The following is a 144,179-nucleotide window of genomic DNA, read 5'->3' as shown; positions in this document are numbered from 1 at the left end:
CTGACCCCGCCCCTTTCTTCCCAGCCGCTCTCTGAGGGACTGTTTACTTTAGCCGCATTCATCGTGAAACTTCATTATTAGGAAAGGAGATTTGCAAAGACTATACTCACTCTTCCTGTAGGTAAAGGACCACAAATGATTCGCACAAACATAATCACATTTAGGCAGATCTGGTGCGCATTCCCTTCAGAAACAAATCTAATCCACTGCGTCTTCAGCAGCTCAGATGTCGGGAGTAAATGACGACTGCTATGTTCATTATTACATCCAACAACAAAACACCTCAATCACTTCGGAGACATTCTTGTGTACATCTGCTCCGGCAGTGAAACAATGGCACAATGTTCACAGCTCACTCAGGGCGGGTCTAAGGTAAGATGCCAGTCCAGTGTGTGCTGAAATGCCACTGTCAATCAAACTATCGTGGGCAGGGCCTGTCTCTGTGACATCACAAAGACAGGGATCTGAGATTGGCATGATTTGAGACAGGGGTAAAGGTTTTAGTGGATTAAAATAAAAACCATTGGGTGGATTTTTATCATTATAGGGTGGTTGTGTACACACTGCCAACACATTATCTCAGATTTCTAGCTATGTGAATATATATTTACTAATTATCTGTTAAGCATTTTAGGATTTGTGTTGTGAAACAACAAATTAGCTCTTTATCATAAACCTTTTGCCTCAACTATGTTATAGTCATATGTATACATTAAATATATATAAAAAAAATTGTTTGTATGATTATGCCACCAAAAATAAATAAAAAATCATATAGTAACACAATAGTGTTAGTAAGGGTATTAAAATATTCTCTAGTATAATAATTTTATTTCTTTGCTACATACCGCATCATTTATATTCATGTTGCATCTTGTTTTTCCTCATTTTCGTGAATTGAGACCAAATGTGTGAATGCGGTGGTGGTGTGATTAAACATCCATCCACCCAATAAAATGTCTACTAAGATATTGAGTGATGTTTGCATGGAAGCACTGGTAGATATAGTGAAGGCCTGTATGTGTGATAAAATATGACTTATGTGTGAAATATGATGCTCAGTTTGAAGTGCACAAATGAGGCTCTGAACTGCTCATTTGTGTTTGAGAACAGAGTAAATTAAGTTTGACTTGAATGTGTTGCATGGGAAAACTTTAAATGATAAACATAATGAGGTAATTAGAAGCTAATCTTAAATGGAGATCAAGCTTTAAATATAGCATGGGAGATGTTTATGCATGTGTAGGAACCCATTTAATAACAGTTTTGATCAGCTTTGAACCAGAGCTGGAGGATTCACAGTTCAGTCAATCTTTAAAACTTAAAAATAAATAAATAAATTAATATATATATAAAAAGTTTGCTCTCATAAATAGGTAATTGTTTGCCTAATTTGTTCACTGCTAACTGAAGATGCAAACCATGACAGTTGAAACGCACGCTTTCTCAGAGAAGAGAGTGAGAAGATGTTGTTTAGTCATCATCGGAGTAATAGATTTGTTTTTATTTTGCCAAAAAAAATTTAACAGAGCATAACCAGTGCAATTTATTTTTGCCCTTTTAAGATGAGACTCAAAGACATATTTTCTTTATATTCCTCGAATAATATGGAAAAAACCCTCCCAGTTTGAATGAAAGGCACACATGTGCCACAAAGGATTATGGGTAGTAATAAAAGGTGTCCGTTTCAATTGCATTAAACTGACTGTGACCACATAAATTGATGTTTGAAGCCAAGGAGAGGAAGGTAATGGTGCACATGTGTCTCATGAGGTTGTCATTTTATACATGCTACAAATCAGAGGCCAGACAGTTATTCTGTCCATATGCGAAAGTCTGAAAAAATAAAGGATTGCTAAAAATGAATGCTAAAACCTTAGGTATGTAGTAGGACTTTTCTACATGCATGAGTGTGTCAGTGTGTGATAAAGAGAGAGCAGTCAAGCAGACGACTCTTCCCGGGGCAATAATATTTCCCTCGGGTGTGTGAGTGAGGACGGGAGAGAACAGGTGCAGGGGCCGACTGCGCTCTCAACACTGTGACTAATGGTGCTGAGAGGCAGAGTAGGACAGAGAGAAGACAGAAATGATGAGAGGAGGATGACTGTGTGGTTGGAGGGGGTGTTGAGTGACTTTGACTCATTGGAGTGTGCCTTTCACTCTACACCCGCCACGAAGTGACTCTCACTGTCAAGTGATTGACAAATTACATTATTAATGTAAATGAAATCTAGGACTGCATCCATAGGTATTTCAACATAAAGTACTTAAATACAGAGAGCAGATTTTTAGGAATGTTTCAGAAGTGATTCACAACAGGGGAGCCGAAGCATGGTTCCAGAAATATTTTGCTTTCTTAAAACGGTAAAAATGTATTCAAATAGATTCAGTAGGAATTAGAGAATAATAAATGATGTGGATTAATCTCAGGATTGCTTTCAGATTGTTTTTAAGAAAAGAAAACTAAATATATGCATATATTAAAGTGGAATACACTGAATTTATGTGCTCAGTGAGTTAGTTAATTATTGTTACTTTCTGACTTAATATTACTAACTTGATTCTATTCATAATATTTAATATATTGAGCATATTGAAGTCAGGTTTTTTCAGGGAGGAAGTTAGAAGTTGTCATTGTCAAATAAATTACACAAACATTTAACAACCAAATGCTCTCTGCAGAAAACTAAGGGAAATTGTTGGGTCTTAGGAGAATATGACAGAAAGGTTGAAATACACTGATTTACAACCAGGTAAGAGGGACCATTCTGGAAGTTTACATGAACATATATAATAGTATAATTACCCAAATACTGAACATACAGGCACAAATGAACCTCTGGTGCTTGTATGAGCACTGCTGTGTCTGGAATTCAGTCTTTTTGTTGGGAGAGAATCCTGAATATCTCCAGTGGATTTAGCTGGGTGTTTTTCCTCTTGACTTTGAGTGTTTCTCGAGGTCTCACTGGGGACACTTGCACAGCTTTTACTGCTGTCTGAATGGCAACAGATGAGAGAAGGGGGAGACTCAAAAACGATTACTGTCAAGTGTGTGTGTGTGTGAGCAAGGACTTTGTCTTCAAGCCTACTGAAGCGTATACACGCTTCTCTTCAATCCTCTCTGTCTGTCTGACTCATAATGAGCTCATATCCAGTTACATCATAGCGAATCAACCCTTTGAATCCAATAGGTAGCCGCTGGCTTAGAAACTCTTTCACCCACCAACTGCTAAATTTGTGAGAGATTTATTGGATTTCTGATATGTGGAAATAATTCTCATGGGTTCCATGCCACATAATCTTGCTGGTTACGGTATAGATGAGAAAACATCCTTTCTTCTTTCTCCTTCTCCCTGACGAGTTTGATTGACGTGCTTAAGACTTTGAGTCAAGCGGCACTGTCAGACTTTCTTGTCTGTCTCTACAGGTTTGGTGTGCTGATGCAATTTGGGAAAGTTCAGCAGAAGGCCACAGTTATGGGTTTAAAAGCTGTCACAGTAAAAAGTAGATTTTCTTTGTAACTCTATTTGATATTTCTTTCCATATTGTTGCTGAACTCTAAAAACAAATTCTGAGCTCTAAAATGCTACTTAGGTACTGTATATTAGATCAATCTAGTCAATATTAGATCAGTCTAGTCTGTCAAAGGGTGCCACAGAATGAAGCTAAAACATGTTCTCAGGGAGTGAAAGTAGAGTGTCTGTTTTAAAGACAGACATTATTCTGTTGAGTGGACATTAACTGCTGAATATTGACAAAAATATGTAAATGTTCATCAAATCTGACTCATTCAGCAACAGCCAGAGAGGCTGATATACTTGGGCTGTTTATTTTTAGATTCACTTTGTTTTTGTTTTGTTTTTTTAGACGTGTGTGTTCTTATTAACAGTTAGTAAGGTAATTGGTTAAGTTTAGATATGAGGTAAGATTAAGGAATCTAAAATATGGTCATGCAGAATCTTTACTTATAAACTGCCAAAGAGTAGATTTGAAACAATTTGGCACGTTTTAAACTTAAACTAGATTTTAAATGAGTTTGCCTTTGCTATATAGATACCCTTATTTGTTATTGGTTTCGAATAATATTAGTTATGTAAGCAAGTGTTTTTTTTCTGTACAAGCAAAATACACTGTTATGTAAGAGTACTCTCATCTGAGCCATGACAAAGTGTCATTTAAACGCTTACCTCTACAGATTTTCTTATCAATCAACAGAACTTATGTTGTTCTTCAAGACTGATCTCAGATCATTTTATCAGTTCATATTGTTACATTGTATTGTGGATGAGCATATAAAACAGTGTCTGAATGTTGCTCAGTAAACAACTGTCATAGAAACGTTACCCAACAGGAAGCGGCTGAACACAGAGTGTGGTCGCCACTGGGAACTGTTAATAAAACCACAGCAAAAAATAGACATAGACAAAAGGAGATGTCAGTTTAATCATCAGACAAATATTAAGCATTCAGTTGCCTGGCATTGAAAAAGTTCTGATCCCAACATAAAAGCTCCTCAGAAAGTCATGATGATCTAGCCGATGATTCTGCATCATCACTAAAGCATGAGAACTATTCCAGTGCTTATTATAAATCTTTAACATCATAAAATATATATTTTTTTTACTTTTGATTTCCTGAGGAGTAGTTTATTTACTTATTTATTTACTGAGGATTTGCAAAAAGCACTATCGTGACTGATCATGTACAACCCAGAGTCACTTTCGTGACAGTTTCCTTTGGATGAAAGAAATAGGAAGTTTAGGGACTTTTTACAGTGTTCCCCTTAGAATTAATTAACATGATCAGCATGAGGTTCCCAGTATTTTTCATAAAAATATCATTCATACTATGTTACATAAATGCTTTTAAAGGAATTCATCCCTGGATGGATATTGAAGTAGCATTACAGGGAATTACTGTAATTACTTGAAATGTATCCTGTAATTTTCTAGCATTATGAATCCAGAATGGTGTCATATTCATGTGAAGTAAAAAAATCACTTACTGGATAGGCACACTAGTCAGCATAAAGATAATTAATATTTACATTATAGATGTGATCCGTGAAATCTATTCTAAATATTTTATTTAACAATGAACAGTGACGTTTATTAAAGAAATAACCATTAGTCAAAACAGCGGCATGCTCATGAACGTGTCGGTCCATTTGTACCCTCCTCAAGCAGCTGTCACCACCGTTACCCACCATTATATTTTACTCACCAGCTGCATGGTCAATGTGCACTCTAATGGCAAAAAAAGTATAATGTTTATCCAGAAAGGACAGAGCAATATACAGCGCTGACTGATATGTCAGTGCATCTTGTAATGACTTCAACAGCTGTGAAATACATGCTTTCCTCCCTTCTTACAGTTTTTATTACAGATAGACATATCAGCAAGCTGCCTCTCTTGGTTTTTGAAGTGAAGTCGTACAGACAACCATGCTGAGAAGAAAGTGAACATGAGAAGGTGCACTAGTGGACGTTTCTTGACTGACAGCACAAAAGCAGGGGTTTGCGTCCCAGGCAGAGGTGGGCTTTGAAAGCTCTCGGTCAACGTTGTGCTTTCAGCAAGGAGCCCAGTTTTCATGGGGAACAATCCTTAAAAGCAGGTTACTTTACTTTGCTTTGGATAAAAGCACCTAACTGACAGGCAAACAAGCTGGCATACAGCCATCATGCATGATACAGAATGGTAATCATTATATTGTTATATGTAAAATTATAGGCATGTATATTTTTAAGGCCTTGAGACCCTATGAATAAAGGGAGACAGAATAGGCAGTGTTGTAGTACCATATTATATTATTAACATGATCTACTTGTCAATTCTGTTTTTTTATTGTGTGCACCTTGTGACACCGTTTGCTGTATTTGTTGTCCAGGTTTACTGTTGTTTTTTTAGACCTTGTGTCTGTCTACTATATGTGTGTCTGTTGTTTCCTGAAGGAACTGTGTTAAAAATGACAATAAAGTTGACACTGACTTTGATATTAATGTATTTGCATACTTTGTTTTGGATGCTTACATATTAATGTTTCACTGTAAATTCTGCACTAGAGTGCAATACATGTAAAAAAAAAAATACTATTTCAGTCGTTAAACTTCAAAATTTGTAATTGTGAAATTTACTAGCTGTTTATGAGTGAGAATTTTGAAAGCCATTTTTTTCAGTGTTCAGCTTCATATGCATATATTCAATTTGTTTTCATTTTACTTAATACATTGTGAGAGGTACAATAAAACTGATCTTTACCTTTTTAACTTTAGCTTTGGTTGAAGTATATTGTCATTTTGTTTATGCATGTTTTAATCATAACTTCATACAGTAATTGGCGGACCATGTTGAACACCACTGTTGTGAGCATTAATCCTGATTCTACATTTTGAGCTTATGTTTATGCGTGTATTACATCATGGCTTATTGCAGCATTGAGAATCACTTGATTAAAGTTGTACATGAGACAGATTATAATGATGAAACATTGCTGTTTCAAAATGGTTACACGATGACTAAACATACATTTTCATCAGAATAGATCCAGTGGCACATTCATAAATAATGAGCTATACATGTCACTGTCATACGGTATTCACCTGTTGCAAATAAATATTTTATGTGACTTCCACACGACATGATGGTAAAGGCTTTGAATTTCCTTTAAGCAGACAATCATTTTAAACATGCTCTATTATTCTTGCTTCTAGGCATTTCACTGAAGTATACAGTAAATATCAAAATCCTTTTGGCTGTAGTATCAGTGCTCAGCATAATCTGAACCTGTGGATTCTGTCTACGTAAATAGTGTTTAACTGTAAATTGGGTTATCATTCTCACTGGTACTTCCTCTTTTAGATTCTTGTTCTATACAATAACAGGATTTTACATAGCTGATATGAATTATGGATATAATACAGATCCTGGTTGTGTAGTGGTTTGGTCCAGTTGATTTTATTTAAAAAATATTAGTTATTTTAATGGGTGAATAATGTAACATAACCATTACCATGTTGAACAAGACATGCATACCTTTTACTGTAAAATACTGTAAATAATGTATATTTTTTGTATATTTTTCTCAAATAAAAGTTTGAGTCATTTTAACTTGTGTTATGGTGATTAAAGTGAAAAGTGTGAAAAGATTTTATTTAAAGCAGGTGTTTTACTGTACTGTACGGTCGTCAGGATTACTTAGTGTATGTTGCCTTTGCAGAAGTGCGTGAGAATTGCTATATGGTTGATAGACTTGAATGTATGTTGTTTGAAGAATGATGATAGATAGATAGATAGATAGATAGATAGATAGATAGATAGATAGAGAGCCTAGATACTTTATTTAGTTTTACAAAGCAGAGAGATTATGAAAGGCAGGGTGTGTGTGTGTTTTGATAGCTCTCTCTGGTTGGGATGGGCTGTGCAGCTTCCGTTTCACTCCTCACCTGACCTCACCGGGAAAACAGCATGAGCACACACAGGCAACACCAGATATTCACTCTGTTTACAGAAAAATACAAGGACCCACAATCGCTAACAAGGACATTTCTGTTCTGAAAGGATTTCTTAAATTCATAAGAGTTTATCACACTATAACAATCCTTTTTTAAACCGTAACATCCACATGGATTCACAGGGGCGTTGATTCATAGTGTTTGGGTCATAGGGTCACGTCACAGCTGCTGAACTGTGCTCAGTATTTTCCTAAGAGTTGGATTTCAGGAAGAGTTTTCATCACTTTACTGCTCTTGATTCAATATCATATATTAACTTTCACGCTGCTATGCTATATAATACGAATCGTGTACATGTCAGAGTACATTTTATGAGAACTAATAAAAAGCTTTTGTTTTTCTGTCACTCCATCTTGTTAGGAAAATGTATTTTGTATTTTGCAGAGAAAGGTTTTGATTAATTAACTTTTATTGAGATTTCATTTAATCTGAGACTTCCATTCTGTGGGATGGCAAACAACTGTGTTTACTGATCACTTTGTCTCAATGGCTATTTTAAGAAAAGCCATATCCAAAACATATATCTATGGTGGCTGTAAAAGTTAAACAGGAAGGGAAAAAAGTGCCTCATGCACCCATCCAGACCAACTTCCCATCCTATTCAGGAGATCTTGTGTAACCTGTCCCAATTTTCAGGTCTGAACATTAGCAGATCAAAGGGAGAATTTTTCTGGAAGTAAGAAGTGAGACATGATGGAAAGGCCGTTTGTTCCTATACAGATATTTGGCTATTTTTTGAATCACCAAAATGTGCAATCTTTCCATACCCTTTTATCAGACAGATAAATCCATGGCCGGGTCCATCTGGGACTGTTTTGTGTGGCATTTGGCGTGGCGTGTCTGCCATCTGCGCTTGCATTGTTTCAGGCACTGGTGGCATGATGGCGAAGGCTGTGAGCAGGGTCAGAGCAGACTGTCTAGTGACCCGTTCGAATAGGCAAACGCAACCTAGAGAAACATTTATGGAAACTGAGCGTATCACTACATGCTGTTACATAAATAGTCTGAATTATGGCATCTTTACTTTTCCTCTGCATGCCTCAGAGCGCCCAGTGGAGCCTCTGGCTGAAAGCGAGGGCTGTGGTGCTTGTCTGTGGACTTGGAAGGCCATGAAAAGGGACAGTTCTTATGTAATCTGAACAGATTATCTTTTATGTGTTTGTGTGTGGTGAACTGTTTTGTCTCGTCATTGCATTCTCTGGCAGTGACATCGTATCTGACCATTCCTAAGCAATGTGAGATTATCCAGTAGACGACTTTGAAAAATAGAAATGGCAGCTATGCAGCCAGTTGACTGAGCAAGTGTCATCTGCATTGGTGGAATTAATATAAGAGTACAAACACACAAGTGGGACTGTTCAGCTGTTGGATGGTGGAGCCTTTACTGGGAACATCATTATGAGCGTCTGTTGACAACAACATTTAGCCACCATAGCATTCTCTGAAATCTGTGGGTGGAATCTCATGGTGATGCTCTGTGGAATGTATGTTCTGATAAGTGAGCTACCTCATTATAATTTGACAGTGACCATGGTTACATGCACATTATTTTCTGATTAATGAAAATGTCTGCCCTTTTATAGGCCATGTTGTGTTTACTGTATATGCATGAGCAGCACACTAGAGCATTAACAAAATGTTACAAATATAAGCAATGATGTTTCTTTTAATGTTTTTGAAAAGTTTTTCTTCCTTTAAGTTTTACAACAGCTATACTTTTCACTGATACCTATTCAAAAATTAGGGATCACTACAATTTTCTTAATGTTTTTGGAAGCAATCTCTCACTGTTAAATGTTTTAAAACTGTATTCAAATAGACAAAACAAAAATAAGATTGAATGGAGAGTTGCAGTGTACTGGCATATACAATACAATACAACAGTTGAGTGTGTGTATATATATATATATATATATATATATATATGAAAGTGACGTGACCCAAGTATGGGGACCCAGCGACCCATACTCGGAATTCGTGCTCTGCTTTTAACCCATCCAAAATTAGGAGCATGAACACTAACACACACCCGGAGCAGTGGGCAGCCATTTATGCTGCGGCGCCCGGGGACAGTTTCTTAAGGGCACCTCAGTTTTTGAGGGTGGAAGCAATGCACTCCCCCACCTACAATTCCTGTTTGAGACTCGAACTCACAACCCTTGGATTGCGAGCCCGACTCTCTAACCATTAGGCCACGACTTCCCCCCATATATTTATATATATATATATATATATATATATATATATATATATATATATATATATATATATATATATATATATATATAATATATATATATATATATATTTTAAATGGCAACAGTTGAATATATTTTTTACTTCAGTGTCACATGATCCTTCAGAAATCATTCTATTATACTGATTCGTTGCTCAACAAAAATTTCACATAATACTACAAAAAACATTCTAAAACACTTAAACATCTCAAAATAAACATATATAAACAATATCATTGCTGCAAACATTTTCTTTTGGATTCTTCAAAAGAACAGCATTTATTTGAAATAGAAACCTACTGTCACTTTTGATTGCTTTCTAACTGAATAAAAGCAATTCCTTTAAAATAAAAGGCCTTACTGACCTGACTAAATTTTTAAATGGTAGTATATATGTCAGCCACGTTTATATTTCTAGAAGCCAGAATATTGGCTTAATCTTAGTAACTGTTAGTACTGGTTAATATGTTTGCATGATGATTGTCAAATTCTGAATTTGTAAACGTGCTGATTGATGTAGTTCAACTTACAGCAATGTTTGTGACATTTGTCCCAATTACATAACATTTATTTTCTATGAAGTGAATAATCTTTGTGGCCTTTGATGATGAATGACAACACCCATAAGCAGGACAAAAAACTACTACTTCCTGCATGCCTCAGTGCTATGCAATAGTGTGTCATACACAAAAACATAGTTTTTAATAGAATATCAAGAATTGGTTTCTCATGTATGTCTTGGGTACCCAAGTCTGAAGTGTAATATGAAGGACCCCTGACTGGTTAAGATTAGACCCTTGAAAATTTGACAAAACAATTCCTTTTCCTCAGGTGGTCTTCTTGTTTGTTTTGACAGAGGGGGGTTGGGATGGAATGTCAGCTCTCAAGCCATCTCTACCCCGAAGGTGGAGGGGAGACGGGGGAGGAAGAGGGAGGGTATGTGGGTCACAGGGAGTTTGTCTGGGTGTTGTCTTCTAGTTTCCTCCATTTCCTAACCTTCCTCCCATATATCAATGCCACTCCACATGCACAAACGCAATGTCTTCCAGCTGCTGTCTCATATGCTTTAGGACCCCTCCCAAAGCACTTAACATGGTTCTAAAAGCTCTTCTCTGGGATGCACATAATATGACTTTTTATAGACTATTTTGGAGATTTGAGTCCATTTAGTCATTTGTTATTTAATTGAGTTTTTGATAACCTTTATTTTATTTTATTTTATTTATTTTTATATGTAGTTCAGGGTTTATAGATCTAAAGGTGATTAGTGTTGTGATGGCTAAGAGCAGTTAAGGCTGTAATGTGTCAGAACTGACAAGAAAATGTTGCATAATTCATGGCATGCATCCCAGTAGTGTGACCACTCATACTGCATAAACAATATAGCGTGTGCATTGTAATCCAGATGTGTTTGTATAATTGTTTATATACAACAACCTACAGTAAAGTCTGAGCCCTATCATGTGATTGTGTTTACCCCTGAGATACATGGGTGGGAGATCATGTTCTTTGGCCCTCAGTGAGTGTGGGAGCCAAGAGAACATCGAGTATTTTCAGCTTTCCTGTTCATTTCGCTGGCAGCCAGTCTCCCACACACCTGCTGGGTGGAAAGTTCTGTTTGTGCTTGTGTGTATGCATATATATCCAATAATATACTAATATAAATTCATATAAATTTATATTATATATAAATTATGGAATGTTATATATATATATAGTTGTGTATGAGTCCCTCAGTTGTCCTCAGTGTGAAAAAATGGATCTCAAAATCATACAGTCATTGTTGGAAAGGGTTCAAATACACAAAACATGCTGGAAAACCAAAGAATTTGTGGGACCTGAAGGACTTTTCTGAAGAACAGCGGGCAGTTGAACTGTTCAGGACAAACAAGGGACTCATGAACAAGTATAAAAAAAAAAAAAAAAAAAACCACAACTGTGGATCATCCAGGTACATTTTCTCTTGTGGACTTTCCGTAAACGTCTTTAATGTGAAATATCTATTGCAGGTATATATATATATATATATAAAATTCTAATTTATTTTTACTCTAATGGCCAATACTTTTATATAATATATTTATATATAATAAATTTTTTATTATCTTGAAACAAATATTTGCCCTTTAATAATTGTTGATTCTCTCAGAATACGAGCCAAGTCTCTGGTCGCTGTTACACCTGTCCTTTGATCTTATCTGCTCCATCTGTGACATGTTGTATCATGTGGCAGGGGAGGGGAGATCTTTGTGACCTTCAGGGATGAGTTCAGTGGGTTATTATCTGTCGCAGCGATCCTAATGAAAAGCCATCAGTGCTGAGGTCACCTCAGAAGAAACACAAATCTCTGTGACAGGATTTTTTCACTGTTATTGTTGAACTTTTTTAGGGGGATGATTTACTGAACTTCACATCAGAGTTTCTTAAAAGTCACATCTCGCAGTTAGAGATGCCCTATTTTTTGGTTTCTGGGATGTGAGCGGTTTTGTCAGGCAGAGACATACAGGCGCTCTCCTTGGGCTCACGCAAACAGTGAACTAGGCCAACTGTGAAAAGATTTGTGCTTCAGACATTACTCTGGAAACGTATATATGGACCACATTCTTGGCAAATCAAATCCAGTCATATTTTCATATGGTTTTAATCATCAGGTTGCATTTGACTATAACTGACTTGTTTAGTTAGGCATCCACTTGTGTGGTTTATATCAGTTTGCAGAGCGTAAAGTAAAACTTGAATCCATTAAGAGAAATAGACTGGGAAAGTACTTCAGCCATTCTTTACTTGCCGGTTGGGGTTTCCCTGGTATGTTTGTGAACAAGTCTATACAGACTTTGAGTAAAATTGACCATGTCTATCTCAGCATGTTTTGTAAAAGGTAGGAAAAGTGTTGGGTTTAAGTAGCTGGACTTCAAGGAATAGGTAAAGCCTTTTCACTAAAACATTCTCAGAGTGTGATACTACATTTGTATGATGTAAATAATAGTATACATATACTGTAGTAATAATAAATAACAGATTAAGATTGCCAGTTTAGTGCAGACCATAAAACTGAATTTATTCAGTAAATAATAATAAAAATGCTACAGAGTTAGGTTTATGAGATATAGAGTGAGATAAGAAAATTAACTATTCAGTGACATTTTTACAAAGTTTTTTTTTTTTTTTTTTTTTTTTTTTTTTTGGGTAACATTAAATGTCAGGAAGTAACAAACATATCTTGTTCCTCATTTGGAAGCTAATTCTGAGCATTGAGTCACATTGGTTTCCATGCTTGAACTTTTCCATGCATGTGATCATCTGACGTAAAATGTGCGTTACCAATGAGGATCTGTGAATGATGATTGAGTAGGAGTAGAAGACTTTACTGACCTAATTTTGCCCTTTGTCTGGGATTGGTTGCCACCAATTATTCCTGATTTGAGGCTAGTTTGGTTCCTCCCAACGATTGATGGACTGGAGTCTGAGTGCTTTTCCTCAGCTGACCTGCAAAAAATAATTGGGGTCAGAATTCATATATGATGTAAGTCAATCTTTAGTTAGATATTGGTATGTCTGGAAAGGGTCAGCTTGATTTGCAGAGGTACTCAATCTGTATATATTGATTAGTTAGGGGCAAAATCACACCCAATTTGGCATAAAATTATTTCTTATGTGGAGTGTTGTAAATCTATTTTAATGAATGCACTCGTGAAATGAAATAACTTTTAAACAATATGATAATAGAGGGACACCAAAGATCAAAAGTCAAAGCTGATTGTGACATCCTTGCCCTCAATTAATGGAGATTTAACATACACACGTAACCATATTGTATACTAAGGTTTCTGCAGTACATTAGCACTCAGGTTAACTTCAGCTAATATACTGTTGTTCTTCTCACAGTGCCTGATCATCTTATCAACTGCTAGAACATTTTTTTTCCCCACAGAATAGATGTGTATTAGGATCCAGATTTGAGAAATCACATGCTTATCATTCTTATATGTGTCTACTTTTCACATTCATAATACCCCATCTAGGACAACAAAACAGGGGTTTGAGTACCTCTGGAGTAGATGGGAAGCTAGGTCAGACCGTCTTTGCTGACTAACCTCACATGTGTATTTCATGGGGAGAAAGGCTGGACTTGAATGGACATTTAGCCGTTTCTCTTCAACTTTTGAGTTAGTGTTTTGTTCTTGATAGTAGTGTTAACTTTTGCAGAGAGCTTAACTGTTAGATCTTCATGTCTTTACGAACTCCTCCACACACTCTACACAATGAACAATGACTTTGAATACACAGAGGTTACATAACTGTGGGCCCATTGTGGAGGTGTTAGCCAAGATGTGAGATCTGCGAATGGTTGTTTTCAAGCATAATGCTCCCCATATTCAGATTTTATTCAGAATGGTTGTCAAAGGCATGAAGAAACATCCCCATTTTCACGCCACATTTAAAGAGTCTTTTGAAATGCAGATTTTAGAGATGATTCATTCATGTCTTTTATTTTAAAGCTTTACAAATTTGTGCTATTCTGCTTGCTTTTTATTTTACTGCTTTGATATCAAATATGATTTTAAGGTGCTTGTCTGCTTAAGACTTTTGATACTTTAACACATATTTATGAAAATATAAATTTGTTAAAGGGATTCAGCCAGCCATTAATGCAAATTACCCCCGGAGAGGACATTCAGGACCTTAGCACACACATTATCCTGCTTTTTCACTGATTCTGAACAAATAATACATTGACATGAAATATGATTTTTGAGTTTGAGATATGAAGTTTGTGATATATATATATATTTTTTTTTTGCAGTATCCTTACCTTCAAGTGAGTCATTTTAACTATAGGTCTGTGGAAACTGTGTAGTTATATGTTCAGAAGCATTATAAGGTTAACCGTGGAGTGAGTAAAAGTTTATTAGGGGTATCAATTTGTTCTTTCAGCTTAAACGACAGACAGATTGATACCATTGTTGTTAGAATGTGCTCCTGGAGGCTGGAGCTCATTTAGCACACCTCATATAGGTGAGAGAGGTGACAAGCTCTGGCCCCTTGACCTGCAATGAGGGGGAAAACCTCTCCGTGAACTCTTTCAGGTATTTGCTGCAGTGTCTAGTGTGGGGTTTCTGATCAGTATCAGTGAAAAACCAAATCCAGGTGTCCTGATTGTTGCTTAGACATGCACTATCATGAATAAATAAAATAGCACACTAACAATTCTACAATGAGACAGGGTGGGTATATAGTGTGTTTCACAGATTTAATTTAACCTAAAAATATAGAGAATACAGGTAAACATTACATGACCAGAATGTGGTAAAAAAAAAAAAATCAATTCAATTCAAATAAGACAGCTATCTTTCAGGATATAATGGACTTGTTAGTAACCATGAAGATTATTTTAAGGGGATTTTCGCTGACACGGGCATTTAGCCTAGTTCTTCTTTCAGTTGTCTCTCTCTTTTAGTAAAATTCCCATGTTTTCGTTTTCAAGCGTAGACTGATGTGCGCGCTCTGACATGCACGCGGGTGTCTGGTGCTGTCCGCTGATTGGCTGTCTGGATTCCAAAGCGCCGCCTACTATCATTTACTAATCGCGCGCTCAGTGGATCAGTAGCACACTTGCTTGGATTCGTGAGATATTAACGTGTCGCACGTACTGCCTGGCTATATTTACAAGGATCATGCGCTTGAGTGTCACAGTCAGTATCCGTATGACCTGGGAATACGCCGCGTGACTTCTTTTCAGTTTTGTATGTATTGAGAATAATTTTTTGAAGCGTGTTGTTATATGTCCGGAGGTTTATCTTGCGCATCTATTCATCGCCAAACTTCTGCAGGGCTGATCAGCGGAGTCTCGGTGCCTTTCGAGGTGAGAATCTCAAACTGTTTACAGAAGCGCTCGATGCGTTCAATACGCGGCTTGGTTTGCATGCATTTAGATTTTTTTTTATTTACGACCTGCTCTGTGTTCGTCAGTCAATAAATTGGCGAGACAGAATCATTTACTTGCATATATTACCAACAGATATTCCGTAACGTTACCTTATTCATGGTGAATGTGACCTGTATGCTGGTGGTCTTGAGTGTGAGTTCTTACAAGTGCAATATGCAATGTACAACAAATGTAGAAAACAACCAAGCCGTCATGCCATGGAAATGAATGATTGCTTGTTTTTTGTTTTGTTTTTTGTGGTATATGCTACTTTAAAGTATACTATTTCACTGAATGACTGGAATGTTCATTTACTTCTAGCTACATCCATACTAGTTTCCACAGTCAAGAAGGAATTTTAAAACTGCAGTTCCAAGTCTATAAAACACATTGAGATAAGTGAAATCTTAAAGTCCTGTGCAAATGTCTATGTCTGTTATTGTTTAGGATGATATAAAATTACAGTATATTGGCTTAAAAATATAGTGTACATGGTGTGTGCTAAACTGATGGTTTCCACTGCAGGATGAAGACGGCAGCTTTATGGAAGCGTTGATTGTTTGTTTCAGTGGGGAAATCATTTTTCATTTCTCATATTTATTACTGTGGTAGTGGTCTTGTGGTGGGTGGGTATGGGAACTGGAGGGTTGTTGCTTGCTGGTATTCCCTTGTTAATTTCAGATGATCATTCTTCCCCACTATCAAATAAGTAAGCTATTTGGGGGCTTAAGCAGATTGTCTTACCTACTTGATTAATCGGTGTTGTTTATATTGTACTTCTTTTTTTTTTTTATCAAAAAGAAGGGTTCTGTTTGGCCAAGATTGTGGAAAGAAGAGTGTTTGAGACATACGATTCTGTTTTGAAATGCTGATCTGCATCAGGTCACTGTGATTTGGCTGGACTTTGCCTCTGTGATACCAGTCATGCAGGCAGCTCAAAGTGCTTTTACTTGGGAAGGACACTATGCCCTGCTAATCTGTATCACCAGCCAAGCCCTTTATTTACTCAGACACACTTGTGTAGTTTCAGTGAAGTTATAGCTCCCTTCCCCCACCGTCTTACACACACACACACACACACACACACACACACACACACACACACACACACACACGTGTGCTCATTTCCCAAGGCTTATGTGTAACCCACTTTGACAGAAACCAAAAGACCAAGATCCTTTTGCTGAATTTATTGAAAGCAGACAATGTTGTGTCATACTGGAGTGTGTTACAGTGCCATGAACAGACATGTTTATTTCCTCATTTCATAATATTCATAACATCCTTTTATAGTTATTTGTGAATTTGCACAGACCTCTGTTAATGGTCTACGCCCCGGTCTCTTGAATACATCAGACATTTGTTTGTTTGGATCTTTAAGAGAAAAGTGAGTGGGAATCATTTCTTCTGGTCATCACAGCAGTCCTCATCAATCCTTCCTATTTGTTAGAATCTTGATCCTTGGTTGTTTTTATATTCAGCATGAAGTGACCTTTAAAGTCAAGTCAGCCACAACAACTTTACAGCTCCTAATAACATGCCAATGAGCACAACACATTCTGTTGTTAAGGATGCAGTTTCAAAACAGTCCAGAGCATTTGGGTTTTGTTGTTTTAACCTCCACGTTTGCATTAGACAGGGTTCTCGCAGCCACAGAAAACCTGTAAATATAAAGGAACTTTAAAATTGTAATTTTCCAATAAAACTGATCTTAAGAAGTCATGGAAATATCATGGAAATTTCAATAATGTGAGTAAAAATTGAAATGTAATTTCCTATTATTTGAATATTTATTATACAAATAGAAATATAACTTTTAAATTAAATTTAAATTATATAAGAAGGTATTTTTCCATTTATTCAGTATTTTACTTACAATATTGAATTTTTTAAGACATTTCCATGACAATATATATGTTTGTGTATAGTATATGTAGAATAATATTTATTATATTTTATCAACTTTGTCCTAATCCAGTAGGGATAAATGAGTGTAAAATCTGGGAAATTTATTGGTCAAAAGGTGTGGGAACCCCGAAGATCAGACCGTTTATTTATCTTGTTGAGTGTTGCTTTATGCTTGAGGAAGCCCGTTTTGATCTAGAGCCACAGTAATCAACACTTCAGTCAACATGTGGGTGGGACTGAATATTTTCAGCTTTCTGGCAGTCATAACTATCTAAAATGCAGCTGTGCAAGGATGCCAAATATTCTACGTGGCCAAAATAAAAGCTCTGACAAAAACAGTGCAGTAAATCGTGTGAAAGCAAGGGCCTTTTTGTTTGCTTATACACTATACAGCCCCTGTGGTGAAGGCTGTGCTCAGTGTTTGTTTGAGCAGGACAGCGGAGAGGACATGTGGCCGGCCATACTTGACACCTGCAACCTAAAAGTAAACACATCCAGAATCCCTGCTACTAATCAGCTTCAGCTTTGTTTTAATCTCTCACAGAATTCAGTCGAGCAGTAGTTTGTGTGCCTAGAGAGTTTAAAAGGGCTTTGACTTTTTCTGTTTTAGCAGATTTGCATTGTTGCCTGGGGGCTTCACTAATAGTGTTGCATGGGCAGATGTGCAGGGGGATCCTGCTTTTTTTTCATATAATGAGACAAAAGTGGACTCTATTAAAAATGGTTTATTTTTATGAAAGTTCAGGCAAATTCTGTTGCAGAATATGAGTCAGAGAATAAAACTGTGTGTGGTTCCCAGAGGCATCATTCATATAGGACTTGACAAATAGTCAATTTCTGGTGATGAGCGCAAAATCATTCTTGACATCATGTGGCCTTCCGCTCTTTTTATCTCATTGACATTCTCAGATGGTATAACACATGGTAAAGCAGATGCACAGGGGGCATTTGCTGCCTTGACCTCTTGGGCCTCTATTTTGATGCTAATGTCTATGGTTTTATGTAGGAGGTCTCTATGGGGGGCCTTGGGCTGAGAATATACCTCATCATACAGCACCCCCTCCCTCCTGTGCACTCCTGTCCAACTCTGGCACGCAAACGCCTGCGGGTCTGAATGGGCAGGCGGCCATTGGGGCTGTGCATTGTTTGGGGTGTCCCTTGACACCCCGTGCCGTAGCTGTGAATGCCTCCATTAAGGGGCCCATATGTGCTGTGTCCAGGAATCTCACTTAAAGTCACAGGCTGATCTCTGAAAAGGCACAGAAGCTCATGCTGGCATGCTGGATCCATCCGCGTGATTAGGTGATGCATTGACATGTGCAAAACTCACTTTCTGCCTTTCCATGAAAGCCTGGAAGATACAGAAGTAGGAGGGAGGGATGCAATGTGAGCCAGAGCTCTTTGTGTGGGTGAAGGACTGCTTATGCTTACTGCTTATCACCCCTAGCTAATGCTGACTGACTCATAGGACTCTCATCTGTAATGGGCCACGTTTTGGTTTTGAGGGGGAAAATAAGAATGCTTCTTTTCAGAGGCACTAGATCTTATAGGTCATCGTGTTTTTTGTATCAACCCGTAGTTAAAAGAGCCTTTTGTATGTCCACGTGAGGTAAAAGCACCATGAAGATTAATTTGCTGGTGTTTGTGAGTGAAACCCACTATTATGGTGGATTAGAGCCAGCTAGTGTGAGTCTGAAATACACAGCGAATGGAGATTAAACTCAAATTCTCACAAGCTCAATCAAAGAAGGTGTTTGCACATTGAGATTAATCGCGACACATTCATCCCCATGAGTCGTCCATCCGAGGAAGAGTAATTTTCCACTCAGCTTCCTATAATGATACTGGGGACCTTGTGTTTTACACAAAGGTAAACAAAAATTTCAGTTGAGGATGGAGGCTCAGCATTAACGGATTAGTTCATGCGTCAATGTCTGTTTTTGATTGTGTTTGCATTTAGGTGAGGCTCCTCAGACTGATATTTCTTTATATCCTTCAACAGGACAAAATGCCTCAGACGCCACCCTTTCCAACAATGTATGGCTCTAATGGCTACAACAAGAATCTCTATAAGGCAAAGGAAGAGGACTATGAAGGCCTGTATTACCATGACAACAACCTGGTGTCAGGGTCCTTGGAGGCTCTAATTGAGCACTTGGTCCCTACGGTGTCTTACTATCCTGATGTGAGTGTATAGAGATTCAAAAGTATTAAGCCAGTTCACAGTATTGGATTTTGAGTATTAAAAACACATGCATGCTTAAGTTTACATCTCAGATTTTTTTTTTAAATGTCAAAACACAGAGACCACAAAAGTGCCTTGCAATCGGTCTCTCCTTAAAAGTCAGCAATATGCAGAACTGTTCAAACCTTTTTTTTTTTTTTTTTTTTTAGAAGAAATTAAAACTTTTAATCACAAGGACACATTAAATTGATATAAAGAGATACATATTTTGTAACATTATAAAAACTTTATTTAAAATAAATGTTGTCCTTTTGAGCTGTAGTCTAGCTAACCACATATATTTTCCAGAAATAAAAAAAAAAAAAAAAAAAAAAAAATATATATATATTAAAATATTAAACATATATAAAATTTTTTTATTTTATTTTTTTATGTAGTTAACACTTTGATTACTTTGTCCAACATTAGTTTTGTTTAGAATATTGAAAAACAGATATAAATGGTTTGTATTATTGCACCAAAATTTATCTTTTTTTTTTTTTTTTTTTTTTTTTTTAATTCGCAGAGGACGTACATCTTCACATTCCTGCTCAGTTCCCGTCTCTTTATTCACCCATATGAGCTGATGTCCAAAGTGTGCCATTTGTGTGTGGACCAGCAGAGACTCACTGATCCTCAGGCTGACAAGGTACAAGAGTGTCTTTACACTGATTGACATAAAAGGTGGCTTCAGTCATCATGGTTGCTCTAGCATTTACAAGTCATTTTAAGAACCAAGGATAATACTTTGCAATTACAATGTTTTTACTTTATCTGTAGGCAAGAGTCAGGAAAATTGCTCCCAAGATCTTGCAGTTGCTGACTGAGTGGACAGAGACATTTCCCTATGACTTCAGGGATGAGAGGATGATGAAGAGCCTGAAGGAACTAACACATCGTCTGAGTACTGGAGATGAAGTAAGTCTGCCATTTCCAAGTGTTGGAAGATCATTTCAGTGGAAACAATGAGTTTTTTATTCTTGAGGTAATGTCAGCTAAAGGTCAACGCCGTTTTAAAATAATAGTCACCTGAAAGGTGCAAAGACATTAGCTTATGCCTATAGTACCACTATTAGCATAGACAGAATAAAACATCTTTGCATGAGCCTTAGCATGGCTTCTTTAACATTCAACTGGTTAAGACGTAGGATGTAACACGTTGGGTAAGAAGTGTCAACACCTGAGCAATGGGGGCTGAGATTTCTTTAGTCCTAAAGCACTCTGAAAAGAGGAGTGAGAAGAAAACTCCTTTGTTCAGCTGCTTTTGTCTTCACTGGTGCTTTTCCACAGCCTGCATTTAAATAGTTCCATTAGCGCTGACTCGTTTGTTACCGTGATACTGGCTTAGCATTTTTTTTTCATCAAAGGGATTTTTCACCACATTTAAGATCATCATTCATGCCAATTTCTTTCAGAAATTCCCAAGCACAAAAACCAAAGCCACACTGGTTTTGTTATGTGCTTATGTGATTAGATGTTATTTTTTACATCTAGTTATCATCCTTCCGTTGTGGTCACATCCTTTTGACGCCTTATCAGCCAGAGCTTCGTTTTGAATTTGGATAAAGTTGGCAGCTCTCATTAAGTGTTGTCCTCAAATGTCCCTGTGGGCTATTTTCTCTGTCCTCCACAGCTGAACAGTCCTCCTTTCAGGAACTCTTGATTTTGTTAATGTACAGTGAAATAAAAAAGAGATTTGCTGAAGCTAGCTCTGGTCATCTCACGTGGTTGGCGAGCATTAGTGTAATGACTAACAGCAGGGCGCTAGTTAGAATAGACGGTTTAAGATGGAAGACGCCATCCCATCAGATCCAAACGAATGAGGTTTCACTAACTCGGAAAGACAAGCATTCATCCTCTGGTGACTTGTGTAGTAAACACAAGTGTGACTATTGATCTGCTTTATCCTGACCCAGGAGATCGATGACCTTCTGCGGCCCTGCTAAGCTCATAGAGGAAATGTGTGCTGCTTGTACCGCCTCCTCAATCTAGTGAAAGGGGCGATAAGATAATAAGACTGCATGTACAGTCAAAAAAAAACAACAACATGGAGAACTATAAGTGAGTGAGGGTCAATGACATAGTTGACCTCTTTATTTGAAAATAAATTAAAATATTCATGCATACAATAACCTGAATAGTCCTTATGATGAGCAAGTTTTTAATTTCTGAATTAGAACAAATTTTTGTATAAAGTCAATGTCAAGATGGTACAATTGTCTGAATATAATGACTAAAAAAAGCCTCATTAAAGGATGAAATTCTTAAAGAAAGCCTTAAGTAGTTTAGCGTAATCTTACACTGTGTCAAGGTCAATAAGTCTCATCAAGTATCAGTTCCTCTGACCTTTTAGTGACAAGGCAAGGTTAGTTCAGGTTGTAAAATGTTGTATGTGACCCAAAACATATTGAATTTTTTACCTTTTAATATTTTATTTTTTATTTTTTCTACAATCATGTATTCAAAATGTAAAATATATATATTTTTTTTTTATTTGATGATGATACATAACATTTTTAGTGCTATTAAATCTTTTTTTAGATTTTGAAAGTGTTTTTTCCCCTTTATTGTATACCATTTTACATGTTAGCCATAATGATAATAAAATGTTCTTTTTAACAGTGTGACCACAAAGTTTTCTGTATTCAAAAGTCAAAATATCTTTATGATCTTTACGGATGTAGGCGAGACTGTGTTTAAATCTGTGTTTTGAGTTATGACTGTCTGGTAGATGTGTATCAGTGCATGAAAAGAGCGTCTCATGTGAAGAATGCATTCGTTCATACCTTCAATATGTTGACTGTATTATGTAATTCAGTCGCTGTTTTCTCCCGCTATGTGAACGGCACATACTCGTTCATGAATTTTGTTAATGAGTGTCTGTTACTGTGGAACACTGACTCTGCATTGACAGGAGATTCAGAGCAGTCAGAGACACATCTGAGGCAAATGTGGTGTATTTTCAAATGTAATGACCTGGGTGTGGTGTGTTCATGCCAGAGTGATCTGTACTCTGAGGTTGTGTCATGTGGATGGCTGTTCCACACTTGTGCCAGGGTTAAAAACGTGGAGGCAGCACACAGGCAGCTTTCTTATTTTTCCACAACAAATGAGCTGTCTGATCTGCTGCTCAAAATGTCAAGCAGTTATCGCCAAGAACTCCTGCTAAAAATAATCTTTATTTCCTGTGTGTGTGTCAGCATATGGTGGACCTTGGAGAGGGAATATTAAGATTCTCTCCGTGATCTTTTATAGTGCTGCAAGGACTCGTCTCCTCCTGTACACACACACACTCACACACTCCCTCTCCCCTCCTCCTCTCCTCTCTCTCTCTCTCGGGTCCTCCCTCCTCTCTCTCTCTCCCTCTCTCTCTCTCTCTCTCTCTCTCTCTCTCTCTCGTTCATCAAATCATCAATATTCTTGCATCTGCACAATGTGCTAGAGTGCAGGTTGTTCTGAGCCAGATGGATTTATGTGCCACTGACCTCCTGCACAACAGATTAATGGGCCACTTTTTATTTTCTATGCATCAGAAATGGGTACAGAAGCCTGACGAAAACGAAAGATGTACAAAAAAAAAATTACATTTTGTAAAATACATAATTTTTTATGTTTTTGAGTAATTTACTATTACTTGTAGCCCAATGATTGTCAAGCAGACGGAGGATGTAGATACTAGTCTGACTGATGTTGAGCAACAGGGCATGACCGTCGTTGTCCTGTTCTTATGCAACAGAAGTCCAGAACTGTGTCAGGCTCTTATTATTAGATAACTCAACCCCATCTTGTGTTTCGAGGGGGAATGGGAGGCATGCAGGACTCTTGTGAACCTTTGAAGGATGTGAATGGAGTGCTGCTGTTTCGTAATCCTGCATTAACTGGTTAGACCCCGTAAGCTGAACCACTGTCATAGCTGACCAATCAAGAGGACACCTGGAAATGCATTAGATGTTTGCAAGGCAAATACTCTGTGCATTCCCTCAGCTTTCTTATCAGTGTGGGACTTAATTGTTGTCAGTCTTTTCAAATGAATGATTACCTTGTCATTCTGGTCAGTGGAAGCACGGTTGTAAATCCACGTCTTCTGTCTCCCTGTCCCTCTTCAGCTCTATCGTAAGGCTGTGCAACAGATGACCCAAACACTGATCCGTAAGCTCACCACACTGAGTCAGTACGAGGAGGCTCTGGCCAAGATTAACTCCTCTGTGACCGACAGACTAACAGTGCTAAAGACCAAACCTCAGTCCATCCAGAGAGACATTCTGACCATCTGCAGCGACCCCTTCACCCTGGCACAGCAGCTCACACACATTGAACTGGTGAGTGGGACTTCCTCGGTTTGCACAACCTTACATTCCTCAGCTCACTGTGGGTTTGGATTGATTTGTTTACTAAATCAATAATCTTTGTGGTTATTTTCAAGGTGACCATTTGGACTAACTGCAAAGGTTAAGTTGATGTCGTCATCATTTTTATTTTTCAGGAAAGACTGAGCTACATCGGCCCAGAGGAGTTCATTCAGGCGCTTGTTCAGAAGGACCCTCTTGATAACGACAAGGTAACAGTCCCTTCCTGTTTAATGTCAGCAAGGTCAACTAAAAATATACACAATTCAAATGTTATGTCTTGCTCTCACTACAACAAATATCCGACTTTGACAAATCAATACTCACAATGTTTACGTTAACCCTTGGGTTCAATGCGGTGTCACCTATTTCACACAGCATGCACAGCACATTCCTCGTCTAATCTATCATCGTCCAAGCTTCCCTCGTCACGTTCCACACAGTGTCCTTTTGTGGCCAAAGCCTAGCAACTGGTTTCTCACAATAACCTGCCAAAAGTTTGCTCAGCCCTGCCTTGTAATGCCTGTTGCCGTCTGGCTGCTAGGCAACAGCCCGTGTGCGATTTTTCTCTCTTGTTCTGGTCGCCATCTCTCCAGAGGGTCCTTGTGCATCGCCATGGCTCTCTGATGTTGTCCGTCAAAGGTAGAGTAGGGTGGATTGGGCATTGTGTGATGGACGGCACACTCAGACTGTAGGAATGTGAGGAATGAAGGGTTAGAGTGACCCAAGCTTTCAGACCAAATGTCTGTACACATTCCCTAAACAGATAATAGCACAGGGCCCAGTGAGCTCTCTGATTCAATGTGCATTGTTGGAGATCATCAGTCATCTCAGAGGCTTTTGTTCTTGGGATGGGAATGTAGGAATCACAGATCCCAGCATGCAGAGTTCTGTGAGATCACTTAAAGAGCAATATTTCACAGATGATGAACTGTTTAAATTCATGCCAAACGTTTTAGAGCTCAGAATTTAGGATGATAAAAAAAATATATGCACCGACACTTCATTTCTGGCTGATTGAGGTGAAATGAAAATAACAGATATTATAAATCTATGCTAGTTTGTTAAAAAAAAAAAAAAAATACATTGACTGAAACGATAAATAGGAAATGCTGATATTGGTGGATAACCAATATGGTGCTGATAAAATGTGCATCCCTAATAAAGACAATTTGAAAAATAAACTGGTAAATGTTATGGCACAATATCCTAAATGAAGCTCTTGACCAAACTCAAGCCTCATTGTAATTAACATGATGATATTGACCTTTTGAAATTTGGATTCTTGCAGAGATGCTTTAGTGATCACAAAAAAGCAAGTAACCTGGAGGCTTATGTGGAGTGGTTCAACAGGCTCAGCTACCTGGTGGCGACGGAGATCTGCATGGTAATCATCTGCTTTTATTGCTTTGACTCATCCAGCAATTTACATTTCTGCAGGTTGTGTTGCATTATTAGTGAGTCTAATGTGATTTTAAATATAAGCCTACACTACCTTTCAAAGGAGTCAGTAAGTTCATGAGGTCATGCTGTTCTTTCTATTCATCAGAGAACCCTGAAAAAACTGAACCACAGATTCAACAAGAATATTTAGCAGCACAGCTGTTTTCAGCATAGATGATAAGAAATGGGTCTTGAAGAGCAAATGGGAATATTAAATGGAACGTGACACTGAAGAAAATTCAGCTTTGTCATGACAGGAAAAAATTATATTTAAAAAATATTTCACAATTGCACTCTTTTTTGGTCCAATAATTGCAGTCTTTATGGGCATCAGAGACTTAAAAAAATCTTACTGACCCCAACTTTTGTATGGTTGTGTAGATAACTAGATTTTATATCATGAAAGTTTCTAAACTATTAAGTATTTAATGAGCTTTTAAATCAGAAGTTATGATTATTAGTTTTTTGGTGTTCATAAATATTGCTTGGTTTTCTCATGCAGCCGGTAAAGAAGAAACATCGGGCTCGAGTCATTGAGTTCTTCATCGACGTGGCACGAGAATGCTTCAACATTGGCAACTTCAACTCGCTCATGGCCATCATAAGTGAGTGTTTTGCCATCCCTTGCTAAACTTTGCTCCAGTTCTTACAGCTACAGAAAGCTCTTTTGTTCCCCACAAGTCAGTTTGGATAATACAGTTAGCTGTTTTGGCAGGATCTGGTTTGCTTTGCTTTTCTAATCTCTGCTCTTGTACACTTAATACACGCAACAATATCTACAGACTCTTCAAACTATCACTTTATTTGTGTTTGTTTGAGCTCTGCGGAGAGTCTTCTTTAGGTATTCGTCAAGGTTTAGATAATGAATTTTTGCCTTTAGTTGACTCATTTTGATTCATCTGTATCGGTCCATTGTTCAATAATCTACAGAGAATCTTTAGCTAAAATATATTCCAAACAATTTTTTTTTACATGTTGGCCGTCTGATAATATATAGTACTCTTTACCAGCGATAATATCATAAAATAATGATTAGCTGCATTAATCATTCACTCAGTTCTCTGAGCACCTGCCCAGGCCTGTGCCTGAGGCATTATGGGTAGGGGAACAGGGATGGAGAGAGCCAGGAGAAGAGGCAGCTGTTCAGCCAGTGTGAGCGAGAGCTGGAACGATGGAGCGGCATCCCTCAGGCAGATGGTCGGTGCTGACCAATCCAATAGACTGAGTGAGGAACAGACTCATTGAGAGGGGGATTGTGGGAGGGAGGGAGTAGAACCAGCTGTCCTTTCACTGGTCATTCCCTGGAGACTAGCCCACGGGCCGGGGCTCTTACACAAGCCTCTCTCCCTGGAGATGGAAGGCCGATATTAAGTCACTGAAAGAGAACAAACCAGTCATGGGAAAGGTTGATCACTCCTGCTTGTGTGTTTTGGAGGCAGCGTACATTGTGTGACGTGAATGGAGCGTCAGCATATGGCTAGGACTGAAAGATCATTCACTCTAGTATCATGTTAGAGTGCGAAGGAGCTCTGGGCCTGACACCTGTTAGTATAGACAGATTGTTAATGGTGCTAAAGCTCAGATGGCTCTTTTGTAGATGAATAGATAGTGTTGCTGCTGTTGTTCAGGCTTAAAACTGGGGAGGAAAAATCTGAAATGACTGAATTTTAGATAGGGCTGTGCAATTAATCGCATTCAATTGTCATGCACATCTTGTCAGTAAAGCCAGTCCTGTGATTAGTACTAAATCACCATCACCTGCTTTCAGACTGAGCAGCTTTCACTACACAGAGCTGTAGTTCACTGACAAGCTAGGCGATATCACCTTCGAAATCGAATGCGATTCATGCGATTATGAGGGCGATTTTTGCCTAATTGAATTTTGATTTTGCATTTATTTTAAAGCTTCAGAAATTATGCTGTCATCAGTACAGAAGAATCTGATTGGTTGACCCACCACTAGTGATTTCCAGTCAACACTCTGACCTCATCTGCTCATTAGTGCTGACTGCACAAGCCCACCGTGACCCTCGGCACTATAAGCCTCACCTATTGTCGGAGGGAAATGGTGCTTCTGCTAATGTCATTGTTCGTGTGGGCTCATGGGCTTAAACTGCTCCATTTGCCATAGAGTAAATGCACCTCTGACAGGAAGCAGTGTGCTGCAGTGTGCTGACCTGTGTCTCTTTCTATGTGTCTTTCAGCTGGGATGAATATGAGCCCAGTGTCGCGCCTCAAGAAGACCTGGAGCAAAGTCAAAACCGCCAAATTTGATATACTGGAGGTATGTATTTCATCATGTTGGGATTGATATTGTCTTTTTACAGCAGAGGGTGGGTGTGACTCACTGAAGTGAGGGGAACGTGTAGGGGACAACATGAGTGGGCAGAAATCATGGTGAATGCAGTGCTGACATGGCACTTATCATATTAAGTGTCCGACTCTGGCTCTTGTCCCTGTGACTCATGCATGCATGATGCGCAAACCCCTGACAGTATGGACGCCATATCTTGCCAATTTTAGTCTCAAGTGGGCGAGAATTGTTGCTTTTGTGTTATTATTTTTCTGAAGCACTGCAATTCTCCCTTTGAGTGGGTGTGCAAATGTTTACTAATCTTTTTAGGCCAAATTTGAGAGAGGTTGAGACCTTTAAGGCTTTAATTTTGAATCTGCATACTGTGTTTACTGTCTAAAGAGGGTTTTGTGTCTTGTTTTATCTTTAGACAGAAATAGGCCTTGAACTTGATATATGACTTATGTACAGGACACTCACCTACACACGGTTCAGTCTCGCCTTGTCTCGCAGCATTTTAATGTGTCTGCAGGGAGGTTCAGCCTCTGTATCAAAACACGCAACACTCTTTCTTTTCTCTCACTCTGCCTTCCTCTTGCTTTGTTCTAAGACATGTCATCCCTTCCATGTAGAATCAAAAATTTTAATGCTAAAGCTGCAGATATTCACCTCTAGCCACTAATAAAGGTTATAACTTTTTTAAAAACTTCTCAAAATTTTCTTTGATGTCTTGTGAAACTATATGTAGCCTTTGACTACTGTTCAAAAGCGCTATTTTTTAATCAGATAAATGCAGCCTTGGTGAGCATGAGACTTCATTTAAAAAATTAAAAAAATCGTACTGACCCCAAATCTTTGAAAGGTATCTAAGAAAACTGCTGCTTTAAAGCTGGTTAAAGAAAACTGAACTTTTGTGAGCATCTCACTTGCCGGCAAAAAGTGTAATGAAGACTGAAAGTGCATGACTTGGATCATCTCACTTGGTTCCCATCAAAGAAAGTGCCATGATGAACAGTAACTAGAGCGACTGATAGTTAAAGTTCTAACCGAAACTTAACTATGACGAATGGGTTTAGAGCTCATTAAAAACTTTAGTTTGTACATTTTTCAGGCCAAGTCCCGAGGTTGACGCTTAAACTTGTTTTTGTCTTTATTCTCAGCACCAGATGGATCCCTCTAGCAATTTCTACAACTACAGAACAGCGCTGCGTGGAGCCACTCAGAGATCCATCACTGCTCACAGTAGCAGAGAGAAGGTAATGCACTTCGTTTCTCCTTCCTGAAGTTTTCTCACGTAAATTGTAGGAACGTTTGTTTCTTAACACTGTTTGGATTCAGGAGGCATAGAAATGGTGTTTTTAAAAGTGTGTTATGTTGTATTGATAATAGCAACAAATGAAATGAGGACAATGATAAAATGAGAGTGACACATTACATAAAAGATGCCAGTTATTGGCTTGAAAGTGCAGATCCCAATCCAGAAGCATTGTATTTACACTAAATTGAGGTAGCGTCTGTCCTCTTTGGCCGAGAGTTATGTAATAACAAGGGTAGAGGACAGTGGGCTATTTGAGGATGATTTGCTGAAGGCAAGGCGTCAGATGGGACATTCTGTCTCCTCTTCAAAATACGCTCCATTCTCGTTATAAACACATTGGCAGTCGGCCAGTTAACAAAATGTTCTGATGCTCTTAAGTGTTTTCTGTGAGCAACCTCAATAAAATCCATCCGTTAATTGAGTCTGCCAAAAGGAAGCTGAATATTGTTATATTGTCTTCGTTAAAATCCACAACTATTTTGAGTGTTCTTATACAATTTTTTTTTTTTTTTTGTATGTTGTTTGTTTTTGTTAAGCTTGGTAAGGATTGTTTTGCATCTTTGACTGGTTAGGGAGGAGATCTTCGCTGTGTGGGTTTGTGTGGTGAGACAGAATGTTCCAGAGCAACACTGGAATGCTCAGCTCTTCTGTGGGGGGACGTGTTTTTTTGCATCACAGTGGCCCATGTCACTTGTTTTTCCCTACAATCAGATGAGTTTAGGCTTTGGCCAGTTTTGTTACTTTAAAGATATAAAGGACAAAATAAGTGCATGTTCCAGGCTTGGAATTTCCACTTTAAACAAATTAAATCAGGAATGCATTACCGCTCTCTTAATGTCTTTAACTCATCAACTGTTTAGACTGCTCATATTTTGGACTTATTTTAACTTATTTTAAGCTTGATGATTAAACTTGGGGTTAACTAGTCAGATGGGACTGTACTCTAATGCCTGTAGTTTTGTGTTATGGTTTTGTTTTGACTTATTTATTTATTTTTCAGTTTTGGAGTGATGCTCAGGCTTAAAATGACTTAATTGTATAAAAAAAAATGTAGACCATAAAATAAATGTAAATGCAAGATAATTTCAGGATGTTGATGGCATGGAATGCTTTAATATATTAATATGGTAAAATAAAAGGTATTTATTTAAATTTTCTAATTTTAGAATTGTTAATAGCAATTTTTTTTTTTTTTACATTTCAAAATTAATTTTTTTATTTTAATATTTTTTGCTTGGTGTGCCTTGAATCATTGTTTTCCTCATCTGATGTGCATGTCTACATCATAGCTTGAATGGGAGGTGGATGTTTTTTTTTTTTTTTAAATACAGAAGTGACACCTATTTTGAAAGACACCTTTGTTTATCATGTTGAAGCTGAATTTGCTACAATAGAGTTGAGAATTCGGTGTCACGTGCACACCACTGCTTCCTTGTGTCATGAATCATTGTTACTGCCCTCCAAAGTGGTAGATCCATTTGTGCTGTGCCCTGTAGGCTTTTAGAAGCTGTTGTAAAAGCAGTTTCATAATGCAGTCCTACACAGTGACGATAACGCTTAGGTGGATTCCAGTGAGGCTGCTTGATTTGGTTGCGTGTTTTTTTTATTTTTTTGGTCAGTTATAGCTGTTTTGTAATCTTGTGTTCCCTTTTTTGCCTTTCAGATTGTTATCCCTTTCTTCAGTCTCTTGATTAAAGACATTTACTTCCTCAATGAAGGATGTGCCAGCAGGCTCCCGAACGGACAAGTCAATTTTGAGGTAATTCCTGGTTCTTGGCTTGGCAGTAACACGCAAGCTAACATGATGCATAGAAACAACTGCTGTCACAGTTACTGAATAACAATGGATGGTTGAGAAAACACTGTCACATAGCAACAGAAGCATCCAGATTTAGTTCATTGACGTGTACATCTGTTGAAATGAAGTTTCAAGGGCATCAGTTCAGCGTGACAGTTGCTAGAAATAAAACATAGGCGATGATTTCTAACAGAATGAATCTTGACTGTGCTGCAGAAATTCTGGGAGCTGGCCAAACAAGTGATGGAGTTCATGACATGGAAGAAGGTGGAGTGTCCTTTTGACAGAGACCGCAAGATTCTGCAGTATCTCCTGACCGCACCAGTCTTCAGTGAAGATGGTACAGATGTTTTGTGATGTTTTTTAATGCTAGCTTGTGATTATTTGCAGTTAAGTTTAAGTACAATTTTTGCAGTGGCTTTCATCAATTATAAGCCCCTTCATCCCACCTCAGAATCCCAAACATTGAGAGCAGACAGTGGTTTTGCTGATTAAACATCATTTCTGCATTCTATCTTACTTGTTTACTGTCAACTTGTCAAATGTGTCGTGTTGCGCAATAAGCACACAAGCTACCAGACACAAAGACAATTGTGTTGTCATGATTGCCTCAGGCGTAAAATGCCGTCATGCTAAATAACCAAGTGACACAAGTTCAGATCATCTCTCAAGAATGAAAACAGGTGGCTTTGTTTTCTGTTGCTGACACACTCGTCTCATCTCAATGATCTCTCAACAGCTTTGTATCTGGCGTCATATGAGAGTGAAGGACCAGAGAACAACATGGAGAAAGACCGATGGAAATCTCTCAGGTGTGTGTGTGATCTGATTCTTCAGGGCTGTTGATCTTCTGCATTCTGATGCTGAGATTGTTCTTGACCTGTCTCTGAAGAGCAGCGACTTTCACCTGTTTGCCAAACGAACAGCTAATGAAAAGATTTAATTAACAATGGTTCCCACTGTCAGACTGTGTTGTCCTGGCCAAGAAAAATAACAATTTATAATAAAATCTTAAAAACTCATGCTATAATGAATGCTCACAAGCCTTAGTAATATATGACCTATAAGCAAATTATTTGTATTACAATTTTTAAAAATTCTTATTCGCTAATATCAAACGTTCAAGCTAATTCAATAGTCAATAACTGTAAAAACATTGAATTAAGCACGTTATTTGTATTACGTTTTTTAAATTCATTTTTTACACACAGTTTGCCATTGTTTTACAAGAACACTACATGCAATCCAAATGATTGAAATGGTCTTTTGAGAATTATCAAAAGAAAAATTATACATGTTTTACAGTATTTATTACACTTTTTATAAAGGAGTACATTGTCTGTTTTTGATCTCTCAATTGTTTAAAATACAAATGACCGACAAAAACATCTTCCATTCATGCTTGCCAAAGATCACGTAGTAATAATAGACACACATGTGCTTGGAAAGGGTGAGACCTCTTGGCTCTTGCTTAGTCACGTTTTCTGATGGCTTTACAGCTCGAGAGAGAGAGAGAGATTGCAGAGGCAAATGGTGGACTGCGGTTTTGTATTGTTTTTTTACTCCACTGCGACAGGATCTGTCACAGCACTAGATTCTGTGTGTATCAGCAGTTCGTGCTCCACTCCTCTCAGAGCTTGTGTGACTCTCAGTGTCTCGACGTGAGGATAATAGCCCTCCAGGAAACAGGGCAGAGCTTCCAGGAAAAGACAAGACAGCTAAAGAATAATATCTGTAGGGCAAAGTTGCCTTTAATTGCTAGTCTGAAACTAGTTTATACTCGATGTATCAGGTGTAGGGCACCGGACTTGGATCATCACACAGGGCAGACACTATACAATGTGTCCAGAATGATTTTTTTTGACCTCATAATGCGATTTTAAGTACAGAACATCAAATGCTCTGTATATTTTTACTCCTTTATTTTAGGTAGATTGTTTTGAATCATTTTATTTACTGTTCTAATTAAACGATTTTACTTTATTTCTGCAGGTCATCTTTGCTGAACAGGACATAATCCTGTGAGGAGCTCAAAATCAAGTGAACATTGACAAGCAGGCTGTCCCCCTTTTGCCCCCTCCAAAAGTGAGAAGTATCCCTGTTTTTCAAGGGAGATGACAATCCATATTTTGCTGAACGGTGCATATTTATGTTGGAAAGAGCAGCTTCTTTTTACAAGGCCCTTCTCTTTTTGTCTTTCATACTGGATATTTCAGGCTTTTCATCTCTTTGTGCAGACTTTTGTACTCCTTTTCCCCCCTCTTTAAAACATGATTTGAGCAGAAAAAAAATGTCCCTCGACTACAAACCAATCTGTGTTGGCGTTCTTCTCTGTTGACTTTAAGAGTTTGCTGCTGGTTGGCAAACTCCATTGGCACAGGTTGGGAAAGGGGGGGGGGGGGATGATAAACCAGCATTATGTGTACTGGGTTCCAGTACTGTGTATTTTTATTGTACATGAAGCATTAATTTAAGTATAGATTTATGTTGTCACTATTTTTTGATATTGTGTTTGTCCATTTTTTTTATGCATATGAGATGTAATGCATTGCTTTAACCTCTGTGAGTGAACACTGATGTGTGTGTGATAAACCCCCTGAGGGTTGCCGGATGCACTGGATGCTACTATGAATAAAGATGTCAATTCCTTTCCCTTGTAAGCTCTTTTGTGGTAATTCTGCAGCATTAAGCTCCCCCATCCCTTTTTTGTGTCAAGGCTTTGCTGTAGACATATATTGACTGTTGATGGAAAGACAGTGTTCGTTTGTCAGTGTTACAGTTGTAATGCTGTTTCTTACACAGTGGAGGTGATATTTATAGAAGGACCGCTCACTGTGTGTCAGACAATTCTCCCAAGTGCTGCTGTACAGGCACACTCTTGGCCACAGCCAGTGGTGAATGGTGTTATGTCGCCCTCTGGTGGTGGAAGGGAAAATACACCACGTTCTAGAGGGACAGTGTTGTTCTCATCAGGGAGGAGCTGATTACATGAAGGCTTATCATACCTGTGGTAGTTGCGATTTGAGTCCATTTGTAGGATGTATTAGATTTTATTACTGTTATTTTATTAATGTTTTCTATTTTCCTTTGATTTTATTTATTGGCCTCAAAAGTTTCTGTAGCTGTCCTGTTTTTGTCTGCATCGTTTTCAAATATTTTAAAGATATTTACAGGCTTTATTATATTCTGTTATTTTGTACTAGGTACATGTTTTATAGTAATTAGATATTGCTCTATCTAATATTTTATAATGTTTTTAAAAGTTTGTATGCGGAAAAACTAATATTTGAAGGTACTAGCACATAATATGAAGTTAATGTATGTCAGTCTACCCTTTTTCCTTATTGGAAACTTTTCACAAATGCATACATTCTTTTCTATGTAAATATCATGTCTTTTTCTCCACTCCGTGTATTGGTGTGTGTTTTGATTGTTGGGGCAGATTATAGAACCTCATGAATAGTGGTGTGGAGTGAACAGGGAAAAAAAGAGGAATTAAAGAATGCCAATAAAATGAAGCTATTTGAGTCTTGTGTTTGTGTCTCTGTGTGTCATAACTCTGTCATTTTGAATTTGCAGAATTTTCATATAAAAAAAGTTTTAATAATATTGTGTAATAACTTAAGTAATTATTTTATTAAAACAACTATTTTCTATTGTAATGTATTTATATATTAATATATTATAAAATATAATAGATTTAATCCTGTGATGCCAAAGCTGAATTTTCTGATGTGCCCATTAAAATGTATTATTATTATTAATATTAATGTTGAAAACAGTGCTGCTTAATTTTGTGGACACTTTAAAAAAAAAAAAATTTTTTCAAGATTTTTTGATGAATATAAAGTTATTTATTTGGAATAAAAAAATAAAATAATGTAGACGTCTATATTGTAACTTGATCAATTTTAGTTTCAGTCCTCTGTTATAAGCAATGAATATATATATATATATATATAAACTATCAGTGAAAGGTAGGGTCTGATGATGTAGAGCAGTGGTTCTCAACCACATTCCTGGAGGACCCCCAACACTGCACATTTTGCATGCCTCCTTTGTCTGACACACCCATTTCAAGTCTCTACTAATGAGCAGGTCACCTGAATCAGGTGTGTTTGATTAAGGAGACATGCAAAATGTGCAGGGATGGGGGTCCTCCAGGAATGTGGTTGAGAACCACTGATGTTGAGCATACAGTAAATCTTCATGATAGGTCTGCGTTGTACTGTATATTCTGTGAAGTTCAGCTCTTCAAACAGTCCTCCAAAGATCTTGACTGACCTGGCTGGTGTTATTGTCGATGAGTTCAGCTGAACAGTGATGTTGTAATAAATCGCTTGTTTAAGTTGAGCTGGAAATGTTCATTTATCAAGCCGGAGATTCAAGCAGTCCATGTAGGATCATCAGGCTGGAATGAGAGGTAGAGCTGTGAGTCTTCTCCATACAGCAGAAGGATGATAGCACCAAGTGATGTTGTGTATACTTAGAACAGGAGGGCACTGCAAAAATGTCACTACTAACCCTTTTCTGTTGGTGGTTGATTTAAAACATGTTAGAATGAAGAAAGCCAGTGATCTGTAATCAGTTTATATTGTATTTATGCAGTAGCATACACAATATATTCATATAAATTATAATAATTGTAGGGACAATGTTTGAAAACCATGATGTTTTGTACTCTTGAGGATGGTCCACATTCAAAAGTTCATACAGGAGAAGAGAAAAGGGCCTCTGTCTCCATCTACTGGTCAACAATAATAAAAAAAAAAATCTGAGTTTTAAGATTACTGTTATTGCACCTGGAGATGTGATGGTTTGGAAAGAAATAGAATTGAAAATGATATAATTATGATATTTGTTTATTTATTTTAGTTTAGTTTATAATTTCAGAGTCCTACACAGCTTCTGTGGTTCTGTTGAGCTGTCACTGTAATATTTGCTGAATGTGATGCACAGTTCATATTAATGGCAGCCAGCTTTGAATGATATATTAGTCACTTCAGCTGACAGAAGCTTCAGCAGCTCTGATTCATGTAAATGCAGTTAAATCAATTCAACTGCTCTGGGATTGCTGTAATAGCACTATGAACTCTCTCTATCTCTCTCTCTCTCTCTCTCTCTGTGTGTGTGTGTGTGTGTGGATACATGGATATACTAAGAAACGTTCTTTAGCTCAGGCTCAGTAAAGTCGACAGGATTTAGGTTTCAATGCAATGATGGGATAGAGTCTATTCTGTTTAATCAGTTTTATGACTAGTCTGAGAGAGTGAAAGCAAAAAATGTAATGGGTCATGTACAAAAATATTTGATGATTTAAAACGTGACATTTAAAACAATATCATTTTAATTCATAACATTTCAGCAGAAAACATCAACAAGCCTATGAATAACTGAGTACATAAAAATAAAGAGAGAGAGAGAGATCAATAAAATATTCTGCTGTCATGAAGACAATACAATAGCTAAAGGGACTGAGTGTAGGCAGCTATTGTGGGGAAATGACACATGCTGCCAGTCACTCTCTCTCTCTGTGTGTGTGTGTGTGTATGAGAAAGAGAGAGGTGTGTGTGGGGCGTGTGAACGGTGCCGTTGACCGGGGCTGCTGCCTCAAACACTCAACACTGTCTTTCAGCCCTTGAAGAAGTGTTCCTGTACACGAAAACGGTAGGGTTTTTAATGTCATTTAAAAATATTTAGATTAAATTTTAAAGATAAAATGAAGGAACAGGTGTAACGTCAGTAGGTCTTACGCAACAGCCCTATACCATTACCAGTACTATTTCAAGTATTCATTGTTAGAAAAACTTGTATTGATTAGAAGTTTATTTATAATTGTGTGTATTTTTGATGTTTAGCTTATAGCAAGTGGATTACCTTGAATATATTTCCTATTGTACACATCCTGTCTAAATTAAATAACATGCATCTCTCATGAATGTAAGGACATAAAGATAATCAAATATCCTGTGAATTCAACATCCAGATTAGATGCAAACAAAATAACACTCTTACTGAGTTGCATACTATGTTTAACAAAGTTTCTGTATGGAGATTATGGGATGTGTATGAGGTCTGCTCAGAGCTCTTGTACTGTAAATACTGTGATTGTGCTCAAACATTTTTCTCTGTGGTGGGAGTGTCCAGTGTTCATTGTGCATTTGTAACCCAGAGCGAATTACAAAACATCTTATTTCATTTTTTTCCATCAATGAAAGGCAGCAAAGAATGACATCACCAGATAGTCCAGGAAAGAGCATATTGCACACTCACAGGGTGCTGGTGGCATCCGGTATTACTGTGCCTCTAAATTATTGATCAGGTCTAAATCACTGGGGCCAACAGATCTCTGGTAAAATGATCTCGCTCTCTCTTTATTTGAGATATGAAAATATGGACGACCATTCTATGTCTTGTGCCTATGTCTAAGCCCCTCATAATGAGGTACATGACAGGTAGATGAAAGGTTTGGGAGGATCCCCTAACCTTTACCATCAAAGTTGTGTTCTGTAGGGGACAAATGCCAGCTGTGGCACCTGCAGATGCAGAGCTGTACGCACTGTGCGTCCCGTGAGCACTTCGACTGACCTGAGACATGTTTGCCCTGCAAATATTTCAGCAGTTGTGTGTGTCCCGTATTTCTGTCGACTGAACCAGCCATGCCTTTAATTATGGAGTAATCATTCTTTTGAGTAGGTTCTTTAACTGAACTGACTGAACGTTTTTGCAAAATGGCCAGAATCGATACGCGTTCATTTGGAAAGCTCTCTCACTGAATCATATGCAGCGTTCCTCTCCTCCATCAGTAAAAAGAAAATGATACTTAAGAACAAAGAGAACAAAGAGCGTTGGATGAAGTGGATTCAATGCTTAACGCAGTAAAAACACTTTGTAAATAGAAACCTTTTACGCTGTCTAGAGCGCAAACACAAATGCGCACTGGAAAGTTTGCCAGATCTGTTTCCCCAGTATCTTAGTATTACAACTTCAACTGAGGGTGCTCTTGCTTTCTTTTGAGGGTGATCTGTCACACACACACACACACACACACACACACACACGCTCACGATATTTATGAGCAAGTGACTTTATCAATAAAATCATTTCATGTGCTATTTTAAGTTGTTTTTTTTTCAATCATAAATATCCACTTCATCCAGCCCTGTTTTGTTCACTAGTTATTTTCCTGTGAGCATGCCCTTTATGAATGTATTTTTCCATTTTGGTGATCTTCGTTCCGTTTTTGAAAAGTTTAAAATGTGTGCATCTTCGTTCAGCTCAAGAAATCTGTGTTGGGACAATTTCAGGTTCTCAGGTTCATTATTAAAATAAATAGGCCTACACTATGCGCAATCACACACATATTTAATCGTCGAGCTCTGGTTGTCCCTGTGACCTTCTCAGTGTAGGTGTATAAATGTATAAATAAAAAATTTAAATTAACTCAAATATTTTACTAAATTCACTTGAACTAATGGAAACAAACAAGGCAAATATTATTTAATTTATATTCATGTTTTACTACAAAGTAGTCCACTTTTCAAAAATTATTGTATTTTATTGCATTGATATATGATGTCCCATAATTACGTAATCAGATCATTTTTTCAAGTAACCAGTAAAGTAACGCATTACTTTTAAATTTACAAGAAAACACCTCTCCTGTACGCACGTTGAGAGAAATTGGGAGTGAGGTATAGAGGTACTTTCTTTAGGCTGAGGCTTAATAATTTAACTTTTGACAATTAGTTGCCAAAAATATAACTTTTGGATTTTTTGTTATTGGAAATAAATAAGCAAGCCCAGCCAGGGTGACTAAATGTTACATAATGCATTACTTTCCATAAAAAGTAACTAAGTAAAGCAATTAGTTACTTTTTGTGGAGTAATGCAGTATTGTGATACTTTTAAAAGTAACTTTCCCAAAACTGTGAATAATTAATAAAAAAAGAGAATGTTATCAAGTTGAAATTTTGTTTAGAATCACTTTTTATAAGATTAGGAAAAGTATCAACCCGATTCGGCAATGTTAAAATTTTCAAGCCATTTAACTGGTTTCCAAAAAGACCTCAAAAAAAAAAAAAAAAAAAAAGAGAAGTTAAGATTATATTAAATATATTAAATATTTAATACTTTTTAATAATATTATTTTATAATTATTTTAATTATATTGTTTGATGTCATCCCACAGCCAATTGAACTTGATCATCCTTTACTGTAAAATAAAAGTGCCAAAATGGGAAATGGGTCGATGAAGCTGAACCCTCTTAAGCAGGTCAGTGGCTCTGCCAAATCCAAAAACAATGGAGAATCAAGCTCAGTTTCTCAAGTTCTCAGAGTTAGAGTGGAAGAATTAGAGAATCAGCTGAAGAAGAAGGATGAAGACCTGAATGCCAAGGAGATTCAGATCAAACATCTAGAGGAGCAGCTGGCCCAGCAGAGACAAACCATCTCAGAGATCTCTGACACTTTGAGGAACAAGTGTATCCAACTCAACAAGCTCCAGGATGTACTGAAGAATCAGGGCGAATTAGGTCTCCTGCCATCACCTATCAAGGAAAAGGTCAGTCAGTGTCTCACTGGCCTGCTCAGAGATACCCTCAATAGGAGAAAAGGAGCAAAAGCTGGAGTTTCTGCAGAACCTTCATCCAGAACGTATGATTCCAGCGGTGTACCAAAGTTCTACTTTGAGAGTGCACAAGTCTGGAAAGAGCAAAGGTGAGAGATTTGATCGTTTTCTGCTTTTGATGCCAAAGGTAATTCCTTAGAGAGTTTGATTGGCATGTTTTGGTTATGGTTATAAGGAGAAAGGAGGATGGCAGTGATTTTTGGCGGTAATGTCATTTAAATGAATCTCTTAAGGAGCTGCTCATGTACTCATTTTCATGTACTACCTTGTGATGAGGCATATAATCTCACAGTAGATTTATATTATGTTATATTGTATTGTATTGCATTTTTGAGGGTGTGGGTGTCTCTAAGTTTTTAAGTGGTCATGTTATGTGTACGTGCTATGTATGTGTATATACTGTATGTGTGTGTGTTTGAACAGGAATATTCATTATTGTATCAAGCATCCTCAAAGAGCTTAAATAGATGTGGCAATTTTTCATGTTGGTAATTAGTCTGTGTTTTTCATATGCTAAGCTTATGGGAGACCTTGCGTGTAGGTGCTCATTATGTTGGGAGGCTTATGTTGGTCTAATCTGCCTGCAAAACACCATGCTGAGATTCATTATCTTGTTTCTATTGTAAAACTGAAAATGAAACAACTGGTGCGCCTCATAGCATGAACCGTCCAATTAGTCCATCTTGAATAAACAGAGCTGGGTAGTAACCGATTACATGTAATCTGTCTTACATAATCAGATTTTAAAAATTAAGTACGTAGAGATTAATTTTAAAATACTCGTTATCAGACTACAGTAACTTTTTTATTGATTACATGATTGCATATTATTCACACAACAGCAATAAATGATTCATAATTTATTTATTCTCCCAAATTCCTCTTTTTCATCTTTTAAATGTTCCTTTTTAAAAATAGCCAACTGCTTATATACACTCAGAAAGTCTTCCAGTTTTGTGGACATTCACACAAAGACCAGTCACTTGTCACTAGTCAGGTGGCTACACAGCATTTGACCACTGAATTTACAAAAATCATTCAACATTATATTAACTACTGATGAACACATTCATTTTTATTTGAATGATCACTCAGTAAATTATTTAACCATTACAATGTCTTTGGAAGACTTCTGTCTTTCAAACACATTAAAATGCACAAATTCACACAATTTCTTATTTACATGTAATGCAGGCATTCCCAAACTTTTTTGGTCATCTTTCACCCATACATTTACTTGAAGTACTGATTTGCGATTTGAATTTTTATTTTATATATATATATATATATATATATATATATATAAAGTATGACATTTGCATGATTTTAAAATGATACATTGAATTACACAAAATCGATTTATGTTATTTTAAAATGATTTATTGAATTTTACATTTTAATGATTTAATTAATGATGAACTTTTCATTAACCTCACAAACTACCTACAGTACCCCAGTTTGGAAAACCTTGATGTACTGTAAAGTTTAATGCACTTTATGTTGTTAATTTCAACGAATGGAATATTTTTTTTACACTTTATATTTTTATATCCGTATGGTGCAACCTTATCATATTTAAATCAATGTGATAAACAAGTTAGGTCAAAAGTAATCTAAAAGTAATCAAAAAGTAGTCTGATTATATTACCTGCAATGTAATGGATTACATTATTAACTACAATTTTTGTCATGTAATTTGGAATCAGTAACAGATTAAGTAATCTAAGTAATGTACCCAGCATTGTGAATAAATTAATAATACGGATAACAACTGCTGCTATCACAGTTTCATGCAAAACAGTATTCTTTCATATATATGTATATTTTTTTTCCTTTCATTAACTTATGACAAATGTGTTTCTAACAGTATAAAGAAGCTCCTCACAGATGCTTTGAATAAGAACCAGTATCTGAGACGACTGGAAGTGCAACAGGTCAAAGACATGGTGGAATGCATGTATGAGAGGACGTACCAGCAGGGAGAATACGTCATTAAACAAGGAGAGCCGGGAAACCACCTGTTTGTGCTTGCAGGTACAAATTGAGCAACTGATTGTATTATTCCATTATAATCACACTGGACAGGCATTGTTATAAAGATAATATGAGGAACACTTTTAAAACCCTTTTAGTCACAATCTGTGTATATTCACTTTGTCATTAATCTCATCTCTGCACTGTAAACCACAATTGTTTTCTCTTTATGAATAGGACAAACCTAAGTGAATTAAGGTGCAAATTTACTGAAAATGCAAGAAAGAATTTGTGTTTAGGTATTGTTTTCTCTTACAGATGGCAAGCTAGATGTCTATCAGCACAACAAACTGCTCACATCAATAGCAGTCTGGACCACATTTGGTGAATTAGCCATCTTGTACAATTGCACCAGGACTGCCTCTGTTAAAGGTGAAGTATTTCCTTTGTGCTTCATCCTGTCTCTCTCAGTGGATGTGCATGGGCTGTTTCTGATGAATATGTTATATAATTGGTTAACAGAGACAATCACAAATTTTCCCTGCACTGCTGCGCTCTGTGTGTTTAGTTCATGCAGTGACCATGGATTGGCCTCATGTAGCCACAGGCTATTTCACCCAATCAGTGAGAACTAAAACACCATTGTTTTGTCTTGTAGCCTTAATCTTATTGAGTTGTCAGTAATTTTGTTTGTTTCTTTGTGTTTGCGTGGCCAGATGTCAAATGCCTGTCCTCATAATATCTTTTATTCCCACTCGAAAAAAAAAGCACTGATGTGCAGCGAAACATTCATTATTAACAATAATGTTAAATCATTGTGGTGCATTCTTTCGGTGGTTAATTCTTAATGTGACCTTTAAGAGTCTTAATATATATATATATATATATATATATATATATATATATATGTATGTAAACTAACTGACTAAATGACTGTTAGAGAGAATGTTCTTTGCACTTACATTGTAGCTAGTTTGGTTCTCAAAATATAGCAGACTTTTTTTTAACCTCTACCCAAGTCACCACAATAAAATGTAATCATTTCCTAATGGCCCTATTGGAAGCAGCTGTTGTTTTCTGGATTATTGAATCACTGAAGTTTAAATGGATGCTTCTGGTATTTCCCTTACCTGCTGTTTTGTTATGATCACAGCTGGCAGCAATGTGAAGACATGGGCCCTCGATCGAGAAGTCTTTCACAACATCATGCGGATGACTGCTGAGGCTCGACACGAGCAATATCGCAACTTCCTGAGGAGGTAATCCAAATGGCTCATCCCTCCCGCTGTTTACTGTGTCCTACCGCATAATATGTAGCCAACCATTAGCTGGGCCTGAAAACATCAAAGAGTGATTTTTGCATGAAACGTTGTGGAGATCAAACAAGCAAATAAAGCATAGTGAGGATTTTTTTTTTTTTTGGTGGCATTAGCCATGCTATTGATAATGAAGGTCAGTTCGGTGGCCTGGTTCAAATGACCTCTGTGACCTTGCTTATATAACTATCAGTTTAAATAGCACACATGAAAGGAGGAAAATACAATAATTCAATTTGAGGGTTCTTGAAGACATTCTAATAAGAAAAGATTGAGAGATATTATCTTATATAAGATTAAATTAACTGTCCTCCATAACCATCAATTCAATCCAAGTCAAATGGGCAGTCTTAAATTGCTTGTATAAATTTAGTCATAAGACAGTCAAAGATCAAAATTTAAACCAAAATGTTTTAAGACAGATGAACATAGAATTGAAATTGAATTGAAAATTGAATTATTTTAATTTATTATTTTATTTTTAGTGTTTCACTTCTTGCCAGTCTGCCTGGGGACAAACTAACTAAGATTGTGGACTGCTTAGAGGTGGTAAGTAAAACCTTTTTACATTATAAATAACCCTCAGATCCTATGTATCCTTCTGTAGTGAATACTTGTTTTCAAATGTCGAGATCCAAAGTGACTATGTTGGAAAAACAGTGGCGTTATTACATCTTTCATCACTTGGCTCAGTATATTGTTACCATACTTATTTGTCTAAGGCTGAGCGAAGTGTTCAGTTCAGTCGAGGGGATGAGTGATTTGTTAAAGATGTTTGTAGCAGCCAGTATAGGCTGCTGACTGATTTATTCCATTTCTCCAAGAGGGTCTAAAGTGATCTTTCTAAAAGAGTGTGGGCTTTGTCAACTCAACGTCAAATAAGCCTCCTCGTGTTCTTCCATGCTGAACAAACATCAAGGACATTCTTCTCGATTGTCGGCCCCTGGAGTTGAATGGGAGAATGTCATTATTCAATCACTCCGATGGAGTTGATTATATTCCCCTCTCTAGGGGTAAGGAAGCAATGTAACCCAATCGTGGCCCAGATGTTTTGGACTGAAACATGGAGATAATGTGGAACTCTATCATTAAACAGTGGGGAATGGAATGCAGACGGGACGCTGGGAGCAGACAAATGTTTTGAGGAGCGTGGCATGCCTAGAGAGCTTCTCTAATGAAACAGCAGAGCTCTGTCAGAAAGACGGTTGGGGATAGAGATCAGTTGAGAACATGGACCAGAGAAATGAAGACTCAAACACTGTCTTGGAATGTCTCTGATGCACCACTACAATGTTCTAGAATGGTTAAAAGATTACATTTGGCAAAACTCAGATTTCAGTCTAATTTGAAACATTTTAAACAATATTTGATCTCAGTTTTAAGCTGAATCGTTCCATTCCACTGTAAATAGAACATTATTTTTGCAAATCACTTGAAAACATTCTTGGTCTCCAGTTGAATTGGAGGAATACCAGTTCAGGCACAGAGTTCTCTAGCTCTAGTCACCAAAAATATCCAAAGAAATTTTAGCTTATTCTGGAGTATTGAAGCCAGTTCTAAAATGCTTCTTAGATGCTAAAATGCACATTTTTGTTATTGTTATTTATTATAAAGAAGTTGAACTGCTTTAATGGTTAGTGAATTGTTACCTTAATGCCAATTTCTACCTGCTTCTAATGTGAAAACTGGCATGAAACACATTTTAGGAAATTTGACCTAAGTACGTAAGTATGTAAGCAATAAGTGCAGGAGGTGTATCTACTTATATCACTGTGGAAGCAGACATGGCAGCCTTCCTGTTGTCTCCCTCGAGGGGATCTCTCCGGGAATATGACAGCATTGGCTTGATGGTAAAATCAATAGCTAAATGAGTTTTGTCTTGTGTTTTCTGTTCAGGAATATTATAATAAAGGAGACTACATCATCCGGGAAGGAGAAGAAGGAAACACCTTTTATATAATTGCCAACGGAAAGGTAATTCGCATTATATTATTGTCAATTTGTTTTGTCCAAGCTTTATTCTGTGTATTTATTGTATTTAGCATATTATGCTTAACGTTTAATTATTTCTTTTACCATGGCTTAATTAAAATGAGATATGAATTCATTGTGGATATTTGATATATATTCAGTATATTCAGTATATTCAATGTGCCTTTCTAGTATATGATCATTTTTGATTTCCTACTTCCCAGAAACTTTAAGTAATAATAAATAATAAAGTGAAAAGCCCTTTATGAAGTCCACTGAATACATACAAGTATTTATTACTGCCAATAGAGGTTATGCTATATCCTCACACTATTAAATGCTAAACCACAAAAAAAACAAAAGTGATTTAACCCAGTCGAGGCACCATTTTTCCACCCCACTAATCCTCATGGACTTCACTGCAGATGCTGATCTTGGTCTGTGGGAGGTTGAATGCGTTCAGATAAATCAGTAATTTGACACTGAAGGGGTTAAGAGACAGGACTCTCCACTGGGAGGCAACAGGAACTGTTTAGCATGAGCTAGTCAGGCTCAGATCCCCTGTTGATTTCTGGTCCACTGTCGCTCAAGATGGGGGTGGGAAGGAAGATGTTTTACTGAGGGGGAGAGAATTTAATTACCGGAAATGATGGTTCTCGTCAGCCTGTCGCCACCATGTCAGATAGCGTGTTGGGAATAAGGCCATTACTGACATCAGAAAGGTCAAGAGGGTCACAGTGGTTTTCTGGATCATTTTACAGAATTGAGAATGAATCAGAACTCAGAGAACTAACTCCATTTCTTCAGTATCGTTATTATTGATTACACATTGCCTAGAATTGAAGGATGGAGTCTGTAAATGATGCATCATCTCAACACACATGAAATTTATATAATTGAAAATAGATTTGGACCATAAATCCAAAGTAAAAAAATATATAAAAAAAATACAGATCATAAGACATACAGCTGTTCTCTTAAACTGATATGGTTTGTACATTTTGAAATGTAACCTCTGTCTTTCTGTGTTGCCCAGATTAAAGTCACACAGAGCACTCAGGATCATGAAGAGCCTCAGATCATCAACACCTTGGGGAAAGGGGATTATTTCGGCGAGAAGGCCCTCATCAGGTGCTGTCCTTCTTCAATCCCCTGCTCAATTCTCATTTGCCCACTTTAATCCTGTTTCAGTAACCTTTTGGTATATGAGGTCTTTCAGTATTATTGCTATAACAGAGAGCAACTTGGTCTTGTCAACATGTATATGACTTAACAGAATATTATTACAAACAAATCCATAAAACTGTCATTTTAGCTCAGTTTAGGTCTAATTCACTGAATGTGTTCCTGCTTTGTCAAACCGCAGCGATGATGTCAGATCTGCGAATATAATCGCAGATGAGGATGGTGTGGAATGCCTTGTCATTGATCGAGAGTGAGTTCCCACTTCAAGATCATCATCATTCACTTGATTATGATTTTTTTTAACTCAGTGACAGTAACAACAGTCTTTTCTCAGAACCTTTACTCAGACTGTTGGAACTTTTGATGAGCTTAAAAAGTACCTCCAGAGCTATGTCGAAAATTTAGCAAGGGATGATAAGAAAAGAAATGCAAAGTAAGTACTAGCTGTTTCTTTTTATTTAAACAATGATAATCGTCATGACTCCTTGACTTCTTGCCTCTCCATTGTGCTGTCAAACAGTAAAGCTTACACTGTAAAATCTAATTAGTTGACTTTACTTAAAAAAGCATGCAAGCCAAAATAATAAACACTTTTTAGTTTCAGCAACTAAGTTGAATAAAGGCTGAGCTTTACCAGCAATCTCCAACTGACAGAATTAAAGAATTAAATTCATATAGTTCATAACATGTACATATGCACATATTGCAGACATAAGAAAACATATGACATACAGTGAGGTCTGAAAATCAGTTTGCATCAGCAGAACAATGGCCAATGTCACAAATTTGCTCATTTAATTATATTAAATTATATTCTTTTAGGATTTCAGGAAGCTGCACTCCTCCCACCACACCTGTGTCACACGATATGATTGAGCTGAAAGAGAGAGAGAGCAACTTTGCATCCACTATACCCTTCAGCTGCCTCGAGGTTATTGCCACGCTGGGAGTTGGAGGCTTTGGCAGAGTTGAATTGGTTAGAAACATGTCGACAATAATCACACTTTCTCTTCATCATTTAACATTCAAAAAAAAAAAAAAAAAAAAAAGCATTTCCACAAAGTGAAGGAATAATATGAGCAATAATGATGCCAGTTTTGCTCTAGGTGAAGGTGAAGAACGAGAATGAGACGTTTGCTCTGAAATGCATCAAGAAACGGCACATTGTGGATAACAGACAGGAAGAGCACATTTACTCTGAGAGGAGGATCTTGCTTGAGACAAACTCTCCTTTCATTGTGAAGTATGTTCATCTAGACTGTTTTAGTATTGCCTGTTTAGTTTCGTGAGTTTTAGGAAATATTGGAACATCTTGAAAATAAAGTGAGAATTGAATTTCACTGTTAATTGCTTTTAAAGAGATACCCATGAATCCCCTTAGTGTTCACATGATTGAATTAAGAGAGAATGATTGTAACCGAATATAAGAGAAAAGCCAGTGGCAGTGGATGTAATATTGAGCATGGCATGAATTTCAAAACATAATTGTTATATTTAGATCTAATCTATACCTTTTTTCACTTAGAATGTACTGCACTTTTAAAGACAACAAGTATGTGTACATGCTGTTGGAGGCGTGTTTGGGTGGCGAGATCTGGAGTCTTCTTAGAGACAGGTTAGCTCCATTTCATGTGGTCAGTGTCCACTTCACTCTTTTAATGCATATGCTAAAAGTGTACCTATTTTGATCCAGGGGGAGTTTTGATGAGTACACTGCCAAGTTCTGTGTGGGCTGCGTAACAGAGGCCTTCGACTACCTCCACAACAACAGCATCATATACAGAGACCTGAAGCCTGAGAATCTCATGCTGGACACAGATGGATATGTCAAGTTGGTAAGCTCCTCTGCTAAATCAGCAAACTTCACTCAGTCAACTCAGTTCAGCGATATCAATTCAAAGCATCTTTTCTCAGGTGGATTTTGGCTTTGCTAAAAAGCTCAAGTGTGGCCAGAAGACATGGACGTTCTGTGGGACTCCAGAGTATGTTGCGCCTGAAATCATTCTCAGTAAAGGTCATGGTCTCAGTGTGGACTTCTGGTCTCTTGGAATCCTGATTTTTGAACTTCTTACAGGAAGGTTTGCATCAACCTAGGTTCTCACATGTGACCGTGCCTGTGAATTTTTTTTTTTTTTTTTTTTTGTGATTTACTGTTTAACATAAAATCATCATTCATAATGGAAAGAACATTCTGTGAAAATGTAACCTTGATATCTTAAATACTGACTGAGTAAAGCCATGTCAAAGATTGAAATCATAGTGAAATGAATGGTTGAAACCAAATCAATGCTTGTTATCTCATAATTAGATTTTGAGACTTTAGCTTGGATTTCACAGACAGGGTCACATATTCATAATACAGATACATGTAAAAGATTGTTCTGATTATTATAATGAAACGTATGTGATCTGATTGTTCCTGACCCCCCCTTTACTGGCTCAGATCAGATGATTATATACACATTCATTCTGAAAGGAATTGAGAAGATGGACTTCCCTAAAAAGATCACCAAGAGGCCAGGTGACCTTATTCGAAAGCTGTGCAGGTATGATCATGGATCATTTATAATCCATTCTCATGTCTTTTACCTGTTTTCTGAAACTCTCAGGTCCCACTGCTATATATAATAATATGATTTTGCTGTCCCCTTTTTTCATGAAGACAAAACCCTTCAGAGCGACTGGGAAATTTGAAGAATGGAATAACTGATATTAAAAAACACAGGTGAGAGGACAACAGTCCCAATCTGGTGCTGCTTGACTAAAGAATGTCCTCATAAGTTCGTAGGTCTTATTTGAAATACTCATCTCATATGTATAAAGTATGAATCCCTAATGCAAAATATTGGCCACAATGCCCATATTACTACAGATATTATACTCATTTTTGTGTTTCATCCCAGAAAGGTTTTCAGATTTGTCATGTTTTAAAAACTAAAACCACAGTATGCTTGGTTTTCATAATGATGACAGCCAAAATAACCTAAGGTCTCTTGAATTATTGTTCCACAAAGTCACTCAGGATGTTTTAACAAATGAATCAGTAAACTTGAGGAGATTCTAATCCTGACCTCCATGGATTTTCTGGCTTTTTCGGGCATGCTCTTGGATGTACTTATACAGCCAGAGGTCCAGTGGATACTTTGCTCTCTTGTGTTTGCTTGCAAACAGGTTTCCATCATGTTAGGTTAGAAAACGTTACATTTGCAAGTAGCATTTTGAAAGCATCCATAAACACAAATTTTGAAATCTGTGTAATCATCACCTACAAAAATTTTACAGTTGTGATTTAATTCATGATGTTGTTCTTTGGTGTTTAGATGGTTTACAGGATTTAGCTGGAGTGGTATGAAATCCAGAAGTCTGATATCACCACTTAAAAGAGAGGTAAGGCACACCTACATTACCTGGACAGAGTTATTTTATAGGATTGTGTCAAGATTACATATATAATACCCTATATAATAATTTATGTATAATAATGTATAATATTTTTTTTTTATCTTACACTCACCAAGGCTGCAATTATTTGATCAAAAATATGGTAGAAACAGTAATATTGATGGCGAAGCTGAATTTCCAGCAGCCATTACTTCAGTCTTCAGTGCAATGTGATCCTTCAGAAATCATCCTAATATGCTGATCTGGAGCTTAAGAAATATTTATTATTGTTGAATAAAGTTGTAATGCTTAATATTTTTGTGGAAATCATGAAAAATGTTTTCAGGATTCTTTAATGAATAGAAAGTTTAAAAGAACAGCATTTATTTGTGACCCTGGACCACAAAACCAGTCATAAGTGTCAATTTTACGAAACTGAGATGTGTACATAATCTGAAAGCTGAATAAATAAGCGTTCCATTGATGTATGGTTTGTTAGGATAGGACAATATTTGGCTGAGATACAACTATTCGAAAATCTGGAATCTGAGGGTGCAAAAAAATCTAAATACTGAGAAAATCACCTTTAAACACTGTCCAAACGAAGTTCTTAGCAATGCATATAACTAATCAAAAATTAAGTTTTGATTTATTTATGGTAGGAAATTTACAAAATATCTTCATGCAACATGATCTTTACTTAATATCCTAATGATCTTTGGCATATAAGAAAAATCTATCATTTTGACCCATACAATGTATTTTTTGCTATTGCTACAAATATACCAGCGACTTGATTTTGAGGTCCAGGGTCACATTTGAGCATTTATACACCTTTTTCTGTAACAGTGTGAAAGTCTTAGGCTCTGTTTACACCTGGTATTAAGATGCATTTTTGTCGAACTGATCACAAGTGGACAACGCTAAATACAGGTGTGAACAGGGTCTAAAATGTTGTCACTTACAAATTCTTACTTAAAAGTAAGAATTTCTTTTAAAAGAATTAAAAAAATATTACTGACCCTTTTGAACAGTAGTGTACTGGAATATTATCTTGTTTTCTCTTTTTATTTATTTTTCTTCAGGTGAAGGGACCCACTGACCACAGTTACTTTGACAGTTATCCTCCTGAAGAAGAAATCCCTCCAGATGAAATGTCGGGTTGGGACACAGACTTCTAACTGACACCCCAGTGCACCCATGTGTTCAAACAGTGTGAGTTAAACAGAACCCTTCTGCCATTTGTCATCTCCAACATGCCAGCCTTTCTTCCAAGGAACCTCAGACCATGAAGCCAACAGAAGCAGTGTATGTTCTGCAACAATGGAGTCCTTGACTGGAGGCTGCTGTTAGTGCTGTGGGAGGCACAGCAGAGGAGGACAGACATAAGAAGGGAATTGTTTCACAGTGTTCAGATGTGCTCATATATTGTGATGATTAACATTGTTGTATTTGCCTGAAACCATACCACTGAGATGTCAGAGCAGAATCAGTCTGTGAGAATGATGTCGCCGGGGCATCAACCATTGGTAATATTTACCTTTAGAAGTGCAGAAAGGTTTGTGGTTTGGCAGGAAGGTGAGATGTTCCTTGTTTTAGAATGTCACGTATTTGAGCTCCTGAAGGTAATAACCACCTGTGACTGTAAATGCCACTGATGAGGTTTCAAAGGTTAACCTCAGCGGGTGACTGGCACTGCAGTTTGTACAGTTCAAGAAGTGTTAAGTGAAACGTAGTCTTTTTAGTGACTTTTCCTAGAGTTCAAGTATTCAGGTGACTCTAAACTCTGCACCTGAGCCAAATATGTTTGTGTTGATGTAATGTTTGATGCTTGCTTATTTTATCCTTGTGAATAGGAGGAAAATGTTGAGAATTTAGTTTTTTTTTTTTTTGTCATTCTACAAGATGTTTTACAGTAATTGCGTATAAAAATGTCAGCAAAAATGTAAAAAAAAAAAAAAAAAAAAAAAAACCTTTAATTTTTTCTTCTCAAAACATTTCAAGTCCAGCAGTCATTGCACAGTAGTGATTTTTAAATGAGAATATCTATTAAATAATGGACTGTTTGTGTGGATGTTTGTATGGTAACTTTCCATACTTTATTGACCCATTAAGCAATTTACATAATGTTCCATGATGCAGCAGCCTCAACATAGTTTTTGATTGCATAACAATGCAATCGATATTCACTAAAGTTCTGCTTTATGGCCAGAGGGCTGAGTTCTTTAACACATGACAAATAAACACGTGGCTACATAATTCTTAAAACTTTATTGAGTTTTCTTTGAATGGTCTGCCAAAAGGGATTCTTTCAACTAGGGAGATGTGCTACAGAAATAAGCATTCTCACTCATTTGACGTGAGTCGTGTGATTGCTTCCTTTTACACCCCTGTCTGACCTTTGTGCAGCAAAGCTCAATGAATATTTAATGAAGCCCCTCTGTGCATCACAAAAAATATGATCCAGAAGGCACCGCACAGAAAATAAATAAATGCTTTTAAAGGTCATTTCCATATACAAATATAATTTCTTATCAGGCTTATAATACAAAGACAATCCTTTCACCTACATCATAACATTTACAAAACGCACAGTGTGGTGGAAGCCTTCCAAAAATATATATTACACAACTGCTAAAGGAGTGCTTTACATAGTGTTTCTTGACATATGTATTATATATTAAGATAATAGCCCACTTTTACATGTATGTGTACATTTCTCTGTTGTCCATAGGCTGAAATTACAGCAACAAAAAACTCCAACTTGAACTCGCCTCGTTTATGAACATGCAGCTTATGATATGTCATTTTTTTAGTTCTATGCTAATCTTAAAGTAAAAACAGTACAAAATGTATACAGAAATCATTACTGGAACAAAATATCAGATTTTATCAAAATAAACTGACTAAAAATATTCTGCAAAAATAAAACATTACATAAGTTACACTCATCTTTGTGAAATATAAATATTCTAGTGGAATATTTATTTTAATGTATGATAAATCTGTTTAATGTGGTAAGGCACTTTATATAGGCAGTTGTGTTAAAGAGACAAAGGCTTAATATAATCTACATACAATTTTCAGAATCATCTTCCTGAACATCATTTGAAACATTGCTCATAATATAGTGTATGGTCTTTTGAAATCTATTTGCAGTTTTCAGAGGAATGACAGATTCGTTTTTTTTTTTCACATAAGAAAACTGAAACAGAATGCGTGCATATACATTATGAATTCAGCTAAATGTGAGGATGCAACCTTGTATTAGTAGGTCAGACAGAAACATGTGATATAACACCATTACAGATAAGTTTGTAACAATGCACATTTTTGGAGAAAATAAATATATATATATATTTTTTTTTTCTGACGATTAAAGACATTCAATACAGAATCACCCAGAAATCAAACACTGTTTTAAGCTTAATGTGGAAAACTGAATATGCAACTTATATAGGCAATCATTTTAATATAAATCCATTTTTTTTGACAAACATAACAAAAAGAGATTCCCCCCCCCCCCCCCCCCCCAAAAAGTCCAGTTTTCAGCATATTTAGGCTCTGGAGTAAAGTCTACCTCGGTATAGCAGCCATAGAATATGAACAATGAGAGTCAATCAATGCCTCCGTAGCAAAAATATAGCTATAATAATGACAGATTATACAAACTGTACAGAAACATGATGGATGACAGCAAAAAAAATTTCCCCTGTATGCTTAACTGCTGAGGTTATAGAAACATGAGAACATCCTGGTCAAACGCAGACAGTCTCTTCATATGCTCATATCTCTACTGATGCATGAAGCCTCCTGCTAACAGTAATGAATTCCTTCTGGAAAAGCACTTTGCTCTTCACAATCCTTAAAGCTAGAGATAGTTCTTCAAGGGTTATGAAATGAACATCTTCAGTCTTTCTTCCAGTGCAAAAATTTGGAAACAGATTGAGGGAGGGAGGCTGGTGGAAAAGACCAAAGCGTTTACCGACAGGCACAGGAGTCCACTGTCATGTTTGGGTAGACCTTGAGGACCACGTTCTTGTCTTCATCAAAGAAGAGGATGCTGAGGGAAGACATCTTCTCTGGTACACAGCAGGGCTCTGGGATGCCTGGGACCACCCCCACTGCCCGCACGATGCTCTGAATGGTGGCGTGGTTTGAAGGTTTCAAAGACTGGAGGAGGTAAAAAGTTCACAAGGTTAGACAATTTTCAGAAGCTAATATTGGGTTTAGGACAGTACAGTTGTTTTGGGATAAACCAGTTAAAAGCACCAAAGGGTGTAAAAAGAAGTTAAACATTGTGTATGGTTTCATGCTAATCCAACCATGTTCCAATGTCAATCATTCGAAGAGCAAAGCAAGCTAAAACACAATCTGAAAACGCAATGAAAATTAGAAATGTTGTTGCTGAAAAGTTGAAGTATTAAAATTACTAGAATTATATATTTTTTAAAAATAAAACAAAAACTAATAAAAATGATGAAAGCACATAAAATTACTAAAACTAAAATGAAAACTGAAAATATGAAAATAAAATATAATTCAATTGTAATATATAGTATGCAAAAAATAACACTGGTAATGCACCAGTGTTACAATTCTGGCCAATAACTGATAAATTGTAGATATTAAAATGCTATAATATTTTATCTAAATAAATTAGCTATAAAACACTAAAAACAAATAAAATAAACCATTTTTAAATCTAAAGTGAATTTCACAATTATAATGTACATTATGATAAACGGGTATTCATTTTGAGATTTGCTAGAAGTGACATTTAACAGTCTGATTACATTATTATGGTATTTAAAGATTATCTTTTAAGTTCAAAATGTAAATCTTTTCTTATCTGGAGGGATGGTAAGGAAATATGAAACAACTGGATCTTGGTTTTCTATAATCAGCTTAACTACAGAAACTTAAAACTGTAGTAAAAAACTAGTAAAACTACCACATTACTGAAGACTTCTTGTTTCTTTAACTTAAGATGGAAAACCATTGGTAGCAACATCTCGAAGTGGCAATGGGCAGGTTTTATAATGAGGATGACATGAATGGTGTACTAACTAATGGAAGCTTAATGAACTGCTGTGCTGCCCACAGTGTCGAGCTGAATGATTCACAGCTTTTCTCCTGACTGCCACTAGGTAGTGCTTATAAATCACTTCTCTTCATGCCTGTATCCGTCCTTTCCCCCTCTGCTCTAGTTACTCCCTTCTAAAGTTGATTGTATTACAACAAATAAGAGTTGCACTTGTCAATGAAATGCTTGTTTCATTTAACAAAACAGCTTGACTTCTTGCTTAATTAGAAATAAAACAGTCCAGCTAACTGATTTCTATCAAAAAGTATGGAATTTTCGTTTTTTGTAACCATAAATAAGTAACGTACCTTTGGCATGGGGAACTGACATGACCCTGAGCAGTAGTACGCATCAAAAGACTTGGGGGAGATAATCCACTCGCTCCAGCCGATATCTGCAAAATCAACCTTTAAATATCTGCGAGCACAGTTCTTTGGCTCGTTCCATTGCTTTTTACGTGCTTTCTTAATGGTCTGCTCATCAAACTGCAGGAGAGGGTTCTTGTGCCGTGGATTCTTGCGAGGCTTCTTGCGAGGGCGCTTGACCGGTTTACTCTCCACTGGATCATAAGGGCTGGTCTCATCCCATGTAGGTATCTCATAAGGGTACTCTGGGCCTGGAAGCTCATTGTTCTGTAGCGGCAGCAGGATGTTGGCGGACCGCTTGGTCCGATGTTGTGAGGGGGCACTGCGATTATGTATTTCGAGCATATGAAGATTTGGCACCAGTCTGCTTTTGTGTCTCTGCAGGGTGGACACAACACTCTCAGGCTCTGAGATAGCCGAGTCATTTGCGTAGACCAGAATGTAAGGAGACCTATCAGACAAGAGTTTCTTCCAAGATTGACTTCCTTTTGAGTCAATGTCAATGCCTATGAGAAGCTGGTTGTGTTGCTTGGCTTGGTTGACTACACGAGTAATGTCTTTCCACTGCCATGATATGAAGTCCTGGTACATTGTGGAGATGTTAATGGAGAAATGGCCGACTGTTCTGGTGGTGTTATCCACAAAGCTGAAGCTCCAGACATCTAGGTGAATATGACCTTGTCTTCTGAGGTTATGGTGAGCACAACTCTTGTGCCTTGTGCATCTGTGGCTGCTGTTCTGCAGGTCACCAATGTAGTAGTGCAGCGTTGCTGAGAGAACGTCTTCAGACTTAGTGAGGGAAGTGAGGTTGAAGATCTGTAACTGCTTATCATTGATGGTGCCTAACAGGAAAAAAAAACACAAAAATTCAGAAAAGCATCGCATTATTATCACTCTCCAGCTGAAACGCATATTTCAAAAGACAAACTTGGTCTATGGGTTTCTCGTTGGCATATGACCACTGAGTTTAAAAAAAGAAAGAGTTAGAAATCAATGCATGTATCCAGAACTGAACACTTGAGGGCGGTATGTGTGCAGTACTGTGCTGCCATGGCCCTCTAGTTATAAGCAACTCTGGGATTCTTTTTTTTTTCTTCTCTAGTCTCTTATTAATGTGGAAATTCGCGTGTTGCGCTTTTTGGTGGATTTTCTCGAACTATGTACGAACAAACACAAAAGCCTTGCAATTTACATAATATCATTAATCATCCTTCACCATCTCAGTGATGCATCAATGTGCACGAAAGAGATTTATTCAGTGATTTTTATGACTGTATAATAACTGAAGAGACTACGCCACTTTGGTGTGGAAAGTCGCTTGATTCGAGCTTGTTTTGATGAGAGATCTGGCAACACTGGCGCACTATAATACGAGCGTCTCAGCGTGAGCCAAGAAGCGCACTTCTCTGCACGAGCGAAAAGTTATTAGTCATACCAGCGATTAAAGTATATTAAAAGTAAGTTTTAATAGATAGAGCAGTATCGGAATCGTTGAATCCACATGCAAAATGTTAAGACTAAAGTTCGCTAGTTTTACGATCAAAAGCAACACATCCGATGTAGAGTTGGCTCATTCTATCGACATTGAATAACATCCGTTTTAAAGCCTTGAAAATAACATTTAAAAAGATTTATGAAACGTTATAGGATGAGCTATTCACCCCGAGCGGATGTCTCACGCAAACAGAAATCAACAGGTGTAATTGCACCGACTGCAGCACAAGCTGTCTTAAAGAGATAGTTCACTTAAACCTGTTATTATTTATTTATACAGGAGACGTTAGGGACTGACAGTGTCAGTCGTAGCCTATTCATATTTGGAAAAAGATTAAGTTAAAGTGAGTGTAAACATGCTGTCAAGCATCTCTTTTGCGTTTTATGAGGGGAAAAAATCACACGATTCTTATGAAAACTAGGGATTTTCAGTTCAGGTAGGCTACCTAAACTATCCAAGTAAATAAACACACTAACTCATTAACTAACTTAAGAGAAAAAAATGAAGTGGTATTAACTAGTACTCAGTTACTGCATTTAGTCATTTAGCTACTATGAAATGAATTTAACACCTACCCAAATGTCCTTTGAAGCTGCGGACAGTGTTCCCATCTTTGAGAGGGAATCCCGCGCTGGTGAATTTGGCGTAGAGCATCTGCATGTGTTCTGACAGCGTGTCCTGCTCGGTTTTCTTTGCATGTTGCTTATCATGCGCTTCCACTTTTTGTCCTAACTGCACGTCTTTTGAGAAACCCATGAAGGGTGTTTTAAGCACAGCACAGTATCCACAAAACAGATAACCCCATCCCAACAGGAGGATAAACAGTCGTTCACAGCGATCCATGCTGGAGGACTGTTGTAGCTGATCTAGGTGTAGTATATCAGTGCTGAATGCGTTTCCAAACTCTTGTCTCTTGAGAGAGAGAGCATCACACGAACCCCCAAAATAAGGCAAACAGAGCGAAAAAAGAAAGGGGAAACTTAAACAAGATGTCACTTTGGTATATACTCAAAAAGAATAGCCCAAATTCAGTTTCCAAAGATCGACGCTCGTGAAGCAGTTATCACAGTCCCTGTACATAATGTGCGAGGATGCCGTTTGAGTTTGATCTGCTGTAGTCCGGATGGTCAGGCTTGATCCTCGGTTTTGTGTCTGAGCGATGCTGTTCTCAGCCAATCGCGCCTCTTCCCTGCGTTCACTGAAGGTAAAGCTTGTTTCGCTAGTAATATAGGGCTTATGGGAGCAGTCGGACAGTGTTGGGAAGTCCGACTGATCTCCGCGAATCGGTTCTTTTGAACGGTTCGTTTCAAAGAACCGGTTCACTAAACAGACTCTGCTGTCATCACGCGTTCTCCAATGTCCCTTTTTGTACTAGTTTTGACTGTTTATTGTAGGCTAAGTATTGCTCACATTGCTGAAGCTATGATTCAGCCCAGAAAATAAATCAATTTGGAAACTACATGTAAATTGCATTTACACTAAACACTACTAAAGTTCATTCATGGCTGAAAAAGTTTTTGCTTGTTTAATTAATCTAATGTAGCCTAATAAAACTTACTCTGTTTCGAATACCTATTAGGCTAATAAAACGGTCATACAACCAATTCTAAACTTGTATAGGCTACATAATCTTTCATTTCTGCTATTAAATTATTAAATTGCTATTAAATATTAAATTAAATTCAGCTACTGAAGTAGTAGTAGTAGTAGCAGCTACTTTTCGCACCACTGGTCAATACAAAGTTCTCGGTTCAGTGATTCAGTTGTCAACTACGAGTCAAGACTTCAAAAGATCCACTTCGATCGACTTTGTTTGTGAATCTTATCAAATGATTACCTGAAAAGATCCGATGCGCTCACTGTTCGCAGATTGCTACAGTCGGACACCCTTCTTCACAAAGAGAAGAATGCGAGAGGAAAGTTTAAGCGTGTAGCCTATTATTTTAAGATAAAAACAAAGAATAAGACAGGAGTAATTAGGGTATTTTCGAAATATATACCAAACTGAAAATACAACAAGAAGTGAAAAATGCGTTCTTTATCGTCTTAGGGCACGTTTGGGGCATCAAAACAAACGTTTACGTCTTCATTGCGCACTCTGCACGCTCTCAGCTGTCTCTGAGCGACTGTGTGAGTCATGTGGATCTGTGTTGCAATGGTCGATAGTGAAATCCGTGAAACGTCTCTCAGCAAAGCTGTGTGTATGTGCTGATGCGCTGAATGACATGGCTTATGGGGTGCATTAAGGGCTCTCTGTCCCATTTAGTTGAGCTCAATGGCGATGAGCAGACACATCCTGCACAGCAGAGTCTGATCCGGAAGCTGCACCGCGTCCCCTCCGCACACTAGTGCACGGCTTCAGTATCCTCTGTCACGGTCTCTCTTTCAGGATTATTGAGGAGGAAGTGATTGACTCCCACCCCAGATATCTGATGCCAGTGGACATATTTTCAAGACATGGCTTTCTGTTGCCAGATCTGTCCGAGGTGTAATTGCTGTAGTGAGAAATTATGTGGCCTGCCTCAGTAACCTATATTTATCATGTTTTTTTCCCCCAACAAAGTCCACTTTAGGATAAGAACCCAGATTTTCACAAGCACATCTGCTATGTTGATTTGTAGGTGTTTGAATGAGCTGTGCCGTTGTGAGGGGACTGGAGTGGGCAGTTTCATCACACTGCCACTCCACCACATGAAAGGACTGTGGCCTGTTAAGTTAAACAGTTATGAATGTGGGTGAATCACCACCCACTTCTTGAGCCTTCATCCTGGTGATTAAACAGAAACTTTATGTACATGTGTTTTTTCTGTCAGATAAACTGTGCTCTAATATTTTGTATTGTAGATATTTGAGAGATTATGAGTGTTATTAGTATAATCCTACAATCCTGTATCATTATTATTTATTATTATTATTTTTTTTTTAAAAAATGAAATGTCCTGAGTTATAAACTTCCTGCACTGCAGAATAAATTAATTATTAATGAAGACAGTAACACTATATTGTTTAAAATATATACACTAAAGTATGGCAATTTAGGGTCAGTAAGTCAGCAAGGGTGCATTCAACTGATCAAAAGTGACTGTATAGACTTTTAAAATGGTACAAAAGATTTCTATTTCAAATAAGTTTGAGTAAACTGGAACCATTCAAGTACCATGAGCCACCACCATAGCAATATCTTGCTGATTCCTTTTTGTAAACACGCAAAGACAAAATTATTGACTGATGGATATCTAATGCCGGAACTCTCTGCAGTATCTCATTATCTGAAATCATGTAGAATGGGTGTCATTGTCCATTTCATGAAGTGTTTGGCAGCTTTTAGTCAAAATGAATGCGGGGACATGAAAGAACCCCTAAGTTTCTAAAGGGCTTTATCTTTGATTTGTTCAGACAAATAGAGTTGTTATAGATAAGAGTACAATAAAAAGCTCAGGTTCCCAAGTAAGTGGCTGACAGTCTCTGAGAGCCATATCACTAAGCCTCTCAAATGTGTGCTTGTAGACGATAAATATTTTAAAATGGCCACAGTGATTAATAAAAAAAAATAAGAAGACAGAAAAGAAATCAGTCATTTTTATTCAGAAATTGTTAAATTAATATAAATATTTTATATAAATGAATAAGTCAGTTTATCAATATAGCAACTTCTTTTGTTTTTCTTTGGCCCTAAAGATCAAAATGCACCGCTATGCCACTCTACATATCCAGATGTTGTGCACAATATGAAGTCAGAAGTATAAAAAACTGTTTTAATGTAGATGAAATTAGAGGCTCCAAGTGCTTTTTAATACATTTAATTGGAGAGCGGTGCACAGGAACTGGTTGCGGGTTTTCTGGTGACGTGGTCATAAATGACAACATGCACATATAGGTCACACTGGACAGGAGTTCGGATGGAGCTATCGCCAGGTGTAGCCTGTTGGGTTAAAGAAATAATAATAAAAAGTGTTTAAAAATGTGAACAATTTTATTTATAGGATAGTTTTTGATATATCAGATCGAATTTACTGAAATAGAAGAAAGTACTTTATAACTGTGTTTTCCTTGTATTTACTGTACATCGTGTCTGAGCTAACATACTCATTTTGTTTAGAGCAAAAATAAATGCAAACATATGCTGAAAATAAAATGAAATAAAGCAAACGAAAAGCATTAGCTGTTATAAAGACTTGTTATCAAACTAAACCACCAACTGCTACTTTGGAGGGATAACCAACATATTTTCATCAAACCCAAAAAGAATTTGGGTTTATAATTGTGAAATGTTCACAACATTGGCTATATCAACATGGCGATAAAACAAACAAACAAACAAACAAACAAATTCAATTCAGGGTTTAATATGTGACAATTTCGCCAGTTTGTAAGAAGGAATGCATCCACATGGGCAATGAGGTCATGCCTGGTGGGGGCCTGAGGTTGGATTCTGGGTGCACGAGCGGTTTCAGTGTCTGGGTTCCTTAGCCTCCCCTCGTTTTTAATAGCCGGCCTGGTCGGGGTGTGCTCGACCACAGGCAATACTCGCCTCTGCCATCTCACCCTCAACGAGGCAGCTTGGGTGAGTTTGTGTTCAAGAGGCCAGTCTGCATTGTTGCCTCTTTTCCAAAATAGCACGCACTCATAGCTCCTGGGCACACAGGCAAAAAAATAGTGGCACAGGTTCCAGGACTGAATTTCGCGGTTCGTTCTAACCCACTCTGATGGATATTTCGAGAGATTGGAACAAAAATGCTACCCAGGTGCAACAATACAATCTTTCCACTTCACACTCAGGCTATTTGATATCACGACCAAAAATGCTTCACATTGCTGTTATGCTTTTATGTCTACATGATTATTTGTCATGATCAACTAAATAGGCACTGCATCTAATAGTAGTAGTATCAGAGACAATACAATGTTCCTGTTTAAATCCTAATCAGCCTTGAGTTATTCATTAAACAAATACTCCATTTAACATAGTTCATGTGTTCATTTACTCATGGATGTTAAGTGAGAGCTAAAGCAGGACTGAGAGAGGTCAGCAATCTCTGTTTACCAGTGTCTCACAAGTTCTGCTGAGATCAAACATGCTCACCTCTGGGTCAACATTCAAGATTTTCCTATCATTCTTGCAATTGAAGAGCAGGCCCCTTGGATTCTCTGTAAATACCTCATAGTTTGAGCTGGCATTATGTTTGGCCACCTGTGTACCCCAGTTGTAGAAGCTGAAGAGAAAGATAGGGTTAATAAGTTTATAATGCTTTACAGATAATAAAATGCATGGCTTAAATGTGCTGACAGAAAAACTCTATAGTATGGATGAATGGCTTTGATGAATATAGTGAAGTATATAAACTACGAAGTAAAAAAAAAAAAAGTTCACCTGACAAAATGTCAGAATGTGTTTTGTGTGCTTTTCACACAAAGATGAAATAACACATTTGTCCCCAGTTTGATAAAAGGTGCACTTGGAAAGCCAGGTGTTAAGTTATATACTGTATAAGGAATTCAGTCTGTTCATGTTCTAGACTCCAAAATAGAAAGCCAGCTAGTCAGTGCCATTCATTGTGTTTCTCTATTCTTGTTCTACACTTTTAATACAAGTGGAAGACAAGAGAACAATTATCCTCTTGACATCCACAAAATTATATAAGGGTTGCTTTCTGAAACATCTTTATGAAAAACAACTTCAATGGCTGGAGAACATATTCAATTAAAAGAAAGTAAACAATGCCTTATTAATAATTATTATTTATTTAACTGCGGGGACTAAATGTAATCTAACAGGGAAAGGTGAACTGACAGCTATTAAATGTATTAAGCACAAATTACAAGACATCAGGATTTTTCTGTGTCAGAAAGAATCAGAAATACAGGGTTTTAAACATTGTGTATTTTAAATGTAAAACATGTTTTGTATATTTTGTCATTCATGTACCGTGTAAACATGAAGAAATTTCTGTATTGATTTTTCACATGTGTGGAATGTTCATAAATTTAACATAATGTCCTAGCATAAAATTACAAGTACCTTTTCTGCTTTTCTCTGTATTTTTTTATTTTTTATTTATTTGTTTTAATAATTCATGTGAATTCTTAAAGGGAAGGTTTCTTACTTGGAAAGGTAGACATTTTACTATTTTGGCCTCTGGAATGCTTGATGGACAGTAGTTTCACTGGCATATACAGAGTACCCTCCACCTTCCCCAGCTCCACCTGTATAGATCTGCTATGAGGTGATTCATGAATGCTATAGGGTTATTTCATGGTGTTTATATTTGAAGCAGCAATATTTCTTACATGCTCACAGCAGCATGTTGTGGATGTATTGGCAGTAGCAAGTCTCGGTAACATTGCCCTGTACATTACCATGCCAATCCCTCCTAGAATTGTCATGACAGAAATCAGTTTTCCTATAACTGAATACAGAGACTCTTGGATATTTATTTGAATGATTTTCAAGAATAGATGTCCAGCTTCAAAAATCTGTTCACACATGAGTTTCTCCAAAGCTTTCAAGACATTCCAGGCTAAAGGGAAAAAAACACTTTCTCACAGCTACAACCAAAAAATTCCTCTGTCTGCACTGATCAGTGTAAAGATTGAGAACCAGCAGGCCACTCAAAATGGCAGTGAGTAAAAAATCTAAATGTAATTAATGCACGCAATGAGCAATAACGAAAAAATAGACTGTCTGGCCCATGTTCGTGGTTCTCATCACAAGCTCAACTGCTGGAAGACAGCTGCTTTGCAGAAACACCAACTCCAAATGTCACACTCTGAGGCAGCGAGGGTTGCTTAAATGAACCTCGGCTTTTCCCAAGCAGTAGTTTGTGGTCCAAGAACAAAGCTGGACTTTGGGGAGAGGCTCTTTATAAGTCCAAGGGAGAGGCACATGGATGCAAGAGTATTTTATTTTCTGTCATGATAACACTGTCGATGTCAGCCAAAGCTTTATACATTTTGTATTGCTGCAATACTACTGAAAAATTTTACAGATGCTGTTTATAAGAAGTTATGACCTTAACCTCAAGGATATAAATCATAGCCCTTTGAGATATGATCCTCAGTCGGTTGATTTCAAGCTATGGAGGATTTGGTTCAGTAGCAATCCCTGATGCAGTTTAAAGACACTCGGATATTTGGACACTGAGACATTAAACTATCTAATAAATGACTAATATGTCTATTCAGAATTAATTCCATTGTGGTTTCAAGTATCTATACAAATTAAACATATGTTCTGAGTCTTAAAAACACAGAAAGACAGTTTCCAGTATTCCTGCAACACTTGGCCTGGATCAGCTCTTTCTTACACACCCAAATGTAAGTAAATCTAACAAAAAGGAAACGATTAAAGCCCATTTTTTTCAGTTATCTGTAGGCCCATCCTATAGCTGTACCATCTTGAAAGACCTCCAGTTTATCATAATTTATTACATATGGCTCTGTGTGTAAGAGAGAGAGAGCACATGATGGAAAGACACCTCACACTTCCCTGTCCACTATTTTCTGTCAAGGTGACTAGAAACCATGGTGCTGGTCACCAAAGCAAACAAAATGAAAATACTGGCTAATAAAATGTAAACAAAAAGTAATGGTCTGAATTAAACTGAATTAAACAGGGTCTCCGTTTGCCATTTTGTATCACAGGAAAGACTTCCTTCGGTTGCCATCGGAGTGATTGCCGTCACGGTAAACATGGCAGACCCACACAAAGAGCCAGATTTTGTAGAGAAATACAGTGATGCATGAAATGACAAGTTTAGCTCTTGTTCTGTTTGCCTTTGGACCAAACTTTCTAGTCCTACATAGATTTCTCTTCACAAAAAATAGAATAGTCCTCACTTTTCTTCTCTCTATATGGTTTATAACATATACACAATATAAAACTCTGTGAGAGACTTAGAAGCAAGGATGCATATTCACTTCCTCCTTTTTAAAATAAGGTTTGACAGCATCTTCTGTGTCTATTTATACTGAAACGCCATATAGCAATTAGCATTTTTGGGTTGACCACTTTTATGCAATGGCGAACCACTTATTTCTGGTCAAAGAAACGGGACAGATGTGAGATATTTTAACAGAGAACATGAAAAGATGGGCAGAAAAATGCTGCAAAGCCTTTAAATGTTCAAGTCAGAGGAAGGAAGCTGATTGAAAACGCATAAACACGTGATTTGGACATATTCTTTAGCACCCATTTTGTCCCTGCAGAGATGTCGCACAGTAACATGAAATGCTTAATATTCATGGTGCAGCTGATTACACTACACAACACTGACAGAGAATGGATGTTTGTGTACTTCAGTGCTCCATAGTTACCAAAACAGGTCTGTGTCATTAACATTACACTACACAACACTGACAGAGAATGGATGTTTGTGTACTTCAGTGCTCCATAGTTACCAAACAAAAGCCTGAAAGAATGTTTTAAGAGTGTTTTAAAAATCCACCAGCTGTAACTCGATGGATCAAGGAAAAAGAGGATAGTCTGGTTTGTAACCTAGAATTAGTGAGAAATCTGTAAAGGTGCTGCTTTGAGTCAATATAACCAAATAAATCAGTCTATTCTACATAAAGAAGGGTTAAATATCTATCTATCCACCTATCCATCCAGGTATGTCTTTTCTTCTATATTACTAAAGGTTTGGTGATTGTCCTCAGCTGGTGGCCATGACTTTTTATTTTTGTGGTAAGGCAGTCAAAGTCTGTCAGCTGTAGTGTGGATTCATGCATCTGTACGGGAAGAACACAGCATCTGCTCCATCTTAATGGCAACCACAAGCACTGCCTGTTATTGTTCCCGTGAGAAGGATGTTGGAGGAAAGAGAGAACAGAGAGCAAGTGAGACAGAAAAGGACCAAAAGAGAACTAGGGAGAGAAAGAGAGATGGGGCTGAGAGTACACAGCTCATATAGTGTACTTCCTTTACTTACTCTAAATAGATCATGTGCTGTGGAAGTTAAGACGTGGACATATAAAACACTGGCTTTACTTGCATACTGGATATACCAGCTTTAGATGTCTTTAAAAATCCAATATTAAATTATTGCATTTAGTAGACTGCAATTTTCCATTGCAGTATTTTACTGTGTTTATGTTTAGTTTATGTTATGTTTATTTTTACAATATTTATTTGCGGTTCACTACTTCATATATATATATATATATATATATATATATATATATATATATATATATATATATATATATATATAAAAATATAAAAAAACCCTTTTCATTTTGCCATTCAAAAGTTTGGGGTAAGATGTTTTTGAAATATGTTTTATGTTGATAAAAGTAGAGTAAAAAAACTGTAATATTGTAAGATATTATTACAATTTAAAATAACCCTTTTCAATATATTGTAAAATATAATTTATTCCTAAGGGCAGAGCTGAATTTTCAGCAGCCATTACTCTATAGTACACAAAGTAGGCTATATTATAGCATATACTCTTCAGTGTCACATGATCTTTCCTAAGTTGGTTTACAGAGGATCACCACTTGATTAATATTAATATTTGCATATGAAAAAGCCATTAATCATAATGTACATACTTCCCTTTAATCCACTGGCCAGGGCCAAAAGATGCCTCCTCTTCCTCCATTAGGAACAGGAAGTCTGTTTTGCTTTCACTGTATTTCATGCATATTGATATTTTGGAGAGGATATCCTTTTTAGAAAGACAAATGCTTCAGGGATAAGAAGGATGCATGCACATTAATCTGACAACATCTAACCTTACTAAAACAATAGTAACCGGAAATCATCACGCATGGGTCATAATATAAGTAGGCTTACCTTCAGTTGGTTTTGGCATAAGCCTTTTCTTTCTGCTGAAATATGGTTTAAAGTCTTCAAATTTTAGTTGGTGGGAGTAGTCTATATACCCAGATATTTCCTGTTCGTGAGAATTTTGGACCCTTATGAAAATGATGGACTGCAAGAAAAACAGGAGGACATACTGCATAAATAATCTGGAGTGCAATATGCTATACTGACAAAATAGACAAAGGACAGATATAAATCATTGCAATAGAGAAGATTCTGTTACGAATGCACCTTTAGTAAAATTGTGTAACAGCCCATACTATGAATCAGTAAAAAAAAAAAAAAAAAAAAAAAAAAAAATTGTTATTCTGAGTGGAAGACAGAAACACTGTACAGTTCAGAGTTCAGTCAGCAGTTGTTTTGTCTGGATGCTAATGATGAAAGAATGACTTCCAACCACATTTGCTGTGAAGAGGATCTTTGTTTTGGCTTGTCTGTTTACCTCTAAGAGACAGCGAGAGACAGAGTCACACTTCTTTTGTGAAATCATCTTTTTTGATAGCATAGTAAATGATATCACATTTGTATTTCTATCAGATCCCTGGCCATCTGTGGATTTCCCTTACATGTGCAGGATAAAAGTGAGCACTGCAGACTTGAAAAGGAACGGCCCTCCTTTAGATGCTTTAAACAGATGCTATCGGGTTCACAGCTGGCCAGGGGCTGATCCAGCTACCTTATCTGTGGCTTTTGCGCTTCCCCGTCAGTCTTGAAAAGAAATCATCAAGCAAAGGTGAGGAATTACAGTGGGCAGAGCAAGGATTGAAGATCATCTTTCGATTGCCGAAGAGGAATCAAAACTCTCTAGCCCACAGTCATACAATGGCAGAAAGGTTTCCTCTCGCCCTCATAAGTCCACAGGCCATGTGATAAAAACAGATCTGTGGAACTGACTGTTTCCACCAGTTTTCCGTAGTTTAACAGAACAGGTGTAAAGAACATTGCACCTTCAATAAGTTCCCCTTTGACTGTATCTGATAAAGAATCAGCCTCTTACAAGCAAACATTACTTACAGACTATATCAGTGCAAAATGAACTAAAAAGAGGTGAAAATTGTACTAATAGAATACAATTTTTTCAATTGTAAAACTCTACTTCACCAAAACTACACAAAACTACAATCTGGTCTTCCTTCATTAACAGGGATACACAATGTATTTGTACCATGCCTATTTTTTTATTTTAGATTTATTTTATATATTTTAAAATGTTACTAAATTTATTTGTTTTCACTTTTGTCATATTTTAATTTATTTAGACAAAATTGTGTACAATACTTAACACAATAATTAATTTTCTGTAGCCATTACTCCAGTCTTCATTATCACATGATCCTTCAGAAATCATTCTAACTGCTGCTCAAGCAAAATTCAGCAATGCTTTTTTTAATTTAATTTAAAGGCTTTTAATCAATTGAATGCATCCTTGCTGAATAAGAGCATTAATTTCTGAAAAAAAACTATATACATTTTAATGAAAATAATCTTCACATATCAACCAGAATTTTAATAATGTTTGTGCCCTCTCTAAATGTCAATAAAAATAAATTAAGTTGACAAAGTCAAAATCAGCGATTTTACAATTTACAATTACATCCAGAAATATCCATAAGCATGCCGCTTCTGTTTTGATAGTGTCAAAGGACTGACGACTCAAGAAAGGGTGATACTCTCACAAACCCACTCTTGAGCAGTGTGCCACTGAATGAAGAGAACACACTGAATGGTTTTTATCACCGGTCTGGCTGGTTCATGAGGATGTTTCCTCTGGTAGGATTTACCGATGACGCATTTCTTTCAAGGCTCGGACGTGTGTGTCCGGCTGGTATGGTGGCACCCTCTCAAATGCATAACACTTTGAGAGGTAAGCAGGGCCTCTTGGTGCTCTCCGCCTGGGAACAATCCTGCACTGTCAGGGAGGCTTGCAGGTGTCTGAGGGTGTCAGCTGGCCTCTGTTTATTATTGGTGAGCTGTGCTTTAGGAGGAATCCCAGGCCATCACTAACAACTGTGTAAATTTGTCGGGGTAATGAAAACATGACCTGGATGAGAGGAATGCTTGAGGTCGGAGTCCTTTTTTTTGGCAGCCTTACCCTTGTCCCTCTTTAGGTGTTCCTTGAAGGGGGGAGGGGAAGCTGCTTATTTGACTTGGATGTGACTTCACATAGTGGGGCTTGTGTAATAGATGCAGCGGTGAGTCCAGATGTGCTGAGGTGTTCTGCTTCTGTTGGGATCAGCCAGAATCGTACTGGGCCTTTAGAAAACTAAGAGGGCCTGGAAGTGCTCTACAGGGTCACAGGACTTCAAACAAAAATCCTCTAATCTGGCAATACGATGCACATTTTTTTCTTTTAACTCAAAACATAGAAATTACACCACCTCTGAACTCACACAACCACCCACTTGCCATTATCCTAGGGCTAAGAATACACAAACATATACATATGTTTTACATATAAGTTGGTAAATATTAAAATTAAATAAAAATATCATAGAATAAATTATATATTTATACTGTGGAAACATATGTGTATATATAAACACACACATTTCCTGAGGAATTTTCTTAGCCTGCATGAACAGAAGGCTGTAATTCTGTACATGTGATTTGAATTTGGCCAACATGTGCATGAATCTTTGGACCACAGCAGAAGTAAAAATGTTTAATGTGTTTGATAGTGCTTATTGAAAAACTTAAGTGTTTAGTGGTTTTTAAGATTTTTTTTTTTTCTTTTTTTTTTCAAAACTACTCAGCCTACAGCTGACAATCAGTGTGTGTTCAAAATGATTCAAAAATCTCAATACAGGACACAACCACAGAGTGGCTACAACAAATGATTGATGAATCTGGCAGTGTTTAAAATTTTTGTCTTTGACAGACTTACAGAGTTTCTGTGAAAATCTATGCAATACGAATGAAAATAATCAAAAGATGTTGCTTCCTTTTTCTTATAATGACAGGGTGTGTCAGAAGACAGATGTCCTGGCACGAGGAACAAAAATGTACAACTTAACCATACCGAAAGACTGGTTGCTCATTTTGGCAGCTGGACATTCAAATCTGGATTTACTTTGAGAATTTCTGAGTTTTAAAAATAGTTTGATATATATTCGCAAGAAGAAACTGAAAGAAGGAAAGAAAAGAAAGTAATCAAATCTTGTTACTGTGGGACAGCAAATTCAAAGCAGGTGGTGGAACTGTGACAGGACTTTTTGGGAAATACAGAAATAGGATTGCTTCGAGTTTTGTGGTTGTGAGAAGAAAAGAATGTATATCAAGAAAATCCCAAAAAAAGAAAAAAAAGGAGGAAAGGACAAAATAAGGTTGTTTATACAGAGGTTGAAGGGGAGATGGGATTTAAGCAAATGTTTACTCATGTGCTTGGCTTTTCCGATCATAAACACATTGCTTGGGTGTTTGTGCAAGAAAATAAACAGAGCCTGAGCAGGTGTCTTCTGGCCATCTACAAAACACCCTGAAAGGAGCTGGTTTTCACTCTGAGGACTGAGATGGCGCTCAACAACTGTGGACACTGTTGGGCAGAAAGCTAAGCAAAAAGACAGAATTTAAACAAGTAGAGATCAAACCACAAAATAGGTGGCTTTAACCAAAGGGGTCAAGATTTGACTGGTTAGCAGCATGGTTAAGACAACCCCTGCTGGTAAATTCTGTAACTACACCTTTATGGGGGGAAAAATGATATTTTCTTAGTTGGCAGCCATTGGAAATTATTTTTTTATTTTTATTTTTTTCTTCCAAGCAACATATAATTTATATTTCATTTAATGAAATTACATGTTTTGCCAATGACCATTATTGGGGACTCTTTAAAGCTGTATGGTACAATCAAGATAAAAATTTTTTTTACTTCAATTCAGCAATGCTTAAACAGTGTGAAAAAACATGCATGCTCATGCATTTTTAAAGAAAGAAACCATGCATAAATTGCAAGAGGCACAGCTTTCAAATACGGAATGCCTGTGCAACAGGTGGGAAATGTTCCAGATTTAGTAAAATCCATTTGAATGCTAAGTTCAGAGGTCTATATTGATGAGAAGAGTCAGCGTATCTACTGTCAAGGGAAAAGCTAAGATATGTTGAGAATTATAGCTTCAAAAACTAGCACCTGGGGCCAACAAAAGTGTCAGCACACAAATCAGTTGAGTTTAGGTCTCTTTTGAGATTTCCTATACCAATGTGACTCCACACAGCCAGCTTTCCCCAGCAGTGCTACTACTACAACCTTTTTCCACATTCTTTTGGCTTCCATGTCACTTTTGGGAAAATTTAAGTTTATCTGAAACATGTGCAAAGCACTGCCCTTAGGGACTTCATATGAACCTGTGAGAAACCTTTCCAAAGACTGACATTTATGGATTAAGTGCTCATCAATTTTATCAGACACTTCCTTTTTCCTAAGTCATAACATTTTATGTTTCTTACACATTATGGGGTAGTACAAAACACAGACAGGGAAAAAAAAAATACTACAGGTCATGGACTACTTAGATTTTCACAGTGTTCTGCTCTTTGTTTTTTTGAGTGTGAAGAACTTCATATTTATTCATCATATATTTGAATGGGATAACAAATGCTCCTTCAATCACACTGTTTAACACAACACACCTTATATTTAAGAAGGCAAGGAAATGACCAAAATCAGACTGGCTTGGTTATGTGAATCTGGATCCCTTTTGCAAACTAATGAAGAATTATCTTTTGGCTACAGACAAAAACAATAATGTCTGTAAAGCCTGTCTTTATTACTGAAGCACACCACCTGCACAAGCGCAGGAAGCGAAGCAAAGTGGAGGTGAACCAGAGCTGACTGAACACATGCAAAAATGCTAAACCTCAAATTAAATTAAAATTAAATTAAATTTATGCATTTAGCAGACGCTTTCATCCAAAGCGACTTACAGTTCATTCAGGCTATCAATTTCTTACTTATCATGTGTTCCCAGGGAATCAAACCCCCAACCTTGCGCTTGTTAACACAATGCTCTACCACTTGAGCTACAGGACCACTGCAAATCCTGACAAACTCTTAAGCTCCCCTGTCACTGCATGAAAAACTCTGAAAGAACATCATTTTCACTGTTTCATTAACAAAATGTATTTCACAATGACATAATTGGAAAACAAACATAACTGCTTTTCCATATATTCTTCATACAAATATTGCAGGGCTTGAGATTTGAGTCATCTGAGTAAACACACTTTAAAGTTCATTCACAAGGGAATTTATTTTTTATTTCCTGCATTAACCCCCCCCCCCCCATTTAAATCAATCACATGTTACAGTAGAGACGTATAAAAGAAACAAACAGCCAGTTAAAACCTACTGTAAAACCTGATAAGTTCAGAATACTCAAAACTTTTGTGAAAGCCGATTACCTCAAAACATAAAAGTAAAAAACTCAACAAACTGAAAAGTTTACATTTTATTTGATCTAATATTAAAATGCACTGTACTTAATACATACATCATACACAATGCTTTTAATTTCAGTTTTTCTGATGCAGTAGTGCTTGTTGAATACAAATACTAACCTAAAAATACACCTGTATGCGTAATTCATAGACTTATGCTGAAGTTCAGCATAAATAAAAGAAACACAACTGCAGTTGTACAATTGAAGATTTTTTTTTTTTTGTCTTATCAGAAATGGTGCGCCACACAAAATTAAAACTAAATTCCTCGTTCAGAAAATGTAATTGTTTAAATTGCATCAACTGTGTAACAGACTATAAATGTAGTGTTCTCAATCTTAATAAGGACTGAAGATCATACACTACCAGCCTTTAAAGTTATCCTGATCACAACAAACTCACGCAGAAACATGCACCTCGTTGCTGGGAGACGCATGAATATTAAACAATTAGAAGACAATATGTTTTCTAAAATCAACTCAAAATATCAAACAGGCTTGATATCCTCTGACTGGATGGAGTCTGAAGCTAAAAAATCGGAGCCTGAGCTGTGACCATCATACACAACGTGATTTTCAATCAAATCTGTCAGCTGAAATCTTCAGACTGGCTCTTGGCCACTAGGGTCAACTTCTCCAGACTAAATCAGACTGTATAGGTATGCTGTCCTTGCTGGTTCAGGGTACACATTACCAGCTGTAGTGCTGCGATTTGTCAAGATGGGAAAGCTTATGAATCTGATCATTTGTAGTACACATGGCTTGTTTTCATTATAACCTCCCCCTTGATTTTTCAGAGGATGATGCTATATACTGGGCTCTGTATTCCTGTGGATTGTAGCTAGGTAACCAGACCTTTGTTGAACAGTTCCTTAACAAACAGTAGCCATGTTTAACGATGAGTTAATATCTAATTTCTTTTTGTCTCAGACACCTGCAGGGCTGTTGCTATGATTTTAACTTGATACAATATTACAAGGTTTCCACTAGTGTTGAATCAAAGAACTGGGAGGAAAGTCTGACGCAATGGACCTCAAGATTTCTATGAATGGAGTAGAATGATAAATGAGTCATGTTACTAAAACCTAATGTTCTAGGATTGAAACCACATTCACAGCTGCTATGTGTCCCCTGACTGAATGTAGCAGGAACTTCTGTGTAAAAACGTTTGTTGAATTCTTGGGCTGGACATAAAAGGTGGCCACAAACAACTTTATTTTGGAACGCACCCCCTTCCTGTTATTTAAGAAGAATGTGTTAAACTGAGAGCAGAACAAAAAATTAATCTCATATAGTGTGATGTTGGATGTAATATAAACTAAATCATGTTTAACTCTCCACCTCACCGTCTTTATTTTTTACATTTCTACCTGTACTAGCTGGACATGAGTGGTAACACTTAATAAAAAGGTTCCATTTGTTAACATTAGTTAACACAAACTAATAATAAATAAATAAATAAAACCTTCTAAAGGATTTATTAATTTTAATGTACATTTTAATATTTCCTAATATGATTATTTTATTTATAAGGCCTGAACTAAATGAACTAAGATTTTTAATTACATTAATAACTAACATTAACTAATGGGGCATTATTATAAAGTGTTACTGATAAAGTTACACTCTAGAAAGAAATAATGAGAAAGCAATTATGAACTGCTTTGCAACCTTGCAATAACAGTTCAAGGGGACAGTTTCCAATAACTAGGGTGACCATTATATCCTATTTTTTCTAAATTGCCTAAAATGTCTTTGTTTTTCTATTATTTTCATACTTGCTGAAGGCAATGAATGTAAAGTAGTTTGACCAATAGCTTGCAGGCATTGTACATAATTGGCCAATCACGGCATGCCACGAAAAAAAGATAAAACCCGGACCCGGAAGTAATTTAGAAATCCCGACCAGGACATGTCCGGGAAAAAGAGGATTTATGGTCACCGTAAAATAACCAGGCTGCTGGAGATATGCTGCAACTGACAGTTTACTCATCATCAGATTACTTCTACTAATTTCATATTTGACAGAATAATCTGTAGCTGTTTTACAGCACATTCAAAATCTTTTGAATTCATATACAATATGCACTTCTCACTGTAAAATGAATGAATGAATTTCAGAAAATCCTGATTACATACACAGTGCCTTTATGGGGTCTACTGTCAATTACCACTATTCAGCGGTCATTAAATTTATAACTGCTCTGCCTGTGTCTGCTTTAACAATAAAAGGTGCACATTTTATATACAGTGTGTCTTTTCTGGGCCCCATTCTTCAAAAGGAACTGCAGGCCAGGATAGACTTATGTCTAAAGCATTGCAATCATAGTAATTACACAGTGCCTCTGGCCTAACCAAACTTACCCTCCTGTAATTAGGAGGGCTAGTCCCAAATGCACCGTGATAACATTCCTGCCTCGCACAGGACGGTCTTCTGCCCTGCTGACTACGGACTCAAATTCTGTTCTCGATGCACATGAAGGTTCGTTTGCATGTTTTTTTTTTTTCCTGCATCAGACTGTTTACATACCTACAGGTGGTTCGACACAGAAAACACTCAGCAAGGGAGAGGGAAGAAGCTCATCTGGGCCACTTCAACTGTCTATTATAACAGCGGCTCATTATTCTCAGCTAGTCTGAAAATAGAAAACACCAACTGTCTTTATCGCAGGTGACATCTAATATCTCTACTCAAGACAGTTCTTGGACACTTTGATCACAGGGAAGTGCGATTACGAAATGCCACGGGAGGTGTTAAAAAGAACCCACACAGGTGCAGGCAGCTTTTTTCCTAGGAAAGAGTAAGAGAGGGTGAGAAAGAAAGAAAGAAAAAAAAAACAGTAAGGGGTAGTAGGGTGTTGTCCGCTCTGCCTCTTGTCAAAAACCCTTGAGAAGCAATTATTTCCCTTTCTTCTTTTTCTTGGAAAATGCTTTGCTTTTCGCTATCCCTGTGTAAAGGGTAGAGCATACACGGCTGCTCAAAACAACCCACTGGAGTATTTTAATTGTTTTTAAGAGATATTCAGCCATAGCAAAGTTGAAGAGGAAAAGGAAATATTGGCTGGTTAAGAAAACATTACTTTATATTTCATCATCCCTTAATAACTACTAATGATGAGAAAAACAGATCATTCCAACACACCGAAGAAAATATTAGTTAAATATTAAAATGTAAATACTGTAAATATAAAAAAAATGAATACATGTGTTAAAACAATACAATATATACAATTTTATAAGGGTTTTATAATTTTTTTTTTTTTTTTACCAGTTTAACTGTGTGCCTTCATTTACTGACAGTGTGAAGTCATTTTTGCAGTGGTCATACTGGTTTGAAAATAAGCCACACACAATTTTTTTTCTCTCAATGTGGTTAAAGTCATCTTTGATGTTCTTGACCGTAAATTACACAATAGTGATGAAATGGGGTTGGGTGTTGTGATATTTACTGTACAGTTAGAGGTTAAGGAATGCTTTTCATCTGCCCATTTGGGCCTGGGGGATTCATTTGGGGAATGCTAGGACTGCATTCAGAGTGGTCAATAACTTCGCTGAAAGCAAAGATTATTACACATTTCCTGTGGCCACATGGAAAAAATACGGAAATCTTCTTTAAAATAATTTTCATTATCTGTGCTTGGATATAATTAAATAGAACTACATACCACCAACTGATCACAGTTAATGTTCATAAAAATTGTCAGCTCAAATTTTGACATAAGCAGTGAGAGTAGTATATTTAAGCTCCAACGAGCACTAAAGATCTTATTATTAAATGCATCAGTGCAAAAGAAAAAGAAATAAAGATGAAAGTAAGAAAGAGAGAAATAAAAAGAAAGATTTGTTGATGCATGCAAAACAAATGATGCATGGCTTCAAAGCACTGGGTGGAGTGTAATGTGTAATTTCCACCCAAAAATGTTTATATCATTGTGATCTTAACAAGGTTAAGAAAAAAACAAACAAACATATATTCCTCTTATGTTAAGCATCATTACCCATTATGATAAGAAGTCTTGATAATACATGAAGATCTGATTACTGTAAAAGACTAATTTGAACTTGTGGTTAAAAACTACTTAAAAGAGCTAAGATTTTTATCTATTATTAAAATGTCCCTTAAATAACTTCATAAAAGTCATCAAACACACTCTTATTTATGATTCTAAAGCAAATGTATCTAACTGTTAGTGTTGTTCTTTCTTAAATAACATTTCAAGACTGTCCTGTTTGTAGTCCAGCTAATATGACTTGAACAAGTGTAAGTATATATATATATAAACTTCTTATACAAGTTCTTATAAACTTGCTTATTATGAAATAATCAAAAGCATCTCTTAGTTCAACATTTTGCAGCCTCTGTTCAGCTCCCCTAAACATTCTCATAATTACTAACCTCACATGAATTTCCTTGTATTCCTCTCAATTCATTTGTATTTTTTTGCTTCTTTGCGGCCCTGCTCTGAACAAACTGATGATCTACTGTTTAAAAGAAATACATCACACACTTCTCTCAGAAATTCTCATTTCAAGTTATATTAATCCCTCAATTAATTTTCCTAAACACCTAATACAACAGTATGAAGCTCAAATGACCAGTCCTGCTATAGGTCTAAAATAATGTCACTTCAGGGATGCTTTCACTGCAACAGGCTCCCTTATTTTCTATACAGCTCCACTTTGTCAAACTGACACACATTTTGGCTACAAAATATTATTTTTTAAAAACAAAAATATGCTTTGGATGAATTAATTGGTACCTGTTACATATTATTTATGTACATAAGGTCAATTGTATTCTTAAATAAAGACAGACACAAAATCACCTTGAAACAATTCTTCCAAACAAACTATACCAACAGTTACGGTAGAAAAAGCAAAGATTATTATTTCCAAGTACTTGAAAAAGAAAGTAATAAAAACGTTTATTAATGCATGATTTTTATCACACTCTAAAATGAGATTCTCTTGAGTGTGGTTGCCACACATCTGTAAACACCTTTACAGTTTTCCATAGAACTCACATGCATTCAGTTAAGCATAGGGTTACTTTCACTGGACTGCATGTGGTTAGTGGTGCTATTTATATTTAATTGGTGTGACAGAGCAAGTGGCATAACAGTGTGAGGCTGGCAGGGCTCTTGATGACTAATTCCCGTATCAACTTATGTGGTACAATTGCACACAAACCATCGGTTCAAATCCATGCTTTGAAAAGATCTGTTTGCAGATGGTACATATTTAGCAGTAGTCTTATAGAATACATAAAAGTTGAGTTAACACTGAAAATGTTTTCTTTAAGAAAAAGTTACAAAGTTACAGTGTAATTAAAAGCAGACATAGTGACTATCCCACAGATATGGAAATTTGATATAAATGTAAATTCCTACACATTACACACTTAATAATTGTTTCAATATTTGGATTTTTCAAAAGAAAACAAAAAATGTAGAAACATTTGGCAACCTAAAAACGGATTGCGGATTTGATCAATTATTTACTATACTGCAACAATCTAAATCCTAAACCATCTGCAATCAAAGGAAAAAAAAAAGAAAAAAATTCTTATTTGTCTGCATAAGTGCTTGCAAATGTGGTAACATTTTATTGGAGGCTAAATACAGATAATAATTTCAGTGGTCAAAAACAATTTAACAAAATGAAAGACCTGTTAAAGATTGATTCTTAGCTTGGTAATTAAAGGTTAGGAAGACAAAAATAAACAGTTGAGAAACAAGGTTATGATTAGACCTTTGAAAAGCATGATAGGCCTAAGAAGGAAGACAAGTTTGCCCTATATTTAAGACGGAATCCATTACTTCATCCAACTTGGCTTCTTCCTTAGAGTGAAAAATCACTTTCAAATGAATTTTATAAGACACAACGGTGATGATGACAATGAGCCATATGGCAGAATATGAGTTTGAAAGAATGGAGTATACTGACATTGTGTTGAAGACATGAATAACTTTATTAGCGCTGGGACTAATGGGTAAACCAGGCTAAACCTCGCCTACCATAACCACAGCTGAGCTTTACCACCACCACCCACTGAAAAGGACAGAATATTGAGTCTAAACTGATGATTTAGACTGAGCTTAACTGTATGAAGACCAATGACTTTATATTGCATATTTATGCAATATGCTATTCCAAGAATTTTTACAATTGCATGTTTCTTTTGAAGATTTACAATATCATTTTAATTCACACTGATTCGTTGAAATGATACGCAATAAATATACAATCAACTAGCCTATGTCATTTTTGGAGTAAAAATGTAATACAATTCATTAAACACTCAATTAAAGGGGTCATATGATGCAATTTCAAGTTTTCCTTTCTCTTTGGAGTGTTACAAGCTGTTCGTGAAAAGATAAGATCCCTAAAGTTGCAAAGTCTAAAGTTTTAAACCCAAAGAGACATTCTTAATAAAAGTTTAAATCGTCCACGCCCTCCTAAAACGTCTCATTTAAATACACCCCCACATGTCTATGTCACTATGTGGGAAGATTTGCATAACACTGCCCAAATGTTAACGCAAAGAAAGAAGGTGTAACTTTGATTCTCGCTGTAGTATTGTTGCTGCAGCCACACTGTTTCGTTGTAAATGCGAAAATACTTTGTTTGGCCTTCCAAAAGAGGACACAAGTAGAAATCAGTGGTTAAGTTGTATTTACAACACTGTTCCAGAACAGTTAAACCCAAATATTCAAACGTGTGCAGTGCATTTTATGGAGGACTGTTTCCTGATCCTGGGAGAAAAGACTACAATGCCGGCTGTTCTGAGTCACAGTCTGTAAGTACGTTTACATATTTAAATGATTTGCCACTGATGATTCAAATGCGAGTTTTGAGCAGTGTAGAGTAGGCTTGTTATTTGTCATTTCTCCGATCACAAATGCAGACATGGTTTTATGTTTAAGTGGCACGATGCAACCCAACAAGTAAAAAGACAGTATAAGTCATTATAATCAGTAATTATGTCCCCACTGGATGCAACAAATGGCTCTTTTGTAATGGGTTTTATTGTTTTTGTCTTGTCTCGTCTGTGTTCTGACCGGGACACGCATAAGGGGCGTAACATTTCCGTTACACGCTTGAGGCATTTGGCCAATCACAATGCACTGGATAGCTGGCCAATCAGAGCACCCCTCGCTTTTCAGAACAATGAGCTTTGTAAAAAACAATGTGTTTCAGAAAGGTGGGGCATAGAGGAGAAACAATAATGTACAGTATGTGGAAAATAATGCGTTTTTTAACCTTAAACCACATAAACACATTTCATTAAACCAAATACACAAAATAATGTTCTTTTCAGCAACATCATATGACCCATTTAAATCAAGTAACAATTTTTAACATATTTTGTATGGAATGGTGACTATAAATTACCAAACAAATGTAAATTGTTATCTATGAATTTTCCTCTCTACCAACAAGGCGCAGGAACATTTTGAGTGTGTCTAAGAATCCTGAAGTGTTTTCCTGTTGACTGGTATCATAAACAACCTCCATTAGTTTTTGTTTGCAACATCTAGACAAGACTTACAGTATTAGGTTTCAGTGAGATGAGAATGATTCAGGTGATGCATGATTACATTAATTGTGATAACAGCTTTTGAATGAGAGCAGGTGTGATGTAAAGTTATATTAGTTCATAAATGCTATGTCCTACAGTATTTTTGCCATTCTGTGATGTGGTGTGGCCAAACAAGTTTTTCTTTGTATTTTAAGTACAATGACTCTGGTTATTTAGTTGTCGGCTTTAAATTTATTCAGAGGCTGGCTAAATTTTAAATACATGATGAAGTAGCTAGTAGAACACAATCATGCAACACAAATGATTAACAATATCCCTTTATATGTATGATATGTAACTGGAAACACACACACAGCATTTTTTTCCATTTTCTACAATACACTGTTTGAGGAGACCAAAACAGATTCCCAAAATGTGATGCATGACAGCAAAAAAAGTTAAACAAATCACACCTGCAACCTTTGAGGACTGAAAAACTGTATCCCTGGAACGACTGTAATCTGAAAGCTATTTTACAACCCATTAACATGAATTGCCCTTTGCAATCTTTTTTTTTTTTTTAGGTTAAGCCCTGATGCTACAATGGAGTCAATCTGAATAAGCAGCAGCTGTATATGTCAAGGCAAAGAAAACATGCCCTCTTGTGTGACTTTCTTTCCCAAGGATCATGCACTGCTCCAATGTAAATATTACAATCTTTCTTGAGGTGATCATGTGCTAAACGGGAAGTCACAGCTAGTCATGTCCTGTCTAACAAAATACAAATGGACTTTTCCCTGTCTTCATAAACACCTTTTAATAATATAATCCAATATAATATAATATAATCAGAATAAAGAATATATATATATTTTTTAATAATTGCTGTATAAATTACAGAAGCAAAATCACTTATACCTCTGATGTGCAATGTCTAATTTAGCTAATAGTGAGTAAAAAGGCTTTTCAGTTTTAAATACTTGAGACACAAATTATCCTCACATTACTCTTAAATTGAAATTTATGTCCAAGTAAGCAGGATTTGAGCTGTTTTGCATGGTAAACTCTCAAGTTTCCCTCTTCCTACGCTGGTGCAAAACTTAGCAACTGTGTTATTCTAAGAACTCTCATCCATGACATTGCCCCACCACTTTGTAGGACTCTACCGTATCGGTCAAGACGATTATGACAAGAAGTTGTAAAAAAAAAAAAAAAAAAAAATACTCTACCGTATCGGTCAAGACGATTATGACAAGAAGTTGTAAAATGAAATTGCCCCACCACTTTGTAGGACTCTACCGTATCGGTCAAGACGATTATGACAAGAAGTTGTAAAATGAAGGTCATGCTGGATCCATGAAAAGTAAAAAAATAAAAACTTGACATGACATTTTAACTCAACACAACACAAGCTGATCACTGTTATCTGCAGCAGCACTCCAGCATCATGTTTCCAAGGCAGGATCAAAGTGGATGACATAAGCCATTACACCCTTTATAGAAGTAAGATAAATGTTCAGCGAGGGCTCTTATCAAAGGCCTGGCTGTTTTAAGATTCAGATTAAAGTCCTGCAGTCCTTTTTTCATACTCCCAGTGGAAATAGGTGTACAAACATTACACTGTTTGCATTGGCCTGTGAATTTAGTAAGAAGCTCCCTCCACATTGCCCGTCAGACCCAAAAGTAGTTTTTCTGATACATTATGGGGAAGAGGGTTCAGTGTTTCCTCTGCACTTTCTGAACTAATGTCAAATAATTCAGTGGCAAAACAAAATATTCAACACTACTGGACAAAATACTGAGCAGTAAAATACTGTAAGTATGTTGATCCTACATTAGTTATAAATCTGTAACTTTTTAATCAAATCGGTCTAATATAACTTTTGATCCTGGTGTTTTTCTTATTGTTTTCGATACGCAATGCTGAATAAAGTAAAACCTTAATGGCTGCAAAGTACAGAGAGTATTCTGACTGAGTGTAAGAGGAAAAAAATGGGAATCTAGTATCTTATGCTCACAGCAGAGTCATCCCTGCTGAATGAGCACCACAGAGTGACGGCAGTCAGAATATGTTTATTTTAGCACGCCTGTCAGTCTCCTGCAAAAGATTACAGGCCTTCCCCTGTCTGAAGAGGATGAACAGATTTGGGTTTGTCAGGGAGCAAAGAGATGGAATGCATGGTGATATCAACATTGCCAGATGGCGGCTGGAAGTAGGAAGTTGATAGGTGAAATTCAAGAGGGCAATGATGACATTTTCAATCTGGGGATATAGGAGCAAAGAAAGACCATAGGTTTTGTCAATGGCTGATGAGCCTCAAAAATATTACTGGAAGAAAAAAATACAATAATTAAAATTTGTTACACATGGTCTCCAGTTTCAATACTTGTTACTGCAGGAATTATAGATTAGAAAAAAAATAAAACAGTAAATAAAAGAATGTTACACATGGTCTCCAGTTTGCATTACTTGTTACTGCAGGAATTATAGATTAGAAAAAAATTAAAACCGTAATCAACCATAGTTACAAAATAAATCAGAATATATAAGCATTTTTTATTGTGATTACTTCATGGCTACATTATAGCGTTCTTATATACGTGATGATCTGGCTGATGCATTTTAATGTATCCAAATTCCATGTTCCACAGAAAAAATTAGGTTAAAAGTGTGAATTTAAAGGAGTCTTTTTCAAGCCAAGATGGCAATCCATCTGTGCACCTGCTAATATATAGTACAACAAAATGAAAATATGGGAAGAATTTGGCACGTCAAGTGTTTTGAAACAGCAAGTGTTACAATAAACCAAATTCATTGGTGCGCACAGGTACTATGCCAATAATTCATTGGGAGGTTGTCACACTGTTCCTAATACCGCTTAAGGAAAAAGTTCTGCAAGGTTGCCATTCCTCAAGCTTGTCAAAAACGGCAAATATTTAATCACATTAGCATATGGTTAGAGAAGGAGAGAAAGAGAGAAAGAGAGAGAGAAAACGAGAGGGCTTTGTGGGTGAAATGGTGTGCAGTATTTGCTCAGGTGGAATAATACACATGCAAGCAGGCCACTATGTATTGATAAAACAAAGAGGATTCCAAAGAATGTGCTTTGTGAGCTTGTGAGCCTTCTCGAGTATAATTGCATTTTCCAGTTGAATGGGCAGCCATTACCAACAACAGAGGTCTATGCAAAATGCCGGCCACATGTCTGCAGTCACTGTGATGTGCTTGAATTCTTAAAGTACTCAAGATGAAATAATTGATTGCTACAGGCCAAGTATTCTCACCCAAGTAATTCCAAACATCATCTATTACGTGTTTATTGCTTAGACGTCTTCAGCTGCTGAAACAATGTCCAGCTTATGTTGAGCTCATTCTTGATGTGAGCACTCTACAGCATAGGTTATAGAGCTCCGGAAAGGAAAAAGATGGCCTTGATGGAGCAGGTGTACATTCCTCAGAAAGAAGAGCCAAGAACCCTTCAGTGCAAAGAGGTTAAATGGTTCCTTACAAGTAAGAGAGCACATGTCATGTGTCATGCTGAAAAACGATGTCTGTGGATAGGAGTATCAGGAATATCAACATCACGATGTCGGAAAGTGGACTAGACAGAATTCCATCGCTGCGGCTGATAAACAGGTGCAAAGAGAGAACGTGAAAAGGAATGCGTTGGAAATGATGGAAATAACTTTTGATTATGGAATGAGTCTCCCATAATGCTTCTAAACACTTAAGGAGTTTTCTGATTTATGGTGCAAGGATCAGATGAAGCTGTTATATGTTAGATATCACAGTAAAACAGCAAGATGCTGCAATTCATTTAAACCAGTGAAGCAGAACCAGAGAAATTGTGTTAAAGGAGTAGTTTACCCCAAAATTATGGTTTACTCACCCCCAGCGCCTTTATTCTGTGGAACACAAAAGAAGATATTTTGAAAAATGTCTCAATAAAATAAAAGTCAATGGGGTCCAACGTTATTTTGGGAACATTTTATAAATATCTTAGAAATGAAGTCAGGTTTGGAACAACATGAGGGTGAATAAATGATGGCACAACTGTTATTTTTGAGTGAACTTTCACAGAATCTGTACAGACACATGCACTGTTAACTAAGCCAAGACCCTACATGTGTTTACCAAAAACTCTTCCACATTGTCAGATACAATGCAAAGTGCATATCAGTAATGTACATCTTTAATAAATGAATCCAGATGTCATTTATTACAATGGTGTGAGTCTACAGCTTTGAGTCTTGAGAATGCACCAAGCAGATGAAAAAAAAACCTATAGACTTGAGAAATTAGATTAAGTGTATCCCGTTTCATCTCCTCTAAAAATCTTCCAGCACATATTTGAGAAGATGGTCAAGCCCTTGCAGCTGTTCATTAAAGAGGCAGGCTACAGGGAACTGCTGAGGATGGGTTCTTGCAGCCATGTTAGCAGGAAAAACATCATGCAATTTGTCTCTTGGCTAACATACAAATTGATCTCTTCTCTGTGTATTAAACACATATCCAGATATTAATCACATTATCCACATACCATTTTATGCAATATTTGTGTATAATGGTGTGTAAAAATATTTTGTGTCAACACACAAAATGGAGGACCCTTAACAAAATACCAAGCATATCTAAATTCATTTTACAAAGGGACTTCTTTGTCTATTCTATGAATGAGTCCAAACTTAGGGGGGTCAGATACCCCAACCCTCAACACTTTGAAAGTCTTTGTGGGGCTTTCAAGGGGAGGTCACATGATAGCTCTGCATGACTGTTTTCTAAGGGACCTCCACCTTTGGTCAAGTGCTTTGAAACCAACATGCTATTGTTATTTTACTGGCCATGACAAGGACAAAGGGACGACTGACCGGGACACACATACTCACTGTAATGGTATATGGCTGGGAAATTCACTCATTTCTATGCTTCTTAATGTGATCTTTGAACTGCATGACTGACCACAGTATCTTCTATACATAAACACAACTTATCAATACAGAACTTGCTGTGCCTGTGGACAAAGGATGTTTTTCACTCAGATTTTAAAATAATGTCTATATTATGAACAGGCCTTCAAAATTCAGAAATCATTCTCCTACCTCACCTGGGCAATGTTTGCTTAAGACAACAAAATCTGTTCAAGGGTAATTAGTAGCTCATTAGCAGGTGAAAATCAACTCAGATAAGGCGCACTGAAGATAAAATCACTTTTGATTGTTTAGTTTGCGGAGTTAAGGATTCCTTTGTTTTATACCAATGTGCCCTTTCTAGTTAATTGGTCCTCTACTGTAGAATGACAAATATATGCAAATACAAATACTTTATGTAATCTCTCAAAAGTGGTTATAAAATTACATATTGAAATCATCTGAAATAGAATGTAGTATGTCACACCACAGGATGTGTCAACTAACTACAACTACATAAAATTGATATTTGATATCAAATATATTTGATATATATCAAATATATGAGTGAAATGTGTGAAATGTGAATACGCTGTCATTCTTATTAAATCTATAACAATATTTCCATACATACCGGTACTCCTGATTGATCACAAACCTCAACAAATCAAGAATTTCAGCTTTATAACTTACTTGTCAACTGTGGTTTGACTAGCATGTGCAACATTACCTCAGCATAAATAAATGCATGAGGGAGAATACTACCACCCACCCACCCATTAATTTATTATGTGACTGTTTATTCACATATCACCTCAAAAACATGTTCACACAATGGCAACAGTATCACCGAGGTTGCAGATACTGTTCTCAGAACCACCCACGATGCACTTGGATGACTTACTTCCATCATGAAATTCAAACTATAGAGAATGAATAGTACAAAATCAACTCCACTGGCTGTGAAATTGAAGTGGGCACGAATGCTGACATCATTGTATCACTGGTGTAAGAGCAAAAACAAATAGCAGGAGGGTGGGGTGGGGTTAGGGGTTAGAGCACCTTCAGTTTCAAATGTGTACCACCCAACAATGGAGCCCCTCAGGCAATCCAGCACAGGTGTGACCTGGATTTGATTTAAAAAAAAAAAAAAAAAAAAAAAAAAACTTACCTTCTTAACTTCTAACTTCCCAGAGTAAATAATGCCAAAGTTGTCCAGGTGCACCTTTTGTTTGTGTGTGACTTTTGGCAGCAGGGCAACTTTCACAACACCAATGAGGAGGAAAAGTACAATGTATGCTGAGCTGAGTCCTTTATGAGCTCAGCTGATTGAAGAGATAACATAAACCACAGGACTCACAAACACCCTGCCTGGATGGTGCTGATAAGAACTTAAATGAGAGTAGCATTTGCTTTCCCCCCATTTTTGACCAAATCTGAGCCCACAATTAAGCTAAAACACAATTGTACCTTTTTTCAGTGAAATGCCTCATCAGCAAATTTAAACAAGTTGGAACATTCATTGAACAACTGGCACATGCAAGTTAAACAGAACTTGCAGTCTCTTTAATATAATGGTTTCCTCCAAAAAAACTATTTGCACACTGGCATGCAAGCATTTCTTATTCTTCTCACTATCGAAACCTTACTAATGTGTAGTGGAAACTTTATTATCTATGCAATTGTAATGGAATCACTAACTTAACTAAATAAAATAAATAAATAAATATTCATCTATCAAATTTATATCATTGTGTTCCCCTCTCACCCCCTTCCAATGTGCCCTTACTAGTTTGATTAAAGGTGGGGTATGTATTTTTTCAAAAACGCTTTAGAAAACCTAGTCGAGCCGAGTACCAAAACAAACTTGTAGCCAATCAGCAGTAAGTAATTTTCGATGTCATTTTCATTTCATATTGCATGTAATATCTGATAAAGCAGCATTAGTGAGCTCAGTGCTGCTTTGTGTACAGCTGTTACTGGGGAAACCTCTGTTTCTCCCGCTTTAAAGCACCTCCTGCTGGCAGAGAATGAATTTGCATTTTAAATTCCATCTGATTACGCAGTAAAAATATTTTGCTTGTTATCAAAAATAATCTACACTAGAAGGTCTATTTAGCTGTTGTTATTGATTCTATTTGGAAGTCTACCGGAAGTTAAGTTAGGGCCACAAAAGCGTGCATGCAAAGTAACATTTGTTTATGTTGTTGCTGTTGAAACCGCCTGGAGCGTCTAAACCTTTTCCACTGTCTGTTTCAAGCGTGGGTTGTGTGTCCGAAAAGTAAGATAATATGTTTAATACAGCAGACAACAATACAGCAGATTCCACCATAATCATTGCCTGGGTTGCGTTCGTATGTATGGGGCAGAGCTATCAAAATCAGGGTGAGACCCTTTTGGGGTAGGGGAGTGTTTGTTTTGGTGATTTGAAATATCAACATTGACTGCCAGAAATCACTTACCCCACTTTTAATTGGTCCTGTACTGTAACTGAGGATCTGTCAGCATGATATTGCTTGTGATAAGCCACAATACATTAAATTTTTACATTCTTTTCACTCATATTTATGAATGCAAGATTTTTTCAGAAATATGTTTTTTCTACACTAAAGGAACAACTTGTACACTTTATATCAGTCTCAAATATACTGGGTCATGACTCTGACTCGGATTTATTAAATGAAACAAAGTTATTTTGGACAGAAGTCTCATCTATTAAGGATTTCAGAACACAAGGCCATGACACATGGTGATCAGATGTTTTTCTTGGATATTGTGAAAAGGCTCCAAATCAAACTTGTTATAACACATAGGCCATGTACAATTAACATTTAGCTGAATTATGGGCATGACTTACTGTACATGGACTGTAAGTTTGCATTTTAAGTCCTTTGGCCTCGTCAATACAACAGGATGATTTAATTTCAAATTTAGTAAGAACAAAATGTGGATTTCAGTCAAACAAAAACAAAAACCTTATTGTTTAATGTATGTTAGCAATATAACTGCCTTGATGAGGGAGAAAAACCTCAGCAATACACAGTAATTGGAAACAAAGTCAATTTCGACCTGTAACATCAAAACTACCTCAGTAAACTGGTTTTAGGGGTTTGGATTAGGATTTGTCATGTTTGCAGTTATTAAACAAATGTACAAATGTAATGACTGACCAATCCAAATGTTTAAAAATGATTAAACAAGAGCCATAAATCAGAGCTACTGAAACATTTAAATTAATACGTCATAAAACATTTAGACTGAGTTCACAGACTGCAAGTCTGTCATGTTGTTCTTTAGTATGACAAATGCAGTACAGCAGTAGAGGAGAATTTCTATATGCTAGAAAGTTCACTGACAAGGGTTTCCTGATATTGTGGAAAAACTGAAATAACAGCTCTTTAAGGTCATCATACATCTTTATTGAGTAGAACCTGAAATACTGTTAATGCAAAAATTTTCACCAGCAACTCCAGAAGTTTATCTCTTCAAATTTGCTAGATTTCAAATGTTAGTATTGAAAGTATCCCAAGATAAATAAATGTTTGTGATTACACACACTGTGGATCATTATAAGAAGCTATACAAACACAGCAGGTACACACAGACAGGTATACAGATATATAAAATCATGAGAGATGACCAAGGTTAAGGACAAACTTAAAAAACAAAACAAAAAATTAATAATAATAAAATTAGTCAGTGGGAAATGCTATTGGATAAACTAAACTGCTGTTATTTACTGTAGTCTTGTAATAGTTAGCCAAGTTACCACTTGAACAAACAGGGAACAGTTTATACCTACTCATTGTTTGTTCCCATAGAGCAGGGGTATTCAATTAAAGTTCCAAGAGGTCCGGTCTCTATATTTCATATATATATATTGGGTACCAGTAATGCATTGTCAAATAAAAAATAAAAATAAATAAACAGTCAAAATAGTCAGCAAAGGTAAGGATATTTGTCCTCAGAGCCAAAGGCCAGGGGCTTCTGAGAATTTTTCTATTAAAAAAAAAAAAAAAAAAAAAAAATATATATATATATATATATATATATATATATATATATATATATATATATATATATATATATATACACATATTATATATGCAGATATATACAGATATACAGGTATATATCATATATATATATAATAAATTAGAATGTCGTGGAAATAGTTCATTTATATATATGTAATTCAACTCAAATGGTGAAACTCATGTATTAAATATATATCATATATACACATACTGACGTAGTTTAGGTCTTTGGTTCAATTGTGATGATTTTGGCTCACATTTAACAAAAAGCCACCAATTCACTATCTCAACAAATTAGAATACTTCATAGACCAATACAAAACACAAAAAAAAAAAAAAAACATTTTTCAAGTGAATTGTTGAATGTCTGGAAAGTATGTTCATTTACTGTACATGCACTCAAACTTGGTAGGGGCTCCTTTTAAATAAATTACTGCCTCAATTTGGCGTGGCAAGGAGGTGATCAGTTTGTGGCACTGCTGAGGTGGTATGGAAGCCCAGGTTTCTTTGACAGTGGCCTTCAGCTCATCTGCATTTTTTGGACTCTTGTTTCTCATTTTCCTCTTGACAATACCCCACACAGATTCTCTCTGGGGTTCAGGTCTGGTGAGTTTTCTGGCCAAAGTAGCACATTTACTGTATGGTCATTTAACTCAGTACTTTTGGGGCTTTTTGGCAGTGTGGGCACTGCCAAATCCTGCTGGAAAGGAGAAATCAGTTTGTCTTCAAAAAGGTGGTATGCAGACGGAAGCTCTGAAGTGCTCCAAAATTTCTTGGTGGTCAGTGTGCACGTGAACACTTTGCGCACTTTCAAAAAAACACAATGGACCAACACCAGCAAGACATTGCACCCCAAATCAACACAGACTGTGGAAAGGGTTAACACTGGACTTTAAGCAACTTGAGCTATGAGCTTCTCCTTGGGCCCATTCCTCTAGACTCTAGGACCTTGGTTTCCAAATGAAATACAAAACTTGCTCTCAACTGAAAAGAGGACTTTCGGACCACTGTGACAGTTTAGCAGTTCTCCTTCCTTAGCCTAGAAAGGTCGCCTATGATGTTGTCTGTGGATTCAGGAGTGCCTCCTCTCATATGAGACTGAATTCGACAACTGTAGCCAGAGCGCCTTGACACGTCCACAGATCGAGTGGATGACTCTTGATGCATACTTTTTTGAGAGCCTCATTCCATCCTTGTGAAGCTCTACTCAGAGTCTTGAGAGCCCTTTGCTTAGACAATCCTCATCCATGAATGCTAAGGTGCACGTGAAGTCTTTGTTTCTGTCCACACTGTGGTAAGTTCGCACGCTAGTACTCTGCGTTCTTTCTAAAACCTATATGGTGAGGGCTTCGCGCGGTTGCTTCGTGCCCTTTCTTGAGTGGTAACAGCCAGCTTTTCTTGGCGCCACTCCACCCATGTATCCTGGGATACCTATCCTTGTGGGTGGTGCTACTGGAGATCTGTTGAGAACAGCTCCTTCAGCAAGCTTTTGCGGATGCAAGCTGTAGCCCCTGTGTGACAGGCAAACTTAGTATAAAATTTTAGGTTCCTAGCCGTATCCCTTTAAAGGAATCTTGAGTTGATTCCTGCCTTTATGTCTACCACCGGGCAGAAGGCCCTGACAATTAAAGACACTGTATGTAGCTTAGAGCCTTTGGCCGTAAGTCTGGGTATTGTCACAGACAGCCGTCTAAAACAAACCGGGGGCAACTCCCATTGAAACAGTAGAGTTGTTAACTAGTGATCGCCATGATTCTGGCCTGCTTTCCCCTCAGCATGGCGGCGTGGGTATACTGTTCCCCATAGCGACCCCTAGAGGATATGTTCGAAGTTTTGAAAATGGAACGTCTCAGGTACTGATGTAACCAATGCTTCCCTGAGTATGGAAAAAAACACTGCGTCCTCAAACCTCCCTGCCATGCTTCGGATAGCAAGCTTCAGACGAATATTTGCAGCATTGTTGTTTTCCCGAAGCCTGTTTTAGTCGCACCGTAGTGACGTCTATTTTGTCGCCGGCCACTCGTTGTGTTTTTGTTTCTGTATGCTTCAGATTCGCAGCTCTTAATGGCGCTTCAGTGTCTTTAAAGAGAAACAGTGCACACGGGAAAGGCTTGAATAAAGTGTGTTTTCTATAGATAAAAAATATTATATAGAGTGGCATATATTAACAGATCATTACAATAAACGACGCTGTGCGCTTGTGGCGCTCTGTTGTTTGCGAAGCATTGCTCATTTTATTTAGAAATGGTAAAATGTTGCTGCCATTGCCATTATGTTTCATAGTCTGGTTGGAACCAAGTGCGGTCTGCCATTTGAATATGCCTGCCATAAAGTAAATAAAAACCATTCCCTCTGCCTATTCCCAGACTATACTCAAATGTTTTATTTGTTAATTTAATTAGCCTTAACTAACTGAACTAGCACCACTGGTGTTTACGGTCTGTCTTCTCTGAGAAAGAAGGCTGAGGTGGCAATATAGCAAGGTGTGCAAGAGAAGGGGGGTTACCTTCCTGAATGTGACACAGTGTGGATTGTGTTCCCGTCCTAATGGAATTGCAGAACTATTCTGGGGGAATCCCATTACGTAGCAAATGGAGTGCTGCAATAATGTACTCACAGTCATTTCCCCACTGCGGTTAGCCTCCTCTCGCTCCGCCAATGCTCTCAGGAAGTTATCTTTGAGTTCCTTTCCTATACTTGCCAGCTTCCTGGAAAAGACAACATTTAAACAGTTTGAAATGTCTCTTAAAAATCTCTTTCATGCCTAAATGTTCTTGGTTTAATTTGTTCTCACTGACAAACATGATGCTTTTTGATACTGATGCATTTTCAAAGACCCAAAAAACGAGGTGATTAAATAAAACTCTTTCAGAAATCCACTGTATGGATCAAAGTATTACGATATGAAAGTACTTATGAATTTGGATGTATTTCTTTTTATCTTTTCCTCACAGAGTCAAAACACTTTTTAAAAGATATATCACAACAATATTTGTCTTCAAGAAATATTAATAAAAATGCATCCAAAATATTTGAGAGAAACAAATACTCTGTAAAATACATCAAACGCCTAGAGTCATTGTAACAATGATACAGATTATTAAAATAGCCATAATATTTGGTTTCATTAAAAGTATGAAATATGCTGCCTGAAAAATGTAAAAAATCTTAAGGAGTGATTTTCGACAAAATGATATCTTCATAAAATAAATCATACTGCTTCCACCCTAAGACTGCTGGTAATTAATCACAGTGGGAATTGCTATTGAATAAATCCTCTCTTGAATTATTATCTCTGTCATTTCAGGAAGGTTTTTGTTTTTCTCTCTGTGCTATTTGGCCCATTTCCATGAAAGCAAAGATTTGGCAAACTGCAGCCTGTACACCTGACATAACACTCATTGGCATTCGTCTCTCAGACGTTTCACAGTGCAGTACCAGCAATAGCGCCTTGTCTTACACCCCAAATTTGCTCAACATTTATAATGTCTGCAGTATACCTGTAGAATCATCTGTCTGCCAGTAAACATGTATTTGAGAACCTTTTTTTCCTCTCAATCTCGCAGAGAGCAAAAACAGGTGAAGAGGGCAGCAGAGATTACCCTCTCCTCATATCACAGAAAAAAAAATGAACATACTGCCTCATTTAACCTATCAAACTTGGTCTGCTCCCCACAAAAAAAAAAAAAAAAAGAAAGTCAAATCTTAAAGGGTTAGTTCACCCAAAAAAATTAGCCCATAAATTACTCACCTTCAAATCATATGTATATAACTTTCTTCTTTCAGACAAATCCAGTCGGAGTTATATTAAAAACTGTCTTTGATCTTTCAAGCTGTTTAATGACACTCAGCGGGTGTTGCAGTGCATCAGTCCAAAAGAAGTTAAATAAAAAGCACCCAACCATAAAAAAAGTGTAAAGAACTATACTTAAAACTTAAAAAAATGCCTCCTGTGGTGAATTGATTTGTAAAAAAAATAAATAAAAAAAAATTCAATATTCAAACCATAATAATCACTTTAATGTAGCTTGCGCCAACAATTGTACACAGAAGCAGCTCCGGGTGGATGACGTATGAGGTCAGCATTGTGCATGTGCCGGTGAGTTTCATGAAAACCAACATTTGTTAACAGGAGTAATGGAAGCAAAGTTTCCATACTTTAGCAAAGGAAAACCAGTCTCCTCTTGGCTTATATCGAAATCCTCCGACATTATTCTTTACAAATCCTCCTTTTGTACTTCTAATTAGTGACTGTTGTTTTATTTTGATCTCTCCCCTGCGCTTCCACGTTTGTCACTAATGAGCGGCACATGCGCAAAGTTGACCTCTCTCTTGAATATACAAGACCACGGGAACTAGACAAGTCCTTACCATTTACATTTAATCATTTAGCAGAAGCTTTTATCCAAAGCGACTTACAAATGAGAACAACAGAAGCAATCAGACCAACGAGAGAACAACAACCGTATACAAATGCCATGACAAGTCTCAGTTAGTCTAGCGCAGCATAGCTAGGTTTTTTTTTTTTTAAATAATAGAATGGAAAAAAAAAAAAAAGTATTTCATCAGCTGCCGAAAAAAAAGATTTTTTATAAGATTTTTTAAAAAAAATAAATAAACACTCAGCTGTTCAAATTGAGTTTGGGAGGTCATTCCACCAGCAGAGCACAGTCCAGGACAAGGGCTGTGAGTGTGATTTTGAACCTCTTTGGGATGGCACCACAAGGCGTCATTCACTTGCAGAACACAAGCTTCTGGAGGGCGCAGTTTGAACAAGTGAGTTTCGGTATATTGGTGCAGCGCCAGTGGTTGTCTTGTAGGCAAGCATCAGTACCTTGAATTTGATGCAAGCGGCTGCTGGTAGCCAGTGTAACCTGATGAGGAGAGGAGTAACGTGATCTTTTTTTGGCTCATTGAAGACAACTCTCGCTGCTGCATTCTGGATTAGTTGCAGAGGCTTGATAGAACATGCAAGAAGGCCTGCCAAGAGAGCATTACAATAGTCCAGTCTGGAGAGAACAAGAGCTTGGACAAGAAGTTGTACGGCTTGCTCTGACAGGAAGGGTCTAATCTTTCTAATGTTGTATGAGGCAAATCTGCAGGACTGGGCTGTTGTAGCAATATGGTCTGTAAAGCATAAATCATCGATCACAACTCTGATCTGTTGGTTTCTGACTGTCTTGGAAGGAGTTATGGTTGACGAACCCAGCTGTATAGAGCAGTTTTGACGATGGGTTTCTGGAACCACAAGCAATTCTTTCTTAGTAAGGTTGAACTAAAGATGATACTCCATCCAGCTAGAAATGTCTCTCAGACAGGCTGCAATGTGAGCAGCTACTGTCGGATCATCTGGTTGGAATGAGAAGTAGAGTTGAAAGTCATCAGCATAGCAGTGATAAGAAAAGTCATGCTTCTGTATGACAGATCCTAATGACATCATGTAGATGGAGAAGAGAAGTGGTCCAAGCACTGAGCCTTGAGGAATCCCAGTAGCAAGAAGTTGTGACTTAGAAACCTCACCCCTCCAAGACACCCTGAAGGATCTACCTGAGAGGTAGGACTTGAACCACAGGAGTGCGGTTCCAGAGATGCCCATCTTTCTGAGGGTGGACAGGAGAATCTGGTGGTTAACTGTGTCAAAAGCAGCAGACAGATCCAGCAAGATGAGTACTGAGGATTTAGAAGCTGCTCTTGCCAGTCGCAGGGCTTCAGTAACCAAAAGCAGGGCAGTTTCATTTGATTGGTCGCTTTTGAAGCCAGACTGGTTGCTGTCCAGGAGGTTGTTCTGTGCAAGAAACATAAAGAGTTGTGTAGCATCTGGACCAATCAGACACACCATTTTTCATTTGACTTAACAAATCAATTATTCATTAGATTAACAAATAATCCCAGACCCCTCACCCAATAAACATACTGTGTGCCAGCATGTCTGGGAATGACACCAGATCCCTGGTTACCATAGCATCCAGGACACCTCAGACAGATCAGATAAACCTTTACGACCTAATGGCATGTTGTGAGTTCTCCCTCTCACTACATTTTCCATAGGAAAGACACATAATACTCAGCAAAATGGACTCTTCTCTAATTAATTCATAGGAAAACCTTTCTTTTAATGAACACATATACTCCAGGGCATTGTGTATGTTGTTACTGTTCTTGTATATTGTCTTTTGTGTATTGTATATGTTTTATGCATGCTTATGATAGATCACTAGTTAATATAACCTCATCTATGTGATGTTTGGTATCTATGTGTTTGTATTTACATGATCTAAATGAAAGTGTATATTATATGTTGATACCTATGCAACACATTACTATTATAAGAATCTTGAAGATTCTTCTCTTGAACACCAATCTAATTTTATATCCAAAACCTCAACAGAAGATAAAGCTCTCACATCAGGGACCCGCTTCAGCCAGTCTGTGGTTCTGTTAGATAAAAGACGAGGATGCATACTAGAACTCTACTAAGGACACCCTAAGTTCATGCCAGGCCTCGTGCCTTGACTTTCCATTCACCAAAGATCCTAGGATTTCAGCTCTCTTAGCTCTTTTTTTTCACTTTCCACTGGGAAGAAACTCCCAATCACCATCGAGTCAAAACATCTTTGGAATTCATCACTTTTTAAACCCAGAAGAAGGTGATTGTGACTCCTACACAACTGAACCTCCAAACCATCAAGACTTTCATCCGAGATTGCATCCTGACACTCATTCTAGGCTAAGGCAATGCAAGTATCATACATTTAACTAAACGAAACACAGGTTTAGTATAAGCTATAGACCCTGTTATACACGGCACTGATGGTTTTACTCAGGTGGTTAACTGACATTTTTGATAGCTTCATTCTCTTGTTTTGCTGATAGTATCATCCATTAAATCTCATTTGCCCTTTCCCCTGTATGAGTGATTGTATGTATGTTTTTTTGTTTGTTAAGGCCCCGATATACTTCAAACAAAATCGAAGAACAAACTGATATGACGTCATTTCGAACAAAATCAGGCCGAAACAAAATTAATTTTGAGTTTGTTTCGGCAGTTCGAAACAGCTGACCAAAGTGAACTTTTTGGGGGAGTTTGTTTGGCTCCTAAACACCTTTAAGCTTCCATTAGTCTGTGGCTGTTACGCAATCGGTGGGTGTGTTCTGAAACTCCACCTTCTTTGACTTGCGATTTTTTTTCCCCCAGTTCCTATCTCATTCAACACAGGTCAGGCAAGAGAACAACATCTCCTATCACTAGCAACATAAATACAATGTGTCGAATAGCTGAGCCGGCACAGATATACTGTATTCGCACCTGTACGATCGCTCGCGGACATACTTAAAAGATTCAGAGAAAGCATTTAATTCCTAGAAATAAATTGCTACGAAGCCTGGTGTCGATGACCTGGAGTTATGCAAAAAGCGACGCAGAGAAACATCCGAGACAAGTTTTCCAAAGCCAAGAAAAGAACGAAAGGAAAGAGTAAAGATATGAGGTAACAAGTACCAAATACATGTGTTTCAAATAAATGTTACACCATACTGCTGCTGCTGTTGTTTTTCTTTCAATAAGCAAATTTAAAGGGCATACAATAAATGAAATGCCAAACGAACATACAATAATAAACCTTTGTTTTTATCAAAAGTAAATCATGACACCACATAAAAAGGCATAACAATTTAACCAGTTTAATAAAATAAATGAACACTAATAAAATAAAGTAACAAACTGACTCCAATATTTTTTTCCACATCACGCTAAAGTTTTCAGACTATGAGACATTCACACTTCCCATAAAGGACTGATTATTGGGGAAGTCGTGGCCTAATGGTTAGAGAGTTGGACTCGTAATCGAAAGGTTTGAAGTATACCGGGGCCTTTTGAATAGTTTGTGTTAGTGTTTAGTTAATAAAACTCTTGTGCACAAATTACATGAGTTTCTGATTCTGCCTTGCAAATGAATGTCCCTAACGATTTTGATCCTTGCTACATGCTCTGATGCATTTATACTGTATGAAAGTATTTTGTGTGTCCATGAAAATTTCCTTTCTTAGAGCTGATATGAAATTATGCTAAATGTTCGCTGGTTGAACAGATTAGTTGATGGCAATTTAATTCTGCTACAGTTATTACTGGCAGCTCATATAAATAATTGTAATTAATCAGAATTAATTGTAATTATTTATATACATTTCCCTTTTGAGTTAAATAATACTACAGTTGGTTGAACACAACTTTCTCAAGTGATTCTGCAATGAAGAAGGGATACAGGTCTGATGTTTTCCCTACAGGTAGTTTTCCCTTTGTACCTCTGTTGCAGCCTGGAATTAAACAAACCATACTGGTTTTGTCTGGGCAAAGGAGAACTGCCCCCCCCCCCATGCATATTGTACGCATTCATTTTTTTGTTAACTGGTATTATTTTGTTATCACTGGTAAATAAAACACCTTAGTATCAATATTTTTTATTTGACTATCGATTCTTTCCATACTCATTATTTTGTTATCACTGGTAAATAAAACACCTTAGTATCAATATTTTTTATTTGACTATCGATTCTTTCCATACTCGCATCAGTATCGATACTTCAGGATCAGCGAAGCAGGTGAGTGATTGTTCAGAATGCAATAGTCCAACATAAACCTGACAATAACAGTCTTAACTTTCCTTGTATTGCTGGCGAGGAGGGGATTAGAGGCAGATGGAAGATGGAAGCAGATGACTGAGAGAGAGATTGGTAGCAGGTAAATAGCATGGGTAGGTAGCTTGTTAAGATGATGCATGGTAATGGACAAGAAGTATATTCTCAGCGTAAGAAGTCTTAAGCCTCGTACACACCGTGACGATTATCGCGTGCTTATCGCAGATGTTTTTCGATGCGTCTTTTGTGTTCATAACCAAGTGATTTTCCCTGGCGATGAGCCGAGTGAACATGCAAATTCATTCCCTGACATTAGATGGCGCTTCATGAAAAACAGAAATATCCCGGTACACATTGAATCATATTTGACCTGCAATTACTCTCCACAACAACTCCTTATCGAGATTTTTGTAGTCACGGTCACGTTTGTCATAAAGCTCTTTGTGTTCAGACACAAATGAGACCAGCAGCTCTACATTCATCTTGCCTCAATGCATCTTCTTGGTCTTCTTGGTGTTTTTTTAAAAAATGATGCTTTTATGCCTCTCATTTTGCGCATCGGTGTGCACACTCACATTGGTGCCCTTTGTTTAGTCACGAGGCATTAAACGTTGGCAATAATCATGCGCGATATTCGCCCCGGTGTGAACAAGCCTTTAGGCTAAATTTACACTAGTGTGTTTTCATTTTAAAACACGTAACAGTGTTTCCCACAGACTTACACTCTGTGTGGTGGCATTTCTGCTGGTGGAAATATATGTATATAATGTAAATATAAAACAGCAGACAGGCTTATTAAAAATGTAAATTCATTCATTCAAACATCCGTGCCACATTTTGCCTTTGAAACGTGCAGTGCTTTTGGAAAATCTATTTGTGGTGGTCAGTGCTGATATTGTGGAGGGCTGCCACAAATAAATTAATGTTTGGGAAACACTGCAAAACTTTTGTTACGGTTATGCCTGTGATTTATACTTCTCCGCCGTTTTCGACCCTTGAAAACTGAGACTTTCGAAAATGCTGCAGAACCTCTTTTAGTTTGAAAACTCTGGGGTTGCATTTCAGTGTAAATGGACCAAAACTGAGACTTTTGAAAATGATGGCGTGGCTGCCCACAATTGCTCTGCGTATCTTTGATGCCCGTGTAAACAATAACATGGAGACTGAACTGCAAACTTTCCTGGCTTAGTTGTCATTTTTAGCAGTAATTGTGCAGCTAAATTCAGTATTTTATAATACAGCAGCTGCCTACAAGCGCAAAAGTCAAGCTGTGCTTAGAGCAATCGGCAACAAAGACATTCTTGCTTTTCCTCGCCATCATGCCCACTGTTGTACCTGCCAGTGACTGGCAACCAACTTCCTTTTTACACTTTTACGTGCATGCCCAGTGTGCATGAATGGTCACTGACATACTTTTACGCAGTGAAAATGCCAGAATAGAAGAGGATTGTTTTCATTTTAAAACGCTGTTTAATATGAAAATGCACTAGCGTAAACAGGGCCTTAGTCACAAACCACTTTGGTGAAAGCCTATTTGTTATCAGTCACTAAGAAAACTACTATGAAATCAAAAAGTTATGCACCTGTAGAAGACATAATATTCCTAATGAGACCCTGCACCACTCCTCCCTTTGGGCACGCTCTGTTGCCATACTCAAGTTACAGGGTGGCAGATGGGGGGGCTTTTACAAACAGGCTTGCTGCTCAGAAAGGATTTAACAGACCATGATGCACTTGGGGCCCTGCTCTGTTTATTCTGGATGATGAAAAGAAACTGGGAGGGGAAAGCTCTAAGTAAATGGAACACACACATGACATTTATTTTGGTCAACTACTCGACTGCCTGTAGTTCATAAATGTGCAGCCGGATGCCAGGCACTGTAATACTAACATGAGAGGCCTTTGTTACAGTTCTTCAGTGAATGCAGGACAGGGGCCATAATGCTGTCAATGGTTTTTTTTTTATGCTGTCAAGTACCATGGGAAATATCTACAATCTACTTTTATATGCTAAAACAATATATATATATCTATATCTATATCTATATCTATATCTATATATATATATATATATATATATCTATATCTATATATATATATATATATATATCTATATATATATATATATATATATATATATAAGGTTTAGTTATTTCTGTTAATGTTTGTTTGTTTTAACTGGTCGGTCTTTTCACAATTCATACAATTTGTACATTGATTCCTCCTCAAGGTGTAACATGAAATGCAGCCTGAATACGTCATACCACCAAAATGCTACGTGACCACCCAAGCAAGTTCTTGTCAAAACAATTTCTGGTATCAACAAGCAGAAGTGTTAAAAAATATGACCAGCCTGTTTGAGTACATCTCAGGAATAACTTCATTGGCTATCTATTTAAAAAATGCAATCCACAGGGTCTTCCAAGTTTTCACGCAGCCATTCCTCAACACTCATGGATGACGTTACCTAGCAAGTATATGCTAACATGTCACTGTGCATCAACAATGAGGGCTGTGTTGAATTAGAAAGACAATGGTTGGAATAGCAGTACCATGAGCAAGTGTAATAATAATGCAAACAGAATGCTATGTCAGTGATAGACAGCAATATGAGAGGAACTGTGTGTGTTCTTATTATGTAAGAAGTAAAGGGAAGGAATTTGGAACACTTTAGGGAGTAACTCAAGCCAAACTGATCTCATTGTTCACTGTAGACTAATGTCCTAGCACAAGTATTTTAGATTAGTCTTGCACCATTTAGCGGACAACTGTAAAATGGACTTTTAAATTTTACAGCAACAAATGTAGGCCTAAAAGTACGTCCATCATCTAAAGCCTATCTTATTTATATTACTTCATGTCTTCACACACATACACAAAGATAAAGTGTAGACACTTTCCAGCACATTAGTTTATGCATTAAAGGGATACTCCACCCCAAAATGAAAATCTTGTCATTAATCACTTACCCCCATGTGGTTCCAAACCCGTAAAAGCTCCGTTCGTCTTCGGAACACAATTTAAGATATTTTGGATGAAAACCGGGAGGCTTGAGACAAGGATGCGCTGTTTAAACATGTATTTAGCTTTGATTTGAAACACAGTGCATCCTTGTGGCGTGGATGACACAGAAGAGCATACACAGCACACAGTGATAATGAGAGACAGAGGAGACCCTTGACAAAGGAATTATTGAATAAAGTAGCTATTTTTGTTTTCTTCGCTTACAAAAATGTTCTCATTGCTTTATATAACCCAGATTGCACGTCTGATGGCAGATGGAGTATTTTGACAACGACTTTCATATCTTTTATGGACCTTGACACTGCTATTTACTTGGCAGTCTATGGGACAGTCACAGGCCTCCCAGTTTTCATCCAAAATATCTTAAATTGTGTTCAGAAGATGAACAGAGCTTTTATGGGTTTGGAACCACATGGGAATAAGTGATTAATGACAAAATGTTCATTTTGGGGTGGAGTATCCCTTTAAGTACGAAGACATTTACATGAATTCTTTTACATTAATTTTAATTTCTACTCTTGTTTTTAACATTTCAAATTGTTAATGCTAATCAATTCAGCCTTACTGTAAACAGTGTTTTTCTTAACTAAAACTAAAACAATTAAAATAATTTCTAGTAACTGAAATAAATCGTACAACAAACAAAATATAAATATTAGATGGTAACTTAAACTTAAAAAAGGAAATAAACTCAAATAAATAAGTTTAGGTTAAAGTACTAAAATTAACAAACCAAATGCAAAATTAAAATATAAATAATAATAACAATAACACTGACAACTGTATCACTGCAGCTGATGGGCTATTAAGCAGCAAGTCTTTATTTCCTAACTCAAGCAAAATACTGTAGAATTCACTGTAGAATCACTAGTTTTCCGTTAGTTTAGTAATTATGATGAAAACATACTTACAGCTGTGTAATATTTGGATTTAAAATGAGTGTTAAACAGATGTGTCTCAATAACATTTTTACATAGCTAATTGTAAAGTACACAATTACAAAGTACACATTTAATCATTTGCCAGATGCCACATGCACATAAAAAGTTACTGAGAAAACATAAATTATGTCTAGCTTAATTTAGCACACTGGGTTCCTTACACTCCGCATACTTTTAATATTCACAAATTGCATGGGCGGTAGGGACAGAGGTGGAGCTTGTGTCTCAGCATCTAATTGTGTTACCAACTCAATCTGCACAAGGTTGTCAGGACAGATTTATCTGCAAAGTTAAAAAAAATAATGTGAAGTATTACTGCATAGTCAAAATACAAGATAACGTGTCTTTATATTGAGCATAGATACACTGCCAGAATTTAGGTTTTGGGGGAGAGTGTTTTTTTTGGGCTTTAGCAGCCTAGACATGCAGTTGCAAAGAAACCAAGCCCTCATTTTTATTGGACTATGATGAATAGCCCTTAGAGAACAAGCCTAAGTGCCCTTGAAATATGGTGTTGATGCACACAGAGGGTTTGGTTATTTACATTCAATTTAAGGGTGTTTCGGACATAAGGCATGACACTCAGCTGGTCGGCATCAATTTAAAGGCAGAGGGCACAATGTATGTCAATGTGTGTTTGCACACAGGAGTGAGAATGTCAATTCACTGTGGTACGTTTGCTCTTCTGTAAATTTCTGAAGCATCAAACAAGTTATGTATATCTTAATCAATTGTTGACACTTAAATCAATGAGTATTTTGGAGCTTTTTTTGACTCATTCATAAAGTTGTGTGTGTTAATGAATGCATGTGAGTTGGTCAACTTGAATTTGTGACCACAAAAGAGGGGAATCATCTGGACTAGCCACACACCCACACAAGTAATTAATCACAGTGAAGGATAATAAAAGAGATTCTTTGCCAAAATGGAGTACAGATGGCCTTTATTCTTGATATATAGCCCTCGAGTGTAACTGTGTCAATAACAAGGCGAGTTAAGGAGAAGAAAAGCATATATAAGAACTTTATCAACACTGTGAAATAGTCCAAAAATAATTAAATGACAAAATAATCTGTAAGCCTTCATGGGTTTTAAATCACAAATTTGCTGAATAGAGAGATTTAGTTCATAACTGTAAATTGAAAGTTTCCTAGCGTAAGCTGACTCCAAAAGTGTACGTTACAGTTTAATACTGGTATCCAACCCCCGTCATGAAATTTATTAGCCCTGTCAGAAGTCCTTAGCTCAAACGTATGGTATTCCAGATGTTTTGAGTTTCAAAACCAGTTTTGGAAAAAAAATCCATGTTGTTTTCACACGTAGTGTAGAGATGTATTAGTTTAACTTCTTTCATACAATGCAGCTTTTTACTTTCTAAATGCTCTCAGCACATTTTACATGTAAATGTTCAGGACAGATACTGTATTTTGACAGGATTTAAGTCCTAGAAATAAAAGCTGAATCATGTCTCCAATGTGAATGATCAGACTAAATACGGACAGTTCCTCGATGAATATCTTGTTTCATAAAAATACTTCTTTGCCTTACCATTAAATATGTTATATTGTTGACACTGTAGGTTTTGCAAAAATGTTTGGACAAGTTCTTTTGAGTAATGTTTCAAGAGGTACACACACACACACACACACACAAACACACACACACACACACACACACACAAAAACACACACACACACACACACACACAAAGCACAAATTTATAGGATGGTGATTAATCCAACCATGCTTAATCTTCATGGTAGACTTTTTTGACAGATTTAAGGAAAACAACAGGGCACATCACTATCCCACCTATGAGACTGGGAATAGGATAAAAGACGGAAATGGAATTTGTGGAATCAAATGAAGACTTTATCATAACGTTCTATTAGTCAGCATGGTTACAGTTACTGGCAATAATCTGAAAATGGCCAAATATAAATTTTAGTAACATAACTGAGGGAACAAGATGAAAACGAGCTGCACTTAAGTGTAATGAAAATAAATTAATTAACTGAACTGAAAGCCAATGATTCATTCATTAAAACAGCTGCGCTGACTTTCCTCTTCCAGCAATATCCAACTTGCAAAGATGATTAATGTTTTAGCAGCATTAGCAGCACTTGTCAAACCTAAAGAAAAAGAGAAGCATAAAGAAGCCTTTTCCCAAACTCACATTGTAATAATATGGTGCAGGTTCTTTTTGTTTTCACCCCCTCTGTGTTCAAATAAACTCCAATATGAAGGAGGAATGAAACCTATACCTCTCTATTGCTGATGCCCACAATGGAACTCTTAGAGGAATTGCATAGTGGTGAAAGTGCAGGAGCAGCATATATTTGAGAGCTGGGAGCCCACTTCATCTTCAGTGTGAGCGAGGGACCGCTGCTGGGTCATGGGGGCCGAGGCCCCAATGTAAACACAGGTGTTGAGGAGGCAAGTAAAAGGGGTTACCCCAATCCAGTAGCTAGGGAAACAGCAAAAGTCACGCTTGGAGAGTGAGAACTACCCCCACAAACGATGCCAAATGGAACATTCCCTATCAATCTGACATGACTCTTTATTAGGCCTCATTTGAGAGAATTAATGTGGCCTCTGCTTTCACACAGCAATTGCTATAGCTAGTGATCAGGTGCAGCAAGACGTGAAACTTGGGTGTTTTTGAATAATTTGGATGGCGTTTATCATTCATCTTCTTACGTACTGCAGTATTTGTCTTGGTTCCAGTTCTGAATTAATGTGCTTTAATGACCCAAATATCTGTAATTGAGGAAAAAAATGTTTCTTCACATTTTTTCCCCCCAGAATTTAGAAAATATACCCAATAACTTAAGGATAAAGAGGAAAGTAAGCTAGGTGTATTCATAATAATAATTATTTGTAATAATAGTCACTTTTTACAATTAAATTTGTACTGGCAGTACCACAAAAAACAAAACAAACAAAAAAACGTTTAAAATATATTTATATATTTTAAAATATATGTTTAAAATATATTCAAATGTGTCAAGTTTTTTCCCCTCATGTTTTCTTTACAAAAAAAATAATTAATCTTTCATTTACCATAAAAGCTACAAACACTACCTGGAAAGCAACAGCAGAGAGTGCAAAACATTGCGATTTGTATATAATTCTTTATAGAAAACGTTTAACCTTGAAAAAACATGGGGCAGTAGAGACTGTGTGTTACAAGGTTGCAAAAATATCTGCAAGAAAATTAAAATGAACAACAGCAAGACTTAACTTTCTGTCTTGGAGAGATGATTCAACTATGGCCACTGAAGTGCAGCTCACTCTTGGTCATATCTTTCTCTGTTTCTCTCTCGCTCTTGCATGAAAGCACAATGTAAATAATATTCAGAGGGAGGGAGCTGCTTGCTTTGGACAGATGACCACTGGCATGAGTGGGCCCAAGTTCCTAATAACAAGTGTTCCTAACTCAAGCAGATTGGAAAAAAAATATCAATCTTTTCCCCTTTCAAATCCTTTCTATAAATCAGAAACATGGCTGAAATCTAATATTTCACTGCTCAACAACAATGCGAGTCAAATATAAGAAATTAGCAACTAAATTGTTGAATAAGGCAGCAAGATATTTGCCTGCCCTTCAGCTTACTGCATCAGTTTCCTTAATTTCAATGTTCTATCTATAAAAAAGAATGTGCTTACCATGCTCAAACACTATTAAAGACCTCTGGGACTATGGCTGGCCAGAAAAATAAGAAGCTTTTTATCAACCACAGGACACAAAGTGTTCCCAGTGGCCCTCTCTCAGCTATGCACTGACCAACACTACGAATAATGATTTATCTTCTAGCTGCTCTCGAGCTCAATTTAACTATCTGTTTGTGCAGCTGAAAGGAGAGGCAGGCTTTAACGCTTGGAATATAATGAAAGAAATTCAATACCGAACACTAGCGTGAGCTCTAACTTCCGGCCATCCCATGCCAAATAAATTTGATCTGTACCCATTTCTAATTATAATCAAATGGCTGAAGTGTTGTCAAATAATTGTGATCATTATTGAAATGTCATCGAAAAACCTCACGCTTTACAAACTCAGCAATAGGATTAATTACCCTCAAAAAGGATCTCTGATGACGATTAAGATATCTCTAAGAATTACAGATGTTGTGTTGAGAATTCAGTCTTTCAGTCGCTTAAAATCTCTCTAAAATATGAAGAAGAAAGAAACATTATATTCATACTGGCCTGGCTGACTAGATGGCAGCTTTCAATAGTACAGTGATTTCTAAAAATCAGCAGGTACAGTTTGTGAAATATTTTTCCTGAGGGCACTTGGAGAAAAAGAATCTTATGGAAAATATTATTTTGGGCTGTTAAATGTCAAGGGAAATTCCACCCAGCACGACAATTTACTTAACTCCTTTTTTAAAAGAAATTCTGTGTCACCTCTGATTATATTGAGTCAAATGTATCAGTTACACATAGTAGACTCTTTATTTTACAGAGGCCTCTCATTGTTAACCACTGACGTTAAAATGAAACATACAGCATCATTAAATTATACTTAGGATATTTTTAATACGATTGGGGCTCTGTTAAAATGTTACATTTTAACCTGTGCTGTCAAGCCACAGTCTACAATAAATCATAATATATTAACAATATATTGATTACTCATATATCCTTTGCATGCAACTTTGATGAACAAAATGTAGGAAAAGGTATTTAAATGACACTTAAATATGTTTGTGCCGCATGATATGAGTTGTTTCATCTCACTCTGACATTCAACAGGATTCCTCCATCACAAGCACTGTGGTCCATTAGATTAATCTGCTTTGCACGTGTTAGGTTTGTGGTTCCAACCCAATCAGTCTGCAAGACCTTCTAATCATACAGCAAGCTAAAGTGGCTATTAACCACAGACAGACTAAGAAAACAGAAGGACTGTATATTACTAAATGTTCTGACCAGTGGAATTGAGCTGTCTTCCTTTTGTCTTTTGTTGCACAGTTTAATTGTCAACCCTCTCCTGTCAAAACAACGAAAAGAAAACAGTTCATTTGGAATTCTTCAGCTTTTAAGAACAACCATAAGATCCTGTCAGTTTCTCCAGGATTAGTGCGTTCTATATTGTTATAAGTAGCAGAATTTGTAATATTATTATTATCATATCAATATTATTGTTAGTTTTTTTTCCCTTTTTTTCCACAGAAACCCTGAATGACCAACAATATCTTTAGCACCACCACCAGTCCTGAGTTCAGCTAAAATGACAAATATGCATTCATACATGGTTACCAAGTTTTAATTGTAATAACTAAAGTGCTATCATTAAGTATTGATTGATAATTATAATATATTATTACAATGCTTGACTGACTGATGTTAAGTGTACTTTCAGATGTTTAAAAAGCTGTGCCATTTTACAAAAATAAGCTTCGTTAAAATCGTTTAATGCACAGCTAGCCGTTGATTATCCCTTACATATATGCATTTGCCAAACACAGGCAAGTATCAAATATATATATATATATATAAAAACTGTTATTTTTACAAATACTCCACTCCCATCTCGTTCCACCACTAATTTGTGAATCATTTGATAAATCCTCTACTGTCATGTTACACACCAAAGCCAAAATAGATATGACCCAGGTCTTCAATCTCTCTGCACTGACAAAGCCCAATCCCATCTCGTTCCACCACTAATTTGTGAATCATTTGATAAATCCTCTACACATTAAAAAGGCGGTCCTCTTCAATCTCTCTGCACTGACAAAGCTATTAATGTGCGTTTATCATAATACATCCAGGACACTGCAGAATCCATCATATACATCTATGTGAGGAGGCCAACTACAAAGCAGATGATTGTCTAGTATTTTTATGGCGAAAGGCTACATAATGTGAAAAACACTTCCACCTCTGCACTGGGATACTGGAAGCCACATCATGAAACATCACAGGGCTCGGAGCCTTAGGTAAAGGATGTAGGGGGAAAGGTGAACTCATACGTACCTCTGCAAAGTCACTAACCACTGTAACAGCTCATAATAAAAGCGTTTTTCAAAGAAGACCAGAGCCTGAGCAAACGGGACCTCTCGACTAAAAAGGCTACTTGCATGACAAACAGCACACAGAGAGGAAATGGCTAATAGCAGAACATAACAAAACAATGGTTTGATTAAGAACAAAACTGAGCCCAGTACACAAAGATTTATTTGATATTCCACTGTTGTTGATTATCCGGAAATATCTGGTGTGAACGTAACTGAGACAAATCGTATAATTCACTGGTGATATCAATATTAATCAGACACAAAGAAGAATAAATCATCAAATTCATGTGTCTCTATTTAGGGTTTGACCACACAGTCGTAACATGTGGTGGTGAGAATAATCACAAGAGTATAAACATTAGTGATTGCATGACTAAACAGGGGCTTGGTCATTTGGCAATCACATCTGCTGTAATTCAGAAAATTCAGTCAGAGCAACACTGTGCCCTATAACAAGATGATATGTCATAAAGCAACAAATATCATACAAAGATGATGAGAGACTGACTGCAAACATTTAGATTTTGACATTACATAACAAATCCCTTAAGTTCAACAAGGAAAACCATGAAAAGCATTTGGCCCAGTGAAGGACAACGAAAGCCATAAAAGATTTGCGGTCCAACATTGGTCCATGATGACCTTTGATTTTGCCCACCAAGGCATAACACACACAAAAAAAAACATGCCACTGAAACATATCTTTTCAAGTTGTCTTTTTGTTTTATATTTGCAAAATAAGTAAAACTGATAAAAAAAAATACATTTTAATACGATGTGGTTTGATGTAATGCAAAATTTACTTTCAGTCTGCTGCCCTCAATCAAGTTTAATTTTTGACCCTTCATAGTAAAAGGTTTGGGCACCTCTGTGGTAGTGAAACTTAAAAATAACCAATAACCACAGAGACCCTTGAAATGAAGGGAAGTCTTTGGGTAAAGATTGATTGTAACTGTGTTAGTCTAACAGAAAACTCTGATGTGTCAGTATATTCATTTTGTTATTTTTACTTTTTAAATGCTGTTTCTTAGTCCTAATCCACATCAGCACTGTTGATTCTGTGCAATAGTCTTTCCTGGTCTCAATCATTCAGAGCAAAATTTAACACCAGCTTCGTAACAAGATCTACACTGTTAAAATGACTCCACATGTGCCCAACTAATTTTTGAAAAACCTAGTTTCACTCAAAACAACATCCGTAGCATATCCAAAAGGTCGACTGCTTTAAGACAAGTAATAAGGATGTGAAAAAATAAAGTGACAAGTCAGTGAAATAGAACATTATTTCCAGATTGAATAAATCCATTGCAAAGCTCTTTAAAGGAAACTGAAACAAGATCTTGTTATTCCTGACAAATCCTATTTCTTTTAAATGAGAATATGCTGAGCAAGGAAGCTGGCTTTTAATTCTGGTGAGTGAGAATATTTGTTCAGTTCATTTGAATATAACCCAAAATTCAGTTCATATAGTTAAAATCAGCTAACATAAGCTTATATTTTAATATGGATGGTGTCAACAAAAATCTATTCATGTCAAGAAACCTTTTATTTTTCCTTATAATTATGACTGTAGATATATTGTGTCATTAACAGTTATTTGTTGCACCTCTGGACTGTCCTGTTGAGGTAGATGGATGATCAGATATGACAGATTACTGGCACACAGATAGGTCAAATAGACCCTCAGCAAGCATTTTGTAAACCAAATTATTGGCATGTCACTTTCAGGTTTGCTGTGGTCTGAATTAGTCCTTTAGGAGAAGACCCTAATAAACATCTGTTTTAAGTCAGTGTTGAACCCTGTTCAAAAACAAACAAACAATCCTATTCACCCAAAAATGTAAAAATTATGTCATCATTTATTCACCCACATGTTATTGTAAAACCGTGTGCATTTCTTTCTTCTCCAGAATGCAGAAGAAGGTATTTTGAAGAACACAGTGGTGCAAACAACATTGGACCCCATTGACCTTTATGAATTTTTTTTTTTTTTTCAAAATATCTTCTGTTCCACAATAAAGAAGGTCATAGAGGTTTGGAATGACAGGAGGGTGGGTAAATGATGACAGTTTTTTCATTATTGTGTAAAAGATCCATTTAATACGGGTAATACAAAGAATGCTCAACTGCTGACTGATGTATATGTTTCAACTGTATCAACTAATTTCTTTATATGCTTTGCTGTCCTTTGCAACCACTTCCAGGTAAACCAGGACTTCCTTTTATAGTGTGCATGCATAAATTAGTTTCATCAGTCAATCTTCCACTTCCACAATAAATAATCTATGATGCACTGGAAGCAGATAGGATTGACTTATTTCAAGTCAAAACTGGTCAACAAGTTATTAACATTATAATTAGAAAAAAGAACAAAATTATTTAAAAACCAGCTACAGCACACTGAATAGCCCTAAATTTACTTTTTTTTTTTTTTTTAATCAAAGCATAAATTCTCTTTACATAGTTGTTTATGGATACAATCAATCAATTCAAACACTTGAATAGAGAGTATAGAATAGAACACAGATCTGCTTGACAATTCCTCTGTATTAAATATCACTGCTGCAAGCTATTATTATCTTTACAACGGAAGAAATACTCTTACAAAATGTTAGTACCATGGGGAAAAGGGTGGAACCCAACATAAAACGACGCCTATGCAAACATCCATCTTCTTCAAAGTGAATGTTTATCACTGCACTTATGCCGACTCATGCAAATCACAATATATAAAGCTTAGGTATTGTTATGGTGTATTCCATGTTCAAATGACATGCTGCTGGCTTCAGAGCAGTGTAATTATGTGTCTGAGTGACAAGACTCACTAACACGTATGCAGCAACTTTCCAATTAGCTTCATTTAGCACCTCATATGCTGGGTCGTTGTGGGAAAGCCAGCATAGCCAAGCTATCCTCCTGACCGTGCCCTGAAAAACAGGGCTGAAGGTCTTATTTCAGCCTATGCGAGCCAGGGATTAACACCGTGGTGCATATGTACAGTCTGTGTTCGCAGCAGGGTTTTACTTGGCTAGTAAGAGATGGCTCTGACCATCAATTTCGAAAGGGGTGAATTTGTGGAGAGTGGCATTTTTCGAAGGAGCCAAACAATGGACAAAGAGCATGGCTGTGGTTGTGCTGGGGGTTTTGGGGGGAGGGTTCAAGCTCGAGTCTCCAGAGCCTGTCATGAGCACGCGAGGTCAGAACATCTGCTGACATTTACTGTTGGGCCTGGGCCAGGCTGCAGGTTTCAGGGCTCCTGCCAGGGCCTCATATCAGGCCTGCGTAAAACCACCAGGCTCCCTTGTCTCTCTGAAAGTCGCACCAGAATGCGCGGAACCTGTGTGACCTTATGCTTTTTGATCCAGGCCTAGTGCTGCAGCATTTATGAGGACACTGTGAATTGTAAACTTGCTGAGAGGGCATGAGCTGGTTTTCGACATGTCCCCGGTGCTAATCATCAGTACAGGAGAAATTAATTGCACGACTACAGTGTTTTTTTTGCACAATCCATATGCTCAGATCCAAACCAACCTCATGATGGCTGCCATTCCCTCTGTATGGACCTGATTTATTAGTGGAAAAAAGTAATGCTTTCTCTCATCTGCTTAATACACATTCATCTTGAAGAAGACACAGATGCAGAGAGAAAGAAAGAGCGTGAGAGATGGTGATGAAGGAGTCAAGCATTCAGACATTCCCTCGTCTACTTTTAATCACATAAAGAGAGTCTAACGTTTACTGTTGTCCATTATTTTAATGCAGTCATGAGTCATTGTGGAACCTTTTCACCACAATAGCCATCTTTCAGTCAACCATCTCTTTCATTCAAACTTTTCCCATTGCGTCAAGTATCAAGTTTCTCTGGGCGAAATCCCTTAATTTGTTCAATTGTGATTTGTTGGCAGGATACAACAATGCCTATCTGTCAAATGAAGCATGTTATGTACTAGCCTATAACAGGGCAACAAAAGGGCAACGTCTGATTAGCATTCATAGCACAGTCTCCCTCGTCCTCTGGTATTTTATTACCACAGGTGCAGGGGCATTCATTGATCAGATGCACGCTACAGGCAAAGCACGTCTTAATTGAAAACATCTCTATTTATACACCTGCAGGCACTAAAGGTCTCAGAGAGCAAAAGGAGGCCTGAAAAGGCGGAGAGAAAGAGAAAGAGAAAGAGAAAGAGAGAGAGAGAGCGAGAGCACACTAGAAGGTGGAAGTTGAGAGGGTGTCACTAAAGGGGAGAGATTTAATGTTTGTTTTGTTGAGCTGAAAGTAACTATACTTCAGTCAAAGATTTTACAATTTTAAGATTTTTACTGTCTGCTTTACTACACATCAAATATTTGGGGTCAGTACGGTTTGTCTGTTTGCTTATAAAAGAAATTAATACTTTTATTTACTAAGGATGCATTAGATGAATCAAAAGTGACAGTGAAGACATTTATAATGTTACAAATGAATTCTATTTTAAATAAATGTTGTTCTTTTGCACTTTTTACTCATCTAAGGATCATTAAATTATCCCAGCTTCCAAAAAAATATTAGGCAGTACAAATGTCTTCAACACTGATAGAAATGTTTATGAGCACCAAATCAGCAGAATGATTCCTGAAGGATCCTGTGACATTGAATGGCTGCTGAAAATTCAGCTTTATCATTACAGAAATAAATGACATTTTAAATATAGGAAATAGAAAATAGTTACTTTAAGTTATAATATTTCACAGTATTACTGATTGTACTGTATTTTTGATCAAATAAATGCAGCCTTATTGAGCCTAACAGATCCCACACCATAGTATGTTACAGGAAGTTTTCATTCTTTAAGTACAACAAAAAGTTGCAACATTCTATTTAATAAATATATTGCAATGATAACAAAATGTTCTAACCACCAAGTGAAAGGAAATTATATAATTATATATGCTCACTTATATTTAACCATACAAGTCACGTCCCCTCCACACCGTGCCCTTCAAAGGTGCAAAAATGCCATTTGGTCTTTCATTACAAGTGTTTGGCTTGCCTTCACAATCTGTAGAAGCAGTAAAACTGTGCATTGTGATCCTGGTCACTACTACAAACTCAGTGATTAAGAATTATAGCAATACATTATCTAAATAACAGTCCAAACTTACTCTTTTACAGATTTTAAAGGAGGACTGTTCAGAATGTTGTAGTATACAACTAAACCTAGACTTGATAGGCATACTAACCATCAGATGTGCATAGCTATGGTAACCTAGGAACAGTACTGACATGATAGGGCCCTCGTGTGGAGGACCTAGGTGATGAGAAAGGTGGATCTGAAAACCACATTTGCAAACATCAACTTAACCAAATAACCAAGAGCCACAGATCTGCAGCAGTATGTGGAAACATTACTAAATACACTTAAACAGTCAAATACTGTATGTTATGTGAAAAACTACTGATTTATGAGAGCCCAAATTAATCTTTTAAATCAACATTAAGGCCTGCAGTCCAGACCTTCACTGGCTATTTGAGCTTCCTGCTTAAGAAAGACACACTAGAAGTGCTATCATGGAGTTTACTGCCTTGAAGTAAACATAATAGGCTTTACAAATGGCTGTGTCAAATTATATGCCTAAAGAGTTGTTTCTTATTTAACTGCAGTTTCAACTGAAAGAGACATTTCTTTCTTTTCTTTTGTTTGACATATTATTTTACTTGAACTGAGACCCAGAAATTTTGTCCACTTTGACAAGCACTGAATGCCACTAAGACACGTCTGCAGGTGGTTAGGCAGGGGAGCTGCCACAAGCAGCCCAAGAAAACACAAATATAGTTCTCCAAAAATGTTTTCTAAAGCCTCACCACACCAACTATGCAATCCTTGTCCAAGTCAGAGTCCAAGTTTACAGCAGCCCAAAAATTCCCACAAAAATACATAAACAAAGCTTTTGCCTTTCTCACAGTGAAGGGATGAAAAATCTGTGTTTAAGAAACACACGAGCCGTCAGGTGCATCTATAAAGAGCATTAACGTCACCAGAAAGTCCCAACATTTCTCTAAAAAGAGGCAGCTGTGTTCTTGGACTTTTAGATCCTATAATCCAAGATTATTTGTTACCATCTTACTGTCATTTGATGTGTTTGATATTTACAGTGAATGTGCATCAATAATTAATTCACTCTCTAAAGCCAGTGGGCCTCATTCATGAAACATGAGCAGAATGAATCCCTGTATAAACTGTTCGTAAAACCATTCATACGTAGATTGCGACACTGAATTGAATGTGACAGCTTACGTCAGAGTGGTTTAACAAATGATTTGCATGGAAATTCATTCTGCTCGTGTTTCATGAATGAAGCCCAGTGCATTTACTGGAAAATACATGTTCTCAAGGTCACATACTGGTGTGAAATTTGTCCCCTTTTCATGGTCACTACACAAAAACCTTACTTCTGTTGGCTCTCTGAAGCAAGCCTGGAGGCCTCGGCAGCTGCTTTGCTTGTCTCAAATTCCTCCCTCTCCAAACTGCTGCCCTTGTGGCCCAGCTCCACCAGCTGGCGGGCCAGTTCCTGATCCTGAAGGAGCAATAACACAGATCTGCTGAACTGGGGGTGGTTGAAACTGACTGAATAATATGAAAGAAATCATGCAGTTCGACAATATGCTGTGGCATTTCTGGACAAACAGGCCAGTGTATTTATGACACATTTGTGCTAATTTTGTGCTCAAGTGCTATTTATATCAATCCAGTTTTAGTATACATGCTATTTATGTGACACAATTACATGAGCTGCGTTGACAGTTTCATGGCTGCAAGTAGGATCAAGGATTTTTGCCACATGTCACAGCAGCCTAGTTAAAATTGGGTAGTATGATTTCCATATGATTTTGTTAGATTCCTTATGCCCTCAAAAGGAGGAGCTGCTTTCATGTGGCTATAAGGCACTGAGTTCGTAAAGGGAAAAACCTGAAAAGCTTTTTGACTCAGATCCATTTGTGAAGGGTTAAACTCACTGTTAATATGACTGCTTTTATAAATACACTAAAAGTCAAACAGTAAACAGTATAAATGTCAAATAAAAAATATATTTTCTAATACATCATCAAAGAATCTGAGCCTAAATTACAATTTAAAACACTCATATTAAAAAATCTGGGATCATTAGTATTTTTTTTTAAAGAATTCAAATAATCCCAAAATTCTAAAATTACTGTAGGATTTTGTGTGTGTGTGTTTAAAGAAGTCTTTTATTCTCAAATGGCTATATTTACTTGCTCAAAATACAGTTAATAGCAATATTGTGAAATACAGTATTGTTACAATTTAAAAATACTTATATAGAATTTAAAATGTCATTTATTTATGTGATGGCAAATCTGAATTTTCAGCAGCCATTACTCCAGTCTTCAGTGTCACAGGATCCTTCAGAAATCATTCTTACATGCTTATTTGGTGCTTAAGAAACATTTATTATTATAATCAATGTTGAAAAAAGCTGTGCTGTTTAATTCTTTTTTCAGGATTTTCAGATTAACTGAAAGTTTAAAAGAAACAGAAATCTTTAAAAATAATTATTATAAACTGTCACTGTTGAACAATTTAATGCATTCTCAATAAGAAAGTATTAATTTTTTTCAAAAACTAAAAAAAAAGTTTATAGCGCTAACGAAAAACTACACAGTACATGTGAATTTTGAATCAGAGCTCCAGCACTTTGTCTAAATTACTGAATGAGTAACCACTCAGTTCACAGTTTAAGACATGCTCATTCCTGTAACCAGAAATGAGCCCCCACATATGAAACTAAACCATATTATGTATCTGAATATATCCCTAGAGTCCTCATGGCTAAGGAAACCACATACTGGCATTTATAGACTGCTACAGACAATTCATGCACCTCAAGCTTGAATTATTCATAAACCTCATCTTCCAAGCACTTTAACTAATCCCAAGTAATTCAGATGGAAAACTGTTAATGTAAGTCAAAGTCTCTACAGTTTTCTGGTTCTTACAAAGAAAGTGTAAAATATGTACAGAATTCTGACTTTACCTCAGTAAGTCATATTACAAAATTCCATCATTTGAAGAATTATATCAAAATTTCTAAAACTGGACTAAAAGAGACACTGTAAGTTGTCACTGAATGTTGAATCTCATCAGACTTACTTTAAATGACAACATTATACTAAGATGATACTGAATATAATTTAGGTTATATGAGTCAATCAACTGAAATTATTTAGCTGAATCTTGGATTTAGTTCACTTAAATGTGCACTCTTTGGGACGACCATATAGGTAAACCAAATTATGTAAAACATTTGAGGTGACTATTTGAGTCAGGTTAGCTAATTATTAGGATTTCCAGTGCACACAAACACTTAACATTCAAGCAAAGACCTTTTAAGGTTATATCCATGATGTAGACAGTAAAAAAAGGCAAGTATATAAACAACATACAAATATATACGCTGAAATGGGTTGTGATTGTTACGCCCCGCAAAAACTACGGTGTTGGTAAAAATGTTGCAGTTTTTAGGAAGCATGCAGGAGAGAAGTAACGTACCATGTCGCCATCTAATGTTCAACTCCTATACACTTTCACAGGCTTTACAAATGACTGTTACTCCCTCTGTCTGCAGATCGTAATGTGCACTGCTTGTGCACAAGCTTAACTGCCAGACTTTTCACATTGACTAATAAAAATGCTGATTTAGCAATGAAAGAAAGGATAATAGTTTTCTTGATGCATCCGATCTCACAGTGTTTGTGAGATTCACATCGTCACGTGACACAGACTTACCGCGTGAATTTCAATACGTCACCTCAAGGTAAAGTAAATCCAAAGGTTTTATCTGAGAATCTAAGAAGTCCTCATAAGCGCGAAACTCTTCCACTGGTTCTCCCGCAAAAATGCAGCTGTCGTCTTCTATCTTGTTTACCTTGCGTTATTCCCATGGTAACAGAAAGAGCTGTAGTAGGATAGTAGCAGTTCTCGCGTTTTCCCGGTTGTAAACCAATCATGAGCAAATATAAATTCGTAAGCTCCGCCCATCCAAACAATCGTGGGAAAATTAGACGGTATCAAGCGACAACATAATTCTCAGTGTGTTTGTTTGTCCGTAATACTGTTCATCAGAGCTCTAAAATAATTATTTCAATTATATTAATTTTTCAAAGCAAAGGCTAATTCTGCTTGGATGAGAGTAGCAGGAAAGTTGATTGGTATGCATCCAAAAAGCTGTTTTAAAATGTATTTGTAGGAAAGCATTCCAAGTGGCAGTGGATGTACTGTATGTTCATGTGACTGACTTCTTGTATCATGTGGTCTGGCACAGCCTTCCTTCCAGTACTAAAAGTGTGCTTACTCTATGTAATGAATGATTTCTTGCAGTCTAAGCTTCAGTTGTATAATATAATATAATATAATATAATATAATATAATATAATATAATATAATATAATATAATATAATATAATATATAGGCCTAATAGTATACTTTGAATGTTTATATTATTATGTTATATTTAGAGAAACTGCACTATAATTTGGTACAAATTCTACACTCTACAAAAGTACCAGAAATGAAAGCATAAAGATTTTTCATGCAAATTTAAAATCATCCTGTGTCGTTGTTATGCCAGAATAAAAACAGTGCAACTGATTCAGTAAACATTAAATATAACTATTTTAAGAGTTCCTTTATGTAATCTATTTTATAATTTTTTATAACTTTTTATTTTGTCCTTCAATAATATTTTGGGGTATTGTTATCCACCAATAAAATATATTTTGTTTTTACAATATAAAATGCCTATTAATCAAATGATTTTTTTTTTTTTTTTTTTTTTTTTTTTTTTTTAAGACACAATTAGCAATAAGCTGATAAACTTTTTGTAGATTTTGACTGCTATGAATATTGGGGTTGTTTTAGGTTTTGTGGATCTTTACTGCATTAAACATTACTGGATTTGGTGGGAGTTTATTTATCGATTGGACAGAACAGTTCTGCTGAAAGACAGTTTGGTAGATTTATTTGCTGTCTCATTTAAAAGTATTGAGAACATGGCAAACAGGTCTGCTTAATGTTTTGCCAAATCAGGTCAAAATGTACCTGTAGTCTAGTTATTCATCCATAACCACTAGGTGACAGAGCTCTTCAAACTTTTATTAAACAATTCTCGATGTTCTCGAAGTTGTATACAGTTTGTTATTATTTTTTCCCCCAGCTAAACTTGGTAAAATTTTGGAATATGAATGGCAAAGATTCTATTCCCAGACAAAATCCATAGTGTTGGCATAGTGTTAGTGTCTTGGCATATATCCTAGTAGTATGAAGAAACCTGTAGAGCCATAGCACTGTTCAGCATTATGCCTTATGCAGACATCATTTGTTGTGAATTTCTTTGATGTCTTGACCCCTGTATTTTAACCTTTTTGATGAGACATGTTGCAAACCATTTTCTGGTGGAATGTCTGACTTCTGCCTAACCCTGATTTACCCCTTGGATCAGACCAACAGGGTAATGGCGTGATTACAAGTCTTCAGACACAGATATTCACTACCACCACCATGCATGCGCAATGTTGATTCCAGGTGCATGAATTGAAGAATGCAGAATTAACAAAGTGTGCTATAATAGTTGTGATTAAAGTACTGAAAAACCTTTATTTTAAGGATTTCTAATGTATCTAAAATATTCCATTCCAAATACAAAAGCACAGCATTCCTATTGTGGTAGTTTGTAAAAATAGACAAAAGCCTCAGAATAAATTTAGGAACTGTAAACCGGAGATTTTAATGTCACTATAGTGAAAAGTTTATTAGCAATTAATTGTTGTGAAATGTTTGGAAATGGTTTAATAATGGTTGCAATCACCTGTAAACACTGAAGATGAATTCCACACCGTTTCAGTGTGTCCTGCTTGACAGTTATAGAGATATTTTGTGTAGGGTCATACCACAACTGTCTGCCATTTGATATTCCTATGAGCAGAGCTCATAAAAACAGAGCAGTCCCACAAGACATGTTTATCCTTGGGAGACATCGCTCTTCTGTGGAATGGACTGGGGTCATGACAGGATTTTAATTTCCATGACAGTCAGCAGCTATGGTTTGAATGGACAGACACCTAGCTGTTCAATAGAAATATGGACTTTCTTTTATGCAAATTGCAATCCATGTGCATAATTCAGCCCAGAAGCATTCAAAACATGCCTTCTTTTTCCTATATTACTGTTCACTTTTAAAAAATATATATTTGCAAATTACCATCAGAAACGTTATAATCTTAGGAGCTAACTGTGCAAAAAAAAAAAAAAACCTTGTAGAGACATAAATATATTGTATAAATACAGTGAGAAATAAAAATTTTGTTATATTTTGTAAGATCACTGAGGATAATTATGCAAATCTTCTTGTGAAGCAATTTTAGTTCAAATATGCATGATTTTCAGAAGATGAAATGCACATCAGACTTCAGAAGTTCATTCGGTCCTGTAAATGTCATGTGATTGGCTCATTCAGCCCTTTGACATAATATACATAATGACTGGAATGCTCAAGACAAGTATTGATTATCCTGAAGAGGAAACTAGTTATTTCAGAAAACCAACTTTTTTGCGAGATTAGTCCACATTTAAGACAGCACTGGTTTATCCAAATCGAAACTTCGGCCAGTATTTGACTACTGGTCGATTCTTCTTTCCAGACTTGACTGCTATTTTCTGTATAGAGAGCATTGATGGATGTGGAGGTGGATGTTTTTCCTGCTCTTTGTCTGTTATTGTGAATCCCTGTTCAGTCTTTTCATATAGGTTCATCCTTGGCAGAAAATGTGTAGACACGTGTTGTGACTTTACTCTTGGACTGGAACCCATTTTTGCTTTTCCTCTCTTGTTAAGTGCCACAAACCACTCTCTACCAGTGCGATGGTTCTTGTGGATCACTGAGGCGTATGTGTTGTAGCTGTTCTCCTGAAACCGCTCCCTGAACTTACAGTCATCTGTAAAGCTCTCCTGGGGGAAAAGGACAGGAAAAGGGGGAATGAAATGATACAAAGATAGAAAAATCAACAAGTTGTTCAGTCTGATACTGATATGCCTATGCATGTTAATGGTCATGTTAATATGTCTTGAATCTTGGCTTTCAACACAGTCAGTGAATGATACTAGATCCCTCTGATGATCGTTGTTTGTACTTCAGCTGGAGTCCAGCTGCAGTGGTGTTTATTTAGTGTATGGTTTCCTATACTATTTGTACATCTTACTTTCAAATGAGATAATGTTTTACACTTGCACTAGAAATTGTAATGGCCATAAGTTTTTTTTTTTTTTCCTGCAAGCTACTCTGCAAGTTTGCTAATGTGAGCCTACAAATAAAATAAATAGACCATGGTTGCATAATTCATCATGGATTTAAATCATTCTTCTTTATTCAGAGTGGCGGTTTGTATTATAGCTTCATGAAAGCAATACTAAATAAAAAAATTACAAAAATTTGACAAATTCTGCAAAGGATATGTACACTTATGAGAAGAACTGTATATGCAAGTGATCAGCTTTTGGATTGTGCTTCAATTTTGCCACAGCAATAGACAGAGCCACAGCACATCAATAAAGCTTTAACACTTTGGGCACACAATAAGTAATTACTGTGCACACACTTTGTAGGGTGCCACATTAACAGCTACTGGAGAGAAAACACTTTGTGGCCTGATTGAGTTAGCCCCTCATAAAGAGAGTTAATGAAAACAGCATGCAGATTATAGACACCGAGCCCCAGAAAGAAGCATTGAGGGGGTTACAGAATAATTGCAAGTCTTACTTTTATCTCCCAGCTCAAAGTCATCAAAACCGACTTTCCAATCAAAGACTTCGGTGACTGACAGAAGCAGAGCTTCATTTGTGTGGGCTGAAAACTCATTAGGCTATGAAATAACTTTATCCTTCCAGGGCACAGGAAAGCAGGACACATGCTTGTTTATAGGCAATCTATGGTTATACTGTGCAAACCCCTCCACTTAGGTAAGGTTTCAGAAATGCAGCCATGTCCTGACTAGACCAGACATCCATTAGATCTCTCTTAGTAAATGTTTTTAAACATTTGACCAAAGCTCAGATAGTTCAATTAGATGAATTTGTTAAAATCAACACTAGATAGCAGGCATAAAGCACACTCAGATAAGACTATTTCTTGACTGGTCTGTTGTTGATTCTTCATGGCTCTTTGTCGAATGTGAGTTTGGACTCCTCTGAAGGTATATCTGAGACCTGCTGATTCAAGTCTGAGTAAAGTCCAAGACCAGAGGGCTCTGTCTTGACTTGGACTCAAATGAGGTGGTCTCTTATTGTACGATTTCTTTTTAATTGCTTGTCATGAATAAATAAGGCGCCCTGTGTTTCTATGGTAATGAACTCTGTAGTAAATATATATTCATTTACGTTTTTACATTTATTTTATGTTATCGCGTGGCCTCAAAATATATTTGGATAAAAATGCATGAATGTGTTTGCATTGTATTCATTTTTCACAAAATTCTGGTTATCAAACTTTGATGACCATATATTTGTAGTTAATGTGATAAATTAGTTCCTTGCTATTAATACAGTACATTGTGCCCTATTTTTACTCATTTGTTTTACAGTGCACACTGCTGGTTATTCTTCTAGGACACTTGTGTGAATATAAGGGAGACTGATTTAATACATCCATTAAAAATCACCAAAACACCGGCAACAAGACTTTGAAAACATTTCTCAGAAAAGGGAAGTTGGTTACGAGAAGCTCTAGCATCATTTGATTTCAGATGCCACTTGGATTTATATTTTGCATCTATTTCAATGAAATTAGTCTGACTTAAGTGTGCAAATACTTTTTGGAGACGGTGTTAGTAGTTTGTAAACAGCAGCTTATAACAACAACTGTACACAACAAACATTATTTAGAAATTTGGCCTCACTCTCTAAAAATAAATGTGGTGGGAAACTATATCATGAATTTAATGAGGGTCAGTCCCAAGTAAGAGGTCTTGCATAATTCCCAAACTCTGAAATAATAAAACTGTTCTGGTTTGCTGAAAAGTGCAGCAAAGCAGAAAATGGTGCCATTACAATATTTTCTAAACATGCCAGTCACAACTTGACCCACCGTAACTTCACAGGGGCTCTCTCCCCTAAATGTGGTAATTTGCCCCAAAAACATCTGAACGTTTGTTTGATTAGGGTACATGGTTTCTGTCTTCTGGAAGTGCTTTACGACTGCTGTTTTAAACAGCAGCCAGCTGTTGAAGATACGTCCTTTTATGACATTTTTGGGGGGGTTATTTCAATCTATGTTTTAGGAGATACAAGAAATCCCATATGTCTTTTGTTCGGTGTCTGCAAGCAGTAGACATTTTATTGTCCAGTCATGAACTTGCACAGCTGCTTGACCTGTGTCTGTTCTCTGACAGCTTTCTTTGCGAATATTATTCAAAAACAACCCTCTCTCAAGATTTCCCATACTGTGGTACCTCCACTGTTCAGCTTTGCACCACCAGCGTTGAGTTATTACACTGTTGCAGACACAGATACGAGTAATTACATCTTGGCACGGCAGATTTGTTCCCATTCATAAGTGTCGCTGTATTATTCAGAGTTGTTTCCTTTACCTTTAGACCATGTGAGCAAAATTACATTTGGGACACATTTCTGGCTCATGAGCAATCCATGTTTCATGGAATGGGAGACCATTGCATCTCCATTTCCCTCTTGGTTTCTCTCCCGCTCCCCATTGTTTTCTCAATAATTGCAGTGACCTCTTAAGCTTTGCAAAGAGTATGTTGGTAATGGCTTGCTGGGTTGGTCACACAGCATAATGTACATTATGTCTTCCTTGCCATTATCGCAGCAATAAATTGCCACTATGAAAACATCTAAATATTAAATATGACATACAGTGCAACAAAAATCAGACGATAAGTCATTTGATACTCCTTTGGTTAGGCCGACTTGTCTACGGAGTAAAGTGCTAGGGGTTTAAAACCCAAGCTGACAGCTATTAAATAAGCCTGTGCAACTGTAGCTGGTCTGAGGAAATGAAACCCAATTCAAGTTTGACTGAGCCGCTGCAGCTGCTTTAATTACAGATGATGTCTCCAGCAGTTTGGCGGCTAATCCTCAGATTTATCTGACTACTTTATTATCCATCCCTTTATTATCCATATATATATAAAGTATGTATGTATTTAAGAATTTAATAATTTTTATTCAGCAAGGATGCAATAATTATTTTTTTTTGACAGTAAAAACATTTATAATGTTACCAAACTTTTCCATAAATGCTGTTCTTCTGAACTTATAAACATCAAAGATAGTAAAGAACAAAAAAAAAAAAAAAAAAAACATTTTCCACAAAAATATTAAGCATATAATTAGGATATTTCTGTAGTATAAATTGACACTGAAGATTGGAGTAATGGCTGCTGAAAATTCATCTTGCTATCACAGGAATAAATTACATTAAAATATATTAAAATAGTCAATAGTTATTTTAAATTGTAATAATATTTCACAATATTACTGTTTTACTGTATTTTCTTTGGTTTACTGTTATTTTACTGTCTTCTTACACTTCTTACACTAACCAAATAATAGTGATGTATATGTTTAATTTTGTGTACAGCAGAAATCAGAACCCTTCTTACAATAATAATGATAATGATAGATTGGTTGAATAGATGGGATAGATCGAGTTTTCTCACAGTAAACTTGTAGTGTCTCTGAGAACAATCCTTTGAACAAATTGGGAAAAAAGACAATTCCTATTATGAGAGGATTAAACAATTTTCATTTTAAAGCTATAAAAATACAGATAATAGTTCCATATACTGTTGCTTTGTATGCATAAGTCCCAATACTTGCTGTTTGCATGCTAAGTGCCCTAAGCTGCCCAACTTTGTTGACACACATATTGAACCCTTTCCTTGAAAGATTATCAACTACCCCAGACTCGTTTTAATCTGTTCTTCCCATTAACACATGCTAATAAGCTCTGCCTTCTATCAGACAGCCCAGAACCCTGCAAAGCCAGTTTGCTCTGAAACTGCAGTGTATCTCTCCATGCAATGTGCCTTACAAGTCTTTGTAGAGAGAATTTGCAGAGGCTCACATATATCACAGTAAGCCGAGATTTCCTTTAGAAGTGTGTATGGGGAATTTTGGTTTAGCACATTTGGGTTGGTTTGCATTCTTTTTTTTTGTGTAGTGGATGTATGAGCTTATATTGTGTTGGATCAGACTTACAGTTGCATGAAGCCTCCCCCTCTCGTTCATGGCTAGAAATCGGTTGCTAAAAACCCCTCGGATCCCTATGACCCCCTGAGACACAGCAAACAGCTCCAGTACACCTACAGGCGGAAAAAAAAAACACATTGATTGCAGTGATGACTTATGACCTTTAGGTCTTAAAAGGTAAAAAAAATGGCTATGTTCACAAAACAGCACAATATAGTTGTCATTCCTATTTGGAGTAATACATACGGTTCTGTTCATACACAGTTTGGTAATGAAAGAGAGTGACAACTGCATTCTATAACCAAAGTGCCTTCCTTAAATTTCAGGAGTCCTAACTGAATTTTGAAAGAGGGTTAAGGTAATATGTGGTAGTTGTCTGTCATGTCTGTCACAGTGTCTGGTTTGTGTATCCCTGGGTGTCCACTAGAGGTCTCACTTCCCCTTAGCGTCACCCCACCTCAGAACTACATTTCCCTTAGTCTTGTTTGTTTCATCACTGCTCATTGCACTCAGCTGTCCCCTGGTCATTAATCATTGCACTCAGCCAATTCCCCGTTAGTATTGTAATCACCTGTCTATAAATACCTGGTTTGTTTCTGTCTTTGTTACGGAGTCCTTGTTGTATTCACCTTCTAGTTCGTGTTTCCTGGCCTGAGTTATGTTTCTTGTTTTGGACGGATTACCTGGATGTTGACCTTTGCCTGGATGTTTTCTGATTTTGGATTGCCTCAATAAACATACTGCACTTGGATCTACCTTTTTGTGTGCGTGTCGTGACAGAAGGACTCCGTCAAACCTAGATCCAGCGATATGTTTTTCGAGGATTCTCCCCCAGCCACAGAGCGGGAGAGGAGCAGGTTTGAGGGAACTCGCCTGGTGGTCTTCCGGGGAACCAGGGAGGTCGCCAAGGAGGGAATGGTCGAGAGGAGGTGCAACATCGCTCTCAACCGTGGCTCCCCTTCGACCCTGGGCTTGTGGGGGACGGATCAGTGCCACTGTCTCACCATGGCGGACGGAGAGGGGAGAGGAAGCGCAAGTCCGCCATGGTGGCGCCACTGCCCACGATGGCCGCAGAGCCAGTGCCACGAGGCAGGATGGACGCCGGCCCAGCGCCACAGCACAGGGTGGTCACCAGCTCCACGCCACAAGGCCAGACGGTCGCCAGCTCAGCGCCAACGCCCAGGATGGCCGCGGAGACATTATTAAGACAATATTCCCAGGATGTGCCAGATCCCAGAGATTCCCAGGAGTATTCACATCACGGCCGCTGAGCCAGCGCCAATGCCCAAGATGGCCACCAGTTCAGCACCACAGCACAAGATGGCCGGCCAGCCCAGCGCCATTGCACAAGATGGCCGCCAGCTCAGCGTGCCCAGCGCCACAGCACAAGATGGCCGTCAGCCCAGCACCACAGCACAAGATGGTTGACTCAACGCTTGAGTCTTCCATCAAGGAGCCACCGGCTCGCCATCATAGAGGCCACAGGAGGAGGAGACAGGCGTCAGCCGTTCCTCAAAGCCCGGAGGGGGGTCCCGAGCAGGCCGCTGCCGTCCAGGAGGACGTTCCCGAGCAGGCTGCTGCCGTCCAGGAGGACGTTCCCGAGCAGGCCGCTGCCGTCCAGGAGGACGTTCCCGAGCAGGCCGCTGCCATCCAGGAGGACGTTCCCGAGCAGGCCGCTACCGTCCAGGAGGATGTTCCCGAGCAGGCCGCTGTCGTCCAGGTGGACGTGCCCAAGGTTCCCGAGGCGATGCCTGATGCCGAAGCGGTGCCCGATGCTGTTCCGGAGGCCGAGGAGGGGCCCGATGCTGTTCCGGAGGCCGAGGAGGGGCCCGATGCTGTTCCGGAGGCCGAGGCGGGGCCCGAGATGGTTCCGGAGGCCGAGGTGGTGCCCGAGATGGTTCCGGAGGCCGAGGCGGTGTCTGAGGCGGTGCCCGATGTTGTTCCAGAGACCGAGGCGATGTCCGATGCGGTGCCCGAGTTGGTTCTGGAGGCCGAGGTGGTGCCCGATGTTGTTCCCGATCCCGAGGCGGTGCCCGATGCTGTGCCCGATGCCGAGGCGGTGCCCAAGGCCGTTCCGGAGGTCGAGGCGGTGCCCGAGGCCGTTCCGGAGGTCGAAGCGGTGCCCGATGCCAAGGCAGTGACCGATGCTGTTCCGCAGGTCGAGGCAGTGCCCGAGCCTGTGCCCGATGCCGAGGCAGTGACCGATGCCGAGGCGGTGCCCGAGGCTGTTCCGGAGGTCGAGGCAGTGACCGATGCCGTTCCGGAGGTCGAGGCGGTGCCCGATGCCGAGGCGGTGACCGATGCCGAGGCGGTGACCGATGCCGAGGCGGTGCCCGATTCCATACTTCAAGTCGAGGCTGTGCCCGATGCCGTTCCGGAGGTCGAGGCGGTGCCCGATGCCGAGGCGGTGACCGATGCTGTTCCGGAGGTCGAGGCTGTTCCGGAGGTCGAGGCGGTGCCCGAGGCTGTTCCGGAGGTCGAGGCGGTGCCCGATGCTGTTCCGGAGGCCGAGGCGGTTCCGGAGGCCGTGCCCGAGATGGTTCCGGAGGCCGAGGCGGTTCCGGAGGCCAAGGCGGTGCCCGATGCGGTTCCGGAGGCCGAGGCGGTGCCCGATGCTGTTCCGGAGGCCGAGGCGGTGCCCGATGCGCAGGCCGAGGCGATGCCCGTGTCCAGGGCCGCTCCCGAGGCGGTGCCCGAGCCCGAGGTCGTGCCCGAGGTCGTTCCCGAGGCGGTGCCCGAACCCGAGGTCGTTCCCAAGGCGATACCAGTGTCCAAGGCCGTTCCCGAGGCGGTGCCCTTGTCCAAATCCGTTCCCGAGGCGGTGTCCAATGCCGTGACCTGGCCATCGCCACAGTCTGCTCCTCACTGGCTCCCCGAATGGCAGGTTCCGTTCGGGCCACTCAGATGGCGAATTCCTCCCTGGCCGTCTGCACAACGAGAATGGACTGATCCACCGTGGCCACCTGAACTGCCTGGCCCCTCGTGGTCCCCTGAACTTTCGGGTCCACCATGGCCCCCTGATCTACCGAGCCACCTTGGCTGCCAGGGGAGCCATCGCTGCCAGTCCCAGTTCCCCTACACGGGCCTGGCCCGCCATCCCTCCCCCTGTTTCTGCCTCCACCAGTCCACCTCCCTCCTGGTCTCGTTGTTTTGTTTTTGGTGTTTTGTTCTGGGGAGCATCTGGAAGCTGCTCCTTAGAGGGGGGGTAGTGTCACAGTGTCTGGTTTGTGTATCCCTGGGTGTCCACTAGAGGTCTCACTTCCCCTTAGCGTCACCCCACCTCAGAACTACATTTCCCTTAGTCTTGTTTGTTTCATCACTGCTCATTGCACTCAGCTGTCCCTGTTCATTAATCATTGCACTCAGCCAATTCCCCGTTAGTATTGTAATCACTTGTCTATAAATACCTGGTTTGTTTCTGTCTTTGTAACGGAGTCCTTGTTGTATGTCACCTTCTAGTTCGTGTTTCCTGGCCTGAATTATGTTTCTTGTTTTGGACGGATTACCTGGATGTTGACCTTTGCCTGGATGTTTTCTGATTTTGGATTGCCTCAATAAACATACTGCACTTGGATCTACCTTTTTGTGTGCGTGTCGTGACAATGTCATTTATTATTATTTATTATACAGCAGTTCTTTCTGGTCCTCAAATCTGATTGGCTGAGAGAGTTTTTGTCACTCTGATTGCAGTATTTCTCACAGCAAAAGTGAGAGCAGACATCCAATTCCACTGTAATTTTATACATAATACTGTTTTTATGTCACAGAATATAGTTTTAAGAGTTTTTTTTTAGATGAGAATGTAATGGTTTAGACTTTTTGTTAATAAAGATATTTGAATTTATTTGAAAATTAGCTTCAACGCTTTCAGAGATGTGAGCTCCAGGGCGTCAACGACTGTTCAGCGCTCAAGAACAACCAGAGAGCAGCCTTACCTCTGCCAGTTCTATTGGAATTTGCCACTGGCTCTAATGTCTCTGTAGTGGTTAAACATGAAATATAATTCATTTTGGGTAAATCTAACGGGCAGTCCTTGGTCTCATGAATCTATTATTTGTTCCAGAGCAAATAGTTTAAGCATAGGGCTCAAAGTTTTGTAATGTATATTTTATATATCATTAATGTTGTATATCAGAGCACTGCCTTTGCACTATTGACTGAATTGCCTAGCAACTTTTATGATGGCTGTTGCTGTTGTTTATTAAACATTATTCAAAAAATATTTTATACAAATAATAATAGTACTTAATGATAGTAGTTAGTATTGAGAAAAGGTGTGTGTGTGTTCAGGATGGTGATTTTAGTTACATTTTTCTGTTATTAGATGGCAACGAGACTGTTTTTTATGAGTGAGTCAGCAGTATATTGAAAGAGACTGAAACAGGGTTGTAAACAAGAAATTTATTTTTACTTTCAACAACATCCTGTAAGACACTGCCAACAAATTAACTGAGCAGCGCTGTCATAGGAAATAACCCTTGAAAGGATATTATGAGAAAGATATTGCTTTCCTCAGCGCACATTCAGACTAATGATTTATTGTGAATATGAGATTGAGCTGAAGAATGAATGATGTATCAGATGCAGGTAATCACACTAGTTCTGTCCATTGCTCTCTCTCATAATACTCTACTCTGCATAATAGAGTGAGCTTTTAATACAGTAATACAATAAGCTTTTAATGAAGCAACTCAACGTTCTTTCGTCACTAGTTCTAAAGTGACATTTTCTAATTAGTAATGGAGGATCAACTGTTACACCTTCAAACTGAGGATTGAATCTGGGGAGGAAGTAGTTCCGCACAAAAGAGGGATTTTAAAGACACTCCGTTGATGTCTCTTTTTTTATTTTATGCACTTGCACTGTAAAACTGTTGTATAAATGCAATACCACACTCGTAGCCTGCGATATGGCTGTATATCAGCACGCTGTGATTACCTAAGGCCGCATCACAGCCGTTCTGATATACAACCATATCGCACTGCTACTTTGTGTGATATTGCTTATATATCATCACTATTGTCAACCTCTATCATGTTATAAAAATGGCATAAAATAGGGGTATTGTATGGTTGGAAAGTTTTTGGGTGGAAAATTAATAAAATAAGTGAGTAAGTAAATAAATAATAAATAAATATGAACTAGACTTTTTAACTCTATATTTGTCAGGTCAAACACCAGGAGATGTTACACAGAAAATAGTTTAGAAAAACATTTCATTCTTAAAGACACAATATAAATCTTGTTATTATCTATTGTTCTATGACATTTTGTTTACAAGTATTATTCAATGTTATAGCAGGCTGGAGAAGAGAACTATCTACTTCGAATGTAAACTAAACAAGCCAATGGACATTGGCATGCGATGATTGCATCCAGCTGCCGCTGATCACAGCGTGAGCATAAAGGGGCAGTCGGTGCAATGCATACCAGGTTTTCGCTGAGGAGCCGAGCCGGGAACCTGGCCACTCAGCAGTGGTACAGCAGCCGTGGCGACGGGATGTGATGTCTCCATTCCCTCCTTTAGGGTACAAGGGTAACATACGTAAACGAGACATTCCCTTTCAGTCGGTCACTACGAGTCACGTCGTGATCAACGTATTTGGATCCCTACCAAAACGCCATGGATACTGCCCCTTCAAGTGTCCTGTGCGAGCCTTCTTGCACCCCTTTTTGGTGTGGACCGGTGCTCGCATCAAGAAGACCAGCCACTGTTGTCATAGCACTACGCACTCAGTGCGATTGTATAACAATGGTATTACATACCTTCCCAGTCTATGGATGGGAAGGAATAATAAAGAAAGTGGTGGAGAAATGGAGGGAGCTTTTCCCTTCTACTGACTCTCACACAGCAACATAATCGATTCAAAACAGAATAAAATTTATTAAATACAAGGAAGCAAACAGAACTTCAGGAGGGGTCAAGGCCAACATAATAAACAGAACATACTAACTCCCAAAAGCAATCTACCTAATCTAACAAAAAAAAGTACAAAATATTACACTAACTCCCTTGCTATCCTTGAACAGGAGAAAAGTGGTCAAAATAAATGGCAACCACATCCCTACAGCTTCCCACAAATAAAATAAATAAATAAATAAAAAGAAACAAAATAAATTTCGGTCTTAACAGAAAAATAAAATAACTCACATGTTGGGGTTAAATGAGTCATCTCACAAGAGGATTAAAGATCTTTCAACACACTTTTGTCAACAACACATTAACTACAAACACAAGTGAAGTCAGCAGAAGGGACTCTTGCTCCAAGCCTCCACACTCCAGACGTCTCAGCTCTGCCTTTTAACTCCAAACATTTCCTCTAGTGGGCCAATCAGGATAGTGCAGTTATCAGCAGAATCATCAAGTAATTGAACTCCACCTGTTAGTCCTTATCAGCGTTTGAGAGAAAGAGAAAAGCAAAACAAAACAAAACAAACAGAGAACATGCACAAAAGAGACACACCCACTAATATAGGTCCTGGGATGTAACACTGGGAAAAATACCCATTCCACTTGGAACAGGAAAATTGTTGAAGCCCCTTCCTTCCCGAAGGAGGTTTCGGAAGCACTTACACATATGCTCAACCGTTTAAGTGCATATGGAAGAATAGAGGTGATTGTAACCCTCTTGGAAATGGCAGTCTGCCGGGGAAACACGGGCTCTGAGGCTATACCGTGGACTTTCCGCATATGGGATCCACTTAGGTCTCTACATATGGAACCCAGCCTCTACTGGTTCTGCTCTTTCATTGAGAATTAGGGTGCCATCAACCGTAAGGCCAATGGTGGGGCAAAACACCCAGCCCTCCTCCAGTGGAGGGAGTGGTGTGTTCACCATCTCCCTAAGAGCAGATCCCTCCATCCCTGGGTCGCCCGTCTCAGGGCTGCTTGCTCTTCCACTTACCGCCAGGTTTGACAGGGGCCTGGATCAGTGCTGCTTACCTGGAGGCTGCAGCGGATGTGGCGCGGGAGCGGGGGTGGACGCAGGAGGTTGCCCTCAGCAACAAGCAGGCTGGGGAGCTGCTGTCGGCAGACGTGTGGAGGCAGCAGCTGCCCGCCAGTGCAGGATGTGACGAATTGCCTCAGTCTGCTTCTGTGCAGCCAAGAACTGCTGGGCAAAGCTCTCAACTGCGTCACCAAAGAGGCCGGTCTGGGGCACAGGGGCATTGAGGAACCGTACTTTGTCAGCGTCCCTCATGTCAGCCAGACACAGCCAGAGATGGCGCTCCTGGACGACAAGTGTGGACATTGCATGACCCAGAGAACTCGCAGTGACCTTCATCGCTTGGAGTACGAGGTTAGTAGCGGTTCGGAGCTCTATCAGAACTTCTGGATCATGACCATCCTCGTGCAGGTCCTTTAGTCCCTTGGCCCAATGAACCTGTAGTAACGCCATAGCGTGTAAGGCGGAGGCAGCTTCTCCACAAGCCGTATAAGCACTGCCGGTGAGACCAGATGAATGCCTACAGGCCTGGGAAGGGAGCAACGGGTTTCCTTGACAGGAGGAGGCTGTCTTAGGGCACAACTGCATCGCTACCGACCGCTCCACTGGGGGGATCACCGTATACCCCCTAGCTGCACCCACGTCGAGGGTGGTGAGGGAGGAGGAAGCAGAAGGCCGGTTTCTGGCAGTAAAGGGTGCTGTCCATGACCTGGTGAACTCCTCATGCACCTCCGGGAAGACAGGCACCGGGGCGGGGTGCTGAGAACCAGTGCGAGCAACCCTGAGAAACCAATGGTCTAACCGTGAGAGCTCGGGACGTGGTGGAGGTTTCCACTCAAGCCTTACCCTCTCAGTGGCCCGGGAAAGCATAGCCAACGTCTCCAGATCTGATTCAGGCATTGCCACCGTCCTGGAGGGCGGCAGCGCAGCTGAAGCCATATGAACATGTGAACTCAGTCTTTTCTTCTTTTTTATATTACACAGGATATTGAATGCTTTTATATTAACAGTAAGTAAAGAATAGAGAAAGCACTGCAACACATACTGTAAATCACACTAACATAAAAAAAAAAATATCCACCCAGAAAAATGATTGTGATTTGTAGACAAATCCTACAAGTTTGGGTGCTCTTTATTTAGCTTACAGTATGTGTAGTGATACAGACTTCATAGGGTCCAGAAATAAGCTTTTACTGATTATAACACATCTGTTACCACTGTTAATTTGTGTATATACATTTTGAGGTGGTTTCACATAAGTGTAAACTAAACTCTGTTTCCACATAATAGTTGACTGCTTAATATAAAAACTGACTGGCATTTGGAAATAGCATCCATTTTTTTAATATTTAAGGCAATAATAGTATTGGTCATTACTGTTTGTTTTAGGTCAATGATGTTTGCTTTCTAAACATTTTGTCTGGCATATGGACTTAACACCCACAGCCAAACTCAAAGTCCTTTTTTACTTTAATCTAATTTTGATCATCTGTTTGACAGTAGACCCTCTAAATAGACCTAGTACTATGGTATGTGTACCGAGCAATTCAACCATTAACAGAAATCTAGTGCATGGCATGTTAATGATGCCACTCACTCCAGCTTTCAGCTCACTAGCATTCTGATCTCAGCTGCTGCACCTGTTCCCATACCTGTAAATAAACATCCGCTCCAAACAAGAGACTCCAACCAGAGGAAGTACTAGTTTATCATTCATTCATTCAGTCAGATCAGTCTGGGATTAGAGTTATTTGTGCCAATACATTTTTGCACAGCTCATACATGCATGCCATTAAAGCATTTTGATGATTCTATTTGGTCAATTGAATAACTTATCAGCATTTTTGGATGTAAATGGCACAATTTCATTCGTAGTGAGTATAAAGTTTATTTCCATCAGAAAATTATAATCGAACAGTCTGCAGCCATAGCCTACCAAGTATGAAAAAAAAAAGATCAATCAGACACTGATTTGAACTTCGCTCTCCACATTACCCAATGTCCGTATAGATTGGTAAATGATAACTTACTTAACGGATTAGGTTCGTGACTCCCGTTAACTCTTCCATCGGGGTAAATCTGAAGGTGGAAACCTATTCCAACTCTACAATACAGTCTTCCAGTCCTGCGCCCTGATACGCGCCCTTCCTCGACAAGTTGGTGCTCCAAATACGCGCGTTCAAATCCCGTAAGCAGCGCAGAGCGAGGCAACTGAAAGAGGAGCAAAAGCAGAAGAGGAACGTTCATTCTTTCCAGAGAGCTGTCTGTGTGCGTGCTAGGCCACTTCCAGCATTTTGCTGCTGTTCCAGCGCTCTGAGGTGGGCATTACCCTCGGCTGCAAGAGCTGGAGCAGATCTGCTGGCAAAGAGATATTTATATCACAAATGATCTCACTGCTTGATGCGTGCCTGGGATGTGCAGGATGCTCTCTCTCATCCTCAATTTATATCGGACGAAACATTCAAACCGTCCTGAGATCTATATATCGTTGGAGATGTAGGCTACTGAAGCTCCAAATAGCGCGTCTTTGACAGGGACAGGAATGTGCAGTCATATATTTATACTTTAAAACATGGGTCAATGACAATCAGTGATGTTGGAGGTAATTAAAAAAGACATATTTTAGGAATCTAGATTAAAACACATCTGGTAACTTCTTAGAAATGTTAGATTTGTAGTTGTGTTTTTAAAATGAATTTGTCGTTTTGGAAAGCGTTTATATGAGTATAGCTCCAGAAAAAATTATTTAATGTCAAGTGGTCTAACCATGATAAAGTATAAAGTACGGATATTTTCTTTCAAAGTGTACGTGATTGCATTTTCTTTTTCTTCTTCAAACAAGCTTTCACATATTTTCCACGGTGATTACAAATGGAGGTTTGGGTACTCCATCTGAAGTATTTTTATATTTTTTGAAAACTTGATAACCTTGACACGCAGACATAGGGTGTTATTTTTTTGTTAGACAAAAGTGACCTCCTGCGTTTTGGTTACACCGTTAGGACTTTGATTTGGACTTTACAAACGTTATAGGCCTAGCAAAATCTCTTCACTGCATCTTTATGATTAATAAATTAATTAATATAATAATGTTTTGCACATACCGCTTAGATATATTTTACTTTATTCCCCACATAACACTAAATCACTTTTAATAGCCTACTGCAAACATGCTTATCATGAGAGGTGTGTTCAAGTCTTTTTATACACATTTGATTTTTTTTATAAGCTCTATATTTCTGAATAAATTAAACAGAGCATCACTTCACGTAAATGAATAAAAAGTACAGACTCCTCTGCGTTTTACGCACGAGAAAACATGACAAGCAAATCATTTATGACAGGAAAAGAAGCAGTTGCCGAAGCTGTGTATCTAGAATGTTTAGAGCTCCTCAGGTAGCGCTGTTTCGCTCATCCTCGCGCACGAGCGTGAACGTGTCTGTCACACAGGGAGTTGCATTAATGTTAGAGGTTCTTAACACTGATTCTTTCTGAGACCAGCAGGCAAAAATAATTAAAATATACAACTATAAAGTTCATGTTGGAAAGAGGACCTTGAGGATGAAGACTCACTTTGAGATTAAATGTATTTATAAATATCCAGTGTTGACAAAAATTAGGTACATAGCTTATAAAAAGTATATAGAGGTACAAATAAATAAAATAAAATAAAATAAAAGTATTTCAGTCAGAACATTTTATTAATGTTTCTTTTAAAGAACTTTATTTCTGTTTTTCTTAAATGTAATATATTTTAATCTGTATAAAGTAATGGGTAACAGACATGGGTGATGAGTGATAATGCAATGTACAGTAATAACTTCAGTGACAATGCATTATCACTGTAGTGATCATCTTTCATTAATTTCATTGTGGGAATGTTGCTATTTTAAAAACTAAGGTAGAATTGTTGGCTCACCATAAGTTTCAGCATGAGGCTTTCAGGAATTAGTTACAGGAATAGTCCACTGAAAAGTGGGGTGTTTGTACTCTTTGCTAATAGGCACAATGCCAAACTGTGTGTTACGTGGATTCATTTAATGTAGCACATGTTAATGACAACACAGAATAAAACAAAATGTATTATTTAAATTAACAGTATTTTACAGTTTCATTAGGACCTTTCAAAGCCTCTCTTTTTTCCCCCTTATTATCCCTCTATTAATCAAACAATAGTGGTGTCCAGGCCAGTTGTTTCAGTACAGCTGCCTGCTGAGCGAAAAGCAACACTACACATTTTCTGCTTAAAGGACAGCACAGTGGGAATTCCATGTTCCTTTTAAAATATCCAAAACATATGAATTTCAATCATCTACACAAAATATTGTGCTATTGATAGTTAATATGTGATATTAACTGCAACATGCCTGTACAAAACCTAGACAGGAAGTCTTTTCAGTTTTATATATACACATGTACACAGTGATCACAAGATCAGTTAGGTTTTTAGATATATAAATACTCACATACTCACATAAATAGTGTTATATTGTCAAAATTAATGTATTCATTAAGGTTATAGCATTTGAAGATATTGTGAACTAGTCAAGCAATTTGTTTTGTAGATGGCAAGGATCATATAATTATGCATGCTATATGCTCTTATGCATGAATTTGCTGGATAGAGCATTTGTAGATTTTGCTTACAGCATCTTAAGTTACCTTTAAGATGTGATGGCAGCCTTCAGTAATTTGAAAGGAATGTGTCCTGAAAACATTACAGTCTTAATCACTAGATAAATGACTGAGACATGGAGGTCTGTGATGTCTTTGTTTCACTTGCTGCACAACATGGATTGATCACTTTAATGTAAACAGTGCAGAACTGTATACCTCCCAAATTGTAAAGGCCATTTGTTTGTGTTGGACCCTCCAGAAACTGCAGTGAGGTAATACACCAGATGAGTATAAACACTGATGATCCTGATTGATTCATCAGTGAGCCTGGCTTTTAATAACTTTGTAGTATCATGCAGGATTTTCTGTCTTGGGGAAGAGTTATTGTTTTGGCACAAGAGATCATTATCTGTGAATTAAGCTGTTGAGTAACAGGGGAGGAGATGTGTTTCAGTTACTGCCATGAATGACGGCGTCTGGACAGTGTTAAGACTGACCCACTACTCAATAATTTTGTCTGTTGGCTGATGGTTGTTAGCTCACATGTTTTGGCAATAGTGTTGTACTGTTGTTATGGAGTCTTCTTCTTGATGGATGTTGTTTTTAGAAGCTATATCAAACATATATATTATAATTTTATAATATATATATATTATATATATTATAAAAAAGATTTTAATAAGCAAATATTACATGACTTGTATGACTTGCTATGTTTTAACATATAATGTGGAAGTTAATTTGTACAAATAGGAAAAATGTCTTTATTATGCATTTGGGCAAATATTTACATGTAAAGGATGAAAACTTCTTTCAGGGTTTCTTTGCGGGTCTTAAAAAGGTTTCTAAAAGTCTTCATTCGCATTTCCACGTTAAGGCCTTAAAAATGTCTTAATAGGTGTGGAAAGTCTTAAATTAATAAATTCATGGCATGAAATGTTGCATGCACAGCAAAATAAGTAAATAAATAAGTAAATAAATAACTTCCTTAGTATTTCATCCTGTTTTCCAGTACAAATATCTAAATACTTGAGATGCAAAAAGATATGAAGTCTTGTTTTCTGAGAAACTGAACAAAATTCTGTGAATTTATGCTTAAAACGAAACTAAACAAAAAAGGTTAATAGGGTGTGAAAACTTGTTTTCACTTTGAAGTCATTTGAATTAAGTTCTAAGGCCTTTGACAGATATTTGTTCTTGTTTTAATCATAAACTTACTTCATTTAGAAAAATATCTCAGAAAGCAAGAAGACTTCTTAAGTTATTTTGCATCTCAGGTAAATGTACCTTGATTTAAGCATCTTTTTGACATTTTCACTGGAAAGCAAACCACAGTTACTGAGGAAGATTTGTGTTCCCTTCAATTAGTTCCTTAAATTGTCTTTACTTAGTCTTATAAAGGTCTTTAAAACGATTAAAACTTACCTTCATAAAACCTGCAGAAACACGGTTCTGAAATAGGGAGCTGTTTTCTCATTTTTCTTTACGTGTGACTGGTGTTATTTTACAAGACCTTTTTACAGCCGCTGATTTGGGAATCACAGATATTTATTTTTAAAGGAATTTCCGTGTGCTTGAGGGTGTTTCTCTGATGATTTGTGTAGATTTCACTATTGAAATAACAATCAAGTTATGTATGTGTATGTGTTTTGACCCTTGAACCACTTTCTCAACTTTAGTCCTTTGCAAACGTGCCCACAGTCATCTGAAACATTCCACCGCGGCAAGGCGGAACAGAAGAGAAGGTTTTTGCTCTCAATCTAGAGGTTTCCTCAAACCAGAGACCCATTTTTTTTGAGCTGTACTCTAAGGGTCAAAGATTCTCACCCTATTCCCTCCTCCCATTCCTAAGAGTTGGAGCATGAGGCGACATGAAAATGCTCACGCATAGCAAACATGTCTTTTCAAAACAGCCCACGGATCAGCCAAGCATTTAATCTATAATAGATCTAAACATTTGCTTTGAACAAAGTAGTCTCCCATTCATTTGTGAGAAAGCCAGGGCTGTGTTTTTGCAAAGTGACCGAGGGCATTTGGTGAGGAACAAAGAAGCACCTGTTCACTTGTTACAGACAGAGCTGCCTGTCAATGAGCAGTGCAATCGCTGACGATCGCTGTCAGTGTGGCCATCAGTACCTACTGACAGATTAGGCAAGATAAAAACGAGCAGGGTAAACTCTACCTCCCCCTCAATAGACAGAGGTAAACAAAAGGTTACCAATGTACTTTTAAAAAGTGTCAGTGAGTGTCATCTGTGGAAATTTCCTTCATGTGTGATCTGTAACTGCAGCATTTAATTATGGATAATTAAATCACTCACCTTTCAAAAACATAATAAGTTGGTGCAATTATAATGTATATATGTTTTTTACACAGTAATGTACAATTTAAAATGTTTATACATTTGAATGTATTTTATTATATATGTGTTTATATATACATGTATGTATATATATATATATATATATATATATATATATATATATATATATATATATATATATATATATATTATATAAAATAAAAATTTAAATTTTTTTTTACTACTATTTTTTTTTACTACTGGGTGCATTACAATATAGTTAATTTATGTAAGGGAGGATTGCAAAATAAAGTAAACTGTTACAAAAAATCTCCATACAGTGGACTACCAGTAAAATGTACAATAATTTGGGACCATAAATTATTCAGACACTTTGACCTGACCATGTTTCGCTTAAGTGTTATCTGACATTATGTTCTTGTCATATTTTATTACCATTTTCTATAGCGAATAAACAGTGATAGTGTGTGAAATGTTGTGTCTGAATAAATTTCGGTTTGACTGTATGTTAGCATAATAAATTATTGTAATGTGTAATATTTTAAATTGTTCCAACATTTATTTATATACACTGTACATTATTGTTTAAGAAATGGACATTGCAGTTTTAACACAACACAAGTAAATATTCTTTATATTTTTCTAAAAAGGTCTAAAATGCAGAACAGTTTGATATGATCACATTATAGTAAGAAAAAAAACAAAAAAACGGCATGCATTGATGTGAGCTGAGACATCCTCCACCTCATCTTTGAGTTTTTTCAGCGACAGCCTTTTTCAAATATATTTTCCACATCTACCTCTCTCTGTGCTCTATGCATCTTGCTTTGAGTGCCAGGCTTTTGCTCCAGCCTCCATTCCTTCAGGTCATAGCTGAGGCTACGGAAATTGCTAGACTCTCTTATCCCTCTTGTGGAAGTCTTCCCATCCTCCCCCCTCTTTTCCCTCTCTAGTCCTTATACCTATCTAGTAAAACCAACAAACAGTCATCATTTCCTCACTCTCACCAATCAACAGGGAGTTTCCTGTTCACTTCCTTTGGCATAAATCCACCTTCAGGCCTACCTGACTGCTCTGGCTCAGGGCGCAGTAATCAGAGCTGGACACTCGAAATGCCTGCACAGTGCTGAAAGATTAGTTCCGTATAGTTTTACAGTGGATTTCCGAAGGACTATATTTTACCACTGCTCTTAAAGCAGCCTCTCTTTGAGAGCAGCACCCTGTGCACTGTGACAAATGACCCAGAGCAAGAAACAACAACAAACCTGCTGGTAGTCAAGATAAAATGTGTGACCTGTACTCTGCCTTAGTAAAGCATACAGCTTGTTCCTGTTGATGACATATAAATCATAGCCTTGCATGACCCAGCAACAGCAATGGTGCTGGTGTCTGTATCAACGGTGCATGAATGACTGGTACATCTTTTATGCGGTTGCATAATTTATGTTCAATTGCAGTTCACCCCATAGCATTAGCAGAGCGAACAACAGCTGTGTTTGACATTGTTAGTGGCTGAGCTACTGACACCTGCGTACTCAGTATAACTGTAACTATGGAATGTGAACAAGCACTTTGCTTTGATTTCCTATGCATGCAAAAGATAAATCTACTTCTAAAAAAAAAGTGGATCCATAAGCATCAAAGATACAGCTACACGAGAAATCCATTCACTAAAAAACAGTGTATCAGTCATTAAAAATTCACAATATTACTTTTAATTTCTTTTATTTATTTATTTATTTTATTTTTATTTTTTTATCGTAGGAAGAAACCACTTAAATGGATAGTTCACCCAAATATGAAAATGCTGTCATTTGCATACGTTGTTAACTATCTTTCTTCTGTGGAAGACAAAAGAAGATATTTTAAAGAATGTTTAAACAGTTTTTGTCCAGAAAGTAAAAGTGTGGTCCTACAATAAATAAAGGAGAGAGAGAAAAAAAAGCCTTTTTAAAATATCTTCTTGTGTGTTCCACATAAAGTCATATAGGTTTGGAACAACATGAGTGTAAGTTATTTTTTATGAATTTTCATTTTTGAGTGAACTATCCCTTAAAAACAAAAAAATGGGTTTGATATATGATTGTTGGTTAAAATACCCTAGAAAAAATATATTTAAGGTATACCTTATAAGCAAGAAAAGAGAGTCAGCAGAAGAGGCCTAAAATCAATTAAGAATCTGTTTCTCTTTACTTGAAGATTTTGTGTATGACCCATGAAGGACAGAAGTTTGAAGAGGAGAGACAGGTGCAGCTTAAGTACTTGCCTGCTCTCAGATCTGTCTATTACTCTCAGCAATGCTTAGAATTTGCAAGGCAGACGCACAGAAGACAGGTACAAACAGTTGAGGAAGACAGAGAGCATGCTGAGTGCAAAAACATGTCTATAAAGCAGATCTGTTCGTCATTGAAGTGTACGCTAAGTGTAAATTTGTCCATGTCAGCGCGGAGGAAGATTGAATGTGTGGTGCTTTAAAATAACTTAAGCAGCCTGTTTTTCATATAGATAGATGCAACCAATGGTAGGCAATGACACAATCATAGCTAATCCACAGAATAAACAAGGTGAATAACAAACTGTTCAAGACAATTTAGAGGTTCAAATAAACACATATATTATTGATGTTGATTACACTGCATTCTGCAATATGTGACTCTGATTTGTCCATTGTGGCATTCAGTCGTCTAATGTTCAGAATATTCACTGTTGTCCATTGCTATGCTGAGTATCAGACCACTCATGAACTTTCATCTCTCATATCAAACCACTGACTCATTTAATAAAATATTAAAGTTGGCATGTCGGATCTTGCTGTTGTCTTTTCATCCCTACTATTGTGAATAGTATCTTAGTGAAACAGCATCTCAAAAGAGAAAAAATGTAGGCCCAATGTGTCCACTGGGAATCATTTGGATTGTTGTTTGCAAAATTGCTGCGATCTCATATCTATTAGGTGACAGATTGCTGCTAGATGGGAAGGAAGGGGGAGAGTTAATTTTTTATTAACAATTACAAGGGAACATTATTTAAAAAATAATGATGTGCATGGATAAATTATTTATTATAAACATTGCAATATTTCAATAATAATTATATATATATATATATATAAACAATTGTCAATTTAGCTTTCTTGGTGACATTAATATTACTGTAATATTGCAGTGTTTGTCTTGTTGTAAATCATAAATTGTCAGTTATAAATCATGCATCTTGTTTTCTCATTCTCGTCGTGATCTCGGATTTCATGCTCGCTCATAAACATGCTGTTTGAACACGAAGATGAAGTTTGAGTTCGGTGTGTTTCACTCAGATCTATTTTGATGCAAGGGCCCCATTGCCAAGATGTTACAGAACAACAGGAAGATGAAGGGAAGAGACAGATGCATGGAAGAGCAGTTCACCATAGGACACAATCACGCGTAAAGTATGAGAAGCTGGCCAGCTAGGTTAGCCAAGGGTGACCACATTAGTCACATGTGAGCAGGGTATAAACTGAGCCTGGCCGAGAGGTGCTGAGTGATACCGTGACAAATGTAACTAGAGCTTATGAAAGGATGGATGACTCCAGTCACAAAACATGGGTCATGCAATAAATATCTTCAGTAAGTATTAGTGACTATCATCATCTCCCAGCCCATTACCAAATATTCTTGATTGAATTCTTTGATCGATTTTTATGATTGTGTATAAGGTTTTATTTTTAGGTCAACTTATTAAATTGATGTCACACTGAACCAAAGTTCAGCTCCTTCAAATAGTATTTATTATTTCCCCCTTACACAGAAAATACCTTTTTATTTTATATATCCATAATTAAAATAAAGTAACTAATTAATATAACTACATTATTTTAACAATGTTTTTTGTTGTTGTTATTTTACATTTAGTTATTATATAATTAAAATAAGTAAATGATTTGGAGCTGGTTGAACTTTGGATTTGTTGACTCCTCTGTCGACCATTAGGTGGCAGTCTAAGGCTCTGCAATAAAAGGCAATCACAATTCGTTTAAAAAAATCTTGATTTGGTTGAATTTCTCATAATAGAAGCTTGGTGTCACTGTTGAGCTATTTTTACAGCTTTATTGCTTCCTCTCGGCCCTTTGGTTTCAAGAGCCATAAGTTCTGATATTAATTTCTATTTGAAAAAGACATATAAATGTAATATAAAGCTAAGAAAACAATCACATTGTGTTTTATTGTCTAATAAGGAAAAACAATAATTGTAAATAACAGTTGATTGTGACAGGTATATATCGACAATGCTAAGGTGGTAATACTAATATTTTATCGTTATAATTGTGGCCCATATGATAAATATGTAATACATTTCTAAATGGAGATTATTTAATTTTAATTATGAGAGTGCGTTTGTGTTTTTTCTTTTATACATTCGGCCAATGTAAATTTACACTTAGCCTTTCCGCAACATTAAAGGATGTTGTTTCATTGCATTTGTTAAACCGGGTTAATTTTTCAGTAGTTTATTAAATCTGTTTTACCTTTACATGGCAATGGTGTCAAGTAGCATTTGCTTTTATCTTAATTTTCTGAAGCACGCATTTTACAGGATTATAATAACACAAACACTGAATTAAACGAAACGATTCACACATTTAATGTATGTTATTGTGACACTACAGCAAGACTTTTGAAAATAAAGAGCGCATGTTTAATATAGCATCCGTCTTTCGTTTATTTCTTTATTTAACTTGTTTGCTATTTTTATTGTCTTAAAAATTAAAATGGACTTTACCACAGTGGAGATCGTGATTCTTGGAGGCGATTCGCTATTTCAGATTTAATTCAGTGCTTGGTTTTCCCTTGAGGAGAATAAATTGTAGTGGAAATGTTACTTGTTTTAAAATAATAATATTATGATCAATGTTGTTGCTGTTAGTATTATAATTAACTATAGTAAATGAGTTTAATTTATACCTTTTGGTATACATCTTTCTTTATGTATTTATTTATTAGACACATGTCTTTTGCTGTTGTTTTGTGTGTGTGTGTGTGTGTGTGTGTGTTTGTGTGTGTGCATTTCCCCACAAAATGATGAGTGTCGAACGTATTACAGTCGATGAATTTTACATTTTAGAATGATATAGACATATTGTATTGCCGCTGATTTACCCAAGAAATACAGTATGAGTGTTGAAACTGTAGCAGCCTAAACCAGGACATGAGCGTATACGCGATGGTATAAGAGTTTTTGTATGAATTATGGCTCTTGTTTAAAAGGAAACTACCCATAACTGTAAATACAGTACCAAGCATCGCTATGCAATCCTCTATTAAGAGGGTTAGATTACACATGTATGTTGTTAACGTTTAATTTCTTGTCATTTTATAGTCAGGCAGGCATAATTAATCACACAGTCGGGTGAAAATAAAGCTATTTTATTGTCAAAGCATTCAACATGATTAGATAAACTATCAAATAGTAAATTTCAGCAAAAGGAAGAAACACTGAATCTATTTCTCACAGACACAAAATATTACACTTTGTATTCAAACAAAACAGGTATTTACATTGTTTTGAATAGACTGCATATTATACCAATAACTATAATTTACATGCACTCTTAAATACACTTCAACATCATGTTCCCAATGTTAAGTATCCTTATGCATATAGACATAACATGTCATTGAATAACTCTCAATGAAATGATCTGCATCTTAATTGATTTATATACATTATACATTAATATATACAAAATCCAAGGTACACTTACATTATTATTGTCCACTTTTTTCAAATAAGTGCTTCATATAATAAATATATTTTAGGTTTTTTAGTCAAAATGCATCTTCATACACAAAACATGACTTTTGAAGAAATCAAACCATTCAAACAGTAATGTCTTTTGAAAATGAGAGCAAACGCGTTGGCATTACTCCTCCAGATTAACCTTATTCCCTTTTGATAAAAAAAATGCAAGAAAAAAGAAAGGAGGAAGGAAAGAAAGAAAAACAAATAAATCCTCAAAAATTCAGTTGTGAGAGGTCATGTGCCGTGAAAGGTGGTGCCGCTCCCTGAAAGACTCATTACAGATTGGACACTTTAACTTTTCTTCTCTCCTTCTTTTAACAAGAGGTTCCATGGCATACTCCTTTTTGTGGTGCGAGCGCATGTGGTAGACCAGGTCAGAGGTCATGCGGAAGGAGGCGTTGCATTTGGCACACCAGTTCTGGGCAGGCAGACAAAGTGAAGTAAAAGAAGGGGGCAGAAGCGTGAGAGCAGAGGGCATTTGCAGCTGGATGGGGCCTGAGGTCTTGGGCCAGAAGGCTGTGGTGTATAGGAAAGGGTTCTGTTTTGCAATGCCACCCGGCACAGGACAGTTGCTGCCTAGTTCTGAGCCTTGGAGCTTTGCGGCGAGGTGGTCTGCCTGGTAGAGTCTATTGGAAGAGACAGTGTCGCCCACCGCAGGATGGCAGTCCACTGCTGGCAGAAGCTTGGGTGCCATGACAAGAGGTGATAGCTGTGAGAAGGTGCGAGACGGCTGGCTAAAGGCACTCTTTCTCTCCGAGCCTCCACCACCCTGCTGGGGCACCGAAGTGAAAGCGCTGCCAATTGACGAGGTCTCCATTCGGGACTGTGGGGGCTGAGTCTCACTGAGAACCTGTCTGATGTTGAGGTGCTTTTCAGCCGGGTTGCTGTTGGGCCGACCAGCCTCCTTGTTCTCCGAGTTGGAGCTGGAGTTTTTACTGCTGTGCTTCAAGCTCTGAGGTGACTTCTTGACCTCTGTGAAGGCGCTCCTCTTGGTTTCCGTCGACTCTGAAACAGAGGGTGAGAAAGCCCGCCTGCTCTCGTCCAGACCATACGCTCCACGGTACTGCTGTGCCGAGTTGGCCAACTCCTCTTTGGACTTGGGAGGCTGAGATAATCCACTGTTCCTGCTGTCCTCCATGTCAGAGAACTTGCGCTTTCCAGAATTTTCGCTCAGGATCTCGGCCTCTTTGTCGCTCGGCGGACTGGTTCTGTTATTCTCCAAATCCCTGGCTAGATTATGGAAGTCTGTGGATGGCTTTCCTTCCTGTGGATTGGAGAAGCCATCAGATCGGCCCAGTTTGGGACTGGATCTGGCAGGAGGTAGACTAGCCTGGTCACTTGCGTCAGTGGCCTCCTCCTCTGGGCTGGCCATGCTTTGTAGTCTCTTTGTACAGCGGAATCTTAGATGAGCCAAAAAGGGAAATTCAAACTGGAAGCGCTGGCTACAGTCTGGGCACAAAAAGGGCGATGTTCCTGCAACACATAATTGGTGGGGGGA

General features: G+C 37.5%; 6 protein-coding genes across 10 annotated transcripts in view; 2 read left to right on the top strand and 4 right to left on the bottom strand.

The window, feature by feature from the left end:
* The window catches only part of LOC109090787 (ras-GEF domain-containing family member 1B-A-like), a 64,403-nt gene extending 29,881 nt beyond the window's left edge, over positions 1-34,522 (top strand). The window contains exons 1-14 of one of the 2 annotated variants that reach the window (XM_042756579.1): positions 15,349-15,611; positions 19,585-19,767; positions 20,333-20,455; positions 20,587-20,724; positions 23,913-24,125; positions 24,290-24,364; positions 25,444-25,539; positions 26,098-26,200; positions 27,800-27,879; positions 29,049-29,144; positions 30,870-30,965; positions 31,221-31,344; positions 31,744-31,816; positions 32,997-34,522. In XM_042756579.1, coding sequence (XP_042612513.1) covers positions 15,531-15,611; positions 19,585-19,767; positions 20,333-20,455; positions 20,587-20,724; positions 23,913-24,125; positions 24,290-24,364; positions 25,444-25,539; positions 26,098-26,200; positions 27,800-27,879; positions 29,049-29,144; positions 30,870-30,965; positions 31,221-31,344; positions 31,744-31,816; positions 32,997-33,021 — 1,506 coding nt within the window. In that variant the 5' untranslated portion in view covers positions 15,349-15,530 and the 3' untranslated portion in view covers positions 33,022-34,522. Of the gene's footprint in view, positions 1-15,348; positions 15,612-19,584; positions 19,768-20,332; positions 20,456-20,586; positions 20,725-23,912; positions 24,126-24,289; positions 24,365-25,443; positions 25,540-26,097; positions 26,201-27,799; positions 27,880-29,048; positions 29,145-30,869; positions 30,966-31,220; positions 31,345-31,743; positions 31,817-32,996 lie in introns of those variants that run through there. The other variant, XM_042756580.1, reaches the window with a different exon arrangement.
* A 1,630-nt stretch (positions 34,523-36,152) lies between these two features.
* On the top strand, positions 36,153-51,393 carry prkg2 (protein kinase cGMP-dependent 2). The gene is made up of 19 exons (XM_042756578.1): positions 36,153-36,671; positions 39,196-39,722; positions 41,501-41,667; positions 41,926-42,039; positions 42,761-42,866; positions 43,409-43,472; positions 44,820-44,897; positions 45,931-46,025; positions 46,261-46,329; positions 46,414-46,512; positions 46,902-47,055; positions 47,186-47,322; positions 47,605-47,694; positions 47,773-47,914; positions 47,994-48,157; positions 48,503-48,625; positions 48,742-48,804; positions 49,400-49,466; positions 50,546-51,393. The coding sequence occupies exons 2-19, from the start codon at positions 39,241-39,243 to the stop codon at positions 50,639-50,641; spliced, it is 2,310 nt and encodes a 769-aa protein (XP_042612512.1). The 5' UTR covers positions 36,153-36,671; positions 39,196-39,240; the 3' UTR covers positions 50,642-51,393.
* Positions 51,394-51,712: 319 nt separating this feature from the next.
* On the bottom strand, positions 51,713-57,737 carry LOC109090788 (bone morphogenetic protein 3-like). Its single transcript, XM_019104627.2, has 3 exons — positions 56,982-57,737; positions 54,855-55,753; positions 51,713-53,633 (listed from the first exon to the last, which is right to left on the bottom strand). The coding sequence occupies exons 1-3, from the start codon at positions 57,247-57,249 to the stop codon at positions 53,442-53,444; spliced, it is 1,359 nt and encodes a 452-aa protein (XP_018960172.1). The 5' UTR covers positions 57,250-57,737; the 3' UTR covers positions 51,713-53,441.
* An 8,048-nt stretch (positions 57,738-65,785) lies between these two features.
* LOC109097055 (cilia- and flagella-associated protein 299-like) lies at positions 65,786-115,753 on the bottom strand. Of its 3 annotated transcripts, XM_042756577.1 has the most exons (4): positions 115,309-115,530; positions 113,190-113,314; positions 90,749-90,839; positions 65,786-66,341 (listed from the first exon to the last, which is right to left on the bottom strand). In XM_042756577.1, the coding sequence occupies exons 1-4, from the start codon at positions 115,309-115,311 to the stop codon at positions 66,171-66,173; spliced, it is 390 nt and encodes a 129-aa protein (XP_042612511.1). In that variant the 5' UTR covers positions 115,312-115,530; the 3' UTR covers positions 65,786-66,170. The 3 variants fall into 3 exon arrangements, 2 of the variants coding, with proteins under 2 accessions (XP_042612511.1, XP_042612510.1); XR_006160074.1 differs by lacking the exons at positions 65,786-66,341; positions 115,309-115,530 and adding an exon at positions 115,546-115,753 and having other exon boundaries at positions 90,204-90,839; XM_042756576.1 differs by lacking the exon at positions 65,786-66,341 and having other exon boundaries at positions 90,204-90,839.
* A 1,732-nt stretch (positions 115,754-117,485) lies between these two features.
* LOC109096227 (fibroblast growth factor 5-like) lies at positions 117,486-132,263 on the bottom strand. Its single transcript, XM_042756575.1, has 3 exons — positions 131,994-132,263; positions 123,029-123,132; positions 117,486-118,762 (listed from the first exon to the last, which is right to left on the bottom strand). Exons 1-3 carry the CDS (start codon positions 132,208-132,210, stop codon positions 118,400-118,402), a joined length of 684 nt encoding a protein of 227 aa, XP_042612509.1. The 5' UTR covers positions 132,211-132,263; the 3' UTR covers positions 117,486-118,399.
* A 10,026-nt stretch (positions 132,264-142,289) lies between these two features.
* Positions 142,290-144,179, bottom strand: part of LOC109062728 (PR domain zinc finger protein 8-like) — a 4,944-nt gene continuing 3,054 nt past the window's right edge. For both annotated transcript variants that reach the window (XM_042756574.1, XM_042756573.1), the window contains exon 4: positions 142,290-144,154. In XM_042756574.1, the coding sequence (XP_042612508.1) occupies positions 142,902-144,154 (1,253 nt within the window). In that variant the 3' untranslated portion in view covers positions 142,290-142,901. The remainder of the gene's footprint in view (positions 144,155-144,179) is intronic.

This window comes from Cyprinus carpio, chromosome A5, assembly GCF_018340385.1.
Source record: "Cyprinus carpio isolate SPL01 chromosome A5, ASM1834038v1, whole genome shotgun sequence".
Taxonomy (NCBI): Eukaryota; Metazoa; Chordata; class Actinopteri; order Cypriniformes; family Cyprinidae; genus Cyprinus; species Cyprinus carpio.
The sequence above is the reverse complement of the archived record's forward strand: the minus strand, read 5'-3'. Positions and strand labels throughout refer to the sequence as shown.

Coding starts and splice junctions, on each gene's coding strand:
- prkg2 (XM_042756578.1), top strand. CDS start 39,241: ATGGGAAATGGGTCGATGAAGCTGAACCCTCTTAAGCAGGTCAGTGGC. Junction 42,867..43,408: donor TATCGCAACTTCCTGAGGAG/GTAATCCAAATG, acceptor TTTTATTTTTAG/TGTTTCACTTCTTGCCAGTC. Junction 48,805..49,399: donor ACTGATATTAAAAAACACAG/GTGAGAGGACAA, acceptor TTTGGTGTTTAG/ATGGTTTACAGGATTTAGCT.
- LOC109090788 (XM_019104627.2), bottom strand. CDS start 57,249: ATGGATCGCTGTGAACGACTGTTTATCCTCCTGTTGGGATGGGGTTAT. Junction 55,754..56,981: donor CAGCTTCAAAGGACATTTGG/GTAGGTGTTAAA, acceptor TTTTCCTGTTAG/GCACCATCAATGATAAGCAG. Junction 53,634..54,854: donor GTCAGTTCCCCATGCCAAAG/GTACGTTACTTA, acceptor TACCTCCTCCAG/TCTTTGAAACCTTCAAACCA.
- LOC109097055 (XM_042756576.1), bottom strand. Junction 90,840..113,189: donor GCTTCAGAGAGCCAACAGAA/GTAAGGTTTTTG, acceptor TGTCTTTTCCAG/GAAGCTGGCAAGTATAGGAA.
- LOC109096227 (XM_042756575.1), bottom strand. CDS start 132,210: ATGAACGTTCCTCTTCTGCTTTTGCTCCTCTTTCAGTTGCCTCGCTCT. Junction 123,133..131,993: donor TCACGAACCTAATCCGTTAA/GTAAGTTATCAT, acceptor TTCCGCCTGTAG/GTGTACTGGAGCTGTTTGCT. Junction 118,763..123,028: donor GGGGGAGGCTTCATGCAACT/GTAAGTCTGATC, acceptor CTTTTCCCCCAG/GAGAGCTTTACAGATGACTG.